Below are 144,179 nucleotides of genomic sequence, written 5' to 3' on the forward strand. Positions count from 1 at the left end.
CCTCTATTTCATCATATATATATATCCCTTGAATGAAGCATAGCAACTAAGGACAATATTTTCATACCTAAGGAATAGGGGTCAAAACTGATTTGACAAAATAAAGTTGAATTCCATCAGATTGTATCTCTAACAGGGTAAAGACTCACCTGAGAGCCGTGAGATGGGGAAATCAATACTGAGAAAATTCATGGGCTTTCCACAATAGTAAAATTTATTAATAAAGTTTACCAAAAGTTGTTGAAATCACCCCTTCCGCATGAAGCAAGAGGATCGACATTTCTTCAGTCCATAGCAGAGCCTATATTCTTCACATTGGGAACTCTCTGGTAAACCTGTATAAAGTTATTTTAAATGAGCAAAGGAACAATAAGCCCAGATCCTAGAGTGAATTAAGGAAGCCTGAGCTATATAATGCTCAAGAATTTATTATATCATTGTCTTAGTCCCATCCAAATTGAATAGAGCCTGCGCACACTCTAATTAGCCTCTTTGGTCTAATCCACATTCCATTATACTCACCAATGATATAGAATATTTGAGGAAGAAATCCCAAACCGTTTACATGGTATTGTGTCCTGGAGGCCACTGAAATACCCATGATGGGACATGCTGTCATCTAGAATCCAGAAATACACATACCAGGATTGACACTGTAGAATAGGCCACCTAAGAGAATCATTCTAGCAAGGCATATCAATCATCAGACCTCAAGTGAAAGTGGTTTATCCAGAAATAGGTCTAGCTGCCCTACTGGGTTGGTACACTACCTGAAAAGATAGAGAATATGCCATGGTGAGAGAGTATATAAATATCTGGGCCTCCTTTTCAAAGGCTCTTGTCTCTTGGACACCCAAGTTGACTGTATCTTCCATATATGTTTACCCTGGGGTTACTGACTCAGATAGTTAATATCACTTGTTCAGAAATTGGAGGACAGATGCTGTAACACCACTGATAGCTGATTTGGTCCATTTGCTCAATGTAAGCAGCACTGGATACAGCCTGGATGATGTTCAACAACGTTTACCATAACCATGTACCTTGGACAGTTCTATACAAAGGCTTATGAATGGGCTTAGTAGAACGATCCATCAAAAACCGATTCATTTTGGATCTATATTGTGAAGCCAGGGCTTTGAGTAGCAAACTTCTACTAACCAAAAAATGAAACAACCACTCAAACAACCTGCTCAGCCAGCAAGGAAACTCCATAACAATAGCTTTGAAACTGTTCCCCACAGGACACAGGAAGCACAAATTTGGTGAGTGGAGTAGTTAGATCCTTATTATCTTTACCATTGTTCAAGGTAAACAATATGTCTTAACCTGACTGCACCAAATTACTTCCCTGGGTATGGAGAGACTATGGCTATAGCAACCATAACTCTTACCATCCTCATTAATCACATTGAACAACCATCAGTATAATGATTTATAAATAAATAATAAGTAAGATGATTCATAACAAAAATGATTACCAGTAACCAAGAAAATAAGTTTACAGCTATAGCTATTAGGGACCAGGCAGAAATTAGTAGTAAGCCTTGGATTTACCATTTAACTAACCAGAACTAAAATATGGAATAATGCCCTTGCCAATCTTAACTGTGTATCTAGCTAAAAGAGTCATCATAGCCAACCAATCTAAAACAATCTGGAAAGGGAACAATGTATATTTAATGTTTCTGTAATGGCGGCTCTGAGGATGCAGGAGTAAGCATGGTGTTAGTAATGCAAAAGTTCCCTGGAGTACAAGCAGTATATCTTCATTCCAGGAGCCACCACAATAGGGGGAATGGATTGGAAGTTGTCTCAATTTACAGATGGCCACAATATATGCTAATACTACAATACAATTTAAATGCCAGTAATTTCTCCTACTAAAGTGATAGTACTGACTGGATGACCCATAAAATATCCCCTTTTATTGGAGAAAGGATACCAGAAATAAGAGAATGGAAATTGAAATATATGGTCTCTAATATTTTCATCACCACAGAAATTATTGGTAACATCATTACAAGAAATCAAATGGCTTTTCAACAGAAAGTTAGTTGATGGAATTTATGAAATTGTAATAATAAATCACTTGCTCCTCAACTTCCTGTTTGAAGTTTAAAGGATTTATGCATTCTGTGAAATATATTATGTTCTGTGTACATAAATCAGGGATTTTGGAAAAAATACCAAGTACAAGGCTTTTTTTTTTAGTCTCTGTGCCTTATAAAAGGGCAACTGGAATTGAAATTGGCTCAAAAATAGTTCCATTCGTGTCTGAGGATGAGAGTGGTACACGGTTCACTTACTTAATACGGGATATTGTAGCTTGCAATATTTATTAAGTTAGCAATAACATGCTTCGTAACAAGGTAGACAGAACTACTACCTGCACCATGTTGTTCGTGGTTGTTAAGTTTGGTCAGGGAACAAGAGACCACCACTAAAGTCCACAACCAGTGGTTGGAATGTGGCAAGCTTTGGACAGCCTTGCTATGTTTGTCCCTAGTTCTTGTAACCTCATACCCACACACAGATTATAATTTTATAGTCGAATTGTATCTATGCATGCATGATACTTAGTTATCATCATAAAACTTGTGAACAATGTAGCAAATTGACCCTGATAAGACAAAAGAAGGTATTTTACCCCAGCCTGGATTGAGGAGGTGAGGCTTGCTGAAGATAGATGCACTTATGATATAAACGGGGTGGAAGAGATTCTGTAATACCCACTCAGCACGTGGCTGCAATACCAATGCCACCCACCTGAGAATCTCCTGAGATAATATAGGGATACTCAGGGCAATCCTTTTGCTAATAACCCTGGCCACATGCACTCTGCATCCCTTTGCTAATAATATATCTTTCCAGGTATTGAAGTAAAATTTTACTTTTACAAGATTTATGTGTCAGGGTACTCTTTTTCTCCAAGCCTGCAGAGAGATTTGTGTATCTACTTTAAGAAGTTAAAAAGCTGTCACATTTATATTGTAGACTCCAATAGTATTGTAATGTACATATTTCTTTCTTTAAAGACTACTTTGGCCACAATACTTTATTGCCACAGGCACATCAAATTAAATATGTCATGATTACATTATTTAAATTGCCACAAAAAATGTTTCTTCCATTGCATTTCTTATAATTTTAAATGATGCCACTTATAACCAAAGCCAATAATAACCTGAATTAATTTCAGTGTTGATTGTGTCCTCCATCTCCCTACCATATTCAATTGAGGATTATATCTCATTAATTATACCTCCTAAATAATTCTTGAACCTGTCTTTCTCAGACTCTACCTATAGTACTAATTTACTCATACCCTACTTCAACTAGGAACCTTATATAAAAAATTTTCCTGGCTCTAGCATTCCTAAAATTAATCTTTGATGTTGCAACCATAAAGTATTTCTAACACATTATAATGATCATGTTAATCTCTGTCAGAGTGGTTTCCCACATCTTAAATAGTAATTGACAAATCCTTTTAACTAGTACACAAAATCCTTTATCGATTCTTTCTACTTTTCAAAATCCTGTCTAATGACTAGCCATTTCATTCTCTTTCCCAGGTAGTGCCAACTATTTACAATGGCCATCGTTAACCATGCCATTTCATTCATCCACGACTTTGCTATTATTTCCTCAACCTGGAGTTTTCCAGCTGAGTATCATACACTCTGCTTTCAAAATGTTCTATGCTTTAAGCCTTTATTGGCTTCCAATAGTTCTTTTTTGTTTAAGCATTGCAACCTCAGCAGCAAGTGTAATGACTGGTTCTTAGTAGCAGCTCAGTAAGTATTTATGGAGTAAATAAATAACAAAAGGATGATGATGAAATTTAATTGTCCAACTTTTCCTCAAGCACCATGTGTAGCTGTGTGTGATAGGAAGCCTCTGAGATGGCTCCAATGACCTGCATCTCCTGGTATTCAGAAGTAGAATATGGCAGAAATTACTGAATGTCACCTCTAAGATTATGTTACAAAATGACTGTGGCTTCTGCCTTGGGTGCCTTCTTTTGCTCTCCTTTGGATCACATGATCTGAAAGAAGCCACTTGGCATGTCCTGAGGTAGCCCCACACAGAGGTAGCTCACACAGCAAGGCATGTCAATGCCACACGAGCTGAATCTTTCTTTAGATGAGCCCCATAGGTCTAGCTGATGATGTGATACGACTTAATGAGATATCTTGAACCAAAGCCATCCAGCTAAACTCCAAATGGATCCCTCATCCTCAGAAATTGGGAAATAATTTCATTGGTCTAAGATGCTGCCTTTTGGGATAATTGATTGAACAGCCATAGATAACTAACATGTTATACTTTACATGTATGTGCTAAATACACTTTAGATGTTAAAATAATGGGGAAACAAACTCATTTAAAAATATGCATGAACTAGTATTTTTGTTGTTAGTTTTTTAAACTTAAATTATTCACAAATTAAAACCATGTTGGTTTGTGGTTTAATTTTTTAACCTAAAAAACTTTTAATATTAGAAAAGAATGGGAAAATAACATAGGTCAATAACCTAAATATGTGTAGGGTTGTGAAGAAGCAGATAATCTCTGCAAAATAGTACTACGTTTTTATTTTCTTGATATTTTCAGTCTAAAGAAGTGATTGTGAACTTGAAGCGGATTATTTGAATTTGGATCTCACATTTACTTTATATGACTGTCTTATCTTAAAAATATAGAATTCTTGGGACACCTGGGTAGCTCAGTCAGTTAAGTGTCTTCCTCTGGCTGGGGTCATGATCTCAGGGTTCTGGGATTGAATCCCGTTTTGGGCTCCCGGCTCGGCAGGGAGCCTGCTTCTCCCTCTACCTCTCCCTCTCCTTGCAGCTCCCACTGCTTGTGCTCTCTCTCTCTGTCAAATAAATAAAATCTTAAAAAATATATAGAATTCTTCAATTTATGTCTTTTGATTCTGCATATACTATCTAGTTTTCAACAAACCTTAAACTATTTATTTAACACATTCCTTTGTTTCTAGGATGGACATTGTGTCACGTTATGAGGTTTCCGGGGGTCTTAAGATTGATGCCATTATTCAAATGCTGTTGGGCAGCAGACATTTTGACATGGCTGCACAGATTGGTTGGAATCCTAAGTAGCCTGACAGGACAGCTGAAAATCCTTCATGTTTCAGTCAACAAAACTGTCCAAGCGTACTTGAAGAAATAATGGAAGCCTGGTTGTTGTATGAAAACTTGCTTAGAATTTTTAGAAAGATCAAGGATGTGACGGTGTCAAGATTTGCAGAATAGGAGACAGTGGCTTGGATGAAAACCTCAGAGACTAGTGTAGAGCACCATTTTAAGATAAGCTCTATTATCAATATTCTTAATATACAGCTGATGATATTGTGCAATAAACTACGGACATGGGTGACTCCAAGCTGAGAAAAGATTGAGACCCTAAGTGGGAAGATGTAGGAATCTCTATCTAATATTTATTAATATTTTATTTTTATATATGAACAAGGTATTTGATAGAAATATGTTTAAATTTGGCTTAATAGATTTTGAAAAAATAAATATAAGTATTCTAAATAATGTGTAAGTATTTTATTTTTTTAAGATTTTATTTCTTTGAGAGAGAAAGACAGAGATAGCAAGAGAGAGCAAGAGCAGGGAGGAGAGGGAGAAGCAGACTCCATCTCAGGCCTCCATTTCAGGACCCTGGGATCATGACCTGAGCTGAAGGCAGACGCTTAACCGATTAAGCCACCGAGGCACCCCAATGTGTAAGTATTTTATTATAGTTTAATCAGCAGCATGACTTTCCCTTAATATAATATAAATAATGGTTGTCTTATAGCTGGGAAGCCTTAGATATGATGAAGTATAGCATATAAATGGTTACTTTACAGATTGATATTTATCTTGCTTGGCTCTTGAAGGCATTTGATTTTGGTCTAAAATATGTATATATTAACAAAACAATATAACAAATCATTTGTTACATAAACGTATTTACAAACTACTTAGCAAAAATTATAAATGCATCTTTAACAATGGTATATTACAAAAATAAATAAGAAAAAATTCCCTTTAAGATTATCTCCTAAATCTTTTTATGACTTCTGTGGTAGATCAGCATTATTTTATGGAGAGCAGAGGGGCTAGAATTTTAAAATTCTGTTCTTTTGGGCTTCAAGGTCACCCAAAGAGCTAATTTAATGTAGGTAGCATGGATGAGCTCTTTTTGACTGACAAAGAAAACATTTAGAATATCCCTGTGAGTTTAACTAATGGAATGTAATTCACTCCATGTTTACTCAAGAACAAACAACTCTGTTAAAAGCCTTGGGAACAGTGAAGTTAAACTAGGATATAAATAAATGCTTACTGAATAAAATGAAATTAAAAAAAATGAGGTCAGGTAGCTGCAATGAGGCTGCTAGATGGAGGAAATTGAATTCCAGTGTTTGGTGTTTGGATTTGAATGAGAAGCTGTGGTTCTATTTCAGGGTTGCGGTCTTTCCTGAACTTCTGACTTACAAAATTCCCAGAAGACACATGATACTAGTCAACAACAAGAAAACACAAATAAGTTAGAACTTGCCATTTTGATACATTCATTTTCTGAGGTTTTCCACATTGAGAAAGATTTTAAAATTTTCTTGTAAATTACATTTTTTCGTGCGTTCCCTAGTACATCTATTTTGCTATAAAAACCCTAAGTTCTGCTGGAAACTATTGAAAAAAATGTAAAATATAGCTTTGGAATCTTCTTGGGAAAATATAAAATGCAGAACAAATAAGCAAATAAAATATTACCATGACTTTCTTTAGGACAGCAGGAATTTTTGTTACCATTATTCTTTCTGCTACTCTTTTGACTTTCAAGAGTTGAAGACTCAAATGCTAATTGGCAATGAACCCTCTAAGTTCTGCAGGAAACTATGGAAAGAAGAAAAAGAGGTTCAATCCATAAGAGGGGTTAAAGGGAGGGGAATGAAGCAAGGTAACAGGGAGAGGAGTGTGTGACTTGCTGCCTTCTGTGGAGCCTTGACCACTAACTCCGGAAATTAGCTAATACTGAAGGCTGCCTTCCATGACTGGAAAGGAAAAAATAATCAAGTGGAATTGTGTAAAGCACTGTGGCTGGTTATGATATAAATATGACTGAAACAGTCACCCATTGAAATGTAAAAATAGAATATTTAATATTACTTGATTTTTAAACCATTGTCATATTTAACTGAGTAATGAAGGAACTCAGTATCAAATCAAAATCATAGGACCCCTCATACTGAGTAGCAATTGTCTCCTGTTTCCTTCTCTATCCTTGGTCCCTCTCCTAGATGTAACTTTTTTTGATATTTTTATTTCTAGAAGGTTTTTTTTTTAATGTTTAGCTTTATTACTCTAGACATGCTTATGGTTCTATTCTTGGATTAACAAATATAGACTATTTTTGATCAACCAATATAAAATGTATGGATCTAGATTTTACCATCCTCTCTGCTGCCTCTTCTTTTTCCAGCATCTGATATTTATATCACTTTTGGGTTTTTCATTGATTGACTTTTTAACTTGACATAACATACTTAAAATTCAATTCAGTTTTCCATCGCTTTATTCCCCGATATGTAAAATGAAGATATTAGCTTCCCTGTATTTTTCAACCTTCCTTCCTATTCCATGCCCTACCTTCTTTCAGCTCTACCTTTGATTTTACAATTACTGAAGTTTAACTACAGTGTTATTAACAACTGTATTCTTCAATCATAACAAAACCTTCTGTATTTTGTCTATATGTTTAATTTAAAAGTAAAAGAAACCAATAAACTGTCTTCAGGTTATCATTACCATATAAATATTTTTTTAATACCAAGCTAGGGTTTGTGTGTTATTAATTTCCCTCTGTGTAAGTCTACTGTAGGATCTCTTGGTTTTTACTGAGCACCAACATTTAATTAATACTCTTACAGCCATTCACTACCTTATATATTGACAGATTTTCTTTCACTTCATATCTTGATTGTGCCTTTATTTTTTTTCCTTGCATTTTCCAATGCCATTTGTTATGTTATATTTTGCATCTTCCTTTCCCCACACTTTCATGCATATATATATTTTTTTCTATCAAATCTCTCTTTCCTGGAAAAATCCTTCTCTCAGTCCCATCCACTGTGGCTGGATTTCCATTTGTTTGTTACTCCTCTAGATTAGGTAATGGTATTCCCAGATTTCCTACCTTCTCTTCATTTTTCTGAGGTTTACCCTAAGGAAATTCTTAAAAAAGTCTATAGGAGGTAAACATTCTGAAACATGCCAACCCGAACAGTTTTTATTGTGTATGCACACAATAAAACTTATTGCAATCTTTGTTCTAAATCATTTTCTTTAGAACATCGAAGGAAATACTCCATTGTCTCTTGCACCTATTTTTGTTAATATCTAGTTCAATGTCAGTCTGATTCTTATTCTTTTGTGTTTTTTCCATCTCTAGAAGCATTCAAACAAGTTATATGTAAGTCATTTTTCATCAATTCTTGTCATTGAACCCTTGTAAGCAGACGCAATTTTTCTACCATTCTAGAGAATTACTGACCATTCTTTCTTTCATTATTTTCTATATTCCACACTTTTCCTTCCCTCTTCGACTTGTTTATTTACAAATCCTAGACCTACCTGTATTTTCCTTCCTGATTTTTTTCTTTTTATCACTTTGTTCCATAATCTTGAAGGTTTCTTGATTTTCACTGTATTTAGTTTTTTTGTTGCTGCTATTGTATTTCAAAAATATTTCAACATAATGCTTTAACGTTTAAGAGTTCAGTGTTGATCTTTGATTATTCCATTTCTATAGTATTTTCCTTTGTTTAATAGCTAAAATTTCTCCACAAATTTCCCTGGATATATTAATTATAGGGACTTTTTTTATCTTGTGTTGTTTTAGTTATGTTCTAGTATGTCCTAGTATTATAATTAGCTTGGTATTCTCCAGGTTCTATTTTTGTTTGTTTGTTCCCCTTATTCATTTTTTCCCATGTTACTGGTTCCCTGCAAACGTTTGATGGTTCTTCATTGACTTAGACACATAGTATTGCTAACGACACATAATGCCTATACCTTAGATGGGTTTCATCTGCTTGTAGGTAAGATTGTTTTATCATTGGTAAATATGACTACAGGATTTTTCAGAGCAAGACAGGGATCTGCCCTTGGTAGAGGCTTCTATTTTAATATGTGGCACCATCATCCAGAGGAAAATTAGTTTTCTCTGAAAATTGCATCTATGTTCTCTAGACAAAAATAAAATGAATGTCTTGGGAATAAATAAAAACTGACAGCTCCGTGGCACACATGGACTAGAAAGGACCAATCAAGGGTTTATTTTGTTTTAGCTTTTTGCCTCATTTTGTTTTTAACAGCTTTATTGAGGTATACTTGACATGTCATATAGAGCACATATTTAAAGTTAATGTATGTGATTTGGTAAGTTTTCACACATGTGTACATCTGTGAAGACACAACCACAGTCAAGATAATGAACATATTCCTCACTTCTAAAAGTTTTGTGCAGAAGTTACCTTATGACAGTCTGCGTAACCCCACCTTTTCCTCCCTACCAAAGCAACCGCTGATTGTTTTTGGTCACTATATAATTAACGTAAATTTTCTAGAAATTTGCATATATTGGAATTACACGATATGTTCTCTCTCTCTCCCCCACCCTCTCTCTCTTATCTGGATTCTTCACTGAACATAATTATTTTGAGAGGTCTTTACATATTCTGCATAAGATATAATAAGTCCATTATCAGATACATGATTTGCCAAAATATTCTCTGAATCGGTAGCTTAAGAATGTCTTTGATGAAATACAGTTATATATACTTTTTCATTTATGGTCATGCCTTTGCAAGCCATTGTTTTTAAACAACCTCCTCACCTTTTGAACTTCAGTATTTACACTTGTCCTTGGCAATACCTGCTGTCATGGAGGTCATGATCACAACTGATAGATCACTTTCTATCTTCTGTGCAGTTTTCTCTAAATATACCCAGGGCTGTGACTTGTCCATAATTGGGCTACTTCCATACTTCTCAATTATCTGAAATTTGTTAAAATATTCTATTTATTCATTTAAGTTCTCATTTTTTTGTCATCCTACCCCTTATATTTGCTTTTAGGAAGGTATTTTGTTTTATTCTCCTATAATTTATATTCCCTTTGTATTCCTTTCCATTTGTAGCCCATTTATACTTTTAAATGAATACCTCAGAGGTATGAAAGGAATGCATTTAAGATTACTTTGAATTTTTACATAAAATTGAAATACTTGTATTCAAATTTGGTGTGAATTTCTTCCCCAGATCTTGACTAACATTTTTTTCTATGAACCATTCACAGTAAGAACAATTTGAGAATGTTTATATTTTCATATTATCAATGCCCAGCAAAATTACTAGTCCTAATCGAAATTGGGTGGATTGATATCATTTGTTGAAAAGAGATATCTGGGATAAACATTATTTACAATTCCTCTAAAACTTAAAAAAAAAAAAACCTGAGAAACAGTGAGTATTTAAAAAAGCAATTGAATGAATGACACAACACACAGCATATCACCATCACTTGGCCTTATGTAATTAATATTTTTACTGCTCCTTAATTCTTTGTAACTAATATTAAATATGACATTTTGTTATGTTTTATAGCAATAGTTTCACATGATTTCAACACATATTCAGTTGAACCTTCCTAGATGCCAAGGATTAGGCTATGCCAAAGAGTGTAGTAAAGGATGAATAATTCCCCATTCTTCTGAAGTTTATATTCTATTGAACATGGAAAAGAAAAAGGAATTTTTAAATAGATAATAGAAAATAGATGTCACTTAAAATAGCTGAAGTGTTAGGAAAACATAAAATATATAGAAAGTGAGGGGATCTGAAGTTGTCAGACTTACAAAGAGACAAGGGCAACAGTGTCAGCAGGGGATTGAGTTCGGTGTTTGGGAAGTTAAAATAAGGCCAGGATGATTGTAATATAAGAGGCAAGTGTCGAGGAGCTGGCATCAGATGATGTTGCAAATCAGCAACAGCCAGATTATGTAAAAGCTTGTCAACTACTTAACAATTTAGATTGTAAATAGAAAGTAACCATAGGGTATCAAGCAGTAACTAGGGTGACACGAATCACATTTTGAAGGAAAAAAAATTATCTGCTTTCCTGAATTGAATCTATAGGCACAAGTAAAACCTGAGAAACCAATTGAGGAGGCTATTGAAATAGTTCAGAAGAAAAAGAGCTGGAAATAAGGTGGTAGAGCTTAAGATGGGGAGGAGTGGGTAAGTCAAGATATGTTTACAGTTAGAATTGAGGGGTGCCTGGGTGGCACTGCAGTTGGTTAAGTGCTTGACTCTTGGTTTTTGCTTAGGTTGTGACCTCGGGGTTGTGAGCCGGGGCTCCCCCCTCAGTGCAGAGTCTGCTTAAGACTTTATTTTCCTCTCCCTCTGCCCCTCCCCCTCTCAAATAAATATTTTTTTTTTTTAAGTTAGAATAAAGATCTGATGATGGCTTGGATATGGGTGATAAAATAAAGAGAGCAATAAAAGATGATTCTTAGTTTTTTTGGCTCCAACAATTTGATGCAGATAATTTTCTCATGTGAGGGAGAATAGGATTGGGGGCAAGTTTTGGGACTTTACTGGTGTTATATAATCAAGAGTTGTCTTTCTCACATGCGGGTGATGAAGTCTGCAACTCAGTCGAGAGCTGCAGCATTTTCAGTTCCTTGTTTCTGGCTTTTAGATGACAAGAAATTGTCACTAATTGCTAAGTTTCGTGTCTACATATACACAGATTTAGACTCACACAGAGACAGATACTGGCACACAAACACAAAGACATACATGTATCCTCCTGCGTCTTTCACTCATAGTACATGCCGGCACATGTTGACTCTATTAAAAAAGGAAAACTAGGGAGCTGCATTTGTAATTTCAGTAAGATTTAATTTGGTTGGTTATTGCCTAATTTTAATTTAGAAAAGCACATAAAGAATTTTCTTTTCCATATTTCCATATGGTCTTCAGATGCATGGGTGGTATTTTCTAAGTGCCTGGCTCATTTCATCCCCCTGAGGACCACAGTGTAATTTTCCTTGTTTGTAAATTGATGTAAGCATAAAATATGTTTTCATTCTTTTAAAATAATTATGTCTATTTCTGTATTTCTGTCCTGGCTCCCAGCCTTTTTCTCATGAATTTACCTAATTCCAAAACAATGGAGCAGCTCAACTCTCTTCTGTGCTGGTGTGTGTAATGGAATCCAGCGCCTCCCAACTTTCATGCATGTAATTTTATGTGGTCTTTTAGAAGGTAGGACAACTGCCTTTGTCTATTTTTAATGTTACCTTTTGCATTTTATTGATTTTACTACTTTTTAATTTTATTTTTTAGTGAAATTAGACAAGGAAGGAATGATGTTGTTGGGATGAGATAAGGGATTCAGGAAAAGTTTTTGAAAAGTTAAAAGTGATATTAGCATCATAAATCTTGATAATTTAAGTCAAGAGAGATTTTAAGATACTAACATATTTCTCTAAACTATTTAATATATGAATTACATTGCACTTTATCTTTTGTAAAGAATTTCATATATGCATGTGTGCATATTTATGTGGATAAAATCAATCATCATTATTGTCATTGTTCATGAATTCTATATTTGCAAATTTGCATACTAACTAAAATGTATTTTTAATCTGAAAATCAATACTTGTGGCATTTTTGTGGTCATTCATGGACATGAGCATTCACAGAACAGTGAAAAATTTGAGTTGCCTGGTACTCACATTGCCAGCTGATGTCTAACAAGTCATGGCTCCAACTTTTTGTTTCAGTTCTCATATTGTAGGTGTCCTTTTATTTTACTGCCACATTTTTCACTTTTTGTGCTTTTTGTTGATGTCACTGTTTAAAACAAAACCTAAGCATAGAGGTAAAGTCCTTTTTCCTGTTCTAAGAGCAAGAAGGCTGTGATGCGCTTTACAGAGAAAATATTTGTTACATAAGCTTTGTTCAGACATGAGTTATAGTTCTGTTGGCTGTGAGTTCAATGTTACTGAATCAACAATACATATTAAACAACGCTTTTTTTTGTTGTTGTTTTTGCGGGGGTGTAGAGAGTACACCAGAGTGGGATGGGGGGTAGCAGAGGGAGAGGGAGAGAGAGAGAGAGACTCTTAAGCAGGCTCCATGCTCAAAATCAATATGACATCTGCACACATTTCCTGGTTACTTAATCAGCTGTTATTCATCTTTGTTTTTAGACTACCATGTAGGTAGTTGCCAATAAAAGCTGAGAGTCCTTCCTGGTCTTGTCGTCTGCATTATCTAGGCAAATCTCACTGTTAATGTTTCTGAAATAATTCTCAAACATTAATCTTCTGCCCCTCTTTTATGACCTCTATAGTTATTATGTTTCTAATTCAGAAAACTTCCAGAGCATCCTGGTTTTGTTTTGGTCCTGTTCAAATCTATCTTCCACTGAATTGTCAGAGTAGTCTGCCTAAAATTCAACTTCCACATTTATGTTACCTTGCTTCAAACTCTTCAGTGGCACCAAACTATCAATTCAATAGAAGTAAAACGTTTTAATAGGACATAAAGCTTTCTCTGATCTGGTTCCTGCCTACCTCTCAGTCTCTGTTTACTCCTTAACTCATGCTTTATATACCCCAAAACCACACACTTATATTTCTGCATTTGTACTACAGACTCACGGACTCTCTTACCTCATTGTTTTTGTTTATGTTGTCCCTCGGTTTGCAATATCTTTTAACCAATATTGTTATGGAAAATACCAACCCATTTCAACTTTTTAGAAAATGTATTTCAGTTTCCTTTATCAAGAAATCTTTTCTTAACTTTTTCCCACATCCCATCAGGTTCATCTAGGAGCTTTTTTTCTGTACTCTCATCTGCCTGTAAAAATTACTATCATTATACCTGCCATAACACCAGATCATTTTCTGTCCTGTATCTGTCTCACTGATTAAATCATGAGCTTTGTAAAAGTAAGGACCCTAAATGATTCATCCTAGCAAAACAGGATATCAGTGTGTGAGGGAATGAATACTTGATGATCTTTTGGGGACATATTCCCTGTCTGTTTGATCTAGTGTGTTTGATATGCCCTGTGAGTTTTAGTACAGAGATTTTGCATGTTCTTTCTGGCTGCCGCTTGCTCTACCTCATAACAATCAAACTAATCAAAACCAATGGAATGCAATTAAATAGCACATTCCTTTATTGGACATTTGTTAAAATGACTTTTTCCTAGTACAAATTCAGAAACCTTGTACAGAAATCTTGTACGTCAAGAAATAGAAATACATATGACTAAATATGATAGAAGCTTCTTGTCTGCATCCTCATTTTTAAACTCAAGAGGGCCTGACTTATCTGTGAAAGCAAACTTATCATTACGCATTTCCTCAGAAGTGTGGCTATAATAAATACTGGCCAAAGTCTCAGGAAAGTATGTCACTGTAACTATAAACACATGTGTTAATGATAAAAAAAACTTAATACAGTAAAACCAATTAGATTAACAAAATATGTTATAAAATTTCTAAAGAAAATGAGAAAGAACAGACATTGAAATAGAGACAAACATTATTACTCAAATCTAGACATAGCAGTTTACTTCACACCAACAAAAATTAGTTTATAACATATAAGTATAATCTAGGTCATCCTTTAAAAGTTAAAGATATGATGATAACCTTTTTTCACTTGCTGATTAAAAGTTCTCATGAGGTTTCCTCGTTTTGTCCATATGATTTATGTTGCCATTATTAAATCTGGAAAAGTGAGATTATATCTCCTTCCTATAGGAAAATAAGATTTTTCTAATTTTTCTGTTTATAAACTCTCAACTTTTTTGCATGCTATTTTCACCCACTTTATTTTTCTGAAACAGTTGTAAGCCTCAATGAAAATTTCTGAAAATCACAAATATGATTGTTGACTTTATACACATACCTTCACAGAACAAATAAGAGTATTTTGACAAGACTCATCAGCTTATATTTTTTAGCTACCATGTCTATAGTATACTGAATTTTCTTAATATTTGTGAATAATATTTCTATTATTATAAATCCATGCAACTAAATAAATTATATTCACATATTTAATATATGGAAGGTTGACTTTCCTGTTAATGATTTCAAAGGCATATCAAAACATTTTAATATGTCAATGAGGGTTAAATGATTTAATATGCAAAATTTTTAAAATGATATATTTTCTAGAATCAATCTCACCTTAACAATTTCTTAGTTTATCTTTTGTTACATTGTGAATTTTAGAAAAAAAAATTCAGAACATCTTTAGAACACTTGTACAGATACTTTCATATTTTACTTAAACTTATTTCATCAGGCTTTTTCATACTCCTCTATAATATAATATAAACTCATATAATAAACAAAGTCACTAAACTAAGACTAATCAGGAGAATCAAATGGCAATTTTTGAAGAAAAAAGTTATTTAACACGGGAAAATCTTGTTAAAGTTTATGCAGTGTAATTCGAGTTTTAAGTATCTTTGCAAAAACAGTGGGAAGGGAATAATAGATGTGCATGATTAAAGAAAGACAGAAAAGCAGTACAGTGCATGAAAATTAATTAGTCACTGGAAGAAGTAGTTCAAACAAGTGTGTAATCTACAACACTAGGAAGATGTTGGTAGCTGAAACAGAAATAGAGGGAGAAAAATTAATATTATTAAACAATGTTTGATTTCATGTATATTAGGCTTGATGTACATAGTTAATACCTAACAGTATTAACCTAGAGATGCTAAGAGATGGATAGAATTAGCTCCATTTTACTGATGCAGAAAATACCCCCCAGTTGTTCAGGTCACTTTCCTCAAAGTTATAGAAGTATCAACTATAAAAGCTTGGAATTCAAACCAAGTTTGATGTCAAAGGCTGTGTTTTCAACCACTCTGCAATGGAATGAATAACATTAACATTAAAAATGAACAAGATATAAAAAAAATAAAACATTAACAAAAATATTAATGAGAAAGAAAATGAGAACAAGGAGCAGAGCTTGGGAATTCCCACCTACACCTCAAAAAAAGAAGAGAAATTATTAAGACCCATGAGGAAGAGCCCAAGAATATGAAAAAAAAAATCAGAAAAGAACAATGTAGCAAAAAAAGAAGGGAGAATTTCCACAATGAGAAGATAGTCAACTGTAAGAAATGCAGCAGTGTTTAATTTCAAAAAAATAAAGTCAAGGAAATTAAATTTGGGACTTGATTTTTTTCTTTAAGATTTTATTTTTATTTTTCGACACAGAGAGAGAGAGACAGCGAGAGAGGGAACACAAGCAGGGGGAGTGGGAGAGGGAGAGCAGGCTTCCCGCTGAGCAGGGAGCCCAATGCGGGGCTCGATCCCAGGACCCTGAGATCATGACCTGAGCCAAAGGCAGACGCTTAATGACTGAGCCACCCAGGCACCCTAGGACTTGATTTTTATCATTTGTTTTGGAGTAGGTAATTACAAATTACAATAGACTACTATACTGTCGGTAAAACCAGGAGGGAAGCAAGAAGATTGATGGTGAGGAAATAGGGTAGATAACTATAAACCTCACCCTCTTTTGTACTCTTGAGCAGCCACTTCAGTTAAATTGTGCTCTATTAATAGAAATTTCATTCTGACTTGATTCCTTCCTTCCTTCTTTCAATTTATTTGTGTCTTCTACTTACATATATATTTGTGGGCTACTTTTTCTTAAATAATTAATTGCTAACCAAAATGGGATTTTAAAAAATTCCCTTTTCCTTTTAGGTTATTACCACACTTTGAATACCAAGGCCCGGTGTTTATTCGTTGGCTGTGTATAAAATAAAGAATAGGGATTGGTACTTAGCATATTTATTTTTAAAAAGTCAGACCCTGCCCTAGAAAACAGATTGGGAAGAAGGCATCATCAAAGCAAATGCTCTCTATCTTACTAAGGAAGAATTAAAAAAAAAAAATCCAAGATTGAAGAAAAGGGGGGGGTGAGAGGGAGGGAGAGAGAGAGAGAGAAAGAAGAAAGAAAAGAAAGAAAAGAAAGAAAGAAAGAAAAGAAAGAAAGAAGAAAAAGAAAGAAAGAAAGAAAAAGTTTTTTGATCCCTAATAAAATTTTAATTGGCTGGGGAATATTGATCCTGGACCTGGGGCGGGGGGTGGGGGGGCATCAATATGCAGCAGAGAACAAGATTCTGTCTCCTAACCTACTAACCTATAGGTATATGGAAACAAAGAGACATCAGTCAGCTGAAGGAGGGATTGGCCTAAAAGGTTGAAGAAACAAGATTGTTTAGTTCTCAGTGCTGGGGCAAACCAAACTGTTTATGAGAACTGAAATCATCTATATCAAGGGTCACAATTTGTGTGTGTGTGTGTGTGTGTGTGTGTGTGTGTGTGTGCGTGTAGAAGGCCAGATTATAAATACTTAATAATTTGAAGGCCAAAGAGTCTCCTTTGCAGCTACTCAGGTCTACTTTTTTTGTAGTGCAAAAACAACCAATGACAAGGAGTAAATCAGTGGGTGTGGCTGTGTTCTAATAAAGTTTTATTTACAAAAACAGGAGGAGGCATTTTCCTCCAGGAACTTGCCAAAAGACCCATGAAATGTTAAATGGAAACTTTGAAAGGACAGATTGCATCCCAACACTCCATGGAACCCTTGCATGAAAGCATACCCTCACTGTGTCTCTCAATCTCAAACTATTATATCATAATCTATCCCTAGTCCTAACTAAACCTTGAAAACCACACATCAAACCTGACATCCAAATTTCATAAATATCCTAATTTTGACCTGGGACAGTACTAAGGCAAGACAGTACTTTCCTTTACTGCTGAAAGCAATAAACTCAGCTTGGTCTTCTCAAAAGAAAGTGTTGATTGTATTAGAGGAGCTAGGTTGTGACCCTTGCCTCATGCCAACTATCCTTTACTTTGCTCATTCTCTCTTCCTTCTGGAACATACACCTGCCCTATCTCTTCATGGTACTGTAGGCCCTTTAAGATGCAATTCAACTGATCTCTTCACCACAATTCTGTTCCTTATATTCCGTGATGAAAAGTCATTTCCCTATCACTTGGGATACCCATATATTTATTTATTTTTTCTCAGAATACTGCCATGGGGGAAAAAGATATATGGAATTTAGAGTAAGGGAGATCTGGGTTTGAATATTAAGCTTACCATCCATGAATTGGATAGTGTTAGACCTGTTTCTTACCATCTTTCATTCACTTTTCCTCTTTTATAAAATGACATCATTACAATCCACTTTACATAATTGCTTAATGGCTAAATGAAGTAGTGGAGTTAACTAAATTTTGTTCTTTACATATTGTTTTTCAACTGTTGTGGTAGAAAATTTCAATATAGTTTGTATTTCTAAAGTTTCACCTATCTACAGATACCAAACACATTTAGGATTTTTCTCAACAAATTTTGTTATATTTAATCCTTTCTAATTTATTAAGTTATTTTATATAGTTTTGGATTCTCTACTTGCCATTATGCTTCAGATACTAGTGTTATTAAATCTAACACAGTAGTCACTGATCAGAAACTCAGTAAATACTTTGAATAAATACTGTAAAGAAGAATGGAGAGGTAAAATCTAAACTGATCAGTTTTATTCTTAATTGAGGAGAATGTCTTTAGAGCCAACATATTCAACTTCTCTGAACTTATTAAATTTTCCTATCCCCTGAACCAATTTTATGTTAAACTTATCTTTCATTCTGTATAATACCTCAAAATATGAGCAAAATTTAATTGTCTAACAATCATATGAATGTATTTTCCTGAGTCACCTAATAGCAAAATTATGCTAAATAATTTTTCTAAATTATGAGGGTAACCAGTGACAAAATGCAAGCTTGTGAACAGCACAAAGATTCACCTTTAAAAAACTCTGCTATGTGTCATACATTTGCAGACTTAAACTCATGTCTGTCATAGAAACAAAAACAAGGTACCTTCTGAACCACAGTAAGAAAGACCTTCAAAATCTTATTTTGGAATGTGGATAATGTGGGTAAGATTGTTTGAAAACCAATTAGAGATATAAAAATGGATATCCAGGAAAGGACTAATAACAAGTGTATTTAGATTTGCCTTGTTCTTCTACTATGGACCTTAGTGTTAATATTATTGAATAGCAGTCTGGAGTGGGTCACAGCAAATTGTTTTGGTATCTTTGGGCTTACAATGTATTTGCTTTGCCTGAATTAGTTGACTTCATCATTTTGTGACACTTGAAGCAAATATTAACATAGCACAAGCATTTAAAGAGAGATATTGTTTAATTGAAGAGAATAAACCTTTCATTGTAGTTCCTCTGAAGTTCTAGAAGTTAATAGATGGTCCCTCAGGAGAAAAGCAGAAAAATAGATTATACAGGATAAAGGTGAAATTTGTGTGCACTTTCTCATGGGAACTTAATTTCCCTGAGAACAGATTGGAAATTTCTTTCAAATTACCTTTTCTATAAAAAAATAGCATTTTAACCAGGGAAAGGGAATGTTTAGTACTGATGACCATGAAAACAACACATGTCTAATTTCAAGTTTAGATAGCAGAGTTCAAGGGTGAGATTCAGGTTTAGAAATCAAGCCTTCTATTTTCTTGCTGAAATTGTAACAGTACTCAGGAGATGGCATTCCTTAGATAAATAACCCTTTTTTTACGATGCAATAAAGAGACTTGTTTTGTTTTGTTTTAACAAGTTAGATTTTGTATTTAAACAAGTATTTCAGAATGATTACTTTTCTGTTCAATTGTTTCCCATGTTTAGATCCTCTTGAGACTAACGTTGTTACAGAATACCATAATCCAGGATCATTTTGCTTCTCCCAATTCACTTTTCAAGTGTTTATGTCCTTCATAAGGAATTTGGTTCCTTTCCTCCTATTACTAAGCCTGGTGATGGGTATTAAAGAGGGCATATATTGAATGGAGCACTGGATGTAATATGCAAACAATGAATCATGGAACACTACATCAAAAACTAATGATGTAATGTATGGTGATTAACATAACATAATAATAAAAAAAGAAAACCATTGACTCTGAAGTTAAATCTAAAAGATAAAATTATCAAATGACATTTCATGTGTTTATATCCTTCATACTACAGGCCCCTTTCTTTCCTGCAGGGATGGAGAGGGTACAGGATAATATAACAGAAAAATTACAGGTTTGAAATTTAAAAATTATAATGGGCAAAGACCAAGAGAATTTTAATGTTCCTGCCTTAATGGAGATGGGCAGGATGCTTTGTGATGGAGGGGCAGGATGAAGGAGAGGGGGAGGGGAGGGAGAGGGAGCTTTTTTTTCAAATGAAATCACTAAAAACACATTATGAATTACATAAATTTTAAACTTGCGTTCTCTCACTGTGACAAACGTCTTATATCTCTAAAACATGTGTCCAATAAATCATCTTGATTTAGATACACATTTTTAAGTGGATAAAGAGATAGGCACAAATTACTGAACCAGGAATCCCAATTGGAGAGACAAGATGGCCAGAGAAATGAGGAAAGGAGATTTTACTTTCAGCTTGGGAATTATTTAGCTCTAAAAAGTGCCTAAGTAAAATCCTTGTTGTTAGCAAAATCTCAATATTCACTTAAGTGCTTTTGTAACTAGACTTATGCTTTTAGTTGTTCCTTAAATGCCATGGGTAAAAATAACATCATTATCATCATCATCATATTAGATTTTCTTTTCATTCCAGCCAAAAAAAAAAAAAAATCTGTCTTAAAAAACAGAGAAAGACATGTATCGTATGATCTCACTGATGAGGAATTCTTAACCTCAGGAAACAAACTAAGGGTTGCTGGAGTGGTGGGGGTGGGAGGGATGGGGTGGCTGGGTGATAGACATTGGGGAAGGTATGTGCAATGGTGAGTGCAGTGAATTGTGTAAGACTGTTGAATCACAGACCTGTACCTCTGAAACAAATAATGCATTATATGTTGAAAAAAAAAAAAGAAGAAGATAGTAGGAAGGGAAAAATGAAGGGGGGGAAATCAGAGAGGGAGATGAACCATGAGAGACTATGGACTCTGAGAAACAGACTGAGGGTTCTAGAGAGGAGGGGGATGGGGGGATGGGTTAGCCTGGTGGTGGGTATTAAAGAGGGCACATATTGAATGGAGCACTGGGTGTTATATGCAAACAATCATGGAACACTACATCAAAACTAATAATGTAATGTATGGTGACTAACATAACATAATAAAATAAAATTTAAAAAAATAGAGATTAAGTGCCTGGAATATACTAAGTACTATATTAGTGTTTCTTAAATACATAAATAAAAATAAAAGGAATGAACATTTTAAAAAATACAGATTAAAACTTTAAAGATGTTTAAAGTTAAACTAATTTTTAAAATATACATTTGTACAGTAATATTTCAAGACATGAGATTCAAAACTCATTCTTCTCTCCTGGTGAGTCAGAAGATTATAAAACAAGAAGTTGAGTTAATCCAACATTCAAACACAAAATGAGACTCCAGAACAAGACTAGACAAAAAAGAAAGTGCCTTGCTTAACAACAAACCAAAACTAGCAGAAGCTTGATCTTTAAGAAAACAATTGAAGAAAAGCTTCCCTAAGGGTAGGATATAAAACTATGCAGATCAGAAATAAGCATCAAAAGTTTTGAAAACTGGAAAGCTCTTTATTAGTGACTCCAGTGCTGTGGGTTGTTTGTTGTTTATTTTGAAAAAAAAAAGGAAAAATTGGAGTAAGACTTGATGGAATTTTCTCTTTGCTGTATAATAATGTCTAAAGATTAACTTTAGAGATTTTAATTTATGATGCCTGACTACAACACACATTTATAGATCTTTGTATTTCATGTCCATTGAAATTCAAAGACTAAGTAGGGAGTCCTGTCTCATGTCATGGAACTCAGAGCTCATGAACTAAGTTTCTGCCATTATTTATATATAGAATTATGTTTTTTCTTTATTATAAGATTATACAAGAAGGGAAACTTTTATGTGTATATTAAACATTACATTTTCTTCCATCTTGAAAGAGTGCTAGCAAAACAACTTCTGTAGAGATGGACAGGTTGTTATTGAATCCTGAACAACTAATGATATTGTTCTTGGATTTAATCCTTGAACCACTCTCCTTTCAGCAACAACAAATAAGTAGAATAGAACTTTATATTTCAAACTTTGAGCTTTTAAAAAATTGTTCCTGAGAGATCCCACTAAATAAAAACTTATGAGATTTTTGGAAAAAGACATTACACTTAAAGTAAAATAGCTTTAATACTAATTAACAAATGACATGAGGAAAAGTTCAGGCAAACCTCTGATACACTAAAAATAAATGTATTTTTTCATGTGTCTGTTGGCCATTTGGATGTCTTCTTTGGAAAAATGTCTGTTCATGTCTTCTGCCCATTTCTTGATTGGATTATTTGTTCTTTGGGTGTTGAGTTTGATAAGTTCTTTATTGATTTTGGATACTAGCCCATTATCTGATATGTCATTTGCAAATATTTTCTCCCATTCTGTCGGTTGTCTTTTGGTTTTGTGGGCTGTTCCTTTTGCTGTGCAAAAGCTTTTTATCTTGATGAAATCCCAACAGTTCATTTTTGCCCTTGCTTCCCTTGCCTTTGGCGATGTTTCTAGGAAGAAGTTGCTGTGGCTGAGGTCGAAGAGGTTGCTACCTGTGTTCTCCTTTAGGATTTTGATGGACTCCTGTCTCACGTTTCGGTCTTTCAACCATTTGGAGCCTATTTTTGTGTGTGGTGTAAGGAAATGGTCCAGTTTCATTCTTCTGCATGTGGCTGTCCAATTTTCCCAAGTGCTCAACAACACTCGGCATCAGGGAAATCCAAATCAAAACCTCAATGAGATACCACCTCACACCAGTCGGAATGGCTAAAATTAACAAGTTAGGAAATGACAGATGTTGGCGGGGATGTGGAGAAAGGGGAACCCTCCTACACTGTTGGTGGGAATGCAAGCTGGTGCAACCCCTCTGGAAAACAGTATGGAGGTTCCTCAAACAGTTGAAAATACAGCTACCATACGATCCAGCAATTGCACTACTGGGTATTTACCACAAAGATACAAATGTAGGGATCCAAAGGGGTACATGCACCCCAATGTTTATAGCAGCAATGTCCACAATAGCCAAACTGTGGAAAGAGCCAAGATGTCCATCGACAGATGAATGGATAAAGAAGAGGTGGTATATATACACAATGCAATATTATGCAGCCATCAAAAGGAATGAGATCTTGCCATTTGCAATGACGTGGATGGAACTGGAGGGTGTTATGCTGAGTGAAATAAGTCAATCAGAGAAAGACATGTATCATATGACCTCACTGATATGAGGAATTCTTAATCACAGGAAACTAACTGAGTGTTGCTGGAGTGGTGGGGGGTGGGAAGGATGGGGTGGCTGGGTGATAGACATGGGGAGGGTATGTGCTATGGTGAGCGTTGTGAATTGTGCAAGACTGTTGAGTCGCAGATCTGTACTTCTGCGACAAATAATGCAACATATGTTAAGAAAAAAGAAAAAGAAGAAAATAGCAGGAGGGGAAGAATGAGGGGGAGTAAGTCAGAGGGGGAGACGAACCATGAGAGACGATGGACTCTGAAAAACAAACTGAGGGTTCTAGAGGGGAGGAGGGTGGGGGGATGGGTTAGCCTGGTGATGGGTATTAAAGAGGGCACGTTCTGCATGGAGCACTGGGTGTTATGCACAAACAATGAATCATGGAACACTACATCAAAAACTAATGATGTAATATATGGTGATTAACATAACAATAAAAATGTATTTTTTTCACGGTAATAATTCCTTAACTTAAAAAACCAACAAATTGTGTGTTCCTGTGTGAAAATTTATTTTTATCCCCATTTTTATTTATACCTATAACAATTTTTTAATATGATTAGCTGAAATAATATTATGCTTCAGTCTAATAAGAAACTAAAAAAAGTTGGGGTGGATTTGGGAAGTTTATTTTGCCATGTGAATTTCTCTTTGTGTTTATTTAAAATTTTTATTACTGAAGCATAGATGAAGCACAATGTTATATAAGTTTCAGGTATACAAGTCCTATACAGTTCTATACATTATACAATGCTTACCACTGTAAGTATAGTCCTCATCCGTCACTATGCAATATTGTTGCAATATTATTGACTATATCCCTATGCTGTAATTATCATTTCTGTGACTTATTTATTTTATAACTAGAAGTTATCTAGTAGATAACTTAGATAATGGTTAATAGATCCCCTTCATCTATTTCATCTGATCCCCCAACTCCTCCCCTCTGGCAACTACTAGTTTGTTCTCTGTATTTATGAGTCTGTTTCTGCCTTTTGTTTGTTCATTTGTTTTGTTTTTTAGATTCCACATATAAGTGAAATCATATGGTATTTGGCTTTCTCTCTCTGACTTAATTGCCCTATCATAATACCTGCTAGGTCCATCCATGTTATCACAAATGGCAAGATCTTATTCTTTTTATGGCTAATATTCCTTTGTGTATAATCATCTTTACTCATCACTCAGTGGACACTTAAGTTGTTTCCGTATCTAAGCTATTGTAAATAATGCTGCAATAAACATAGCAGTGCATTTATCTTTTCAAATTGGTGTTTTTGTTTTCTTTAGGTAAATACCTAATAGTGGAATTACTGGTTTGTATGGTATTTCTTTTTAAATTGTCTTTGAGGAAACACAATACTGTTTTTTACAGTAGTTGGACCAACAGTGCAGGAGGGCTCCCTTTTCTCCATATACTCACCAACACTTGTTATCGTGAATCTCTTTTTAAATTACATTTTGCTCATATGTTGAATTAACTCAGTTCAGACTTGCCAAAACTGGGATATTAAAAATATTTGCTTGATACCATCAGAAACACTGTACTGTTGAGAACATCATACAGATTAAGGAAAACAGACATTCTTTCTCTTCTTTGAGAATTTTAATTAGCAAATTAACTACTGACTGGTCTTCCCTTGAAATCCGTTGTCTTTTATTTATCTGCAAAAATGTGCTATGGTATATTCTTTAAACCCTTTCAGAAATACAAAAAATTTCCTTTCCATAGTTCTGATGTTTTTTCTAGTACAAAATGAGCTCAGCTCTAATTTTCTGATTTGCATATCTCTACAAGTATCAGCTAATGTGTAGATTTTAAAGGCAGTTAAGAACATCTGGTAAGGAGTGGCTGGGTGGCTCAGTCAGTTAAGCATCTGCCTTTGGCTCAGGTCATCATCCCGCGGTCTTGGGATCCAGCCCCATGACGGGTTCCCTGCTCAGTGGGGAGTCTGCTTCTCCCTCTCCTTTTTCCCTCCCCCACTCTGTTCATGCTCTCTCTCAAATAAATAAATAAAATCTTGAAAACAAAAAAAATCTGATTAAAAAATGTGGTAGCAGTTACCTCACTTTGAGAAAATAGGTTTTGATTATTTGAATCAATTCATTTATTTCCTTAAAAGTATAACCTAAGGAATTTGGAAATAAAGGAACTTATTAAGATAGAGTACCAAAAGAGTGAACAATACAAGACAGTTTATACTAGTGTTAATTTATATGATATAGACCGGTTCTTCAAAGATGTTGATGTGCTTATAAGTCACCTGAGAATCTTGTTAAAATGCAGTTTTTGATTCAGGAGTACTGGGGTAAAGCCTGAAATTGGTGTTTCTAACAATCTTCCAAATAATGCTGTACCACTGGCCTTGGAACACCCTTGAGGTATTAAAGGGATCAGCCATAACTGCTGCTAAAATTTTTATTACTGAAGCATAGACGAAGAACAATGTTATATAAGTTTCAGGTATACAAGTCCTATACATCACAGAATTGTGATGCCACAAGCTTTGGTTTTCGTTTTCAATATTCCTCTGGCTATTCAGGGTCTTTTCTGGTTCCATACAAATTTTAGGATTATTTGTTCCATCTCTGTGAAAAATGTCGATGATATTTTGCATTGAATGTGTAGATTGCTCTGGATAGCATAGACATTTTCACAATATTTGTTCTTCCAATCCATGAGCATGGAATGTTTTTCCATTTCTTTCTGTCTTCTTCAATTTCTTTCATAAGTGTTCCATGGTTTTCATAGAACAGATATTTTACCTCTTTTGTTAGGTTTATTCCTAGGTATCTTATGGTTTTTGGTGTAGTTGTAAATGAGATCGATTCCTTGATTTCTCTTTCTGCTGCTTCATTATTCGTGTATAGAAATGCAACAGATTTCTATACATTGATTTTATATCCTGTGACTTTGCTGAATTCCTGAATCAGTTGTAGAAAATTTTGGTAGAGTCTTCCAGGTTTTCTACATAAAGTATCATGTCATTTACAATTAGTGAGAGTTTGACTTCTTCTTTGCCAATTCGGATTCCTTTTATTTCCTTTTGTTGTCTGATTTTTGAGGCTAGGACTTCCAGTACTATGTTGAACAACATTGGTGAGAGTGGACATCCCCTGTCATGTTCCTGACCTTAGGGGTAAAGCTGTTTTTACCCATTGAGGATGATATTAGCTGTGGGTTTTTTATACATGGCCTTTATGATGTTGAGGTATATTCCTTCTATCCCTACTTTCTTGAGGGTTTTTATCAAAAGAAAGGATGTTGTATTTTCTCATATGCTTTTTCTGCATCTATGAGAGGATCAGATGGTTCTTATCCTTTCTTTTATTAATGTGGTATATCACACTGATTGATTTGTAGATGTTGAACCACACTTGCAGAAGAGGAATAAATCCCACTTGATCATGGTGAATAATCTTTTTAATGTACTGTTGGATTTGATTAGCTAGTATCTAGCTGAGAATTTTTGCATCCATTTTCATCAGAGATATTGGTCTGTAATTCTCCTTATTAGTGGGGTCTTTGGTAATCAAGGTAATATTAGCCTTATAGAATGAGTTTGGAAGTTTTCCTTCCATTTCTATTTTTTGGAACAGTTTCAGAAGAATAAGTACTAATTCTTCTTTAAATGTTTGGTAGAATTCTCCTGGAAAGCCATCTGGCCCTGGACTCCTGTTTGTTGGGAGTTTTTGATTACTAATTCAGTATTTGCTCTTATGAGTCTGTTCAAATTTTCTATTTCTTCCTGTTTCAGTTTTGGTAGTTTATATGTTTCTAGGAATTTATGCATTACTTCCAGATTGCCCAATTTGTTGGCATATAATTTTTCATAGTACTCATAATTGTTTGTATTTCTGCAGTGTTCGTTGTGATCGCTCCTCTTTTATTCATGATTTTCTTTGTTTGGGTCCTTTCTCTTTTCTTTTTTTATAAGTCTGGCTGGGGGTTTATCAATTTTGTTCATTCTTCCAAAGAACCAGTTCTGAATTTCATTGATATGTCTACTGTTTGATTTTTTTTATTTCTATATCATTGATTGCTGCTCTAATTTTTATTAATTCTCTTCTGCTGGGTTTAGTCTTTATTCACTGTTCTTTTTCCAGCTCCTTTTGGTGTAAGGTTAGGTTGCGTATTTGAGACTTTTCCTGCTTCTTGAGGAAGGTTTGTATTGTTATATAATTCCCTCCTATGACCACCTTTGCTGCATCCCAGAGGTTTTAGACTGTCGTGTTTTCATTTTCATTTGCTTCCATATATTTTTTTTCTTCTTTAATTTCCTGGTTAATCCATTCATTCTTTATTAGGATATTCTTTAACTTCCATGTATTTGTGGTCTTTCCAAATTTTTTCTTGTGGTTGACTTTAAGTTTCATAGTGCTGTGGTCAGAAAACATGGATGGTATGATCTTAGTCTTTTTGTACTGGTTGAGGCCTGATTTGTGACCCAGTATGTGATCTGTTCTGGAGAATGTTCCATGTGCACTCAAAAAGAATGTGTATTCTGCTGCTTTAAGATGAAATGCTCTGAATGTATCTGTTCATATGGCCCAGTGTATCATTCAAAGCCATTCTTTCCTTGTTGAATTTCTGCTTAGATTATCCATCCATTGCTGTGAGTGGGGTGTTAAAGTCCCCTACTGTTATTGTGTTATTGTCAATGAGTTCCTTCATGTTTGTTATTCATTGATTTATATACTTGGCTGTTTCCAAGTTGGGGACATAAATATTTACAAATGTAAGATCTTTTTCTATAGACCCCTTTATTATGATATAGTACTCTTCTTCATCTCTTGTTACAGTCTTTGGTTTTAAATCTAGTTTGTCTGATATAAGAATGGCTACTTCAGCTTTCTTTGAATATCCATTAGCATGATAAATTGTTCTCCACCCACTCACTTTCAATCTGGAGGTGTCTTTGTGTCTAAAATGAGTCTCTTATAAGAAGCATATCAAAGTGGTTTTTTTTATCCATTATGATACCCTATATCTTTTGATGGGAGCATTTAGTCTACTTACATTCAGAGTAATTATTGATAGATATGAATTTAGTACCATTGTATTGCCTATAATGTCACTGTTCCTGTAGGTTGTCTCTGTTCCTTTCTAGTCTTTGTTCCTTTTCCGTTCAGAGGGTCCCCTTTAATATTTCTTACAGAGCTGGTTTTGTGTTCAGGAGCTCCTTTAGTTTTTGCTTGTCTTGGAAACTCTTTATCTTTCCTATTCTGAATAACAGCCATGCTGGTAAAGTATTTTTGGCTGCATATTTTTCCCATTTAGCATGTTGAATATATCATATCCCTGTCTTCTGCCCTTCTAAACATCTGTGGATAGGTCAGTGGCTATGTATCTACCCTTGTAGGCAAAAGATCATTTGTCTGTGGCTGCCTTCAGAATTCTCTGTCTTTTGCAAGTTTCACTATGGTATGTCTTGGTGTTGACCTGTTTTAGTTGATTTTGAGGGGAGTTCTTTGTGTGTTTGGACTGAACGCCTGTTTCCTTCCCCAGATTAGGGAAGTTCTCATCTATAATATGTTCAAATAAACCTTCTGCCCATTTTTCCTGCTCTTCTTCTGGGGCTCTTATGATACAGATATTATTATGCTTTATGGAATAGCTGAGTTCCCTAAATCTATATTCATCATCTAATAGTTTTCTTTTCCCCTTCCTTTCAGCTTCATTATTTTCCATAATTTTATCTTCTATATCACCTATTCATTCCTGTGCTTCTTTCAGCCTCATTGTGATTACATCCAATCAGTTTTTCATCTCAGTTATAGTATCTTTTATTTTGGCCTGACTAGTTTTTAGTTCTTTTATCTCTGAAAAAAGGGTTTCTCTGGTGTTTTCTATGTTTCTTTCAGGCCCAGCTAGTATTCTTATGACTGTTGTTCTAAATTCTTGTTCAGATACATTGCTTATATCTGTTTTGAGCAAATCCTTTGCGGTGATTTCTTCTTGATCTTTCTGTTGGGGAGAATTCTTCCATCTTGTCATTTTGTCTAGGATTCTGTGTTTGCATGTTATGAAATCTTATTACGTTTCCTGCAATACAGCATTCCTGAGAGTAATGCTGTATTGAGAAGGGGTGATACACCGTCCAGAGCCTGGTGCTTCAGCAAGTGTTTCCGGTGTATGCTTTGTGCACTCTACTATTGCGCTTTGGCTGCTCTTTCCCACAGGTCAGTCCTCTGCAGAATTCCTCCTCACTTGCAGTGGGGAGTATTTGAACCTTTAATTAAGTGTGCTTTGACTTGTTTGTTAAAATAAGCCTGATAGAAAAAAAAAATCCTGATCCAAGAAAAGAGGAAAGGAAAAGGACTAAAAAAGCAAACAAATGGAAAACTATAAGCCTAATTCCACAGAAAAAGAAAGAAGGAAAAAAGAAAAAAAGAAAAAGAAAAGAAGCCTAATCCAAAAAATGAGAAAAGGAAACAAGCAAAGAAAAAAAAAAAAAAAACCTATAAGCCTGATTCCAAAGAAAAAAGAAAAAAGAGAGAGAGAGAGAGACTGGTTATCTTTCCACTGGACCTGACACTAATGCTTTAGAGCACTCTATGATCAGTAGACTTGGTACTTGTTCTGGGCCTACGTTGGTTCACTGGGGGAAAGGCCTGCTGCATTGGCTCACAGTGAGACTTGCCCCAGTAAAGATGCCCCTGTAGGGTGCTGGGGTGTAGGATTTGCTGTAAGTGGCTCTCTCCTTCACTGAGGGTGCTCTGTTGCTCATGCAAGTCCTTTGGTGCTGGTGTGTGGGGGTGACTGGAAAATGGTTTCACCCTACTGTCTCCTTCCCAGGGAGAGGAACTCATACCCACCACTGTTCTGGAAGCCCTCACAGAAAAGTAAGCAATATCTTCTTCTGTGTTCTAGGCTTCAGTCAGAACTGCCCTCAACCTGTCTGTGCCCGGGCCGTCAGTGCACCCAGTGCCGCAGTTCTCTTACGGTTTATCTCTGGCCTTCGTCTAGGATTCAGAGCTCCAAATCTTAAAGGGCCAGGAAAGGCACAGACCTGCCCCCTTCCCCCAGAGGAGAGCCTGCCAGTGCTGCACCCAGTGCCGTTGTATCCAAAGAAAAGAAACGCTTGGCTGCACAGGTGCCTGGAGTCTATGGTGAAGCACAGTGAAGAGCTGCAACCAGGTTATCTGCCCTCTGTGTGCCTCTGTCCCCTGCTGTTGATTGACTGCTCAATGGTGCCTGGCAAGCCTTTTGTCCTTGGAGAGGCAATATATTCTCTTCCAAATGTACTCCAGGAAGGGAAATGTTTTCTCCCAATGTGACTCAGGGGATCCCCACACCCTGCTGTCTGCCATCTGCTCCCTGGTTTCCCCCCCCTCCCTAGGAGAACCACTGCCCACCCTGCTTGACGCTGGTGAATGGTGCAAACTTCTAAAACCTCAGAATCTGAGCTCCACTGTTCACAAAAAACTTGCCATAGCCAATTCCTCTTGATTCTCCAGGCAGTGGTCTTGGGGGGAGTGTTTTTCTTGCAGGAACCCTATACTATGCTTTCTTTCCTCTTCTCTCCCTCTCTCCCTTCTCTCTGTGAGAAGGACCCCATACAGTTATTTTTAGAAACTTTTTTTACATTAAAATCATTTCAAATCTACAGAAAAGCAGCAAAATTAGTATAGATAGTTCTGATATAACCAGATTCAACATTTTTAAATATTTTGCCAAACTTGGTGTCTCTCTCTCTCCGCAACCCTCCGTGTGTGTGTGTGTGCACGCACATTTCTATCATCCCTCCCCCATCTCTTCCTCTCCTTTGCTTTTCCTTTTTTCTTATCTTTATCTTAGCCTCCTGAGAGATTTTATCAGTATTATAATTCTTACAGTTTTGAAGTAGACTTTTTAAAAATAATGTTGTTGTCTGTCCCTAAGAATAAAATATAAATATATTTTAAAAAATTAAATTAAAAAAGACCAGAGGCTTGGAAGAGTAGCTGTTTTGATCAATATAGGTCTGAGTCAGCAAATACAATACAACATTTAACTTGAAATTAAACCTTTGTACCATGATATGCCACATGAATTTTTGGACAAATCACTAATGAGACTTTTCTTTCCCAGGTTCTATAACAACTAGATATTTTTCTAAATATGTTAATTTAAGATTCCTAACTTCAAGGGACATTTGGCTCTGTCCACAAAGTTTTTCTTATTTTTTTTATTGAAGGTCAGATGTCCTGAAACCATGGTTCAAGGGACATATCTGACCTGTTGCCTGTTTTTGTATATAGAGCAGGGCCAGTAAACTAAGGATGGTTTACATTTTTAAAATCATTGAAAAATTAAAGAATAATATTTTGTGACATATGCAAAAATATATAAAATTCAAATTTCAGTGTCCATAAATAAAGTTTTGTTGGAACCCAACCATGGTATTTCACTTACATATCATCTGTGGCTGCTTTGCATTACAATGGCAGAGTTGAATTGTTGTGACAGAGAAAGTTTGCCCCATAAGACCTAAAATGTTAGTATATAGCCTTTTACAGAAACAAACAAATAAAAATTGTCAACACCGATAAGGTGATATGAGGTAATCTGTCTCCTCTAACTGTGAAATGATTGATGGTAGTGGTGGTCCCCAAATATGTTTTTTCTACTTTGGGGTACTGCGAGGCTTCTTCCCTCTTGTCTCTCAGTGAAGTAGTATATGTTGTATGATGAGTTATGAAATATAAAGAACTGCTCCCCACTATATCCCCCCTGTTTTTGGAATTAAATGGCCTCTGCCTTCCATACAGTTCTCTCCCAATGGTATTTTCCAAGCCCAATTTTTCCCAGATGAACAAAAAAGATTTAGATGGATAATAGCCAAAATGCCTTCTCTGTGAGACTGGGTTCTCCAAGGGTCACACGGTCCATTTCACCCTGCAAATTTTTCATTCATTGGGAACAGATGGGTGCAATGCTTGGTAAAGGAGTTCTAAACCCTCCTAGGGACATTTGGAAATGTTTGGAGGCATTTGAAAAATTATTTTTTCTTAAAAGCTGAAAACCAACTATCAACATTTAATGGGTAGGTAACAGGGGTGTGAAACATCATACAATGCATGTGACATTGAAAAATTATCCCTTCAAAGATTTCAACACATGCTCATTTAGAAATACTGCTTTAAAGCACTAAAAACAAGAACTTTTATTGTCTGTGTTTCAAGACACAATCAAAAAAGGATATGGTGCCCATCTGGCTCTGCAACAACATACCACTAGTAAAAGAATAACACTCAACTAGATGATGACAAGTGTTCAATGATCCCAGTCCTGTACAATTTTATTGCAACCATTTGGAGACAAATTTTAGATGACTTACTGTTTTTGTTTTTGTTTTTTATAAATAAGCTTAATTTAATTAAAACAATCTATCGTAATATTTTTACAGGCTTTACAGGGAGAATTGTTCCATTTTAATTTAATACAAATGAAAATAATCTCCAAACTGTTTCATATATGAAAACCATGACCTTTTTAGTTTTACTCCTATTCCTTTATAGTCCTGAGATGAAAAATCTTTTTTCAGTCAATGGTTAGGAGGCTTATAGCCACATAGATTTTAGCCCTCACAGAGGTACTGGTAATACTGTTAATTGATTAATTAAATTAAAACACATTTTTTTTTGAATTCACATTAGAATTGACCATTTTCTATTCTCAGCAAGTAGTCCAATGTTATACCTGTAGAGGTTAGACCTACTAAAGTCAGGTGTTTTAACAGAGCATACAATGAAAAGGATTCCAGGAATTTTAAGCTGAATTTGTAAAACAAAACAACAATGGATTAGGGGTAGTCATGATTTTAGTATGTTTGATAATCTTCCCTTTTTGCTCTACAAAACCTTACCATAAAACAGGAGATACAATTTTGGTTTTGGACCTCTAATTAATTCATGACCTATTACTAATTTATCATCTATGTGTATGTGATGTACTATCGTGAATCATTTTGAATATCACTTTTCACTTTCCTAAACCTGTAAAAGGACAATTTTATTATTCTTGTGAGCTTTTTATCCAAAATAAATCTGCAGTTCTTTGGGCATAGGCAGATTGTGAAAAAAGCCCAGTAGAGAAGACAAGCACATTCTTGATTGGTTTAGGTGTCTTGAGTCAGAGTGGAAGGGTTGCAAGGAGATTCTCAGGGTGCCTGGCCTACCCCTTGGGTACTGTTTCCCACAGAATCTTGTCATGCCTATACCCTCCAATCCATTTCAATATATGCCTACATGATATAACTTAATTAATGTTTGGAAGGCATCCAAGAAGTTTGGTCATACTTCATGCAAAAATGAAATTGTGTTAGAATATAAGTTTTGTCCATATAAGGCATGGCCCAGTGTCTTTTACCTGTTTGTCAGAGGAAGTTCAATGCCTTAAGGTATGGAAGGTAAATGCCAATCCCAGTCATTTTGGTTTGGGCATCTGATTGGATTTCACAAAACCATGTTAATTTTAAGGTTGACTTCCTTCACAGTCACAACACAGTTTATGTGCATATTTTTTGCCTCTTCAATTCCTACCATCTGCCTTAAGGGGACAACTATAGCATTTTCACTGTGAACATTTTCATGAGATATGATGTGTGTTTTCAGGGGCCATTAGGATTTGATTTTTAATCTGTTAGACATTTGTTATCCACAGAAAATTGGTCTGTACAAACCTTGATTTGAGGCTCTAATCATTAGAATATCAGTGGCCAGATCAATATCTGTATGAATAAAAATCATAACTGTGTGTCGTGCTGGACCCCTTGACACATGCCAAGTGTATGTGTTTTTAATTATGTGGATTCTGCACAATGACACTTAATTCTCTTTTCTAAAGACTCATCAAGGACCAGGTATGGATCAGTTGAAACCAATTATTTTGGCAGTAGAAGTTGAGGAGCCATCTATAAATCACTCAGTAGCTCTAATATCTAAGGGCAGTACCAGCTAGGAGATTAGCTTCCAGGATCCTCTTAGTGTCCCTTATCTGTTAGTGAAAAATTGCTCTTTCCTAGAGACAGTCTTTAGTAAAGCCGCCAGAATTTCAAGTAGAAATACAATTTTCATGATGTTGGGCTGCGCCTTAATATACCACTTCACTTAAAGGGGGTTTCATGTGTCCATCCACCCTATGGCAACAAAAGAATTCATTTCTGGGAAGTCTGAGTAAGCATAGTCATTTGTATGTAATATATTTGTAAGTATAATTACTTGAATACTTTCTATGCTCAGACACTAAAATGTAAATACTTTGATTTAATTAATCTTCAAAGTAATCCTGTAAAATAAGTACCATTTTATCACCATTGGGAATGTAATGCTTCTGGTGAAGGCCTTCTACTCCTGGAATCTAGCATTTCTGGAGTAAACAGGTGACAAGAATTGGTCAGTACTGTCATTATGCTTTCTGCATGAGCTCTGAAATTATAGTTAGCTGATTAGATCGAGAAGACTTAAAATGTCAGGAAGAAAAACTGACGGAATAACAACTCAAGAGAGACTAGGCCACAAATTAAGGTGTACCCAGTTTGTCATAGTGTATAATTGAGGGCACCTGCTCAGTGAAAAATGACAACTTTACTAAAACTAGAATTAGTAGTCTATGTAAGAATCTATTTGATAACAGCAAAACACAGTACAGCAATGTCAAAAGAACAAGCAATTTTCTGTCTTAAGCTATTTGGCTATAATCTTTTCCTGGTAAAGTATCTAGCATTTATACACTTCTCCACTGACAGACACTTAGGTTGTTTCCATATTTTGGCTTTTATAAAAAAATGCTGCAATGAATACAAGAATATAGATACCACTGGGAGGTATGCTGATTTCATTTCCTTTGGCTATATACCCAGAAGAGGGATTGCTGGATCATATGGTAGTTAAATTGTTTTTTTAAAAAACCTCCACACTGTTTACCATAATGCCTGAATCAATTTATCTTCTCACCAACAGTGTACAAAGGTTCAACATGGATGGATCTGGAGGACATTATCCGAACTGAAGTAAGCCCGACATAGAATAAAAATGTTACATGATCTCATTTATAAGTGTAATCTAAAAAGTCATATTCATAGAAGCAGAGGGTGGTGGTTCCTAGGGCTGGAGAGGTGGGAAAAATGGGGAGAAGATATGTGTCAAAGAGTACAATGTTTCAGTTATGGAGAATGAATAAATTCAGAGATCTAAGGCATGACATGGTGACATTAGTTAAAATACCATATTCTATAGCGGAAATTTGCTAAGAGAGAAGATCTCAGGTGCACAGTAACTGTGAGAAAATGGACATGTCAATTAACTTAATGATTAATAACACATATATAATATCCTACATCTGGCATAAAAAGGCTATCAGTAAATATTAACAATATTGATATTATTACTGTCATTATTGCTATGGTTTTTGCCATCGTTAATATTATTAACAAAGGGGCTCCTGGGTGGCTCAGTCATTAAGCATCTGCCTTCGGCTCAGGTCATGATCTCAGGGTCCTGGGATCGAGCCCCGCATCGGGCTCCCTGCTCTGCGGGAAGCCTGCTTCTCCCTCTCCCACTCCCCCTGCTTGTGTTCCCTCTCTCGCTGTGTCTCTCTCTGTCAAATACATAAATAAAATCTTAAAAAAAAATAATTATTAACAAAGTAGTAACCAGTAGTTACCAGGTTATCTTTAATTCTGATTAAGCATTTTGCCTTGCCTAAAGTCTCATAGAAAAAAATTGAGACTATTAATTGTGTGCTTACATCAGATTCCCCTTTTATACTTATAAAATTATCCATATCAAAATAAAATCTATACCTGAGAATTTCCTACAGACTTCCTGTTCTTTTTTTCCTCAGTCCAGAATTTCTCAATGATTTCACTGAAAAATATCAATTATTTTAGAAATTACAAATCCCTTAAGCTTCTATATAATTTTCATAGTACTTGGATTCTCCTCAAGATATATTTTTGAACCTCTTTCATTCCTGAAACTTTTGACCTCATTTTTGTGGTTTCATTCTCTCAAGTTCCCTTTCCTCCAGTTGATTGTTCTTTCCAGTCTCTTTTGTTGGCTCATTCTACAATCATCTAGTTAAATACCGGTGTTTTGAATTGCAGTAATCTTTTCTCTACTCTTGTTTTTCTCTATACAATTGTCCTTAACATTTGCTGGAAACATTATTGTCTATAGAATTTTTCAAATAACTTGCTTGATCCTCTTTCTGAGCTTTTTTTTTTTACCATTTTATTTTTTTTATTTTTTATTATTATGTTCAATTAGCCAGCATATAGTACATCATTAGTTTTTGATGTAGTGTTCAATGATTCATTAGTTGAGTGTAACACCCAGTGCTCATCACAACACGTGCCCTCCTTAATATCCATCACCCCGTTCTCATTCTGAGATTTTTCTTTAGTAATTTTTGGATAGGAATCTGAGAAGTAGAGTTTCAAAAGCTCCAACGAATTATTGATATGCAACCAAAGTGGAGATCCACTGCCTACCCATTCTCTGTGGGCTATCTCATCCAATCACCATACCTACATATCTGACTCCGTCTGACAGCCCCTATGCAACCGTTCTAACAAGAAATACATATATATTTGAAACATAGGAAGTGCTTAATAAACTCAGTAAATGAAAGAAGGAATAAATGGTTACCCTGTATAAATGCAAACTAAATCAGAATTTAAAAGGATATTGAAGATAATAATGAACTGGCCTCTTGCCTTATCATTGCCAACTTATTTTTATATTATCATCAAGCAGGAAAAAGGAAATATATGTGAACACTGAATAGAAAATTCACTTCAGTATCAAAATATCAACTTGCTGTTAACTACTTATGAAAACCCCCAAACAGCAAGATTTTGGCTTAGAATCTGTATTTGTAACATTGACAACAAGATTATTAAATAAACCGGTAAAATATGATTTTGTGCTATTGTGTTTACTAAATTGCAGATAACCAGTTTCTTTGTGAAACCCAAAGAATGTCAAAGTGCTGCTATATGTCACAAACTCTGGCGCCAGTTCTCAAGATGTTTAACTTTAAAATGTATCCTTAGTAAACAAAAGAATTTGAGAAAACTTGGCAGAAAGTTCAACTGCCTGCAGATGCAGACAATCATTTTCTAAAAGCCTCTAGTGTCAATTCTTCTTTGGCTTCAATGTGGCACAGAGTCTGTCTCTGTTATTTGATGGATCTACAGTTTTCATACCTAATAACTTTCCCACCTATACAAAGTGTGTACAGTGAATCTTGTTTAAGAGCACAAACATATCATAAATGGATTTGCCATATTTGTCATAATCGTAGTCAAGATAATGTTATTTTCAATAAATGTTCCTTTACTGCAATGCAACTTTATTCTTTATTAAGTTATATATTCTGCAAAAGAAAGTGTTTGTAATTATCACATATGATGCATCAAAAATTGGAAAGTGGATATATTATGAGATCAGGAAGAACTCTTTTGTTTACTAGCCAGCCATGTAATCTTAGGCAGCTTACTTAACTTGCATTGTTGTCCTGAGAATTAGCGAGTATATGTAAAATGTACCTAACGGAGTAGCTGACACATAGAAGATAATCAATTAATGGAAACAATTATTATGATGGGACTTAGGCTATAGAATGATGTTATATTATCAGCTTAGTTTAGATGTAGAGTGTCCCAGATGACTGTTGTACAGGTAAACCATTTAGACTGGCTTCTAGGGGCTATGGTAAATAGAGGAAATTATGAGATGGTTGAATAAATTAATGGTTCAGTAAATATTTTAAACATCTCATGTGGAAGATGACTCATTTGTCTTTTTCTTGGATATAAATTAGATATTAACTAGTTCCATAAGGACTATATATTTTACTCGGTGCATAAATGAGACATACAAATAGGTGTAATATAAAGTGAAAATATAGAAATAAGTTTCTGCAACATGACCAAGTAATATTTGTACACCTTTCTATTAATCAAAAGATCTCCCTATCAGCAGGTAAAGAAGTAGGTGCATATTAGGTAGACATTTGGAGAAGGTGACTTTTAAACTATAAATCTTCTATCTTTACCCTATCCTAATTTTTATTTCTGTCTAACATCTTGGTTGAGAGTCTGAAAAATTACAGTTGTAATTGAGGGGAGTGATTCTACACAAACATAGAGGAATGCAGATTATGATAAGTTTAAAAGTCATTTTTAAACATGGATTATCATTTGACTCAACACAGTTTAAATAACATTTAATTTATTTAAGCAAAAAGAAAAAACTATCTAAGCCTTTTACAGACTCTTGATTTTTGTATTATTCATGTTATTAGGATATTTGAGATAATCACCCATTGTCTCAAAAATTTCATGGAAGGCTTTTTAGAAAAAAACACATCAAGTAATTTTCAGTACATCAGTTTATTCAATATTTATATTTCAAAATCTTCTCTTTATCTGGTGATACCTCATGTTCCAAGTCCTACTTCTTCTTCTGTTTTTTTTTTTTTTTTTTTGGATTTTTTGTTTGTCTTTTTTTTTTTTTTAGTACATTTTTAACACTTTATCTCCAGGTTGGTAGACTGTACCAAGTGATGAGATAGTAAGGATCATACAAAGTATTCAAAATTGTGCTTAATTTGTAAACATTTGCTTTTATAAACACCTTAGAAGAAACAATAAAACATTTCTATGGCTGTTCCAGTCTCATCATTGACTTAGTCTTTTTAGTAAGTGAAGTATTGTTTAGAGTTTGCTTAATATATTATTTTTCTAGAATTTATTACAGTTATCTATGGAAAAGATATATACTGTGTGTTCTGGTAATATATATGAAAACAAAAATTCTTGAAAGTGATAGTTGATAAAACTACTAATTTTATATGATCTTTAATTTGCTGACATGTTTGTTTATAGTACTTATTGAACAAGTGCCAATGATATGGATGCAGCCTCAGGATAAGTTTATTTTAAGTAAATAATGTAATTTTTCTCTAAATTAACTTATATTTTTAAATGTTATTTTAAATATGCTTCTGTAACAAAAAATATCCTAAGGGGCTTAATGAAAGACAGACTTCTGAAAATAAAGGAATGTAAGGCATTCTACAAATAGAATTAAAAACAAACCTATACCTATTAAAATAAAATCATCTGACATAGGGTCAGTTTAATAACTTGGATTATTATAAAATGCTAGAGTATGCTTACTGTTTAAGGGCAGAGAGTATTGATTCCGCCAAACGTGGTTTCAAATTCTTTTTCGTCACCTTCTAGCTATGGAATCTTGAACATTTATAATAACCTTTGTATGCTTGAGTGTTCTCATTGATAAAATGAGAAATGTAGTATTTTCTACCACATAAGACTTTTTGAGGATAAAATGTGATTATCTGTTTGTTTATCAACCTATCTATCCACCTACCTATCTTTCTCAGTCTCTCTCTCTCTCTCTCTCCAAGTACAATGCGGCAAAGACTGCTAGCCTCTTCCAATATCTGTTCCTCTCTTTACTCATGGTAATGGGAATTCCAGCTTTCAGCTGGGTATATTCATTCAGGATAGAGATAAAATTTCCAAGCCCTTTTCAATGAATTATGGTCATATGACTGGGTTCTGAATAATGGAATGCAAGTTGAGTGCCATGCAGGAACTTCTGGAAACTTTCCATAAAATACAGTTGATGTACAAGTTTTGTCTCTTTTATTCCTTAGTCCTTATTCTGTTCTCTTACCTAGAATGTGGATGTGATATTGGATCTCATTCCACTATTTTGGAACAGGGTAATTAAAGCCATTATCTAGGATTGGTGGGACAATCTAGAAAGAGTCTACGTCTTTGAGGATTTATAGAACAAAAAGAAACACAATCCTGGATTTTCTACTTCTGGATTTTTATGAGAAGTAGAGAAAATTTTCTATTTTATATGAGACTCCATTATATCAGATTACTATTACTTACTGGTATTATATTTAGTGATATTCCGGAGCTTAAATAGACACATGAGTGCTTTGTGTAAAAGAACTACAATAAGCACAAGAGTGTTAAAGTGGGAACTAAGACATTTTCTCCTTCCATACAAGGCAGAGATGGGCAATGACCTGAAAGGACCAGAAAACTGTTCAACGAGTTTTGGATTTAGGATTTAATGTATTGCCTTTTATTTTCTGGCATTTCATTATCATTTACTAATAATTATTTCTGCATATTTGGAAACTGGGAAATGTGCAATCAAGAAATGACTGGATTAGAGGCTACTGAGCTTGCTGAATTGGTCAGGGATACCAAACTGAACTTAGCATTAAGGAATGTGGTTGCATGGAGTTGGCTCATTCATAGATGTTAAAAAAAAATAGGATGACTCTTGAAAATATTTATATTTTAAGTTAGTTGGTAAGTTCTTTCGAAGCTCTTGAAAAGATAAGTGTCTAAGGCTTGTATATCTAGTTTTTGGTTTTGCATATGTTTCCTACATGCTAACAATGTATTATGACCCTGATTGCATACCCCGTTGATAAAGGTGGCAGGCTGGAGTGAAGCACTTTAGAAGGATTTGTTTGCCCAGTGACCCAGGGCTGATGGTGAATTAATTTCCTGTTGCTAAGGTAACAAATTAGCACAAATTCAGTGATTTAAAGCATCACAAATTTATTGTGTTACAACTCTGGATGTCAGAAGTCTGACAGGTCTCACTCCTTGGGCTAAAATCAAGGTGTCAACAAGGCTGCATTTCTTTCTGGAAATTCTAGGGGAGAATTAATTCCCTTGCCTTGTTTAGCTTCTAGTGGACGCCCGTGTTTCTTGACTTGTGACTCCCTTCCTCCACTCCAACGCCGACAAATCACGAAAGATACTCTCCCTGAATCAAGGTCTTTAACTTAATCACATCTACAGTATCTTACTGCCGTGTAAGGTAACAGATACACAGGTTACCAGGATTGGAACATAAATATCTTTATTACAGATGATTACTAAAGAGATTCATAAAATATTGCATTATTATCTCTAGGTTTCTTTCCATGTATATATATTCTGATACACTAAATATATATAATGCTGACTCAGGGACCATTAAGTTTTGAATAATTGTATATTTTCACTGCTCATTTAAGGGGCTGTTTGCTGCCAGGGAAATACAACCACTCTTATCTAGTTAGCCAAAAACTGATTCTAACTAAAGAAGTTGGTTGATTCCCACTGAGTGGCAATCAGAGATAACAACGAAAAATTCAGAATAGTGGGGGACTCTTCTCAAACAAGGAGGGTAATCTATAAATTCTGGAGCTCTAATAATTAGAATCTCCATCCACATTAACTTCACATTCCATGTTCATTTTTATGGCATTAAATACACACACATTTCCATACGCTTGTAGTTATACCTAAGAATATCTATACATATGAGTACGTATCTGTATATTTGTCACATCCGATTTCTTTTTAGGATCAACTTTATTATAAAATACACAAAAACTTGGTAGGATCAACTTTATTATAAAATACACAAAAACTTGGCAAATTTATGCTTTTGAAATTTAGAATTTACTTTTATGGCTTACATACTAAAGGCAAGTTTGTGATTGTAATTATTGGTAGAAACATGTAATTTTATATTAGAACACTTTACCAAAATATATAGGGCAGTTAGAGTTATATAACTAGTATATAAAATGCAATGAATGAATGGAAAAGAAAACTTGGATGCTTTTGTTATTCATAGCATAGTCACAAATGCAATACAATTTGAAAGCAATTCAAGAGGGTTTTTTTTTAACTTCTGGCATAATTTAATCAAGGAATCAGTTGATAGTCACTATACAATTAAAAAGGATTCTGAAAGAAAAAAAGTCATATGGTTCCATATTTCTGTGGGTTCAAATGTTCACTTTTGTACACATTTCACACAGATCCTATATTTATGGTCTTTGGGTTCACTATCTGATTCCTCACACTCATCTCTTTCCCAAATGTTATAAACACTTTCAAACTGTTTTTTCTATCATCTCATAATTTGATTGTATATAAGATTTATTTTGATAAGACCAGTAAAAGAATGGAAAATGTACACAATGTTTATACATATTTTTTCAGTATAATTAAAAATATCTTTCTTAAGCCAAATAAAAAGTGTCCACCCATTCCTAGGAACTGTACCTACAGTTGTGCATGGCCTTTTGACCTTTTTGGTGATCACTTTGTTTATACAAATTTTTAATCAATCAAACAAAAAGGGACAGTCTCTCCATTGAAACTAAATTCTGTTGTTCTACAACCCACAAAGTTATTTTCCACACAAGATGTAGCTATTTATATAAGAATTGTATAAATCAGTGTGCTGCTCATGCAGGTTTAGGTGTATACATTTTATTTTTCATGCTTTTAAAAATATTCATGAAATGTAAGTCACTAAATATCATCTACTAACTAATTGATCTGTATTCTTATTTTTTTAAACATATATGCAGAAGAGAATTGTTTTCCCCTCCTGTTTCTGAATTAGAGGATTTTGGAAGATGCTTATTAAAATATAGGTTGTATATAGAAAAGCAGGAAGAAAGACACCTTTCAGAGAGAAAGTTACTTTCTTGATAGCTAGATCACTATTAGTTAGTTTACGGTATATTTAGAATCCACTTATTTTTACAGGAAACACTAAGCACATTATTTTTGATACTAGTTGCCTCCTGTACTCATTGGGTGGTTTCCATGCCTACCTAGCATGTTTGAAGAGATGGCTGTAAAGCGCCTATGATCTGTCTGTCAGAGACAAATTACTTCGAAAGAAACATACTGTGTATGTTTAAGCACACACAACAAGCAGATGTAGGAAGTCAGGCAATCTATGAGAGAAGATATATGATAACACATCCACTGTGTTTGAGGTGTGTATTATGACCTGGTATGCTACTAAATTTAAAATATCATCAAGAAAGACAACAGTGTGAAGATGAGAGATACAGAAATAGCACATTATATGACTATGGAAAGATAATCAAAGACCGGTATCATTTCTGTATGCATGAATCTGTGCATGTATGTATGTATATTTATTTTTGTTTTTTGTATTTTGTCTATCCATCTCATGTTTTTACCTCTATCTTTTGGAAAATTCATTATTCATTCCATGTCCTGATGAGGTGGCTTATCATGGTTTCCAGGTTCTTGTGTTTTGGAGTGGGCCAATCATATTTCTGTATCCCTTTGGGCTTAGTAATTGAGTTAAATGGCAATCAGCTAGGACATGATGCAATCAAAACCAAACAGCATTTTCTGATATTTTACTTGTTGGAAAAGGAAATATAAAGTTCTCTTTCTTTTAAAATTGAAATTATGAGAATGTGTCTGTTTTGTTGACAAATAGAGAAACTACGTCATAATAAAGTAAAAGCAAAATGCAGGGAGAAGCACAGACAACAGAAAAGAGAAATAGAAAATGCAAAGAGAATCCTAATGCCATTATTTGGGAGCTCTACCTTCAGCAATATCTGAAAATCTACCCCCATTTCTTTCTTGTCAAATAGACAATGTATTTTCCTTTAAAAATTAGGTTATCATGTGCTGTCACCAGAAGCCTGAAACTCCTTCACTAATATACAACATCTTATTAACAGTGAAATGTCCAACTGCTATACTGTGGATTATGGATTTAGCTGAATTAAATTAAGATGGATTGTAAGGGTTATACTATTCCTTGCTGAGAAGTTGCAATCACTGCAAAGCAGCTGGTTAGGGTATCAATCAGTTGTGTAATTTAGACTGTGTGCCTACCAAATGTGGAGCTCTTGACATTCAGTAGAACAATATCAAGATGCTAAATTTTGTTGGTCATAACTAGGGACCTTCAGTAAGTTCAAATAAATATGAGAAAAAATTAAGTTCACACTGGTCTATCTGAGACAAAAAAGGTAAAGCATATAATTTTGTTGTGAGAGATTATTACATTTCGTAGCCTAGCCAGCATGCCAGAACAGCTAATGTATTAAAAAACATGTTCATTATTAAATGGCTAAAAACTTAATAATCGATAAAATTGGGACTCAAACATTTTCAGGGTAATAAAGAAAATTTTGTCACATGAGAACACTTATGAAACACTTTGATTTCTCCCTGAGGGAAACAAACTCTGTTGAAAAGTTTAACACAATCGGGTGCATCTTTGTGTCTTCCGGAAAGTTAGCTCTAATTTAGAGCCAGCCAAACAAAGATGGAAGCCATTGCGTGATTAGAAGTACAAGACACAGAGCACCAAGACCTGTTGGTCAGAGAGATAAACCACAAGGATGAGCTCCATTTTACACAGGATTATATTTGTAAGAAATCTCTTGTGTTGTTCACTACTCCATAAATTGTCCAGGAGTTAAAACTACCAGCAGCTACCTTAGGTATTAATATGTTTTAATTGTTAGTTAAATCCCCAAACTAGTAATCAAGTTCCTATTATTTTCAAGTTCTTTTTAAGAAAAACAAATAGACCCCATTTCTATGGCAGTAGATATTGGGATGCTTAGAGTAGCACCTTGCTCTAAAGAGAAATCTTCCCCTACCTCCCCTTCAGATGGGGCCACAGTGGGTAAAGAGAGATCCTCCCATAGGAATACAATTAGAAGCCACTTGTGATTGTCCCATCCCCAGTAACATAATGATGATCTCAGATTTCTACTCCAATGTCTAGAAGGGGGAAGCAAGAATGACATGTTTCATAGCCCCATGAAGAAGACATGGAGTTTCCAAAAAAGAGGATTCCACTACCAAATAAGAGGAGTGGAAAACAATGTTAGCAAAATTAACAACAACAACAAAAGCTACTTAAATCTACTGCTTTCTTTATCTTGGCTGTTTGTTATAAAGGTTTCCCCTACTATCCAAAAGTAGAGGATTCTTATGAAATCTTCTGTAAGCCAAAATCGCCTAAAAGGAAGAAGCAATTACCATTAATTTATATGGAAAATTTTTTGAACTTTCCCAGATCCAAAAAATAACATTTGTTAGGCTTTTGTGATTCCTTAGGACACATCTTGCTAACAGATGTACAAAATAAACTGAGATAAAGCACAGATGCTCCTAGACACAGTTCTTGAAGCTGAGATGCTGAGTGTCCTTCCCAGGGAAGAAGTTTGGTGGTGCCACTCTGGATGCTCATGGTGCGTGCTACCTCTACGAAGGTTAACTGCAAAATGAATGCTAATCGCTATTTTCACTTTTCACCTTTTTTGTATAAAAGCAAAATTCCTCTGGTCACCTGGGTGGCTCAGTCAGTTAAGCATCCAGCTCTTGATTTCAGCTCAGGTCATGATCCCAGGGTCATGGGATTGAGCCCCTCATTGGGCTCTGTGCCCAATGGGGAGTCTGCTTAGGATTCTCTCTCACCCTCTCCCTCTGTCCCTCCCCCTGCTCACACTTTCTCTCTCTCCCTCCCTCCTCCCTCTCAAATAAATAAATAAATTAAAAAAAAAAAGCAAAATCCTCTTCATATGTCTTTCAGTGAACAAAAAGAGGTACTAACATAGTTCTTTCATAAAAACGAAGTGCCATAACACAAACTTTTGAAGAGTCATGTGTACCTGTATATATACCTTTATTTCTAGTTTCAGTAAATACATTCTGATGAATATGTTTTGATACAAAAAACCAAACAACAGTTTAGAATATGGAATCTTTTGTGTTTGTTTTGTTTTTACAGCATGAGAATAATTCTGATGGTGAAGAGCTGCTGGCTGATTTTCATCGGCTCTCTGATAGTAGGTCTAGCACATATAATTTTATCATTTTTGATTATTTTTAGCACTACAAACTCAGCTAATACTGAGACAAATTGGAATAAAAAGATTACCTAAGTTTAAGTTTAAAAAATTATTTCCCACAGAGAGTTATGTATTATTAAACCGCTTATTTTGCTTTCATTTTTCCTTACTTAAGAAATAATACTGAGATTCTGTGTACCACTTACCTAGTTTTCCTCAATGGTATATCATACAAAGCTATAGTACATAATCACAACCAGAATATTGACATTGCTAAAGTCAAGATAAACTGTATAGTGGATTTGTTATTTTTTATGTTATAGTTTAACTTTGAAAGGAGAACAGGGAAAATACAACTACTCCATCTTCCTAGAAAATAAATTTCTATCCTTAGCATTTTTAAGCTTCTTTTTGATAGCCAACCAGTAAACAATGACTGGGGTGTATGGTTTATTTATAGCCAGTATATGCATGAATCTCTAAATATTATACAATAAAATAGGAATTATTTGGGTTTACCCATGATTTTAATTAGGTATACTCTTTTCTTCTTGTAAAGGCTAGATGGGAATGGATAATACTGGTATTTCTGTATTTGACAGGTTTTTTTATGTATAAATCAGCAAAATTTGAAGGAAAATATTGGAGGTTACCAATATAAACATCATCCTCTTATTCTGAAAAGAAAGAAATAATAAGATTAAGATAATTATCTACTCTCTAGTATCATCATGAGAATTTATTTCTAAATAAAAGGCACTTGTGTTTATCACTAAAATGTATATAGTCTATATGCAGAATAAATAACTGATACCTATGATCTAGGACTTATCTTGAGAACATGTATGCAATGGCTTCTAACTTCTTGGCTATATAAAAGGGTAAGATTTCTTCCTTCCTTTACAAATCTTATACTAAAAACATGAAGACAAAATATTTCTTATATGTGATGCATTTAATGTTTCAAATTAAAAATCACAACATAAAATCTTATTTTATGTTGGATCATTGATATAGTAGCTATCTTGACTGAAGTTGTTAAATATGGTGATCCATTTATTGCAATGCAATGTAAATAGAGCACACCACTGAACTTGCTTGTATATTTCATTTTATGTATCTATAAAAATAGATACTTTGAAAATTGGAAGTACTACTCTGAAGTACCACTCTGAAATTTATCAATTCAGAATATTTTGGGGAAAACTAAAGTAATATAAAATTCAATCCCCTCCAGGCTACCTATGCCATCATTTGATGATGCTAAACCAGGCATCTAACTTGTGAGGGCACTAGTCAAGGTGATTCAGTGTACTAGGTGGCAAGCTATACTTCGGCTGGGCAACACAGGACTGTGACTGGTCAACAGGATCAGCTAAGAGTTAAGCTGAAAGTCAGATCTTGGAACTTTAAAATTTCACTAAAAATGATTATTTGGATCTGCTAGCCCAAGACCCATGCACATGAGAGAAAGAGAACTTGGGCCAGGTTGGACAGGCAAGAGGTGGTGACATACAAATCAGAAGTAGGAAAGAAAAGACACTGGCATTTAAGAGCATTTGAAGTGTTTTAAACATGCTGGCTCATCAATGTCACTATTAGATGTAAATGTGGACTATAATTCAATTGCATTTAATTCTTTTTAGAGATTGGCTCACAAATAAGCATTGTTGTGAAGATGCTCATCTCTGAGGCAGATAATAGAACAGTAAAATACCACAAATTTTAAGGGTGCAGTTTAGGAGATAAAATTGTCTTGATTATTGTGGTTTTCCTTGTAGTGATAATAGAGATAACCTAAGAAGTGTACTTAAAAACGTCCCTGATTCCCCTGTTTCCATTGCAATATCCCATGGGAACATTATTTTGTCATTAATATATCATTTTAAATGTATTATCATCCTTGATAAATGCCTTTAGGTATTGAAGATATCATGAAAAATAAAATTTACTGGTTAAATATTTACTCTTTATAGCATCTAGTAGTGTATGTAATTTCAACTGAACCGAATTAAGCATTTGTGATCCTGAACTAAATTTATAGATATGATATTTTCAAATTCCTGGTGGATCTTATAATAATGACTATTATTTACAAGTTAATATACTTTCAATGAAATTAATACAGCAGCATATTGATTATTTTACACTAGAATTTGGAGATAATATAAACATGATTATTATATTTTCAACATAGAATTTTCATTCTGTAAAGACCATTATCACACATTTTTAAGAATTACATAATGATATTTTTATTTAGTCACCAGATAATTTGTAAAGGATGTAATGTTAAATAAGCCCATGTCAACTATAAAGACTACTTGAATAAATACATATATCAAGAACACAGTTTAGGAAGTCTTCTCATTGTAGACTGAATTAATAAAAACAATACTTACCAATATAGCGGTGAATTTTCCTGGCCAAATACTAGAACAAGAGTAAATATACAAGATAGAACAAAGCTATTTGGATTTCAGGTGTTTTTCAGCTGTTGTGGGAAAAGTATAAGGAAACAATCAGCACTGACATTTTTCCTCCAAACATTATTAATTATTTCAAAGTATTACCTTGGTGTAAAAGAATAATCAGAAATCATGAATAAAATTGCTTGTTGAAATGCAGTGATATTCTCCAATTTCTTACCTAGTTTCCAGGTTAGTTTAAAATGTAGGCAGCATTCTTGAATGGCACTAATAAACAATCTCCAGACCAAAGAGCTTACCCTGTACATATAAGCAAAGCCTATAAAAAAATAATCATAACAAAGCGCACTATTTGTGACTTAGAAATCTGTAAAGCATATTAGAAAAGCAGAAATGAACTTGGTAACAAAATTCATGGTAATAGAAATTAACATGTCCTCAGTTATAAACTCAAATTCTGTGTACTATGGAGGAGAATATTTACTCATAGTTTCTAATCAGTGGTTTATTTCCTTTCTTGAAATTCCTATCCAACTTAATGTTCATAATACCTATTTTTACTTAATCATATACTTTCTTAAACTTTAGAGTATTTTTCTCACAAAATTAATTGGAAGCACTCCTGAGAACAGAAGTCATTTTTTATACTTTTTTTCCTTCTAACCTCAGTTACCATGAATGTTTAGCAGGAATTACTCAATGATTTTAATGGATGAATTAAACAGATGATGTATGAATGGGATAATATAAACTATAAAGTTATTTTTATGAAATAGTGTTAATCAAAAATCGTATTTTCTAAACATTGATTTTTAATATTAACAATTTTACCTGAGCTAACTTGTTTTCTATCACATCTGAATCTTTGTTAAACTAATTTGAAAAATGAATTATTTATTAAAATAGATTTTTTTAACATTTGTTGTGATTGCTAATTTGCAACATTCTTTGTTTCCTATACTGTCACACTCATAAATGTTGGTGTATTATCAGATATATGTCATATCTGTATATACATACATATTTGTATATATATGCATTCAAATATGCCTATATACAGGCATATATGTATACATTTCTTAAAATTCTAGCAGCTGCTGCCAGTTTCTCTAAAATGGTATACTCAAGTATAACATTATTTTTTCAATAAGATTTTTCCTAAACATTGTTCAAAATCATTGATCTGGGGAACTTGAGATATTTCCTATGTGAGTGTATTGCTCAATTTTGCAATAAACTAAAAATATAAAATATGTCATTAGCATAGAGCAACAAACATTTATTTCTCATTCATGAGGCTGTAGATTGACTTGGGTGTCTTGCTTCATGATTCAGAACTGCTTTACCCATCTTTCATTCTGGATCCATTGACTTTCTTCCTATGCAGGCTAAAGTAATATGACAGTACAATGCAATTTCTTCCCTGGTTTAAACCCTCTGCTTATACTTCACAAACTAACACTGCAATGGCAAAAGCAAGTCTTGGTGAAAGTGAACATCAATGGGACAAGGACATATATTCTCAAACTACAAAAACTTGTTAACCCTCTGGTCTATAAATAGAGCTATAAATAGAGCTATACTTAACATTCAACCCCTGATCCATTTTTTAAAGATTTTATTTATTTATTTATTTATTTATTTGAGAGAGAGCGTGTGAACAGGGGGAAGAGCAGAGGGAGAGGGACAAACAGACTCCGCATTGAGCACAGAGCCTGACGAAGGGCTTGATCCCACGAACCTGAGCTCATGACCTGAACTGAAGTGAAGAGTCCAGTGCTCAACTGACTGAGACACCCAGGCATCCCTCCCCTGAAATCCCATTGATTAAAAAAAAGAGGACAAGGAAAGGGCAATGACCCAGTGCAATGAAAGTGTCTGACAATAAATTTTTTTTAAAAATGTAATGTAGGGTGCCTGGGTGGCTCAGTTGGTTAAGCGACTGGCTTCAGCTCAGGTCATGATCCTGGAGTCCCTGGATCGAGTCCCACATCGGGCTCCCTGCTCAGTGGGGAGTCTGCGTCTCCCTCTGACCCTCCCCCCCTCATGTGCTTTCTCTCTCTCTCTCATTCTCTCTCTCAAATAAATAAATAAAATCTTTAAAAAAAATAAAAAATAAATAAATAATGTAATGTAAGTAACTGACATCAACCGTTTAATTGCCAAGGCATTTGTTTCAAAGACATCCATCTTCGATAAATCTTCAATAAACTTATTGCCAGCTACACAACTAGATAAAGTTCCAGGATGACCCATCATGAAATTCTTTTTTAAAAAAAGCCCTGGTTGACCTAGGTAACTGACCACTTGAGTTACCCTGCCTTTTCTTTACCTGCTTTCATTCCTGCTCTTATGTTTTAGATTCACCAATAAAGAGTGAACCCATGAAACCCTAAGCACCTCACTCTTGACCCCAATTAGACAGAACCCCAGGTCCTCCCTTCCTCCACCTCCTTTGACCTCACCATGTGGCTCTGGGAGTGCACTGTATCCTCCAGGACTTGTGAATAATAAACCTTGTCTTTTCCAATTTCTTGGCACTGGGTCATTGACAATTCCTAATTCCTAAGTCTTACTGCTAACTTCTAAACACATTTATAAACTACTCCCTCACCATCTTTCCTTGTGCTACTGTTGTGGTGTATGATGAGGGAGCCGTAGGCTAGCTGAAGACAAAGCATAAGCTGACATCCTGCAACATCCCCCCGCCTCCCACTCCTGGGTGGGACCTGTGTGACATTCCTCCAGGAATCTCCCAACTGTCTTAATGTTAAAACCTTGCTAGAGGGGAAAACAACCTTAACTTGACAATGGCAAGGCCTCAGGTATCTTGTAGGTCAGTCCTCTTTAGCATATGAAAGTTCTTTTGAAACCTCCCTTTTCCTTATTTCCCCCAACTCCCAAGTATATAATCACCGTTCCTCAAGATCCCAGTGCAGCATCTCTTTCTGCCCACGGGTCCTGCCCCATGCTTTAATAAACCACCATTTTGCACCAAAGACGTCTCAGGAATTCTGTCTTGGTCATGGGCTTCAGACCGCACCCCACTGAACCGCACCTCTATTCCAAAACCACATCAGTGTAGGCACTAACCATATCTTCTCCTGGATTGCTAAAACACTGAACTATTGCTGCCAGAGCCACCATTCAGTAAAGTGAGGATGACCATATCACACTTGCACACAATTCAGAAGTTCATACATAGTATATAAAAGTCTTTATCATTTGATCCTTGCTACCTTTCCAACTTCATTTCTCACTCTCTAGATGCAAATGATTATTAAAAAGAAACCCAACCTTGCCCTTCTACCAGGTTCCTTGGCAGGAGGGAAGCCCAGCTGGGTCATACTCTAGAAGGAGCCATTAACACTTCATCTCCATGGGCTACTTCCATTCTCAGGGGAAAATGCTCTGATGTAAAAACACCATGTGACCCAAGGTAGCAAATGGCACACTGCAGACTTGATACCTGATACTTCATCTTGTGGTTTATCACATTCAACTAAACGGATCTCTCTCTCTCCCTTTCCTTTTCTCTCCCAAGTCAAAAAAACAAAACAAAACAAAAACCAAAAAACCTTGATTGTATTTAACTATAAAGCAGGCTGCAAAGAAATAATTACTATATTTGAATAATGCAACAGTATCAAAAGCCCTTCTGCAATGTGCAATACACCAAAGGCATCAATTCTCTCTTTATTGTGATTATCTATCAACAACTGTATTTTTACTTCCCTAGTTTAAAAATTACAAAGAAACATTGGAAACAGATACATCAAAATCATCTTAAAGGAGTGGCAAAAAAATTGTAAACTAGACACTGCACAGAATCTTATAACCTAAATATATTTAAGCCAAATACAAATACATCTATAATGAAGAAAATCACATGAAAATAACAGATAGTGGGACAAAGGAAAACACTGGGAGAAAAGAGATAATTTTGAAATAGTTTAATAGGTTCAATATGTCTTTTACATAGAATGTAGGTGATTAAAATGACAAATTAGCTTCTTAGGTCACATTCATGTAGTGGCCTCAATATATAAATGAAAATTGCTAAAAAAATTCAACCATTTTCACAGCTATTATAAACCTTTGTTTTAGAAATATAGATGTGAAGTCTAGTAAGCAAAGAGAGCACTTAATGTTTAATAATGTACTTTTCCCCTTGGAACCAACCTTTGTTTATTAAGGTATTTTTATATATTTTATTCAGTAACACGTAATTTCAATTAAAGAAAATGAATTTTCATCCTTTACATTAGCTTAATAAATTTGGTTATCAGAATTAAAGAGGTAATAAAGTAATGTAGGTATTTTCAGAAAGCATACTTTGTTAGAGTTAGATTTCCGGAATGTCAAATGAAATGTTAAGATCTATAAAATTTAGCAAAATTTTTATTATACACTATTTAATATACATACTGTTTCAAATAATTCACATAAATGAAGTTTAATTGATACATTGATGTCTAGATAAAAAATAAAACATGAATTTTATACAAAGAACTCATAAGAAAAATGTCCACAATATAACATCAGAAATGCATATTTATGTTATAATAATAAACTGCACAAGATGAGAAGAAATCAGTGATAAAAAAACTTTTTTATGAAGGTCAGTGGGCAAAGTAAAAATGCTCAGGATGTCCTCAAGACAAGGACAGCAGTACCTTCCACTACAGGTGAATTTTAAAACACAGTAATATCAATAGCTTATGTCAAAAAATACAGAAATCAAATTTTTGAAAAGCCTAACTATGTGATCATTAATTTTCCTTGTCATAAGGAACTGATGAATGCAAAACACTCCTGGATTTCTCCTTCTTATCTTAAGACTTTCCACTTTCAATAGATTCAATAAATGCTGAACACAGAGTGAGGTAGAGTGATTTAACTTAAATCATTAAACTTTTTAAGACTCATGTATCACAAAGATATATCTCAAATAGTTTCCTATGTCACAGATGTACTAAACGTGCTGGATAATTCAAAACCAAATGTCAATCTTGAAAACAATCTCAATTTTGCACTTTAATAAATAATAAAATTTATTATTTCATAATATTAAGTTAGATATTTATGCTTTAATTTCTTAACACAGTAATTATATTTTCTAAGTAATACAACCAAAAACATTTTTTATAAATCCCTAGAGATGGACTATAATCTGGTTTTAATTCTGCCAGTGTTATTTATTGCCAGCTCAAGATATGTTTCAATGTACACAGTGTTTAACCCATGTCAGCAAGGCATACACAAATTACAACTACACTGGAATTTCATTTCTCACCTATCAGATCAGCAAAAAATTCTTAAATTTAGCAACATATACAGGAAGAATCCTGACTAATGTAATTTTAAAACAAAATGTGAATAATTCATTATAACTTGAATATAAGCTTCCAAATATTTTCAAACCTGTAATTATTAAAAAGTCTAAACCTTGTAATTATGCCCCAGTCATCTCCTACTAGTATAATTTGTGATTGTGTTAAACCAGTATTAGATTCAAGACATCAAATTCCAAGTATCCAACCTTCTGCCCACGCTGGTTTCTGCCCAGTCCATTCACTGGTTTTGTGGATAAAGAAACAAATGCATCACACACATTGTGTTTTATACAAATAAATCCACAGAAAGATGACTGGAATTAAAAATCATGTAAGATTTAGTTCAGGAAACATATTAATGTCAAATGAGAGGCTTTCAAATATGGTGGAATAAAAAGTATTTCTAGTATTCTAGAATGTATATATATCTATAAATAGGCAGAAAATGTTTCAGCAAATTTAAAAATTTGCCTATAGCTACATTCTTTTTAAGTGAGGAATAAAATAAAGTACAAGGATAAAATAATAAGAATTATTCTTTTATGGCCAAAATTATGGATCTTACTTCATCAAAGGTCTTGTTCTAGAAAGTAAAAACCAAGAAATAGAAGTCCAGCAGATTTAAGAGGGGTAACATGTATGAAAAGCTAAACAAAAGATAGAGTAGGAGTTAGCAGGGAAAGCCCTCATAAATCATGCAAGTCTAACATCTTTGGAAAGAATGGGGAAGGATAGACAACTGGGTGGCTGAGTAGGGGAGCATCAGACTACAACACAGCTCTGTGAAAGTCTTGGCCAGCCCAACTGGAACACAAATACAAAGTTTGCCCCATACAGGAATCCTAGATTGAGCAGAAATGGTCACCCATAGAGTGGAGCCTCCTCAAGAAAGCGTGGCCTTTGATCAAATATACTGGCAAATCCTAAAGACACCGCAACTGGAAAGCTGTTGGCTAAATGTAGTTCTCATAGTTTATTGGCAATTTCTTACTTAGAGTGAATTGCATGGCATGCTACCATGGCTGCCCCTGGGCCATTTACTTATTAATATGTAGAAACATAAAGCATTTGTCAGAGATGCATGATGAGTGCTGCATTTCACCCTGACTTCAGCAGAGTTGTTTAGCAATTTTAATAATTCAATTTTCTCATTTTGTTGGTTGGTTGGTTTTTAATTTTATAGACCACCTCGGAAGAGAAGTAGATTCCATGGACAACCACAGATGCATTACATTTTGCAATATTTATGACAATAAAACAATCTTTCCATTTTAAAACCTAAAGAAATATCTTTTTTTTTGAGGAGACAGGTGGTTTAGTGTGATTTGTTTATATTAAATATCTGAGGTATATTACTAGCTCCTTCAGTTACTAACATATGAAGAATCATGTGTGAAGTATTGATACCAGCCTGCAGATCATCTGGCAAATCCTTTTCTTGACAATTGTTATCAGGTGTTCTCTTTAAAAAACATTTTTCCCAAATCATATTTTTTGACCATCGAGTAGGCTATCAATAATACAAACTCACAGGTCAGAGCCAGGTTAATTTTACTTTTCATTAAAAAATTTATAAAAACCAACTGAGTGGCTTAGTTGGTTAGGCATCAGACTCTCGACTGATTCAGCAAATTTATAAATTTGAACATAAGGTAAGAGGAGTTTTTAAATTCTATAGTGTTAAGAATTGAATGTTTGTGTTCGTCTTCCTAAATTCATATGTTGAAGTCCTAATCCCCAATGTGACTATACTTATTATACAAGAGTTCCCTGAGGAAATGATAAAGGCTAAAGCCTAAGTGAGGTTATAAGGATAGAATTTAGCACCTTGGTCTCAGACTTCCCAGCTTTCAGAACTGTGAGAAAATACATTTCTGTTGCTTAAGCCAGTCAGTTTATAGTTTTTGTTATGGCAGCTCAAGAACACTAACACATAGAGTGAATTGTGATCTCACTTACTTAGATATGATCTAAAAATCATTATTGTCCTTGACAAAATGTATATATATTTTTAACTTAAACATTTTTCTAAATAGGGACTAGCATTATAATCATTATGTGATCATCATAATTTTTATGTTTACCATTGAGCTAATGGATATTTGTAATGCATTTGCATATTATTTTCAATACTTAAGTTTTGGCATAATTTTGTTTACTTTTTTAAAAATAATGTCAGAGAATAATACATCCATCTCATTTTGCCTGTTTGAAACGGTCAGGGTTCCTCAGTGAACTAATGCCGATAATCAGTTTAGCTCGGATTGCTCAGGCTTTTGCTTAATTCTGAACTACTTTCCTTGGAATTTAGATTTGTATTATGTAATTCTGTATGTTAACAAAAATAGATGTTCCTGGAATGTGAGATATTAAAATCTTATTTTTCTTTCAAAAAGTTACCACATTGAGAATTAATTGGACTTTCCTTAAGTCACTTTCTATACTTTTGAATATGTATAATATTTATATATACAATATTATATATAAAATATATAATTAGTATATATTATTAGTACAATATATATTTATTTCATATGTATGTATTTAAAATATATACATCTTTTGTTTTATTTTAAAATAAAAATTGTATGTATTTAAGATATACATGATGTTTTAATATACTTAATGGAATAATTACTACAGTCCACCTGATTACCATATAATCTCCTCACAAAGTTACCTTTTGTGTGTGTGTGATGAAGACACCTGAAATCTGCTCTCTTAGCATATTTCCAGTATTCAATACAGTATTATTAACAATAAATACCATGTTACACATTAAATCTCTAGACTTACTCATCCTGTGTAACTGCAACTTTGTACACGTTGATCAACATCTCATTTCCCCCACCTCTCAGCCCCAGGTAACCACCCTTCTACTCTCTGCTTCTATGTAACTGACTTGAAGATTCCAAATATGAGCGAGGTTATGTAATGTCCTCCAGGATGTTTCAACAAACAAGATCTTTTGCCTTTAAATCTAACACATAAGGTGGCCATGCAAAAGTAATTGTTTTATTGTTTTAACCTTCTATACTCTTCATTTTTATTACTAAATATTTCACCGACTGCTTTTATGTTCATTTCTGGAGATGAATTCCAAACATATGGAATTTGTTTGGATATTTACTAGTTTTTTAAAAAAGTGAATTATCTGTTAATATTCCAGAAGTATTAATTTCAATCTTTAGAAAAGAATTGTTATCCAAAATTATTCATCTTTGATAATAAATATTAAGTAGGCCTATAATTTCAGTAAAGCTGCTCCATGGTGTATTCACCAAGTTGCATTTATATGCATAGGGTCTTTAACAACTTGTGGGCACTTTCTGAGGTCTCCTGTACTAGCTAAGTTGCCTTACCCATTTGATCTTTCTTTTCCCTGAAATCTCCACCAAGCCACTGTCCTCACTTCCCTCCACATCTCCAAACAACACTCCACTCTTCCTTTTTTTATGTGAGCTCCTGTTTGTCCTTTCAGACTCATTTCTAATACCTGGTTACTAAAAAATGTTCATCATTCTTTGATCTAGTTAACTATTTTATCCAATCACTGAGTTATACACGTTCTTTAATTTTATCATTATCACACTGTATTTGTATCTGCTTTTCCTGGATACATGAAAATTTCCCATGTGAAGACCATTAGATATTGTTATTCTTAAATCTCAGGGTAGAGAATAATTTAGTTCTTGAATGCAAAAAAAAATGCATATGTCAAAAAAAGGAAACTTCCATGTATCTTCAAAGTGATTATCTCTTGTAAAATATATCAAGAGGGGTTTCCAAGATTAGCTGTAGAGATGACCTTCCCTCCCAGCATCATTGCAGGAACAGTATCTCATTGTAGATGAAATCTTTTATTTCTAACCACACGTGAGAGTCGATAACCATTGGCAGTGAGAGTGTCCCTTGCTATTTGGGGAAATCAGTCCCGACACGGTGGTTAATTACAATGTTATTGCGTGAGCAGAAGCAGGTCTTTGATTTTGGGTAAGCTGTGCTTCGATTTTTCTTTGAACCCTGTTTCAAAACAGAGAGGAATAATTGCTTACCTTCTCATATCCAGGATTAAGCTTTCTCTAGGACACAATTCACATATTTCACAAATCTTTATCATTATAAAAGCCTCCACTCAGTCATCAAAGTGTTACACTTTGTTTTTAGGTGATAACAAAAAAAAAAAAAAATGCTATTGTATCTGTTTTATATGAAGAACTATTCTGACATTTCTAAGAATGCCTTTCCAATACTTTTACTGTCCAAGTCATAAGTTAAGTAGAGAATAATAGATATAGACTGAACCTTAGAAGTAACATAGTCAAAAACCTTCATCATAAATTTGGGGGGGAAAGGTGAAATGGGTTATTCCACATCTTTTATTTTTTATAGCAGAAAGTGACACAGAGATTTAGGACTGATTAAAAAAAAACAATTCTCAAAGAAAGTTTGTTGCAGGCTAAGATAGAAGTTATCATGGCATGTGTGTGTGTTTGTTCTAATTATCACTTATTTACATATGACATATACCTCCAAAATCAGAATTTTAAATGTAGAAATGAGCAAAAATCTCAAAGAGTATTTAAGGTGCTTGGTACCATTTATAAGAAAGTTTCTACTGGGGGCACCTGGGTGGCTCAGTCAGTTAAGTATCTGCCTTCGGCTTAGGTCAGGATCCCAGAGCCCTGGGGTGGAGCCCCGTGTTGGGGTCCCTGCTCAGTGGGGAGCCTGCTTCTCCTTCTCCTTCTGCCCCTCTCCCCTGCTCATGCTTGCTCTCTCTCTCTCTCTCTCTCAATCTCTCTCTCTCTCTCTCTCAAATAAATAAGATCTTTTTAAAAAGAAAGTTTCTACTGCCTATATTAATACCAAGTCATTTTAAAAAGTTGTTTCAAACTATTTCAGTTATTAGAGGTGAATTTAAACTGACAGAGTATGAAGGGAGGAATCATCTTTTCTCACTACTCAGACATTTTGGCATATCTGGAATGGCTGTTGGGAGAGTGTTGATCCTTCCAGAGATACCTTGGTACCTATCCGCATTTAATTAAAACTGATACACCGCTTCACATGAAAGCTGCTGAAGGCAGTGTTAATCACATAATAAACTCTCCTCCTCCGTGTCACCAGCTATCCTCTGTACCAGTTTTTCCTTTACAAAATTTATAATTCCCTGAAATTATTTCATTGTTTTTGTTTGTCATTTATTTACCCCCACAGGGATGTAAGTTCTGCAATTGCAAGGACCATTCTGTTCTCATTTACTTATATCCTTAGTGCCATGGCCTGACATCCAGTAGGTACTCAATGATGAGACAGCAGAAACCTGTTCAATATCATACAGCTGGTAAGTGGCTGAGAAAGGATTGTAATGGCAGATGCTTAGGTTCATTGGATAATTGATGAAGAACACTAATTTATACCATACGTTATATTGAGAGCGTTTGAGGATACCTCACATTTCATAATTTAGGCCTACTCATTTTCTAACTACACTCATTTTGAAGTTTATATTCTTATTTTTTCTCTTTTGTCTTTGTCTTTCCACTTTTCTTCATATTCTACTGAGTTCCTCAAAGGATTAAAGGAAGCCATTTCTACATTTTCCAGATCTGGCCAAGTTTTACTCTGATGGGTCTATCACATGCTTCTAACAAGTACTCTATTATCTATTCATGAAATTGGGTGACAATGTATTTACTTGAGTCTAGACAGGGTTGTTACTCAGTTTTGAGTTATTGTTGTTTTCCCAAAGAATGTCTCTAAGTGCAGTTTGATTGTAATGCAGAGCAAGTAGCAGATATTAAACAATCTTCAATTCTAATATGTATAATAAATACATAAACCTTCGTAACAGATTAGTTTGAATGGATGTTTATGGAGACGCTATAATACACTTAAACACACAATTTTTATGTTAGGCCATGTTTATGTGATCTCCAAAGCATCCCACTTCAAAGAATCAAAGAGTTCTTTGTAAGTAGAGGCAGGCAAATCATTTCATTATCAGGCTATTACATCAACACATCAGGATTCCTTCTGAATGCAGACTGTTGATAGCCTTCTGTCTCCTTTCCAGCTGGCAATTTTGTACACTCCACTGAATTTTTCAGTTTTTCATCACTTCAACAATACAGTCCATTTACCATCTCACATTTTTTAAACCTTTCCTGTATTACAGGCCCAAATGCCAAACACACAGGCAAATTCTCTCAAGCTTATACTTTAATAATATCTTTGGCTTTTCATTTAAAGATAACTAAAAATGTTATATCATAAAAAATAAAAATAAATGTTACATTATCATTGTAATACTATTTTTCCTCTGTAACATTCCAGCAAAATGGTGTTTTCTCTCTCAGGTAAAGAAGACGGATTATCGTTAGTACTTAGTTTGGCACACTGGAAAGGTAGTAAACACAGATTTTTCCTCTTTTGCAGTAGACATATTATCTATAAGAGGAATAGGGTATTAACTCATCAGATCTAGTAATAAAGAACCCAATTTGTATCTCAGCTATACTTGCTGCTTTGTTACAAAATAAAAAGCATCGGGAGGACAACTGACTAAGACAAAATGGTGCTTTAAGCTTTGATTCTGGATGACAATATAGGATTCTACATTTTCACTTTGTCTTGTCATGTTTGTATTTCGTTTATCTTGCTTGGAAGAGGAAAGAGAACTTTTTCTAGAAATCAGAAGTCAAATTATAAGGATATTAGATATCAAAACATATCATATTGCACTCTCAGTGAAAGCTCAACTCAGCCATCTCAGTGCATAGTTTGTGTGGAGATTACATAGAGTAATATGTAAGATTTTGGTGTCTTTGAATTTAAAACCATGCTCTCAGCCCATTAAGTACAGATGTGTTACATAAATTTAGACATATTTAATGTAAAAAATGCAATGGAAAAATGGTGATTATTCTCTTTTCCAGTTGAGTATTTAGAACTCTTTTGATAGCTCCATTATCAGCCATCCATTTTTCACTATTCTTTCAGTTATTTCTTTAGTACCTACCTTATTTCAATGTTGTATTAGTTGTTGGTTATATAGTTGTAGACACAAATATCCTGTCTGCATTGAATTTACATTCCTTTAGTGAAAAATGATTGCAAGACACCAATAATAGGACTCTTGATCAGATGTTTGGAGTTAATAACTGTCATGATTATTGGAATTTGTTTCACTATTCTGAACTCCTGTGATATTAAATAACCATCACGTATATGTATGTGTTTTGAATCTCATACCCTAGTATGTATGTAACTTGTACTTTTAATACTGATTTCCAAATATGAATTTCATGAATGTGTAAAATGGTGAAGCTAAAGTCTAGACCTATAGTAAACAGTTAACTTCATTATAAAATGCATTATTGAGGTTAAGTCCTAGGATTTATTTTGAACCATCTACTTCTTGGAAAATAAGATATTTGTAAATATATTAAACATGATTTTATTATTCCAGTTTAGAACTTCTTAAGTCTTATACCCCTGAGACTTTAAAACATTTTCTAGTCAGTGAGATTAATTTATAATTTGATTTATACATAATAATATTATTTTCCAGATAATCTCTGTCCTCAGACATCTACTCTCCATTGTAACAACTGAATTTCTAACTACTGCTAAGTTGTTTAATATTAGGTGATTTATTAATATATTTGCCTTTCTTTTTAAATAATGCTATATTTTTTGTTTATGGAGAGCAAGAAAATTTATTTCATTTCATGAAAATTCTTTCAATATTTTTAATATGCTTAAACTCTTCAACATGTTTATCATCTGAATGAAAATGGACTGAAAAATATTTTTAAACCAGATGATATACACCATTTTTTTCAAAGTATTAAGAAAATATGTCTGGATTGAAAGTTTTACAACACCTTACATGTTATCAGAAAGTTTTAGCATGTAAAAGTTAGGACTAAAATGTAAACAAGATGGGAATTCATAACATTCCTAAGAATGACATGTAAACCAAATCTAATTTAAGGTTTGAAAGTCCCACTGATAAATCTGTGCCCGATTAAAATTGGAAAAAGATGTAGGACAAAAGATCCAAAAAATCAACTCCATATGAATTTAATACTTTAAAGATCTGAATGAATACAAGACAAAATTTTTAGTTAAAGATTAAAGTCATTCAAATACACACAAGGGGTATACTAATGTGATTTTGAGTAAAAATAATATTAGAATTGATAGCTATGGTCAAAATTAATTTATTAATTAATCAAATCACCCATTCTTTATTAAGTTCATGTTGCACACATAAACAGTATGATAATTTGTGTGATGAATGTTGTTGGTGATGCTAAGAAGAACAAGCAGTGTTTCTATCATCTAGTCCTAAAATATGAAAAGTGAAATAAGGCAAGCTCAAACCCGAACCCAATACCACATGTTGAGAGGACTAACCATTCTCTTGGCCTCTCGACTTCATAGGATCTTTTTCCTTGCCTTTCACACAAACCTCTATACATGTCATAATCAAGTTATCTAAATAGTGAATTTTGGGGGTGTCTATTTACATGCTCTTTTTCTCTTTTGGGTGTCTTTCCATCTTAAAGATGTACAAGTTTTCTCTCTCTGCTATTATATAGTCAATCCTTAAAGGGTTAGGATAGACCTGTGATTGGTCTACTCTGTCCATAAATGCATGGGTAATTTTAATTCAGAGTTTGGAGTTAGGGAGAAGGAAAGAGGATAGCTCTCAATAAGAAACAAAATAGGGAGGTCAAGAGGTGATGCCACATAAGACTTGGAATGCCATGTATAAAGTATTAAAGTGGGAAAATGTATGTGAAATTCAGAGAAAACAATAGTCAAATTCACAGCCTGGAGTATGAAATTGGTTTGCAATATTTGAGAGTGATGTGAATAAAGTAGCTATTACATATTTGAAATTTATTATTAAAGCTTATATATATATTTGTTTAATTTCTTAGATTTCATATATATATATGTATATATATATGTATATGTGTGTGTGTATATAAATATATATATATATGTTTTATTTCTTAGATTATATATCCTGTAAGTCTGTAAGCAAATCTGTCCTTGATTTTAGTAGGAAACATTGTATCTTTCAAGGTTGTTTAATATGCAAACATTCCGTAAGACACAAAAGTAGTCTGGAGTAAAATCATTTAGTGCCTCCGCTACAACTTGTGTAGAGATATGAGGAGCCCATGGAGAATTGTCTCCCAGTAGATGATAGGGTCCCCAGGGCAGCCATGGTAAACAGAATAGCCAGAGAGACCTCACTGGGAAGAAGGTATTTTAGAGAAGACCTGTAGAAAATGGAAGGGGGAGCCATGTAATATCTTGGACACATCAACGTGGAATAAAAAAGCATATGCAAAGATGTTGATTTGGTAGTGGGCTTTGCATGTTTGTGGAACAGCAAGAAGGCACGCATGACTAGAAAGGAATGAAGGAGGAAAAAAATAATGCTAGATGAGCTCTAAAAAGAGTTTTGAATATTAATACTTACTACCTTGTTAAACTCTCCTATTGTTTCTCATATCTTTTTTCTGTAGTTTATCTTGTCCTATTTATGCAAGCAAATATTCTTCAGAGTCTGAAGTTTTTCTCTAATTTCTATTCCATAAGCTTTTATTCCTTTTCTCTTATTTTATTGCATTTACACGACTTTCAGTATAATGTTAAATGGGCTTGGTAGTAAATGAGTTTCTTTTCCTTTTTTCCAGATTATAAAGAGAATGAGTCCATCAATTTGTCATTTAGAATGATATTCTTAATACATTTATTGTTGTTAACATCTACTGGGTAAAGAAGGTTCTATTTAATTCATACTTTATAAAGTTTTTGTCATACAATTATTTTAAGTGTTATCAAATATCTTCTCTGTATTTTTTAGATCATATCACATATTCCTTAAAAAAGTAAATGACATTAACATTTTTCAGAATTTACTGCATTATCATAGACTGACAAGAAGACACTTAATTTTGTTATAGTAATTATCTTTCTAATATACCATTGAATTTGCTTTTCTAATACTCCTTTAAACTTTTATCCATATTAAAAGCAATACAGAATTTAATCTTCCTTTCTCATATCACACTTGGCATTTTTAAGATCAAAATTATATTGTGTTTCTTGAAAGAGTTGGGTAGTATTCTTTATTTTTCTGTTAGAAGTGTTTTTTGGAAATGCTTCTGAGAAAGTTTCAGTAAGATGGGAATAATATATTCTTGACAGTGAGATAGAACTTCCTTAGAAAACCACACGGTCTCAATGTTTTCTTTGGGTCAACATCTTTAACAATAGCTTCACTGCTTTAATTTATTGATTTCTGGGACTATTTATGCTTTTTCTTTCTATTTGAGCCAAATTTGATTAAGTTAGAAAATTTTGGAATGTGTCCATTATTAGTTTACAGACATTACTTTTACAGTATTTTGTTTTAAATATCTTCAGATATAGCTATGTTCTTTTTTATTCTTAAAACTACATATTTCTGCCCCCTCTTCTTGCTCAGGCTTATCAGAGCTATGCTTCTTTCATTAAATTTTTCTAAGAAAAAAATTAGATTCATTGATATTTTCTTTATATTTTGTTTCCCCACTTCACTGATTTCAGAATTTTTTTAATGATTTTATTTATTTATTCATGAGAGACACACACACACAGAGGCGCAAAGGCAGAGGGAGAAGCAGGCTCCCCACGAGCAGGGAGTCTAATGTGGGACTTGGTCCCAGGACCCTGGGATCATGACCTGAGCCGAAGGCAGACACTTATCCAACTGAGCCAGCCAGGCGCCCTGTCAGATTTTGTTTTTATTAACATCTTTATACATTCTTGGATTTATTTTGTTCTTTTTGTCATCAAAAGTTGCATAATTAGATTTAAATTTTGTCATTTTTTTAATTCCTCTTTTGAAATCTATAAATCTCTGCTATTATCATCTCATTTTAACTTATACCCACATGCTTAAGACATTATTTTATACAAGATCCAAATAATACTAAAGCCAAAATACCTCACACATTGAGTTTGGTTGATCCCAGGACAATTGATCTATTTTCCTTATCCTGATCATGATCTATCTAAGGAGATGTGTGTTTAAGAAATAAACATATATTGGATAAGTATTAGAGCACAAATAAGCAAATGATAAAGTGAAGCTAGAAATACATGCCAACATTTATTGGCTCAAAATAGGAAGCATGTAGTCTGCCCAGATAAGTCAACATCTGAGCAGCGTTTTACACCAATAAAAGATGTTTGCCAGGTAAGCAAAATGATGTAGAAGGGAAATCCCAGGAAGATTGAGATGATAATTTATATCAAGAGCAAAATCAAGGGGCAGAGCATTTCCAATATCAAGAAGTGTAAATAATTCAGTGAATATAGATCGTGGATACTGGGTTAGAGATGTAATACCAAGAGAGAAATCTTAATGGATTAAGTAGACTTGGACCAAAGCATATGGATCTTAAATGTCAAGTTCATCAGTTAGACTTATTCTGAAACAATGGACATATTACCAAGACATTTTGAGCGAGTGACATACTGAAAATTACTGTTTAAGAAAATTCTGGTAGATATGTAGAATACATTGGATGCAAGGTATTTCAATAATCTAACCTAAATTTATTTATACACATAACTAGACATAACAGAAGGATGAAAAAAAGGGCACAAATACCTCAGATATTGTAGACATAGCATCAATCATACTCAGAACATGAGTATATATGAGGGATTAAGGGGAGAAGACAGAGAAGTAAAGATTGTTTCAAAACCTTATTTAAATGTGGCAAATGGATTATGAAATAAACAGTTGTAGAAGGGCCAGATTTTACTATTAAAATGATGAGATTCATTTAGACTTGGAAATCAATTGTCCTGGAATATTAAATTGATGGTTGATACAACTAAAGCTAATGGAAAAGAGAGTTTCATAAATGATGAACATAATATAATGTCTAATATTAGGTCACACAATACAATATTAGGTCACTTTTTTTACTTATACGATGTGGTTTGGGCAGGGTGGATTCCAAAGCATGTAAATTGGAAGCAACACCGATGTGGATTGAAAAGTGAGTATTAGTGAGGGAAAAACACCAAGGACACTTTCAAGAAGATTGGCTCCACTGTTGACTGGTTCTGTTTCAGTTATGTAAGGTTAGTAAGTCCCAAAATATAGTGTATAGCATAGTGACTATCATTAACAATACTGCTCTGCACCCTTCCTCAGAAGGTAAATCTATGTTAAGAGTTTATACCACAAAATAATAACAAATAAATAAAGAAGGTAGGAAATTTTGGGACATGATGGATATCTTTATGGCATAGATTGTGGTGATGGCTTCCCTTTTCCCCAAAATCATCAAGTTGTGTATATTAAATATGTACAACAATTTGTATGTCAATGATACCACAATAAAGTGGCTTAAGAAAAAGGATTGGCTTTAAAGGAGTGAAAGAAAGGATGCATAAGAATGAGGAGGACACTTCGGATTTCTGTTATTTTTTATTTTTTTTAAAGATTTTATTTACTTATTTGGGAGAGAATGAGAGAGGGAGAGAGCATGAGAGGGGGGAGGGTCAGAGGGAGAAGCAGACTCCTCACTGAGCAGGGAGCCCGACACAGGACTTGATCCTAGGACTACAGGATCATGACCTGAGCTAAAGTCAGTCGCTTAACCAACTGAGCCACCCAGGCACCGCTCTGTTATTTTTTTAATGGTAGAATGTATTTGTGTGATGGTGGAAAAAAGTAAGCAAAAATTAAGGCAAACACAAGTTAATATTTGATAATTCAAATAAAAGTGATGAGGGCTAGGTTCTATATATATCACTATTGCAGATTAATTCATGGATGAGAAAACTTAGGTCTTTTGCAAATATGAGAAAATTTTAGAAAGTCCTTAAAGTACCAAATTTGGATTCACAAAAATAGATCAAATAATATTGCACATGAAGTCCAGAGCACATTGATTGTATATATAAATAAATGAATAAAGAGGGACTAAATCTCGTAGCTATTTAGCTTATATTTAGGTAATTCTTTGGGGCATATTGCAGTGATTGGTACCAAAGATTTTGTTTAGTGCATGAGTCTTATTTCTCTGCAGGAATACTATTTGATTTTTAATTCCACTCAGCTACTTTACACTGGGCAAATTACTTAAATTTTACCACCCGTCTTCACAAATAATACTTGTACCTCCTTCACAGATCACTGTGAAAGGTAAATGACATAACACCTTGTACATTGTAAGATCCCAATATATTGCAGCAGTTTTAATAGTTATCACATGGTTTCTCAGATCTGTTTCAGTCCATTTTTTTCTTTTATATGGTTCTACAAATTGTCTTTATTGGTTCTCATAAACTGACTATTGTCTTCTTAAGCAGACTTCATATTTCCAGTGCTTTATTGCTACTTGTGTAAGAAAATTATGCTTTACAGTTTTATTATGCTATCAAATAATATATTATGCGAGGCTTTTTGATAGGGTGTTGCAAAATTTTTATTCTCTTCTTGAGTTCTTCTTGAGTTCACAAATAGTGAGAAATGGTACTTGCTTACTGTGGAGCATTCCAGTCTCCATCTCAAGGATCTTGGTGCAAGAGTAGAGAGTAAGAACACAAACCATGAATCACCACACTACAAAGAATTGTCCAGCCACACCAGCTTTAAGCATCTCATCTGGCCAGCTGAAAAATCCAGAAATTAAAATTTTAGAACTGGTAGCACACTGTTTCCCACTCTAAGTTTGTAGTGCCATAGTCTTGATGCTAGGCATTAGGAAGATTGGGGTTTTGATTTTTTTTTCAAATTAATTTTCTATAGCAGTGCTGTCCAATAGAACTTTCTGAGGCAACGGAAATGTTCTCTACCCTTGCTGTCCTATGTGGTAGCCACTATGTACATGTGGATATTGAACAGTTGAAATGTAACTAGTATGACTGAGGAATTAAGTTTTAAATTTCATTTAATTTTAACTAAAACAATAAGTTGAAATGTTATGCATGGCTAGTGGCTCCTATAATGGACTGCAAAGTTCTAGAGATATTTTCAACTTTCAAAACTTTACTTCTAACAGTCATGTCATTTTTATAAGCATGCCTGAATGGAAGATTATTCTCTAAACTAAGAACCTGTATATTTTATACTTAAAGTCATGGTTACTGATTCTATGCAAAATAACTGATATGATTGTCAATCTTTTTCACCCCTGGCAAGGTTTTGGAATTTTACTGATGATATTAACTCTGTACGTGAGCCCATCTATATCATAAGGAACTCTCAATTTCTATGTCCACATTTGACATTTTTAAATGATCTTCCATTCTGTGTGTGTGTGTGTGTGTGTGTGTGTGTGTGTGTGTGTGTTCAAGGCATGTTAGGGGACTGGCGATGTGGAGAGCCAGGAAATCAGCTAGTGTTAAGACTGAATTTGCCTACGGAGATTTCACTATGAAGAAGAGGCTCTGAGGAAATTGACAAGGAAGACAATCACTATCTAGCCTGTGAGAACACTAATTTCATGCACTTTTAACATTTCAGTAGTTATTTTAGTAATGCCCTTGTTCATTTTAGATCAAAGGGAAGTTTGTGAATATATCTGTGGGAAAATAAGTCATAAAGAGCTTGTTAGAGTTAGAATTTATTATTAAATATTTTTGCATTTTTCATTTTCAGAAATGTGAAATTTATTTATATGCTAACTCTCTAAAATTAAAACAATCAGAAGAGAATGTTCTGCCTGTTACTTGAGGTCATTTCCTCTTTTGGTTTTGCTATTGCTTGTGCTTCATTGTGTAGCCAACTGTTCATTTACATTGCACCTTGCAGAGACAAGCCTATCGAATTCTATACCTGAGGACGTTTGTTTGCATGGTTTGTGAGAAAATTGCCCATAGTCAGCATAGAAGAAACAATAACAGTGGAAGTCCTAGCACTTTGCTCTTTAAAGCCAGTTTAGATTATAGTATGACCCAGCCTGATCATGCTATAGTATGACCCAGCCTGAGTGGGGGAGAGCAACCCAATTTCTGTTGAAAGCAGTGAGTCTGTAAGTATTGCATCTGCTTTAGGATCATTGTCGGGAAAATTATCAATTAAAGTAAGCTAGACAGCCACTTGGCTTGTTAACTGAGAATCTGGTCAGTAAAATCAGTTTAGAAGGAATTAAGTAAGGTAATTCCTCTAAGGACGTCTTTGCCCAGCTTTGGCTTATAGAACTGGAGTTCACAGAATGAGGGTAGAAAAAAAATAAGTAATGAAACTATCAAATGTAAAGCGATAGGAGTGCTGCATAGAATAAAATAGTTTTGTGGATGGGGCATTGCTGAGGATATAGCCCTGAGGATGAAACCCTAAATGACTATGGGCTGTTGTCACATTCTAAATTAGATTCTAGAATATTTTAGTATTTATATTTTCTGTGTTAAATTTCTAACTTTTAGCAAAATCATGGTATATGGTAAGGAAAAACTGAACGATAAATAGAACAGAACAGGGCACTGACTACAGTGTTTTGGTAGGTGACTAGAATATGCCAAATGTTGGCAGGATCAGACTAAGGTGCACTATGCTAAAGAGCATAATGGTGACAGGTCCTTGTCAGGGGGCAATTTAACCCTTGTCAGGGTTAAATTTATTTAACGTTGTGTTCTTGCATGAAGTAGACATTAAACAAATATTGAATTTGCCTGAATGAAGATGAATTAATTGGCCTCTTTCAAGAAATGATAGATATGTTTCTTCCATGTTCTTTGATCCATTTTTAACATGACTACATTTAGGCATCGGAATATATTTGAAATAGACTTCTGATACTCTTTGGTGTGTTTATTTACAAAGATTCCATAAATTTTCTCTGCAAATGGAAAATATGCCAAAGGGATTGCATCAATTTAGCATTTTGCCTTTTACTCTCCTCCTGTCATCTCCCTTCTCATTTCAAGACTAACTTTCATTGGTTACAATTTTCTATAACATAAAATTATAGAAAAATACTGTAAAGACTGTCATTCTTATATAGTGCTTAATTTTTTATGTACCCATGGAATATTCCATACTATGCAGGAGAGAAATAAAATATGCCCTTGGCAGCCTTAAAAGAAAGTAAAAGGGCTATTATCCACCCGGTTCCATTGTCTCTGGTATCAGAATAATGTCTTTTGCACAGGGTTATTTGACCATTATTCTTTCTGAAATTTTTTAGCTCTCTTTCCTTCATGGGCAAAACCTGAAATATGAGCTTGTTTCTCCCAGAAACTAAGTTGCCAAATAAAGAAGAATATTTACATTTGAAGACACTTTTAAACTTTTTTAAAATTTGCTGAAATTCAGGAAACTCCGAAGCCTATGAGTAGCAGCAGGAGGTGAACCAATTAGGATTAATACATCAAATAATGGCTAATTCTGACATATTTCTAGGCCTATATTTTCTCTGAGAGGTCAAACCAATTATTTGAGGCATAGAAGGAATCTTTTTCTTTACAAATGTCTTTGCTAGCCAAAATAAAACGTTAACTGACATACATAACAAATATTTTAATTCAATGTGTGTAGTTAGAAAATTGAACCCAGAAGAAAATATTAATATTAAAATATTAATATTAAAATATTAAGAGGTGGGTTATCTGACAGAAAAGCATTTTGCAGTTCCTCATTTCACTTGAATTATGTGCATTGATCTGGAATATTTCTACACAAGGAAGGGGAAGATATTATGCAAAATAGCTCTGGCTTTTCATAGAGAGAAACGATAGTAAAGGGAATTTTATTATACAATTCATTAGTCTCTACTCGAACATTTAAGTTGTTATGAACTTTGTGTCATATGATTTTCCTTGCCCCTCCACACTTATTCCAAGCTTTGGAAAGTGTACCGCTGGGAATAAAACAAAGGTGACTTTCATTGAATTTGGGAATCCTTTTTGAATTCTCATACACTTCCTACTCAGCTCGAACTGCCTGTTTCAATTTCAGAGTTTTAGGTCTCTGGGGCAAACTCCTCCTCTGGTCTCGACTTTCTAAATCCTTAAACATGTTAAAGGAGACAAAATGAAGCACAAAGATATACATGAGTTGATCATAATTTCTGTTTTATCTTTGTTATAAAACTTAAATTAGTAAATATGAATATTTATTTTCACATCACTTGGGAAAGAGATAAGGAATTAAAATAATCCCGTGCTGCCCATTCAGATAGAAATAAACCTTGCTAAAATTGAATGCTTCAGGTAAGGAGATAGGTATTGATTCACTTGATTTTTTTTCCCATTGTGGATACTGAAATTTGGCTCTAACATTGAGTTATTATACACATTCCAGGTATCTGTATAATACAGTACATACAATGATACCTTTATTCAGGAAAATAGGATGTTGATAAATATTGGTCATTGATAGTCTGAATATTTTATATATATTTGATATTATAGTATAATATAAGGTATTATAGAATATATAAGTTATATGTAATAGTAATAAGGAACATGTGATAAGTAATTACAATATTTATTGTGAATTCTTTCTTATAAAGGAATTAGGGAAAACTTTTAATCAGTGTGACTATAAAAAATATTTTTATGTAGTCTAGACTCTCCTGTATGCTTTTCATATTACTTGTTGTTCCAAACAGGGACTGGAAATTTTGCTTTTTGTTTCATGATCTGTGGTGGTTTTGTGATATAATATTTTAGCCTGAACTACATATCCCATAATCCCCTTCTCCATATGTTTTTTTGTTAATTTGGGCCACCAGAGAGATTCTTGTAGATTTGGGACTTGGAAGTAAAGGAGAGCCGTTGGTAGCATACCCATATTGAAGCTTAAGTGCTGACTCATCTTGTTATTGTGGGGCAGCAGCTGGGTTGCCAATAGTTCCTCCTTCCATCTGAGATCCTCTTCCATTTTCAGTGACTTTCGGTCCAAGAGTGCATATTCAGCTCTGTGATGAAAGGCCTGGGCATAATAATGGGCATAAGTTTGAGTCCTTCTTCATGAGTTTCAGCTTGTGCTTGTGGGTTGCAACCTGTTCTTGATCTCTTCCTTTTTAAAGCCATCCTCTCTTCTATATTGATTGCCTGAGAACTTCAAACTCTAGCATCACATGTGAAGACAGCAGGCTTATTAGATTGGTTAACTAGCTCTCATAATTGCACAAGTCAAAAAGGTTGATTGTGTAAATAAAATCTTTAAAAAAAAGGGGGGCACGCCTAGGTGGCTCAGTCATTATACGTCTGCCTTCGGCTTGGGTCGTGATCCCGGGGTCCTGGAATCGAGCCCCACATCAGGCTCTCTGCTCGGTGGGAAGCCTGCTTCTCCCTTTCCCACTCCCCCTGCTTGTGTTCCTGCTCTCGCTGTCTCTCTCTGTGAAATAAATAAATAAAATCTTTTAAAAGAAAGAAAGAAAGAAAAGAAAAGAAAGAAAGAAAGAAAGAAAGAAAGAAAGAAAGAAAGAAAGAAAGAAAGAAAGAAAAGAAAGAAAGAAAAAAGAAAAAAAGAAAGAAAGAAAGAAAGAAAGAGAAAAAGAAAGAAAGAAAGAAAGAAAGAAAGAAAGAAAGAAAGAAAGAAAGAAAGAAAGAAAGAAAGAAAAAGAAAGAAAGATAGAAAGAAATAAAGAAAGAAAAAGATTGTGGTAGTCATCCTCTAAGAGGATCCTCAGTGTTCCCTGGTATTGCACCTTCATGTGGCTCCCTCCCACACTGCACCAGGATTCTTTTTTCATGACCAGTAGAATATGAGGTAGGTGATGGTATAGCAGCTCTCCCGCAAACAGGTTATAAAATCTGCACCTTTTGTCTTGGACAAGCTCATATACTTTCTCTCTCTCAATGGGTAATTCACTTTAGGAAAAGAAGCTATTATGTCTTAGCAACGCTCTGAAGACCCTGTGTATAAGGAACTGAAGTTTCTAGCTAATAACTATTGAGGAACTAAGAACTGACAACAGCATGAATGAGCTCATAAGCAAATCCTCCCAGCTGTGTCTTCAGATAGGACTGCAGCCCTGACCACCAACCTGACTACAATCTCATGAGAGGCTATGAGCTAGAGCCACCCAGTTAAGTTGCTGCCAACTCACAGAAACTATGAGAAAGTAGATTTTTGTTATTTTATGTTGCTAAATTTTGAGGTTATCACTAACACAAGAATAATAAGTAACACAGGAATTTTTATCAACTCCTGCTCTCCACAAATGAATTTACCAGCACAACTTTTATGAATTGGTTTCTATAGAAGACTGATTTTTCTCTTGAATATATGTATAATATTCAGATTATTATTATAAGGTGACACAGCCTTTTCCTTTACCTTAATAGTCTTTCTATCTGTATTATCTTTGTTAAATGTGCCCCCTTTATTGTATATGACATTGTTTTCCCCTGTATTGTGGCACTAGAAAAAGCGTTTTAAGGGTCAGTTACTAATTAAAATCTAAGGTGAAAATGACCTTACCCTTGTGAAACACACTAATGGGTGGGTCACTTTTCTCTTTCCTAAGTTTATTCATTTCATAAGTCACTTCATCCTGTCTCTTAATTTTAAGCATCATCTGTAAATTATCTTTCTCTAATATATACCTAAGCTTCTTCCATTTTTTGATTACTAGATTCATGTATATATAAGCTCTATTTGAAATATCTAAAAAAGTATCAAATAGCCATGTCAAACTTAACATGTTCCAAATAGCCCATATTCCATTGCACTTAACAATCAAACAGTGAAAATAGGTTGTAATTATTCCCACAACTTCCATGCAATCATTTATTTTTTCCTATTTGGGAAGGTGAAAAGATAGATATCATTAGCTTCTGAGCACAAAACGGTTTTTGATAATTAAGTCCCTTTTTTACTCCACTGCTTTCTGCTTCTGTTGCCAAAGAGCATTATTAGAACATGAATTTCTTGGCTGCAGCGTGCTATTCTGCAGCTTCATGAATGTGGACGAATGATAGAAATGCTAACGGTGATGGCAATGGCTTCACTGGCTTCCTAATCACCGTCCTGTATCTATGTACATCCATGCTCCAGCGTCTTTGGGATCTAGACACAGTTGCACTGATAGAATTAGTGGCAGATTTTTTATTCCAGTGATGCCTTAAAAAAGAATTAGTAGCAGCGACCCTACTTAGGTCATTTCTCAAAGGTTCTAGAAATTATTAGTGGAGGCCCAATCTAGAACTTACTACTGAAGCTCTCACATTGTACTTGTCTACTTTCCTATTAAGTCCCTTACTGCCTAAGGTTCTATGGTAATTTCTCTGTGCTGCACTGAACTCAGACTTACTTTCACTTCCTCAACCTATCCTTCAACCCAGTGTTCTTCATCGCAGGTGATTTCTTTTGTTCAGGTGCTTAGGTATAAATCCTGGAGTCTTCCTGACTCCTACTTCTGTCTCATCCTCATATGCACTATAGCAATATATCATGTTGACAATAACTCTCTGAAAGTAATTCGGAATCCCACCACTATTGTCATCTCCACCTCCACCTCCAAGGTGAAAGCTGAACTCACCACTTTCTTTCATTATTGTAATGACCCCTAATTGGTTCTCCTGCTTCTAATCATGCCTCCCTAAATCCCCCCTCCAGATGGCGCATGGAGTCGTACAAAAATATCAGTCATATCCCACAAACTTACATAAAACTGCAGCAACCTCTCACCACAGAGTTAAACCTCTAGCCATTTTATATTACCTTATTTTTCTCCACAGCACTTAGCAGTTTTCTAATATGAGAGATGTTGACTCAGCTTTGGTATACTGGCTATCTAACCAATTTTTGTGCTCCTATCCAATATATACGTATACGTATATATATCATGAGCCAAATGAGGAAAACATCTTTGTTTATTGCTCTATCCTCAGCATATAGAATGGCAGCTGATGCACATTAGGATGCTCAATAAATATTTGTGAACAAATGAATGGAAGCCCAACACTAAATTCTTCTAATGACTCCGCATCTCACTAAGAATGAAATACATGGCGTTTTTCCTCTGTATGAGGACCTACATGTTCTGGTCCTTTGCTAACTCTCTGACCTCATCACTACCTTATTCACTCTGCTTCAGCCATAATGGCCTTACGATTTATCTTTGAATAGCCATGCAATGGTCACTTCTAGAATGTTCCTTCTGTAGGTATTCATGCACTTTACCCCCCTTCTCAATTTTTAACTGTTTCCATTAATGGAAGACAGTGTTTTAGTATGTTTTTTAATCTTTAAGGAGTAGTCAGCGTACATATATTCTGATTTTAAATATGTGTTTTAACTGGAAGCATATGGAATATCCTATATTATTTTCATACTATGTAAGCATATGGAAACCCTCAGATAGGCTTAGAATGAGTGTCTAGGGCAATATTTTCTGCAAAAATGAAGACTATATATCAAATGGATTTTTAGCTTTGTGAAATGCCAAAGGAAGAGCTCAAACATTTGATAATTGCCAGAACCTTTCTCTGAAAGCTCACCAGGACCATGAGTCATTGTTTAGGTGACAAGATGTCAGGATATGACAAGATATTCCTGTTATATAACATGACAAGGAGCTTAACCCAGTTCTAATGCTGAAAAATACAAGTCAAAGTAAAAATAAAAATGAAATAGGTCTTCCTTAGTTTCTTTGATGAAAAGATATCAAAGGACTTTATAAAGTACTTCTATTTTTAAAATGCAGAAACTCAGAACCTGAGCCAAAAAGTAGGAGCCTTTATAAATGGAGACTCAAATGTTCCTTTTGTAGTGTATACAGCAATCTTAAGATAAACCTGGCAAAATAACAAAGGTCTGTCAGAGTGCCATATTAACCACGAGGAAATAGTTTTTATTAAAAACAGAAAATTTTCATAGAATAAGAAATAAAAGTTAAGAAATATTGCATCTTTAAAGCTATATTGATTTTTTAAAATTTTTTTATGTTATGTTAATCACCATCCATTACATCATTAATTTTTGATGTAGTGTTCCATGATTCATTGTTTGCGTATAACACCCAGTGCTCCATTGAATATGTGCCCTCTTTAATACCCATCACCAGGAAAACCTATCTCCCCACCCCCCTCCCCTCTAGAACCCTCAGTTTCTTTCTCAGAGTCCGTAGTCTCTCACGGTTGGTCTCCCCCTCCGATTCCCCCCTCTTCATTTTCCCCTTCCTACTATCTTCTTTTTTTTTTTTTAACATATAATGTATTATTTGTTTCAGAGGTACAGGTCTGTGATTCAACAGTCTTACACAATTCACAGCGCTCACCATAGCACATACCCTACCCAATGTCTATCACCCAGCCACCCCATCCCTCCCACCCCTACCACTCCAGCAACCCTCAGTTTGTTTTCTGAGATTAAGAATTCCTCATATCAGTGAGGTCATATGATACATGTCTTTCTCTGATTGACTTATTTCGCTTAGCATAATACCCTCTAGTTCTATCCACATTGTTGCAAATGGCAAGATTTCATTTTTTCTGATGGATGCATAATATCCCATTGAATATATATACCACATCTTCTTTATCCATTCATCTGTTGATGGATATCTTGGCTCTTTCCATAGTTTGGTTATTATGGACATTGCTGCTATAAACATTGGGGTGCACAACCCCTTTGGATCAGATTGAAAGTAGGGGGATAGAGAAACACTTGCCATGCAAATGGATGTTAAAAGAAAGCCAGAGTAGCAACACTTACTACCAGACAAATTAGATTTTAAACCAAAGACTATAACAAGATGTGAAAAGGGGCACTATACCATAATAAATAAAATCTTGTCTATCCAACAAGAAGATCTAACAATTGCAAATATTTATGTCCCCAACTGGGGAGTAGCCAAATATATGAAACAGTGAAAAATAAACATAAAGGAACTCATTAATAATAATACAATAATCGTAGTGGACATTAACACCCCCACTTACATCAATGGTCAGACCATATAAGGAGAAGATCAACAAGGAAACGATGGCTTTGAATGACACACTGGACCAGATGGACTTAACAGAGACATTCAGAACATTTCATCCTAAAGCAGAATACACATACTTTTGAGTGCACATGGAACATTTTCCAGAATAGATCACATACTGGGTCACAAAACAGGTCTCAACAAGTACAAAAAGACTGAGATCATACCATGCATATTTTCTGACCACAACCCTATGAAACTTCAAGTCAACCACTAGAAAAAATGTGATTCTCCCATGAAGTCAATTATCTTGACCTCACCCTCTCCTTTTCAATCTGAAATGGATAAAGTCAGTGGATTCTTCACATTGTAAGCAGATATCCAAGATGAGTTCTATGGATCTTCTCTATAGAGTTGGTAACTTAGATTCCGAATAAATGGTAGTAAACCTCATGTAAGTATCTTGAACTCAGTCAGTTTTTTCAAATTAAATGTCCTCCAAAACTGACACAAGTATTAAGGTGCTTGCTAACCATCTCTAAATTGGTACTTGGTCTCTCCTTTGGTTTTTCATCTAGATGTGCTTAACTTCTGAGGGACAGAATTTCTGTGTGAGGAAGGATGAGTGGCAGGATTAAAAACCTCCATCCCCCCGCTTAAACTGATAATCCACTGAACTATAATCCAGTACATTTTTTACATTCTTTTTTTATTTAACCATAATGAAATTGCAGATTTAAAGATATAATCCAAGTTGGTTAAATTGTTTGCTATAAAAAAACAAACTCAGAATCAGAAAATAAACATGAAATCATGATAATATTGAGAATAAAGCTATGATAAATGAATGAACTGTGAGCCTTTCTTCTACGTTTGTCACTATATGCTTAGTTTATATAATAATGGGAAGTCTGTCTTTTTAAATTTTTGTGATATGTATCTTTAAGCTCTACTTATTGGAAACACAAAGCTCCTGTGGACTGAGTGGCAGGAGCTTGTTATTTATTCACCCCTTTCCCATGCCACATGTGGGTCCCATCTCTTTTTCCTTCCCACCTCTCTGAAACTTCCATTCTACTAACTTCCTAATAGTCTGGCTTCTTTCCACTCTTCTTTTAGCTCTGGCTTGTGTCTTACTTTTCTCCTGGCTCTAGGCCCTGTTCCCACCAACTCAGCCCTTCAAACTTCAGCTCCTGCAAGAATCCTCAGTACACTCCCCCTCTAACTCCAAATTTACATTTTATTCTGGCAAGTATCTACACAAGGCTCTGCTCAATCCCAACTGTTTCATATTAGTGCCACTTAAATCTCAGAAACTAATCTCTAATTCTTTCAATTCTACAGAGAATAAACCTTTCCAAATTATTTTTATTACTGGAACTATTCTTAATATCACTTTGACTTCCACAGACATAGTTCTTTGGGCAACACACCCCATAACTACATCTCATATTGTCCCCCTTCTCTCCCATGATCTTTCCTTTCTTTAAAAGATCCATTATTTTCTTGGCTTAGACACTTCCAATTACTTCCAACAGTAAGCTTTAAAACTTCTCAAACATATGTCTTACCAAAATTATTAGGCAAAATTGAATTCTTCCCAACACATATTTAGTCCAAATAGTAGCTTGCTCCTTTCTATGTTCAAGTTCCCAAGTCCTAAGAACAGATTTCCCCTTCCCACAAATACCATTCTTCTTACCATAAGTATTCTCTGTAACCTGGTAACTTCTTCCCTGTTATTCCCATTATTATTATTTTATTTGCACTGTCCAAAAAAACAGCCACTCTTATTCTATGGTTTCACTGAGAAGCTGTGCTATTCTCCTGCTTATGTGCTTAGTTTTATGTTCCATAATAGAGAGGATTCAGTTCCACTTACAAAGTCTTCTTCAAAAATACCAAATGCTTAATGATTACCCATGTTACAAAAATATTTCATATGGGCTCCCAAAGGGGTAATAATAAGTCTTTGTGTTTGGGAATTCCTGTTCTACAGGATGGGGCCTAGTCAGGCAACCATCTTGCTTGGATCTAAGAACAAGGAGCAAAGCTCCTCATTCCAGAACAGAAGACTCTACCTGAGGACATCTGTGGATCCAGGGGCATGTCTGGTTCTAACTGGGACAGGCAGGAGGTGCTGGGGAGTTACCACATGGGAACACTGATGGAATGAATTTGATAGGTACCTAAGAGCCTTCACATTTTAGGTGGGACAGGACTAAGTTGGCTTTTAAGTGCATTTCTATAGAGAGATAGAGTTCCCCAGACAAACAAAACTAAAGGAGTTCATGACCACTATACCTGCCCTGCAAGAAATATTAAAGGGGACTCTTTGAGTGAGAGAGAAAGATCACAAGTGGCAAAGACTAGAAAGGAATAGAGAAAATCTCCAGAAACAATGATGAAACAAGTAATAAAATGGCATTAAATTCACATTTATCAATAATTACTCTGAATGTAAATGGAATAAATCTTCTAATCAAAAGACATAGGGTGTTAGAATGGGTAAAAATACAAGACCCATCTATATATTGCCTACAAAAGCCTCATTTTAGACCTAAAGTCACCTGCAGATTGAAAGTAGGGGGAAGAGAGAAACATTTGCCATGCAAATGGATGTTAAAAGAAAGCCAGAGTAGCAATACTTACTACCAGACAAATTAGATTTTAAACCAAAGACTATAACAAGATGTGAAAAGGGGCACTATACCATAATAAATAAAATCTTGTCTATCCAACAAGAAGATCTAACAATTGCAAATATTTATGTCCCCAACTGGGGAGTAACCAAATATATGAAACAATGAAAAACAAACATAAAGGAACTCATTAATAATAATACAATAATCGTAGTGGACATTAACACCCCCACTTACATCAATGGTCAGACCATATAAGGAGAAGATCAACAAGGAAACGATGGCTTTGAATGACACACTGGACGAGATGGACTTAACAGAGACATTCAGAACATTTCATCCTAAAGCAGAATACACATACTTTTGAGTGCACATGGAACATTCTCCAGAATAGATCACATACTGGGTCACAAAACAGGTCTCAACAAGTACAAAAAGACTGAGATCATACCATGCATATTTTCTGACCACAACCCTATGAAACTTCAAGTCAACCACAAGAAAAAATTTGGAAAGACCACAAATACATGGAAGCTAAAGAACATCCTACTAAAAAATGAATGGGTCCATTAGGAAATCAAAGAATAAATAAAAAACAATACATGGAAGCAAATGAAAATGAAAATACCACAATACAAAACTTTTGGGATGTAGCAACTTTTGGGATGCCTATAGCCTCAAGAAGCAAGAAAAATCTCAAATATGCAACCTAACCTTATGCCTAAAAGAGTAGTAAAAGAATAACAAATGAAGCCTAAGGCCAGCAGAAGAAGGGAAATAATAAAGATCAGAGCCGAAATAAATGATACAAAAACAAAGAAACCAACCAACAAAAAAAAAACAAGAAACCCCAGTAGAACAGATCAGTGAAACTAGGAGCTGGTTCTTTGGAAGAATTAACAAAGTTGATAAACCTCTAGCCAGACTTATCAGAAAGAAAAGAGAAAGGACTTAAATAAATAAAATCATGAATGAGAGAAGAGAGATCACAACCAACACTACAGAGAACCAAACAATTATAAAAAAATATTATGAAAAATTATATGCAAAAAAATTGGGCAATCTGGAAGAAATTGATAAATTCCTAGAAACATGTAAACTACCAAAGCTGAAACAGGAAGAAACATAAAATTTGAACAAACCAATAACCAGCAAATAAATTGAGTCACTAATCAAAATCTCCCAATGAACAAAAGTCCAGGGCCAGATAGCTTCACAAGAGAATTCTACCAAACATTTAAAGAAGAGTTAAGACTTATTCTTCTCAAACTATTCCAAAAAATAGAAATGAAAGGAAAACTTCCAAACACATTTTACAAATCCAGCAAAACCCTGATTGCAAAACCAGACAAAGAATCCACTAAAAAAGAGAACTATAGGCTAATATCCCTGATGAACATGGATGCAAAAATTATCAACAAAATACTAGCAAACTGAATCCAACAGTACATTAAAAGAATCATTCACCATGATTAGGTGGGATTTATTCCTGGGTTGCAAGGGTGGTTCAATATACACAAATCAATCAACATGATATACCACATTAATTAGAAAAAAAGATAACCATATGATCCTCTCAATAGATATAGAGAAAGCATTTGACAATGTACAACATCCATTCTTGATAAAAACCCTCAATGAAGTAGGGATAGAGGCAATATACCTCAACATCAAAAAGGCTATATACAGGGCACCTGGGTGGCTCAGTCGTTAAGTGTCTGTCTTCGGCTCAGGTCAGGATCACAGGGTCCTGGGATCTAGCCCTGCATTGGGCTCCCTGCACAGAGGGAAGCCTGCTTCTCCCTCTCCCACTGCCCCTGCTTGTGTTCCCTCTCTTGCTGTTTCTCTCTCTCTGTCAAATAAATAAATAAATAAATATTTTTTTAAAAAGGCTGTATATGAAAAACCCACAGCTAATATCATCCTTAATGGGGAAAAACAGAACTTTTCTTCTATGGTCAAGAACAAGACAGGGATGTCCACTCTCACTACCATTATTTAGCATAGTACCAGAAGTCCTAGCCTCAGCAATCAGACAGCAAAAAGAAATAAAGGCATCTAAATCAGCAAGGAAGAAGTCAAACTTTCACTGTTTGCAGATGACATCATACTCTATGTAGAAAACTCGAAAGACTCCTCAAAAAATTGCTAGAACTGATCAATGGTTGCAGTAAAGTCACAGGATATAAAACTTACATACATAAATCTGTTGCATTATTATACAGCAATAATGAAGCAGCAGACAGAGAAATCAAGGAATTGATCCCATTTAGAATTGCACCAAAACCCAGAAAGTACCGAGGAATGAACCTAGCCAAAGAGGTAAAAGATCTGTGCTCTGAAAACTATAGAACACATACGAAATAAATTAAGGAGGACACAAACAAATGTAAAAACATTCCATGCTCGTGGATTGGAAGGACAAATATTGTTAAAATGTCTATACTACCCAAAGCGATAAACACATTTAATGCAATCCCTACCCATCAGCACTTTTCACAGAGCTAGAATAAACAATCTTAAAATTTGTATGGAACCAGAGAAGATCCTGAATAGCTAAAGCAATCTTGAAAAAGAAAAGCAGGGACACTTGGGTGGCTCAGTCCATTGAATATCTGCCTTCAGCTCAGGTCATGATCCCAGGGTCCTGGGATCGTGTACCACATCGGGCTCCTTGCTCAGCTCTCCGCATACTTCTCCCTCTGCCTGCTCTGTCTGCCACTCTCCCTACTTGTGATCTCTCTCTCTCTCTGACAAATAAATAAATAAAATCTTTAAAAAAAGAAAAGGAAAGCTGGAGTCATCACAATTCCAGACTATTAACAAAAAGATGTAGTGATCAAGACAGTACGGTGCTGGCACAAAAACAGACACATAAATCAGTAGAATAGAATAGAAAATCCAGAAATGAACCCACAACTATATGGCCAACTAATCTTCGACAAAGCAGGAAAGAATATCCAATGGTAAAAAGACAGTATCTTCAACAAATAGTGTTGGGAAAACTGGACACCAACATGCAGAAGAATGAAACTGGACCACGTTCTTACACCATACCCAAAAATAAATTCAAAATGGTTGGAAGACCTGAATTAAATATAAGAAAGGAAACCATCAAAATCCTAGAGGAAAACATAGGCAGTCACCTCTTTGTCATTGGCCGTAGCAAATTCTTCCTAGATATGTCTCCTGAGGCAAGGGAAACAAAAGCAAACATGAACTATTGAGACTTCATCAAGATAAAAAGCTTCTTTACAGTGAGGGAAACAATCAACAAACTGAAAGACAACCTTCAGAGTGGGAGAAGATATTTGCAAATGACATATCTGATAAAGGGTTAGTATCCAAAATCTATAAAGAACTTATCAAACTTAACACTTAAAAAAGCAACAATTCAGTTAAGAAATGGAGAGAAGACACAAAAGGACATTTTTCCAAAGAAGACATCATATGAAAAGATGCTCAACATCACCCATCATCAGCAAAATACAAATCAAAACTGCAATGAGATATCACCTCACACCTGTCAGAATGGCTTAAATTAACAACACAGGAAACAACAGATGTTGGCGAGGATGTAGAGAAAGGGGAACCCTCTTACACTGTTGGTGGGACTGCAAACTGGTGCAGCCACTCTGGAAAACAGTATGGAGGTTCCTCAAAAAGTTAAAAATAAATTGCACTGCTGAATATTCACCCAAAGGATACAAAACCACTGATTTGAAGGGATAGATGCACCCCAATGTTTATAGTAGCGTTATCAACAAAAGCCAAATAATGGAAAGAGCTCAAATGTACATTAACTGATGAATGGATAAAGAGTTGGTATATATATGCAGTGGAATATTACTCAGCCATAAAAAAGAATGGAATCTTGCCAATTGCCTAACATGGATGGAGCTAGAGAATATTATGCTAAGTGAGATAAGTCAGTCAGAGAAAGACAAATACCATATGATTTTGTTCATATGTGGTATTTAATAAACAAAGCAGATGAACATAGGGGGAAAAACAGAGAGAAGCAAACCATAAAACAGATTTTAACTATAAAGAACAACCTGAGGGCTGCTGGAGGGGAGGTGAGTGAGGGGATGGGCTAAATGGGTGATGGGCTTTAAGGAATATACTTGCTGTGATGAACACTGGGTGTTGCATATAAATGATGAATCACTAAATCTTACACCTGAACCTAAAATAAATAAATATATACACACATATACATATATAAATGCATTTCCAGAAGTCCCCAGTGAGATGGGGCCTCAGTTATCAACAGTAACTTTCTCCCTACAGTGCGTTGTGTTGGCCCCTTTCCTTTTTCACTTCCCCATTTCTCTCCTGATGTTTTCTAATTCCAAAATAAATTGTCTGCACTCAAATTCTTGTTTCAGAGTTTGCTTCTGAATTCAAAGAGTGAGACTACCATTTAGTTCCCATCTTCCTCATTATTCTGTGATATACTTTTGCATCTTCAATCAGGCCACTATTGAAAGATTGGCTTAAAGTCTGGAAAATATCAGGGGCAGTTAAAGACCCATAAGTCTACTAGTACATAAGTAAAGAAACAAATATTACTACTTTTCCCTCAAGGTTTGAAAACTCTACCTCTATTATGTTTATCATTCTAAATTGCTCAGATCTACTGCTATTTATATTTATGGCCATATTTATATTCAGCAGTCTTTATGTAGTCATTTATGGACATGTTTTCCATATTTGGAATCCCTATTTGGAATCCAATATGGAATCCATATTCCACCATGAGAATTTGGTGTATGTATGGACCTTGATTAATATAGATTTTCTCAGTAAATAGACATTTTGAGTGCCTGATATGTACTGGTCGTTATTCTAAAAGTTATGTGCATATTTGCACATTTGATCCTCAAACAACCCTATAAAATAGATACTATAATTATCCCAGTTTTGCAGATGGAGTCAACTAAAGGAAAGACTTAATGAACAACGGGGTTCAAGGGATGCCAAGTAGCAAACAACAAAGCCAAGAATTAACATCCCACCTCCCCACCATCCTGTCTAGCAATGTCCCTTTAGTATTCATTTTCTTAACCATGATGCTGTACACCATATGTTTTCAATTAAATAAACCCTAAGATATCCAGAAGAAAGAGTCATCCAAGTCATCCAAGTAAGGCGATTCCTTTTTAGTGTGTTGGATAACACCAATAAAACTTTAGTTGTCATGTGTTCTCTCATTCTATGTGGTTTGTACCAAAATGCCTAGAATTTAGTCCTTACTTAGTTTCCTTAAGGAATGCCAACCTTGGGGCATCTGAACAGTGCAGTTGGTTAAGCATCTGACTCTTGGTTTTGGCTCAAGTTGTGATCTCGGGATCCTGAGATTAAGACCCTAGTCAGGTTCCATACTCAGCAGGGAGTATGCTTGAGACTCTCTCTCTCTCTCCCCCTCCCCCCACTATGCTCACACACTCTCTCTCTCTCTCTCTAAAGTAAGTAAATACATCTTAAAAAAAAAAGAAATGCCAACCTTGTAAGTGTTTTCTTTTTTTTTTCTTGTAAGCGTTTTCTAATTTCTTTCTTATTACTGATGATTTGTGAGGTTATAGTGAAAAATTACATTGCACAGTGCACAGCATTTATCTGGAAAAATATTCCATATTCAGCACTTCTGAAACTAGCTTAGATTTCTGTAACATCATCACCTGGATTCCACTTATTTCAACCCCTTTCTTCATGTAGTACCCATCCCCTGGGTCTCCTTACCAAAATACCCTTGAGGCCTCCATCTTTCCACAAAACTTACAGAGTAGTGAATTTATAAAACCAATGATTCTTCCAAAGAAGTTTTATTGAAAAATGATAAACAGAAACAAAGCACAAAAGCAGTAATAACAAAACCCTCCAAGTTGCTACAATTATAATGAGAAGTAGAACAATATAGGTATAGTGCCTACTATGTGCCACAGAATGTGCTGTATATTTCACAGATACTGTCGTACTCAGGTTTTTTTAAAGATTTTATTTATTTGAGAGAGAAAAAAGAGTGTATGAGAGAGCAAGTGTACATGAGCAGAAGGAGAGAGAAGCAGACTCCAGGAGGGAGAGAGAGAAACAGACTCCCCACTGAGCAGGGAGCCTGACACAGGACTCAGTCCCAGGACCCTGGGATCATGACCTGAGCCAAAGGCGGACGCTTAACCGACTGAGCTACCCAAATGCCCCTACCCTACTCAGTTCTAATTAAGTTCCTTTAAGTTAAGCAGCATTGCTTCTATTTTCCAGAAAAGGAAATTGAAAAATCTGGTGGATTTGTCATTGTATCTGCCTCTTTCCATTCTGCTACATAGGAGCCAACTAATTCATTGGTAACCCTGGTTTAATGTGCATAATAATTCTTAACTAACCAACTAATTCTAGACAGTTGCTTATGGTCAACAGCTTTACAAGAGCAAGCAGTGTTCCCAGGATTTCCCACTTTATTCTAGTGCTTTTCCACTATATCACACTATCTTATCCTTTCTTTGTCCTTTGTAAACATAAAAGGAATGCCGATTACATAATTATTTATAAAATAATTCTGAAAATTAAAATTTAATAGAAATTCAAGGGAATGACAGTAGAATTAGTAAGTAATCAATTTAATGATGATAATCAGTTATAGAAAATTAATTCTATTTAACTATTAAAACATAGTGTTTTTATTCTGAACGTATAAAGGGAATAATTAATGCTCACACCATACAGCCATGTGATATAAAAGATTCCTAAGAGGTCCTTATATTTTTTACTATTTCTTTTTCTTTTCTTTTCTTTTTTTTTTTTACTATTTGTTTAGTCATAACTCTATGATATCATAGAGTGAATATGCTTGAAAATAATTTATGAGGTCATGCACAATCCATTCTGAATAGAATTAGAATTCAGCGTAACTTTGCTAAATTAAAGTAGTCAAGAAGAAACACAATTATGTCCAAAATGAAAAAGCTGCAGTACAGGGAGTAGAGTTATGGGGAAAAAATTTAAGCTTCACAATTATGTGATAAATATGTGCAGATGAGCATTAAACACCAAAACTGTCAGAACAAAAAGAAAAAAGTAGCATGAGCAAGCAGTCTAATGTTGTTGCCTTAAAAAGAGAAGTAAATGTTACAATCAAATCTTCATTTTTCTGATGGCCTACATTTTGTGCTGAATCATGTTCCACTGTATATTGAAGGAAGATGATCGAAGATGATCCCTTCTTCTCACTTCTGCACTGCATTACTGTTTAGATGTAGATGTGACTGTTGTGAATCAGATGACTTAGAAAGAGTTTATATACATAGTATATAGACAGATGGTACTTTATTTAGAGAACTCAAGAACTAGTTTGAACGTATGAAAAAATAGAGTTTACCTTATATTATAGAATGCTCCAATATGTATCAAAATATAAAGTATATGTCCTTTTTAAAAATATCTTTATTTACTGTGAAAGATTAAAGTCAGAATTTTAGAATATTCAGTTATTATGGATAATTATATCCCCATAACAATAATACTAAATATATTATCAGAAACTCATAATTTTTGCTTTATTTAAAAATCCATGAACTGTTATAACAAACATAAGTCTTTTATAATAGGATTTATTTCTTAGAAATTGTATAAAAATATAGGTAACATCTTTCTACACACTGGTTATTGTTTCAAGATATTTTAGTTGTATTATAAAAGTAAAATTTTAACCAATCCTAGCCTGAATAAAATATAAATGAAAAGATCCATATATAAAACCTCTTGCCATCTGAGTCCAATTAGCAGGTCTGGGCTAAGAGTGATATTTGTTTTGTTTGTTTCTTTGTTTAATGATTTTATTTATTCAATTGAGAGAGAGAGAGGGCACAAGCAGCAGGCAGAGGGAGAGGGAGAAGCAGGTTTCCTGCTGAGCAGGGAACCTGATGTGGGGCCCCATCCCAGGACCCTGGGATCATGACCTGAGCCGAAGGCAGATGCTTAACCACTGAGCCACCTAGGCACCCCTAAGAGTGGTATTTTAATTGAGGTGTTTTAACCCAGTTGATCCAGGAGATATTTAGACCAGATGAGTCTGGAGGTATTATAGTGGAAGGAAGCAGAGTCAGAGTCATTACAGAGAAGATTGTGTTGAGCCTTGACTCATGGGGAAAAAAAAAGTGAGAACAAGCAGCAAGATGAAAGCCAAAAGTCCCAGAACAAAGGTTAAATCCTTGATGAACCTAAAAAAATCCATGGAAGACTGGAGAATCCCAAAGCTTCTTTTTATGAGAAGTCCAATGCCTATTCATTAAAAAGTAACAAATCAGACCAAACATGCCAGATAAAGAATTCCCTCAGGGATGGGAATTATTTATACAATATGGTTTGTATGTGTTGGTATTGCCACACATGCAGTTATCGAATAATAAACTATTCTTCCTACATATCATGAAATTGGCACTTACTTCGATTTTTCCACTAGTTGGTTTAAATCTGGCAATGCCTAATGACCACCTGTTCAATATTTGTGATCACAAATGAATGAATATGTATTTTTTGTATGAATAGTTTTTATTTATTTCCTCAGCTTTAAGAACTTTAGGTAAGAATTTCAAGAATTTCTCAGAGTCCATAGTCTCTCATGGCTCGTCTCCCCCTCCGATTTCCTAAAGCTTTCTTGAACTTTAGATAAAATTGATGCTTCATTTTCTTTTTTTCTTTTTTTTTTGATCTTACGGTCTTAAATTTATTTTTTTTTTTTTAACATATAATGATTATTTGTTCCAGGGGTCCAGGTCTGTGATTCATCAGTCTTACACAATTCTTCATTTTCTATCTTTACTATGTATATCCATTGACACAGTATCATAGAGTACAGATGTATTTGTACCTTACTTTGAGGAGTATGGGCAGATGTGCATAATAGCCTACCAGAGAGAGGAGCGAATCATTTCCTCTTAAGCAGACTAGTGTCCCACCGAACAGTTATGATAAATAACTGGAGATTTTATATTTTGAAACTCCTTTATCAGGTATTAAAATGTGAAATATGGGCTATCATTCTTCCACACTTACATTTTAATTATATTTATATTATTCTTAACAGTTGTATAATTTTGTTGATCGGCATAACATTTCAATGTTTCAGGCTTTCATCATCTCATGCCTCCACTTTTTCATATTTTCAGTCTACATATTTTTCCGTTAGAGGTACTTGATAGGTACAGCCTAAAATACCAAATCCTAGGTTACATTTCTTGAATGATTTTCCTTTCTCACGTCAGTGTTTTTTTTAGAATGGCTTGAATTTATTTATTTTTTTAAAGATTTTATTTATTTATTTGACAGAGAGACAGCGAGAGAGGGAACACAAGCAGGTGGAGTGGGAGAGGGAGAAGCAGGCTTCCCGCCGAACGGGGAGCCCAACCCTGGGACCATGTCCTGAGCCGAAGGGAGACGCTTAATGACTGAGCCACTTCTCACATCAGTATTAATCCTATTCTGTTCTCTAGGTCCATAGTATTTCAAAGAGATGCTTGGTTCACACTCAACACCCAAACAACTCACGAATACACACGGACACTCGCATTCATACTTGCATACATTCACTCCTGCAGATGCCACAGGCACGGCTACACATACTCATGATGGACACACTGGCAGATGCGCATACTCAAATTTACGCACTCTCACAAGTGCTCACTCTCCCTGACCAACGCAATAGTCTTGTAAATAGGCTCTTGCACACATGCACCTACAAGCACCTGCCGTACAGAGAGATACACACGCACACGTACATACATGCACACACACACATATGCATTATGCACTGAGAAACAGCAAAAGTTTATAATAAGTTCTGAGTAGATTTCTTGGAACATTTTTTTTCTAGCACACATAGTGGAGATCCATGTAATATTTATTTTGAATAGCTTGCTAATAATTTTCAAACTTTGATTTAATAGGACAGATTAAAATTCTTTATCATTCTAATACAAGTATTACCAATTTATCTTTTCTCTCATATCTCTTTTCACCCCTCCTCCTAATCCCAAAATAAACTGTAGGATTGTTTATTATTCAATTTGACATCACAAGAGTGATTTAAGTATTCATTTTCCTCTGTTGGCTAGTTACACACCCTTTATTTAATTAACACATATTTTTCAAGACTCGGTTCAAACGTCGCTTCTATGAAGCTTTTACTAACCTCCCTAGAAACAATTCATTTGTTTATCCCTTTTGTTGGGTAGAATTTAATTCTTCTCTTACACCTATTTTGGATGTTGGATTTAAGTCAATTTTATATAATTGTTATCTTTGTTGGATTTTAAACTTAAGAACTTAAGAACTATAAGTATTTTTTGTAGCTTCTGTTATTTAGAAGAGTATTTTAAAGTATTTAATAAATATTTAATAATATAATGGAATATTGCAAAGTTTATTATTTAAGGTCTATGTAGGTTTGTTTGTTAAAGAAAAAAAATGTCTTCCGTTTTCCAGAAGATACTGTATCAAGTATTGAGACATTGTATTTGTTCTATCATTTTGGTAAATAAATCAGTCCCACTCCAAAAATATGTCCTTAGGTCAATTATATAAACATAAAGCATCCTCAGGTGGGAATCATGTTTACATTGGGATTTAGACACTAAGCAATTGAACAAATACTGTGTCTCTATACATGAAAAGAGTGAAAATTAAGGTACAAAGCAGAAATGTGAATGTTCCTGGTTCAGGAAATAGTTTTACAAGTAAAGTGATTTCTTTGTCACTCAATAAGACATTGCTACCTTTACAATCTGTTCATTTAATGGCTTTTTTTCAATTTTTGCCTTGATGTTTATTAAAAGAGAATGGAATTAGTCACATTAACATTAAAATGATATAAAACATAAATATTAATGATATAGTAGAGAAGAAATGGAAAAAAGAGGAATTGCGTTATGCTCTTAATAATGATTTCCCTAGCACATTTCTACAACACAAGAAATAACATCTTAACTCCAATATGCTCTAGGGATCAACAACAAATTATCAGATACTTCATATTTTACAGCCCTGTAACATTTTTCTGATACAATTTTTGTTCAATTAAAACAAGTTTCGAGGATATGAATAGAAGTTAACAGCAATCGAATTTTTGAATTAGATTACTGTATCTATAATACCACTGAAAGCGATGTAGCCTCATAAATGTGTTCTTGTATGTGAAAGCCTTTCAGAACTCTTAAATCACTAACTCTTAATTATCTGGCATAAATTATTTATTTTCTATAGTCAATACTGCATATTTTTTTCTGCCCCATAAAAAATATATTTGGAAAATGGAATTGCTGATTATATAGAGTCTTCATATCTTAATGTTTTTATGTCATTTTGTGAATGGTAATTAACATCCTTTCTGTCAATGCAAACACAGGCCTCCAAAGTACTTCCGTGATTTTTAAAATTTCAATGAAGCTTAGATTTTTGTGTAGTGGAAATCATTCAATTAATTAACTTACTTTCTAACCGAAGGAAAACTACAGTAATAACTAGTGATTTACTGAATGTTTCTTAAGCTCTTTGCATCAATTATTTTTTTAGGGGAATCTTCCATTTTTGTTTTTTGTTCTTTTTTTTAAATTTTATTTATTATGTTATGTTAATCACCATACATTACATCATTAGTTTTTGATGTAGTGTTCCATGATTCATTGGTTGCGTATAACACCCAGTGCTCCATTCAATACATGCTCTCTTTAATACCCGTCACCAGGCTAACCCATCCCCCTACACCCCTTCCCTCTGGAACCCTCAGTTTGTTTCTCAGAGTCCATAGTCTCTCATGGCTCGTCTCCCCCTCTGAGTTCCCCCCTTCATTTTTCCCTTCCTACTATCTACTTTTTTTTTTCTTAACATATAATGTATTATTTGTTTCAGAGGTACAGGTCTGTGATTCAACAGTCTTACACAATTCACAGCGTTCACCATATACCCCCCCCAATGTCTATCACCCAGCCACCACCCCCTCCCTCCCACCCCCCACCACTCCAGCAAACCTCAGTTTGTGCATCAATTATTTTTATGCAAAATGCTTCAGAGGTAGCTGCCACATACTTAACTACACAGTTTAATGGTATAGGAAAAATCAGGTTGAATCACACAACTCACATCCTGATAGATTGGCATCCTTTTACTTTCTGACCTCAGTATAAATGAAAGAGAACTATGTCTAAGCATATGCTCGTCTGCATATAATTAAATTAATGAAATTATCACTCAATGAGGAGTTGATTTTAAGTATTTTTTCCATTTGCCATTCCCCGATTTTTACCCATTTTTAAAATAACAATTGTTTTTCTTAAAAATAGATAATTCTGGAGAATGTAGAACAAATTATAGATTGTGAAGTGATAAGAGAGTTTGTATCTGAACTTTGTGCCATGTAAAGCTGTTTAATTTTTGGAAAATTACTTCACAAATCTCAGTTTCTCACTTATAAAATGTGACTATTAATGAATACCCTGTAGTATTGTGAGGATCAAAATAATACAGTAATTCAGGTGCTTTCAGATTGTCTGTCACTTGGAAAATCCTCAATTATGGCACAAATTGAATTTCTATAAAATTGAATAGATATTTATACCACTTTTTTAGGAAAAACAAGTCTCCATTAAATCAAGTAATATATAATATTTAACATATATATATTTTATATATATTAATATGGCATATTCTTCTTAAATATTTTCTAGTTCTTGTTAGGAAATAAGCAATTAATGTTTAAATATTATGACCTAGAAATTGCATAAATCTGTCCACTTATACCTCACTTGTCACCATCTACCAGCAAAGATGAATGGGAAATTCAGTGTGCAGCTGGAAGACCATTTGTTCAGCTGTAGGTAATACTCAATTACCAAAGCAGAACACTCAGACTGGGTACTGGGGATAAGCGGAAGTCTCTCTCAAAACCTATATACGTCTATGATAGCAGTAAGTGTGCAATTTTCGTTTTTCATCCTATTTTATACTTAGTCATGTTACAATGTGCTCATTATTCTTCTTGTATGTGCTGGCTTGATAAAATTCTTTATCTCACTTCCACTCTAAGTAATATGGAGGTACTGGTTCTCCCTACCAACAGTCTCTCATCTTCACTCTTCCTGCTCACACTGAATGTGAAAGCCAGGCTGTCTCATGGCAGCCCCATCCGTCTGTACATGCCTCTTTTCTGCCCCTCTCTATAAACATGTAGAGAGCTAGCTCAGCAAGACTACCTAGAGTGTTTGCTTGGAGGCTCTGTGTTGATTTTATTTATAGAATTGTTGTTCTGCATGTCACAATGTGCCTGTTAATAGCTCCTGTCATAAAATTTACCTGAAAAAATAGTCAGCAGAAGGAGCTTTCTTTCCCATTAGGGACTGCACAAGTTCAGCTCTTGTTCCTCATTAGCTTATCTTGGATTATACATTGGCAAACTTGTTAATAAACTTGGAATCAACGAATGTGGGATTATAGGCATCCCCCCAGCAATAAATACAAACTCATCTCTAAGCAGTCTCTATGTGTTTGTAGATCAGTACCATTTATATGCATATAAATTTTATTTTGTTTTATCTCAGGTAGAGTGATGAGCATTTTTTTCTCTAAAGTCCAATTCATATTTTTTCAGGATTGCCCTAATGTCTTTTCTTTCCCCTTATGGTAGCACATTGTATATTTTTTTAATTTTTATTGTTATGTTAATCACCATACAGTACATCATTAGTTTTTGATGTACTGTTCCATGATTCATTGTTTGTGCATAACACCCAGTGCTCCACGCAGAATGTGCCCTCTTTAACAACCATCACCAGGCTAACCCATCCCCACACCCCCCTCCCCTCTAGAACCCTCAATTTGTTTTTCAGAGTCCATCGTTTCTCATGGTTCGTCTCCCCCTCCGACTTACTCCCCTTCATTCATCCCCTCCTGATATCTTCTTCTTTTTCTTTTTTCTTAACATATGTTGCATTATTTGTTTCAGAAGTACAGGTCTGTGATTCAACAGACTTACACAATTCACAGCGCTTACCATAGCACATACCCTCCTCAGTGTCTATGACCCAGCCACCCCATCCGCCCCCATCCCCACCACTCCAGCAATACTCAGTTTGTTTCCTGAGATTAAGAATTCCTCATATCAGTGAGGTCATATGATACATGTCTTTCTCTGATTGACGTATTTCACTCAGCATAACACCCTCCAGTTCCAGCCATGTCATTGCAAATGGCAAGATCTCATTCCTTTTGATGGCTGCATAATATTCCATTGTGTATATATACCACTTTTTCTTTATCCATTCATCTGTGGATGGACATCTTGGCTCTTTCCACAGTTTGGCTATTGTGAACGTTGCTGCTATAAACATTGGGGTGCACATACCCCTTCGGATCCCTACATTTGTATCTTTGTGGTAAATACCCAGTAGTGCAATTGCTGGATCGTATGGTAGCTCAATTTTCAACTGCTTGAGGAACCTCCAAACTGTTTTCCAGAGGGGTTGCGCCAGCTTGCATTCCCACCAACAGTGTAGGAGGGTTCCCTTTTCTCCGCATCCCCGCCATCATCTGTCGTATCCTGACTTGTTAATTTTAGCCATTCTGACGGGTGTGTGGTGATATCTCATTGAGGTTTTGATTTGGATTTCCCTGATGCCGAGTGATGTTGAGCACTTTTTCATGTGTCTGTTGGCCATTTGGATGTTTTCTTAGAAAAATGTCTGTTCATGTCTTCTGCCCATTTCTTGATTGGATTATTTGTTCTTTGGGTGTTGAGTTTGATAAGTTCTTTATAGATTTTTATCTTTATAGCATTTTATCTTGATGAAATACCAATAGTTCATTTTTGCCCTTGCTCCCCTTGCCTTTGGCTATGTTTCTAGGAAGAAGTTGCTGCGGCTGAGGTCGAAGAGCTTGCTGTCTGTGTTCTCCTTTAGGATTTTGATGGATCCTGTCTCACGTTTAGGTCTTTCAACCATTTGGAGTCTATTTTCGTGTGAGGTGTAAGGAAATGGTCCAGTTTCATTCTTCTGCATGTGGCTGTCCAATTTTCCCAACACCATTTGTTGAAGAGACTGTCTTTTTTCCATTGGACATTCTTTCCTGCTTTGTCAAAGATGAGTGGACCATAGAGTTGAGGGTCCATATCTGGGCTCTGTATTCTGTTCCATTGATCGATGTGTCTGTTTTTGTGCCAGTACCATACCGTCTTGATGATGACAGCTTTGTAATAGAGCTGGAAGTCTGGAATTGTGATGCTGCCAGCTTTGCTTTTCTTTTTCAACATTCCTCTGTCAATTCGGGGTCTCTTCTGGTTCCATACAAATTTTAGGATTATCTGTTCCATTTCTTTGAAAAATGTGGATGATATTTTGATGGGGATTGCATTGAATGTGTAGATTGCTCTAGGTAGCATTGGCATCTTCACAATGTTTGTTCTTCCAATCCATGAGCATGGAAAGTTTTTCCATTTCTTTGTGTCTTCCTCAATTTCTTTCATGAGTATTTTATAGTTTTCTGAGTACAGATCCTTTGCCTCTTTGGTTAAATTTATTCCTAGGTATCTTATGGTTTTGGGTGCAATTGTAAATGGGATCGACTCCTTGATTTGTCTCTCTTCTGTCTTGTTGTTCATGTATAGAAATGCCACTGATTTCTGTGCATTGATTTTATTTCCTGCCACTTGACTGAATTCCTGCATGAGTTCTAGCAGTTTTGGGGTGGAGTCTTTTGGGTTTTCCACATACAGTATCATCTCATCTGCAAAGAGTGAGAGTTTGACTTCCTCTTTGCTGATTTGGATGCCTTTGATTTCTTTTTGTTGTCTGATTGCTGTGGCTAGGACTTCTAATACTATGTTGAATAGCAGTGGTGATAGTGGACATCCCTGCCACATTCCTGACCTTAGGGGAAAGCTCTCAGCTTTTCCCCATTGAGGATGATATTCACTGTAGGTTTTTCATAGATTGCTTTTATGATATTGAGGTATGTACCCTGTATCCCTATACTCTGAAGAGTTTTGATCAAGAAAGGATGCTGTACTTTGTCAAATGCTTTTTCTGCATCTATTGAGAGGATCATATGATTCTTGTTCTTTCTTTTGTTAATGTATTGTATCACGTTGAATGATTTGCAGACTTTGAACCAACCTTGCATCCCAGGGATAAATCCCGCTTGGTCATGGTGAATAATCCTTTTAATGTACTGTTGGATACTATTGGCTAGTATTTTGGTGAGAATTTTTGCATCCATATTCATCAAGGATATTGGTCTGTAATTCTCCTTTTTGTTGGGGTCTTTGTCTGGTTTTGGGATCAAGGTAATGGTGGCCTCATAAAACGAGTTTGGAAGTTTTCCTTCCATTTCTATTTTTCAGAACAGTTTCAGAATAGGTATTAATTCTTCTTTAAATGTCTGATAGAATTCCCCTGGGAAGCCATCTGGCCCTGGGTTTTTGTTTGTTGGGAGATTTTTGATGACTGCTTCAATTTCCTTAGGGGTTATAGGTCTGTTCAGGTTTTCTATTTCTTCCTGGTTCAGTTTTGGTAGTTGATACATCTCTAGGAATGCACCCATTTCTTCCAGGTTATCTAATTTGCTGGCATAGAGTTGCTCATAATATGTTCTTATAATTGTTTGTATGTCTTTGGTGTTGGTTGTGATTTCTCCTCTTTCATTCATGATTTTGTTGATTTGGGTCATTTCTTTTTTCTTTTTGATAAGTCTAGCCAGGGGTTTATCAATCTTGTTAATTCTTTCAAAGAACCAGCTCCTGGTTTCGTTGATCTGTTCTACTGTTCTTTTGGTTTCTATTTCATTGATTTCTGTTCTGATCTTTATTATTTTTCTTCTCCTGCTGGGTTTAGGCTTTATTTGCTGTTTTTTCGCCAGCTCCTTTAGGTGTAGGGTTAGGTTGTGTATTTGAGACCTTTCTTGTTTCTTGAGAAAGGCTTGTATTGCTATATACTTTCCTCTCAGGACTGCCTTTGCTGCATCCCAAAGATTTTGAGCAGTTGTGTTTCCATTTTCATTGGTTTCCATGAAATTTTTTAATTCTTCTTTTATTTCCCGGTTGACCCATTCATTCTTTTGTAGGATGCTCTTTAGCCTCCATGTATTTGAGTTGTTTATGACTTTCCTCCTCTGATTGAGTTCTAGTTTCAAAACATTGTGGTCTGAAGATAAGCAGGGAATAATGCCAATCTTTTGGTACCGGTTGAGACCTGATTTGTGACCTAGGATTTGATCAATTCTGGAGAATGTTCCATGGGCACTAGAGAAGAGTGTGTATTCTGTTGCTTTGGGATGGAATGTTCTGAATATGTCTGTGAAGTCCATTTGGTCCAGTGTGCCATTTAAAGTCTTTATTTCCTTGTTGATCTTTTGCTTAGATAATCGGACCATTTCAATCTGGGGGGTGTTAAAGTCCCCCACTATTACTGTATTGTTGTCGATGTGTTTCTTCATTTTTGTTATTAATTGCTTTATAAAATTGGCTGCTCCCATGTTAGGGGCATAGATATTTACAATTGTTAGAGCTTCTTGTTGGATAGACCCTTTAAGTAAGATATAGTGTCCTTCTTCATTTCTTATTACAGTCTTTGTTTTAAAATCTAATTTGATATAAGGATTGCCACCCCAGCTTTCTTTTGGTGTCCATTAGCATGCTAAATTGTTTTCCACCCCCTCACTTTCAATGTGGGGGTGTCTTTGGGTCTAGAATGAGTCTCCTGCAGACAGCATACTGATGGGTCTTGTTTTTTAATCCAATCTGATAGTCTGTGTCTTTTGATTGGGGCATTGAGCCCATTTACATTCAGGATAACTATTGAAAGGTATGAATCCAGTGCTATTGCATTGTCTGTAGGTGACTGTTACTGTACATTGTCTGTGTTCCTTTTGATCTATGCTGCTTTTAGGCTCTCTCTTTGCTTGGAGGACTCCTTTCAGTATTTCTTGTAGGGCTGGTTTCATGTTTGCAAATTCTTTTAGGTTTGTTTGTCCTGGAAGCTTTTTATCTTTCCTTTTATTTTCAATGACAGCCTAGCTGGATATAGTATTCTTGGCTGCATATTTTTCTCGCCTAGTGCTCTGAAGATCTCATGCCAGTCCTTTCTAGCCTGCCAGGTCTCTGTGGATAGGTCTGTTGCCAATCTATATTTCTACCATTATAGGTTACATATCTCGTCTCCCGAGCTGCTTTCAGGATTTTCTCTTTGTCTCTGAGACTCGTAAATTTTACTATTAGATGTCGGGGTGTTGACCTATTTTTATTGGTTTTGAGAGGGGTTCTCTGTGCCTCCTGGATTTTGATGCCTGTTTCCTTCCTCACATTAGGGAAGTTCTCTGCTATAATTTGCTCTAATATACCTTCTGACCCTCTCTCTCTTTCTTCTTCTTCTGGGATCCCAATTAATCTAATGTTGTTTTGTCTTATCGTATCGCTTATCTCTCGAATTCTGCCCTCGTGATCCTGTAGTTGTTTCTCTCTCTTTTTCTCAGCCTCTTTATTTTCCATCATTTGGTCTTCTATATCGTTGATTCTCTCTTCTGCCTCATTTATCCTAGCAGTTAGTGCCCCATTTTTGATTGCACCTCATTAACAGCCTTTTTGATTTCGACTTGGTTAGATTTTAGTTCTTTTATTTCTCCAGAAAGGGTGTCTCTAATAACTTCCACGCTTTTTTCAACCCCAGCTAGTATCTTTAAGGTCATGATTCTGAGCTCTAGGTCTGACATCATACTAATGTCCATATTGAGTAGATCCCTGGCTGACGGTACTACCTCTTGTTCCTTTTGCTGAGGTGATTTTTTTCGTCTTGTCATTTTGTCCAGAGGAGAATAGATGAATGAAAGAACAAAATGCTAACAGGTTAACAACGTCCCCAGCAAATATACTCTATACAAATCAGAAAAGACCTGAAACCATGGGAAAAGAAAAGGAAAGAAAGAAAAAAGAAAGAGAAAGAAAAGAAAACAAAAAGAAAAAGATAAAAACAAAAACAGAATAATACAAAAAAAAACCAGAATATGATCAAATATGATGAGGCTAGTGCATAGATCAGTGCCACACAGTAGATTTTGGGTGTATTTTGGTCTGTTAGAAAAAAGTGCCTCCTAAAATTTTAAAGGAAGAAAGACTTATATATGTATAAAACAAGGGTTGATACAGTGAAGGGATGGAAGATGACTGTAAAGATGAAAATTATAAAAGATTTTATAAAAGGAATTGATAAGATAAGAAGTTGTTTGAAAAAAGAAAGAAGATTTAAAAAGAAAAAAGGGAGAGAATGTGATCAGGCAGGAGACTAGAACAAAGCCATACACTAGTGATTTAGAGTATATTTTGATCTGTTAGTAAAAACTGTATCTTAAAATTTTAGGAGAGAACAACTTATATATATATATGCCAAAAATAAGGGTAACTACTATGAAGGGATAAAATATGACTCTAAAAATGAAAAATAAAAAATGTTTTTTTAAAAGGGATTGATAAGATGTTGGTTGGAAAAGGGAAAAAGAAAAAAAAAAAACAGTTAAAAATATTAACGTTGAAAAACCAATGAATCATGGTAAAAAAGCCATGAATTCTATATGCAGTATTCCCCTGGCACTGGAGTTCTCCCGTTCTCCTTGATCGGTAAACTTGGTCTTGGCTTGCTGGCTGTTTGTGCTGATCTGGGGGAGAGGCCTGTTGCTGTGGTTCCCAAATGTCTTTGCCGGAGGCGGAATTGCCCCGGCTTGTTGGTCCCGGCTAAGCAAGCTGCTCGGGTTTGCTCTCAGGAGCTTTTGTTCCCTGCAAGCTCTCGGTACAGCTTTGGAGGACCAGGGTGAAAAGGGTGGCCTCCCAATCTCCACCCAGAGGAGCTGAGAACTCGGGGCCCCACTCCTCAGTGCACCCACAGAGAAAAGCAGTCACTCCCGTCTCCCCAGTCTCCTGCCGCACTCCGTGCTCACTCGGCCTGTGACCGAGCATTTCTATCTCTGGCACCCAACCCCGTGTGGAGTCTCCAAACCCAGCAGATCCCTGCGGTGCGCTCCCACGCCACTCCTCCCGGGAGAGGAAGGGGAGTCTCCCCAGCTCTGCCCCTTGTTGGGTCCCTGCTGGGGGAGCAGTGGCCCGACTGGGCCGTGGATCACAGTTTATGGCAACCCCGAGCTGAGAGCCCGCGACTCGGCTCTGTCTCTGCAGCCGGCTTCCCTGCTCCAATACCTGGGAGCTCTGCTGCACTTGGGCACCCCTGGTTTTTCTGTGACCCCGAGGGTCATGAGACCACACTGTCCCGCGAGGGTTCCACCCCCCACTTAGCCACTGGAGCGATGTCCCGCAGTGGATTTGACTTCTAAAAGGTCTGATTTTGTGTCTGATTTTGTGCTCCGCGGCTCTATCACTTGCCAGAAGGGGCCAACGGAGACCCCCTCCCCCACCGTCTATCCTCCCGAATATCACCTCAGGTTCACTTCTCCGCACATCCTACCTTCCAGTAAGTGGTCGCTTTTTTGTTCAGAGAGTTGTTGCTCTTCTTCTCTTTGATCTCCTGTTGAGTTTGTAGGTGTTCAGAATGGTTTGATCCCTATTCAGCTGAATTCCTGAGACCAGACAAAATCCAGGTCTCCTGCTCCTCTGCCATCTTGCTCTGCCCCTCCTTTAGCACATTATATTTAATAGACATGTCTCCTTCAGCTCCACTTGGTCATCACAGTTATGAAGTTATGAATTTGCAAAATTAACACTTGTTAAGTGAAACAATAGAGTGCTAGATGGTGAGCTAAGGGTAACAACGAACCACAAGAGAAACTGAAACAGAGAAATTTATTACTCCCAGGCCCTTCTGGGTGTGATCTGCATACCTTAAGCTGCCACACTGGGAGGTCATGGTAAAGTGCAAACAGAGACAGAACCTGGGGCACATGCCTCTTTTGAGTGTCCCTGTGTGGAGTGCCTTAGGATTCCCAACCTAAGGCTGGATTTTTCAATTCAAACCAGCAGAGCAGGACTTATATTTGGGACTTATATTTGCTTGTGACTCTGCAGGCTGCTGTCTAGGACAGAAGCATGTCTGAGAAGCTTGGGCCAGTTTGAGGTCTCTGCAGGCCACGTGGCCAAATGAAATGGGTGCCAAGGCAGCAATACTATGGAGTAGTTTAACTAAACTCTCCATAGATGACTTTGACAATTTTGGGGATTAGTGGTGAGATATTTTGCAGAATGCCCTTCAATTTAGGGTTGAAATTTACTCCCCTTTAGTTTGTTTTCTGTTTAATCTCCATTCCTCTTTCCATCCTTTGGAAAAATAGCAAAATTTATGTGCCCAATGTATATTTTTGTTTTTCTTTGTTGTTGTTCTATATTTTGTATGCGTTCTCATAAACTGTATAAATGATGAATATTTTACATTTGATCAAAATATATTTTTCCATTTGTGCTCTAATTTGGGTTTTTCTACTAATCTATCTTCCAGTACTATTTTCAGCTGTTTTTCTGTGTCTAAACTGCTGTTAATTAAATATTGTCTTAAGATTTTAATACTAGTTGTTGATATTTTCCCAGATTTATTGAGATTTAATTGACAAATGAAAATTGTATATATTTAAGGTGAACAATGCAATGATCTGATAAAAGCATACATTGTGAAATGATTACCGTAATCAAGTTAATTAGCACATCTATCACCTCACATAGTCATAATCTTATGTGTGTCCTGAGAACACCTAAGATCTACTGTCTTTTTATTTTTGTTTTCTTTTTCTTTTTTTATTACGTTATGTTAATCACCATACATTACATCATTAGTTTTTGATGTAGTGTTCCATGATTCATTGTTTGCATATAACACCCAGTGCTCCATTCAGTACGTGCCCTCTTTAATACCCATCACCAGGCTAACCCACCCCCCAACCCCTCTCCCCTCTAGAACCCTCGGTCTGTTTCTCAGAGTCCATAGTCTCTCATGACTTGTCTCCCCTCTGATTTCCCCTCCTTCATTTTTCCCTTCCTGCTATCTTCTTCTTTTTTTTTTTCTTTTTTAACATATAGTGTATTATTTGTTTCAGAGGTACAGGTCTGTGATTCAACAACCTTACATAATTCACAGCGCTCCCCATAGCACATACCTTCCCCAAAAGATCTACTGTCTTAAGGGTACCTGTGTGGCTCAGTCAGTTAAGCATCTGACTCTTGATTTAGGCTCAGGTCATGATCTCAAAGTCCTGGGATCAAGCCCTGCATTATGCTCTGCATTCAGCTCAGAGTTTGCTTTTCTCTCTGCCTTTGCTCCTCCCTGCCGCTTGTGCTTTCTCTGTCTGTCTCTCTCTCAAAATAAATAATACATAATAATTAAATTATTAATTAATTAAAATCTTTTTTAAAAAAGGAAGTACTGTCTTAACAATTTCAAGTATACAATAAAGTATTAAGTATAGTCACTATGCTCTAGGATCCCAGAACTAATTTATCTTATAAATCAAATTTTGACTAGCTTCTCCTCATTTCCCTTGCTCCCCAGCCCCCTGACAACTACCGTTCTACTCTGTTTCTAGAAGTTTGACTTTTTAGATTTCAAATATAAGTGAAAGCATACTGTATTTATTTTTCTCTATCTGACTTGTCTTACTTAGGTACTGATTCCCTCAAGATCCATGTTGGTACATATGGCTGGGTTTCCCTCTTTTTTATGGCTGAATAATATTTAATATATATATATTAATACTATATATTGCATATAATATTTTCTTTATCAAACCATCCAACAGTGGATACTTAGGTTGTATCTATGTCTTGGCTATTATGAATAGTGATGTAATGAATATGAGAATGCAGGTATCTCTTTGAAATACTGATTTCATTCCCTTTGTATGTACCCAGAAGTGGGATTGCTGGATTATATAATAGTTCTGTTTTTAGTTGTCCTAGAAGGTTTATTCAAAAATTATTCTTAGTCTACTCTCTGGGCCTAAAAATATAAAGTAAAATTATTCTTTTAGATTCTGTTTCTACTCATATTCTATAACTTTTCCTCTGTTTCCTTGGACATATTAATCACAAATATTTTAAAGGCTATGTCTGAGAAATCTAGTATCAATAACATCATAGGGGTTTTTTTTGTTTGCTTTTTAAAATTTTTCTTGATTCTTTTGTCACATTTGCATTTTATTTTCTTATGATAAAAAAACTTGTAGTTCAGAACATTATTATCTTTCAGCAGAGATGACTTTTTTTTTTCTTTTGACATGCAGGTTGAATAAAGGACAGATTGCTCTTATCAATTGGAAGTTGAATTGTTTTGAGGTTAGATTTCAGTCTTTGGAAGGTCTTATTTATTTCCAATTCACCTTCATTCAAAGTATAGAGAAACTCAATTTATCCAACTAAAAACAAATAATTCAATTAAAAATGAGCAGAAGACATGAATAGACATTTCTCCAAAGAAGATGTGCATATGGCTGACAAACACATGAAAAGATGCTCAATATCACTCATCATCAGGTAAATAGAAATTAAAACTACACTGAGATATTACCTCATGCCTGTCAGAATGGCTAAAATGAAAAACCCAAGAAACAACAAATGTTGGCAAGGTCAAGGATGTGGAGAAAAAGGAACTCTTGTCCACTGTTGGGGGGGGGGATGCAAACTGGTATAGCCACTGTGGAAAATAATATGGAGGTTCCTCAAAAAAATTAAAAATAGAATTACCATATGATCCAAAAATTTCACTATTGAGTTTTTACACAAAGAATATGAAAACAGTAATTCAAAAGGTTGTATACACCCCTATGTTTATTGCAGCATTATTTCCAATAGCCAAATTATGGAAGTAACCCAAGTGTTCACTTCCAGATGAATGGAAAAAGAAGATGTGATATGTATATACAATGGGATATCACTCAGCTATAAAAAAAGAATGAAATCTTGCAATTTGCACCAACATGGATGGATCTAGAGGGTATTAGGCTAATTGAAATAAGTCAATAGGCAAGACAAATACAATGTGATTTCACTCATATGTCGAATTTTAGAAACAAAACCAAGAAAGAAAGAAAGAAACCAAAAAACAAACTCTTAACTATAGAACACAAACTGATGGTTACCAGAAGAGAGATGGGTGGAAGGATGGGTTAAATAGGTGATGGGGATTAAGAGTACTCTATTCATGATGAGTATTGAGTAATAAATAGAATTGTTGAATCACTATATTGTACCCCTGAAACTAAATTAACACTATGTTAACTATACTGGAACTAAAATTTAAAAAAAAATAACTCTACAGCAAAACATTAATGATAATGGCCTAAATATGATTAATAGAAAATAATATTTGACAGAGAAAAATTTCAAAGATTCCCAATGCTAATTTTTAAAATTTGCTTCAGAATAGTAACTTAGTTCAAGAAAAGTATAGCGTATTAAGTAATATAGACATAGATAAAAATTCATGAGGCTTTGATCCTCAAAGAAGTAAACCAAGCCATTTATGGAATTTAAGTTTCTAAGCTAAAAATGTTTAAGTGTATTTTACAAACATTGTGATGTTAGCTCATTCTTATTTCCTGACCAAAGAGATAAATATTTGGCACATTCTTTAAGATAAATAAAAATAATAAAATTAGAATGAAATAAAATACTGTGGTGGGGGTGAAGCCTCACTGAAAAAGCAAGAGTTGACTAAAGACTTGAAGAAACTGATGGTTGCCTGAGGGGTGGAAGGAGGGGCAAAATGGGTGAAGTGGAGTGGGAATACAGGCTTCCAGTTATAAATGAATAAGTCACAGGAATTAAAGGTACAGCTTAGAGAATCTAGTCAATGGTCTTGTGATAGAGTTGCCTGGTGACAAATGGTAGCTACACTCCTGGGGAACATAGCATAACCTATATAGTTGTTGTATGTTGTATTCTACACTATGTATAGAATATGTCTACTATACTAGTATTCAATACTATGTTGTATTCTACACACTCACACACACACACACACACACACAGATGAAGTAGACAGGAAGTGAGCAATATGAATGTTTGGTTGGGGGAGTATTTTCAGGCAGCAGAAACATAGGAATATCTTTTCACTGAGTGGATTTGTGCTCCTTTAGAAAGTTTGATCCCTTTCTATACAGATAACTGATGGGGAAAGACAACACCTCTGCTTATTAACCTTTTATGAACTAAAATGACATATGATTTCTGATCACATTTTTTTGATGATAACTAGGCCCATGGTCCCTTATATTGTTAGAGATGGGGGAAATATATATAACCCACTTGTGTTCCAGGGAGGAAGGTGGAGTGGGGCTAGGAGTTTGGTATAGTTCACAATGGTCTCCTCCATATCAAGAGAGGTGTTGTTTTTGTTGTTTTCATTTCATGACATTTATTTTTTATATATCTTTAAATTTTAGAAGTATTTTTGATTTAGGAAAAATTTGCAAAGATAAGCAGAGGAATTCTCATATACTCAACATCCAACTTTGCCATTTGTTAGTATCTATCTTACATCACTATGGTAGATTTGCCACCATTAATGAGGAAATATTAATAAATAATAAAATCCATATGTTATCTCGATTTCTTAAGTTTTTACCTAATTTTTTTTTCTATTACAGGGTACCATATTACATTTTGTTGTCATGTCTCCTTAAGCTCCTCTGGTCTATTTCTCAAATTTTCCTTGTTTCTGATGACCTTGAGAGTTTCAAGAGTCCTGGTTAGGTATTTTGTAGAATGTCAATTTGGGATTTATCTGCTGTTTCTCTCATGATTAAATTTAGTTTCTGAGTTTTGAGAGAAAGACCACAGTGATGATAAAGTGCCATTCTCATTCCCTTACACCAACGGTGCATACTTTCCACATAACTTGTTACTGTTTATGTGAACCTTGAGTACCTGACAGATTAACCTTTATCATCTGGCTGATTTTTTTAAAAAAACAAAATAAATACTAGCATATGTGTAAGACATTTGGGAAAATAGAGAAGAACGTGGAAAAAGAAAGATGCCGGAGAATAAGGGCAGATGATATTGACCTCATCCACCTATTGAAATTTTGACATTTACAAGAAGCAAGGACAGGCTTTTCTTGGAAACTGGAGGAAAGGCAGGGTATGGAGACAGATTTTGTCTCTCAGAAAAATAGAAAGTAAAGCCATCAGCTGAGAATGTTGAAAGAATAGGATATGCTGAAGGTTTGTTGAAATGTTGAGAATTATGAAAGCATATGTAATTTGTCATTTTTTATGGAGGGGCATGCATATCAATATTTGTATGCCTTGCATTTATCTGTCACACATTGGTGCAAGTGTTTGTGTATGCAAAACTAAAAGCCAAAGTGAATCACAAATATGATTATTTCCAGTGTTTTAACCCATTATCAATGTCTATGTTCACATGTTCACATGTGTGTGCATATGTGTTTTATACATACTCAACTTCATATAATTGCAGCCATTCAGATTTTCATCTGTCCACCTGACTGAAAATGAGTCTTGGACTCATGTCTACAGGAGAAAAAGCAAATATATTGTAATAAACAAGATAAACCAATTCCTATATTACTACACAGATACGTACACCCAAGCATCATGGACAAAATACTTTTTGCTGGGGCGCCTGGGCTGCTCAGTCAGTTAGCTTCTGACTCTTGATTTCGGCTCAGGTCATGATCTCAGATGTCTTGTGATCATGAGATCCAGCCCAGTGTGAGGCTCCATCATCCGTGCAGCGTCTGTTTGTCCCTCTTCCTCTGCTATTCCCCCTGCTTGCACTCTCTCTTTGTCAAATAAATAAATAAAATTTAAAAAAAAATTTTTTTGTTGTTGTGTGCATATAGTCCATATTGTCTCATATGTCATCTATACAAATATGCACATTCATATCATATCAAAGAATTAATGTGTTAGTAAACATTTAACGATGATATACAAATGGTGTAGAAATTTAGATCTAGTTCCAATTCATAGATTTAATGTAAATATACTTTCACATTTGAACATAACACTTTTATTTGATATTAAAATGAAAATGTATGCTTATTGTGACTTCTGGAGAACCCTTGCCTGTTCATATGGAACATCTGTTTTACAAATGAAGCTTCTGTTGCTATAATCATGGTTGTTTCCCTCTTTTATGTGAAAGGGACTATAATATGAGCTTTTTGAAACTAGAGGTGAATTGAACAAAAACCATAGATTGCACCTGAATTTATACAATCAAAATAGATTTCAAGGACATTAAAACTTTACTTTAGGTCACTTAGCTACAATAGTTTGTCTTGCATTTTTACTTTCAAATTATAATTTTTTTAAAAAAGTAAATAAAGTCATACTTAAGAATATAATTTTTTCTGCATCAAAGAAACAGAGAACATTTAATTTATGAGAAGAGAGAGTAATATAAATTAATACCTTGCTTCCAATTGAGAAAAAGGTTGCCCCAATTATACAGATATAAATCACACAGAGAATATTTGTTTAATATTTAAGAACATTTAAAAACATATATCTATCATATATTTATGTCATTCAATGAGAAATTATAATTGTTCTTGTTCATTTGAAATATAAATTTTATTACATGCTACTTGACGCCAACCAAGTTGTTTTACCTTTAAACAATATTGACTATCACATTTTTTTTAAAAAGTCGTTTCTTTTTAAGAGAAGGGTACATCAAATTTATTCCTTATAAAAATGATGTTGGATAATGTGGCTTACATCTGTCACAAGGCAGGTGGATTCCCATAACTGAGACCCAGAACTGGACAGACATTTCTACCCAGCAGTGCTGCATAGGGACCATCAATAAGTTCAAGGACTGCAACATATATGTATCTGCTGTCTGATAAAGGCTTCCTGTCTATATGTAGTCAAGAAAAGAGGCTTTTAAAAATTGGGAAAAAAAAACATTGTATTTGGGCACATTCTTAGAAATATTGTTAGGATTCCTAAAGAAAAAATTGGTTTAATGGACATTATGCAGTCTATATTTTCTCTTTCTTTCTTTCTTTCTTTCTTTCTTTAACACATAAACTGATGCCCTGGTAGTATATACCATGCAACATTAGACACATTATCCTGACTATATCAAGCATATTCCCAATAATCCAATGCCAAAGCTTCATATTTAAAGAGACAAACTACTTACATTTGCACTACCTAATGGGAAAGTGAGACTGTATGAGTGAACCCAAAGATCACGTGCCATATATCATAGTGGAAGCAGCTCTACCAATTTCCTTCATCAGATTATAGCTCTTGAACCCTGGCAAAAATAAGGATATGAAGATCTTCCTTTTCCTTTTCCACAGAAATTCAGTGCTGATTCCATGTAGCTAATCTTTATATTGTTTAATATGACTTGGCTTCTTCTTTACTTTCATATCTAAGCTCCTTTTGATTTTCTTTAGGGTCCTTGATTTGAAAAGGGAATCTTATCATTCTTTAAATAGTATCAGAGTGAGCCATGCCTACTCTACCTCTGTTTGAACTGATGTGTATATGTATACTCTGACACAGGGTAGATCACTGAGTTAAAGATGGGAGATACTTTCACACATGGGTTATCCCAGTGTGGCATGGACCATTTACTCCCTCTCCTGGGCATGTCCCTCAGCCTGAAGCTGCCTTTTGTAAGCTACTGCGTAATGTGGGGTTTACAGGAATGGGGACAAGTGAAAGAAAGAATAATGAAAAGAAACTAGAATCCCTTATGACCTGCTAGGAAGCAGGTATTCTGCTAGCTGCATAACATGCTACATTTTATATGATAGCGCAATAGTCACATAGGGTAGACATTCTTGTATCAATTTAATTCTGAGAAAAGATGAGGTTCATTCACAGTGATTATTTTTTGTAGGTCACACAAGTATTAATTATCCAGATCCAGGAATCAAATCCAGGTATTACTGGATCGGCAACATTCCTTTTCCATTACATCATCATTCAGTATTTGGGGCCTAGGCAAGAGCATGTGAGGGTAAGTATTGCTCTCCAAAATCCTGTTTCCTAAAGTTGAATGTTTTCAACAATTTACATATATATATATATGTATATATATATATATGTATATATGTAGACATGATATCAGTTAAGAACATAGTTAATAGATATTTGAGGAAACATTGCAAGAGCAGTGTATGAGAAATTTAGATAGGCAAATGATAGCAAATTATTTTCACACCTTCACCCCCGCAGTTGTGAAAGGTCCGTCCCCAGAGGGCACCATGCCCTGGAACATATAGTCATCCACCTGAATTTTGGAACCTGGGTATTCCTGTGAAGGAGAAAAGAGATGAATATTTCTATCTACTCAATGTATATTGTGTTCACTTGTGCTTATGATGGAAAATTTACATTAATATGTTCAAAATCCAAAGTTCTCCTGAACGTGAAGGTGTACTCATGTAAAAAGATTGGGGGCACCTGGATGGCTCTGTCAATTAAGCACCCAACTCTTGATTTCGGATCAGGTCATGATCTCAGGGTCTTGAGATGGAGCCCTGCCTTGGGCTCTGTGCTCAGCTGGGGGTTGGCTTGAGAGTTTCTCCCTCTCCCTCTTTACCTGTCCCTCCCCCCGCTAGCACATACACTCTCTCTTTCAAATAAATAAATAAATCTTAAAAAAGATTAATGCTGTAATTTGTACATTTTAGTGATTAACTCCTTAACAATATAAATCTAAAACTATATAGTGGTAGATCCCTTCTTGCTTGTTTTAATTGCCTCCTAATAATTACACTGATTAAATTACCATCGTTCTTTATCTTTTTCAAGCAAACGTTCCCAATCTATGAGTTCTTCAGATTCACTCCAACTCACCCACAGACTCACCCCAATCTATGAGTTCTTCAGACTCACCCCAACAGCACAGCACACACAAACATACACACAGACACAAATACAAAAGAAAAAAAAGCTCAAGGTGATGTTAAGGAATTATTTCTTGCCAATGGGAATAACTGTCATCAACCCTCACAAAGCTATTCTGAAGTGTTTCACTGTGGGAACCACAGAACATGAGGTCCAAGATTATCTTCTAGGAGAAAATGATAGAATCTTGTATTTTGCAAGATCATCTTTCTCTACATCTTTTTGGCATTATTAAATATGATAAGTATAATGGTAGGTATTTCACCAGGATTTCAGTTAGACAATATAATTTTCAATTCTTGTTCTATTTTGTTTTATAATAGTCACTGATTTACTTTCTGAAAATAGACTAGGCAAATTTAGAAGGTCAGATGGGTGCATTAACTGATTCACTGAATAAATACCAAGCAAGTAATACATGCCGGCACTCCTCTAGGGACTGGGATACAACAGTGAAAACAAACTCTGTTTTTATGAGTTTATATTATAGTTGTTGTAATAGAAAATAGACAAATGGGTGATATAATATTCAATGGGCTACATTTGTATAAACCATCATGAAGGCAGAAGGGGATGAAGCTGGACAAAGCGTGCAAGGATGTCTGTAGTCAAGGATGACTCCTCAGAAAAGAAATGTTTTAACAAATTCTTCAATGGAGTGAGTGAGCTATGAAATTCCTTGAAAGAGGAAAATGAAGGTATTGTCTGCCTTTGTCTTTTTCTCGTGGTAGGGGAGAGTTAAAGATTCTAGTGGTTAAATTATAAAGCTTGTTTGTGTTCTTTTCTTGAAATAGATTGTTAGTATATATTTTTTTAATTTTTTAAATATATATTTACTTATTTTGGGGGGCAGAGGGAGAGAATCTTCAGGCAGACTCCCCACTGGGCAGGGAGGCCCATGTGAGGCTGGATCTCACCACCCATGGAGATCATGACCTGAGCCAAAAGCAAGAGCCGGACACTCAACCAGCTAAGCCACCCAGGTGCCTGTGGACAATATTGTAGAATGTTATATCATTTTAGTCATTTTTTCTCTTGTTTACACTAATTTCTTACACTCTTATAAAGCACTTAAACACATAAGACATTGATGGGGCATTAAATTCACACCTTTTTTCTTTACCCTCACAGCACTCCTTATTTTCCAACATTGCAATTTACACTCTCATTAAAGGCTGTTTGCTTATCTCCCACCAAGTCCTGAACTTCCCGAGCACTGAGTACCATGGATTTTGGAAAGTAATTGCTCAATATATAAATATTATCTATTTGTTGAATGATCGAATGGCCCTCTGAAATTATCTGAGAAAAATTTTTTCTTCCTTCCTATAATTTATCGAGTTGTGAGGATTTTGCATGTGTTCCTTTTTGAGTAAGTCCAAAGGTCCCTCCCTAGAAGACAAATTTTACTTCACTCTGAAACTACTGTGTCTGGAAAGCAGCGGAGAGCAGTTTTCCCTTCAGTTGAGAATCCTGGGTAGGCTTCTTCCGCCATCATTGGGATCTGCCCAACTGGTTTCCAAAGCACCTTTGACGCCTCTCCACAATGCATAATTCCAGCAATCCAGGCATTAACTGGAGCTTCCCGTTAACCTATTCCTAACTAAACCAGAATAAGGGAATTGATACTTGACCCACAATTTTACCTTTTATGTTTGGATCAAGTTTGATCACATTCGTTTAATCCTTCACAATTTCACCTTAAGATGTGTTTTAGTATTTTTACTAAAATACTAGCTTTTGCTAAGGGATTTCACAATATACAATAACACTATATTCACCACTTTAGTTAGTGTAAAGCTATTTTTGAAGATATTACTTATTACTTCAGTCAGTGTTCATTATATAAAACCTTTGTGATATTTTTACTTTATAGTATTTTGCAGTTCTTAAAAAAGATTATATTTCATTTCCTAAAGCGCTGGTGTACTTCCTTCTTTAAGATCAAATAAACCATATAAATAATAGGATCCTTTTATTTTCCTTTTCCTCTAAGAAGAGCAATGCCAGATGTGAGATTCAGGCATGGTAACTTCCCCCTTTCTCTCGATTTGCTACTTCTATTGATATTTTTATTACCTAATTAATTTTTTTGCTTTGTTTCAAAAATTCTGCATAAAGAATTGGGGTACAATGTATATACATAATAAACAAAGTATTAATTTCCAATTTGCTCTTCAACAAAGCAACTAAATTCTATGCCTTATTGTTCTAATTAGTATATATGTTTTTAATTTACTTTTCAAAATGTTGTGGAAGCCCCATGACTGTTCATTTAGCATAACACCAGTTGTCCATATGAACTTTATTGAAAAATTGATATAAATTGCTAGGAGGAAATGATTTAGCATAACACAGGGTGATAATTTTGGAAGCTATTTTATTTAGGTATTTATTAAATAACCATGAACAAAAAATGATAATGTCTCTTTTTTTTTTACTAATTAAGTAACTTTGATTTTTCTTATTTAAAAGTGTTAAAAATGCAATTAAATCGAAAATAGCACATATATGAAAATCAAGAAATACAGAAGTTTGGAATTAATATGCTCTTATCATAGTGAAGAAAGTGAAAAATTTAAAATGAAAATGAAATTCATTACAGAGTTGTGTATAATATTTCCTTGTAAGAATGGTCACTACTCATAAGTAGCTTCGGTTAATTATGTTTTACATACATACTACATTGTACAAACCAGGTTCTTCAATGGACATCATGATTAAGAACACTGTCTTTAGCGTCTGGAAGTTCTGGAGTCTGCCACTTACTAGCTGTATGACAGAGGTAATTTATTCAATTTCTTCATCTATATAGTAGGGATAAAAATACTCAATTTATATGGCTGTTATAAAGATTAAATGAGATAATGTATGTCCACTGGTAGTAGGGTTCTCCAAACAAGTTCTACAGAAAGTAATTAACATTCAATTTTAGTTTCAAAATAAAATGTCTTCAACCCTGCCACTCCCCATCAGCTCTTCATAGTACAATCCAGTGAGTTTATTGGATTCCTTGAAAGGTTTCTTAGATTTTACACATGCCTCCATTCGTGAAGCTTCACCAAATGCCAACAGCCATGTTCTATTCTTACCTCTACTATTTACACCTGCTTTATAGGAAGCTGCTTATTAGTGTCAATGATAATGTCTGTAGTTGAATGCAGATCACCTGAGGAAGGGAGGTAAACTATAGCTTAAAAATCTAAATCTGTGACAATAAGAGATCATATTTCTCATGCATTTCCAAATATGACTAAAAATATTCAAATACTACTAATAGACTAATTTCTTACTTCCTTTTTTTGCAGGGGGAGAATGTATTTTGATTTGTTTGTATCAGAAAACTACTCTTCCGGGATGCCTGGATGGCTCAGTAGGTTAAGCGTCTGCCTTCAGCTTAGATCATGATCTCAAGGTCCTGGGATCCAGCCTTGCACTGGGCTCCTTGCTCGCAGGGAGCTTTCTCCCTCTCCTCCCAGCTCATGCTTTCTCTTGCTATCTCTCTCTCTCTCTGAAATAAATAAATAAAATCTTTAAAAATTAAAAAAAAAAGAAAACTACTCTTCCTTGTTACATTTTTGTACTAATATTTTATTATCTATTATAGTAAGCTAGATGAAAAAGTCACGAAATGTTTGCCAAGACAAACAACCCTATTAAGAATACAATATTATAAAAACTAGTGATGGAATGTATGGTGATTAACATTACATAATAATAATAAAAAAGAATACAATATTATGAATAAATTTGGTTTATAAATTAGATTATCAATATCCTATTATCAACCCTTTTAAAAATAATATTTAAATAATATTATAAGTAATAGAAATTTAATAAATATTCATTTATGTCCATTATTTATAACAGATACTTATATAGTATTTTTAAAAGAGTGAATGGAATCATTTCTGAATGAAAGCTTCTTGTTTTGGTTAAATCGTTTATATTATAATTAAAATATATTGCTTCTGAGGTTATTTTACTTCTAGGCCACTTAAAGAGTTCTTTGTTAAAAGGGAGTTAGTAATAAAACTCTGAATCAGGTATCTGACAAATCAATGGTGAAATGTTTATTTCCTTAAGCATAAACAATTCAGAAACTCAGAAATACAGGGGTTTTTTTAAACATTCATCAAGCATCCCTCATATTTATCAATTAGTATGTTTTGTCTGTTTAACTTCTTGCACATATCTCTAAGGCATACATGACAATCCATTTCACATATGAGTATATTCAGGCCTAGGTCACATATTGGTAGAACTCAACTTGGTTTTCAGGTTTATCTGGCAGTAAGCCATGCACTTTGCTTTACTCCGTTCTAGCTAAATCATCTCAGACAGAGAAATACTATTTTAACCTTAGTTTTCTTGAAGGATAGCATAAGACAAAGCCTTTTACTGCAAGCAGATTATTTAGGAAGACATTTCAGCAAGTAGGAGTTAGAATCTAGGGGAGAAAGCAGTGAATAAGGAAGAGTCAGTAATAAAATGCACTATTTAGGTAACCAATAGAATGATTGACTTGATGCTGGATCCTTAAGGAATTTCTCAGACATTCATAAAACATGTCTCAGCACAAGCTGCCTAGAATGGAAGGGGAAAAGCACTTATCACTGTCTCCTCTTCACCTTTTCAAGGATGACCTTATGGAATTAATTGCAGGGTCACTTCTAAGTTGCATCAAAGTGAGTGTGGATGAGTTTTCAAGATCTCTACATGTCCACATCCGAGAAGCCCCAAGGCAACATTGGCCTTAAGCGAGGTGCTGCCTGATTTTGTCTGCAAAGTCTGTGTGAAATTGACGCCTTTATCAGAGTCTGGAGCAAAAGGTAAGGGAAAAGGATTTTGAAATGTTGCACAAAAAAATGTTTGATACAGGTACCTATTCTACTCTTAACATAAGCTTATTAAATTGAAAGGTCGTCTATGATAACATTGCTTATGTTTTGATGCACTTGTTCCATGTGATTCAAATATTTTTAAATGAAATCATATGACATAGTTCATAACATGGATTGACTGACTTATTGAGACAAGTATAACATCACCTTCCGTATTCAAACCAATTAGCATCAGCCTAAAAGATCTAAATACCACTGTGTAATTGGATTGGAACTGACTTGACACAATGGTATTTAGACAGAAAGACAAATGTAAAGGAGTATTGGAGAGGGCTTTGTTCATCACTAGTATCAGACATTTTCTTCCACCCAGTTTCTCAGCTGAGGGTTTGGGTTAGCAGTGTCAGCTCTATTGCTTATGAAATCATTAAATGCCTTTGCTCAAAAAATCCACTTCCTTTCTCAAGACATGATAGCTTAGGCAAACCATTTCCTTGAGCTCATGTGTTTTGTTTTTTAAAGAAATCTATTGTTCTGATCCATATGACTTTTATTTATTTATTTCTAAAATGAATTCTAATGAGCCAAGATACTAGTAGAGAAATAAGTTCTATGATGTCTTATGAAAGTTCATGCTGGGGTTTAATAGCAGACATTGGTGGTGGATTTCATGCAGTTGTTTCCACTGTATAGACTGATTTAAACAGCAACATATATTTAACTTTTTTTTTAATTTCAATATAACATGTCCCTTGTGAAAATCATTCTGAGATGTTAATCTGTAAACAATTTACTTTTTCCTATTTGCTGTGTTTTTTTTTTCTCAACAAGTATGGCAATGTGGTTTTATCTTCTTTTTTTTTAAATTCATTTTATACCTGAATTTCTCTTACATAGCCCAGCTCTAGCTTTCATACATAGAGTAAATTAACTAAAAGTAGTATTTAGGACACTGTTTACATTGTCAGCAACTTAGTGTGACTAAGGCTTATAGCTAGGAAGGTCTAAAACAAATAGCTTAGGTCAAGATAAGCAAATTTTATTTTGATTATTTGCATGAGGTAAATATAATTAAGTTGAAGAAATAAACTAAATTGATGTGTACTTATTCTACAAATACATTTGTACAAGTTTTATATTGCCAGATTTTTGGGAAAATACTTCTATCCTTTTTGCTGTTTTTCCATCCAAATATTATTTTCCTTAAGAATTTCAAATCATATTTCTAAGAACTTGCTTCCTTTGCTAATAGGGATATCCATCCTAAGATCAATAAAAAATGTATCCCTTGTGGTATACTGAAAAATGATTCCCCAAAGATGTCATGTCCTGATGGCAGAGACCTGGCAATATCTTACCTCACATGGCAAAAGGGATTTTGCAGATGTAGTTAAGGATCTTGAGATGGTGAGCTAATTCAGGCTTACTAGGGGCCCAAAGTAATCACAAGAATCATTATAAGGGATGAGAAAAGCAAAAAAATCAGAGTTAGAGAAGGAGAAGCAGGGATGGAAATAGAGGCCTGAGTGTTTAAGGGATTTGAGCCAAGGAATGTGGGCAGGCTCTGGAAACTGGAAAAGATATGGCAATGGATTCTCCTTGAGAGCCTCCAGAAGGACTGGAGTGCTGCCAGTCCGGTTTAGACTTCTGATTTCCAAAAACTGTAAGATCACACATGGCTGTTGTTTTAAGCCACCAAGTTTGTGGTAATTTGTTAAAACAACAATAGGAAACGAATACATCCTCACTCCAAGAATTGCTGGAATGTCCCAGTAGTACTTAACGGGTGCTTACAGACAAGGTTCTTGTTTTTGGTTCCCCCAAACCTCACTTTATGAATTTTAGTTGAGGCTGTTTGGTACTAGTGACACCCTTCTACTATACAGAAGAAAACATTATATTCTGTATAAAAATTATACAGAAGACCAGTAAACTTACTGGTCAGCAATGCTGCTTAGGCTTATTATCACTGCCATTTAAGCATCAAAACATCTGTTCAGAATCACAGACTTGCCCCGACAGTGTTAGTCCTTTCCTATGTTCCACTGAGTGTTTCTCCTTCTTTCCTACTGTGTGTTACTCCACTTTTTATTTTCCTTATTCTATGGGCAAATAAGTAGATAAACAAAATCTATTTGCACATAAAACAGCTGTACTTCTTCAATGGACATTAAGTAAGCTCAAGGGGAGACTGATCAGAGGATAGATAACCTCCCCTGAACTTCTACTCATTTGAACATTTATCTGGTGCCACACAGAACACAAATATAATCTGTCTTCCATATGAGAACTTCCATCATACTTCGTGATGTGAATTCGAGCTCCCACATGAGCCTAGTTGCTGTCACTGCTCTGCTCTACCATCACTCTTCTTCAAGTGAGACAACTGAAGGAAAGACAATGCAGTTATAATCTAAGCCACATGCAACAGAAAAATGCTTTTATCCCCATTGTTCTGAACCACATAATCCCATTAATATTTTAAGGTTGTATATGATATGATTGGATTATTGATCAGAGGGATTTGAAGTCAACTAACTCATATAATCTTTTATAAATATTCCAATTTTAGTACTTCTATGTTATAGAAATTTGTTTTGTCCTTAACCTAATATGTAAGAGTGTTCTATAAATGAGGAAAATGTCTGGTGCCATTTCTTCCTCTGTGGAGGAGAAAATATCTAAAACTCTATCTCTTACCCAATCAGTAAATTGAGTGTAGAATTATTAATTAATGAACTAGAGTGATTATCAAGATGATTGCTGATTTACCTTCTGCCTTAAGCCAATTATATGAAATGAATTAAATTATTTCCTAGAATGAGGGATTATTGAATATTAAGGATTAGGAACAACTGATTAATAGCAACACTGGGACCTGAAATCTTTATAATCGTATCATATGTTTAAATTACAGATTTCATTGAAAATATTTGACCAATATATTAGTTTACATAAATATGAATTTATTGACAATATGATAACTAGTTAGTTAAAATCTTATTACAGAATTCAAATTTTTGTATTTATTTTATTCAATTATTTTGTAAAAAATAAAAAATTTAGGTTTGATTGTTTTTGTAATTTGTATAAATATATGTTTAATATTTTATACATATTAAAAAGCTTAGAAAAGAAGAATTTTCTGGTATGAATATCCTCACATTATGGATGAGGATTCTGGAGTTCAGATGAGTTAAGCGCCATTCTCAAATAATCAGGACAAGGGCCTAGGGCTTTTGATTTTTATATCTTTGTTCTGTGAACAGCATAATTTTTCTGACTTCCATTGTTAAGTGAAACTTCTGATATGAGGTTATCTTTTTTTCTCTTAAGTGAGAGGTAAAGCAAGTTTCTAAATATGCAAGAGTTTTATAACTAGAATTCAGAGTAATCGAGGTTTTATATGATTAATGGTATTCAGTGATATATTGGTTAAGATTTATTTTTAATGCAGTTTTTAAATAGCATTTCTGCTGAGAAGACAAACACATAACAACTGTTCTGTTTTGTTTTTTTTTTTTTCCTGCAAAGCTAGCCATAAACATCTAAGTATTATACTCAGCAGGTTATATGTGGCAGTGCACTCTATTAGAATTTGACAATTTTAATATTGAAATACTTGCATTTATGCTCACCAAAAATGGAGGTCAACTTTGTGACTTTTAGAATATTTTGTTTATTTTCCTACTTTTAGAAGTATCTTTGTGAATTCATGCTCTTACAGATTCTGTTCATTCAATATTTCTTAAAACAAAATGTTAGAGGTTATTAAGACTTCCTTTCCGGGCGCCTGGGTGGCTCAGTTGGTTAAGCGACTGCCTTCGGCTCAGGTCATGATCCTGGAGTCCCGGGATCGAGTACCGCATCGGGCTCCCTGCTCAGCAGGGAGTCTGCTTCTCCCTCTGACCCTCTTCCTTCTCGTGCTTTCTATCTCTCATTCTCTCTCTCAAATAAATAAATAAAATCTTTAAAAAAAAATTAAAAAAAAAATACTTCCTTTCCTGTTTTACATTTCCTGTAACTTCGTGACTGTAAGAGTGAGTTGTCACTATATTTAGTAATTAATTTTGCTCTCTCATCCCATAAATTCTTTTGCAAAGAAGTTTGAGGAACATAGTGGAAGAAAGAGGAGGGGGAAATTTGTTGCTTTTTTATTTTTTAAATTTAAAAAAAAATTTATTATTATGTTATGTTAATCACCATACATTACATCATTAGTTTTTGATGTAGTGTTCCATGATTCATTGTTTGCGTATAACACCCAGTACTCCATGCAGAACGTGCCCTCTTTAATACCCATCACCAGGCTAACCCCCCCCCAGAACCCTCAGTTTGTTTCTATAGTCTCTCATGGTTCATCTCCCCCTCCGATTTCCCCCTCTTCATTCTTCCAGTTGCTTTCTTCATCAAACATGCATGCAAATATAAATAGGGGTGAAGTTTTATCTCTAAAATACCCAAGTAAATTGATTAATTTCATTTTCATACAGCTTTACAATGCCTAGTGTAGTACACTTTCAGAGGACAGACTAGCTGAGTATGAACCTTAGCTCCATCACTTTCTCATCATATGACCAAGTCACTGACTATTCTGTGACTAAATTTCCACATTTGCAAAATGAGAAAATATTACCTACTTGACATAGCAAGGTTGAAACTATTAAATATGTTAATTACTTAAGCTCCAGGGAACAATATCTAGCACATAATATTCAGTAACTGTAAGCAATTTTTTGAAGAAATATTATGTAGTTTAAAGTAAATGAATTATAAGTGTGCCAACTTGCAATATTTAGCAAGTTCTGGAAAACAATAGCCTAAATGAAAAATGAGACATCCAACAACCCTTTTCTGATTTTTTTTTTTCATTAACTCTCTTCTGGACCCTAGAATATATGAATTTATGATTCTTCAGAGTCTATTTTAAAACAGGAGATAAAACAAAGCAAAATTAAAACAATAAACCAAATGTATTCTACAAGTTGGGCATGAAAAAAAATTTTGAATAGTATAAGTGATCTGTAAATGCATAAATACTAAGAAAAATAAGCAAATGACAATAACAAGAACAACCAAGCTAATCCTACCTAATAATAGTAGTATTAAAATGTTTTCAGTCTTTATATTGTACTCTCACCTCAGAATTTTTATAATTCTCTTGAAATATTTGAAAATCAAAAATGGTGTCATTATTATATTCTATGCATACAGAAAATTGCACTTTTTATAATTCTAGCCAAGTAAAGCCATAAGATTTCTATACACGTTGGAGGGAAATATTTATCACACCACATTTAACCATTAAAGAAATGGTATTTAAGTACCTTTAAGGGCAAATTATTTTAATGTCTAGGTAATTCCACATTCAAGTTCATTGTGTCTATTCACAGTGAAGAGACAATGAAGGTGACTACAGCAGACCCTGTTTGCCAGCATTCATGTATAAGACTCACCAGAATAACTGCCACACCACACTCTCCCCTTAAAGTACACAGACCAGAGCCCTTGACATCCTGGGGGCTCACTTCTATTGTTTGTATGAGGAAAAAAATGGGTCTAACTGGAATTTGTTTGATATGGCAAATTATTTGATATAGCTTGGCAGGCCACAACAATGATAACAACACATTTTTCTATTAGCTATGAGAGAAGTCACAGTGGGGTTGGTAGGAATGTAATATTGAGGAGGTTAAGTACTTTCTGTTCCTATTACTCATGAAGAAGAGTGAAACTGAAAATTGTGGACCATGTATTACAAAAGTAATGCAGACGACCCTAATCAAAGAAAAGGATAGTAGTAAATAAAGCCTTGTATTCAATGACTATAAGTTGCCACAATTTCATATTTAGGTTAAAATAAAATAGTACTGCATATTAATATGACATTTTTGGTTTTCCACTGTAAAAAAGGGGTTTTGATCAACCAAGCAAGAATTACTCTTAATTATTTCATATAAAGAGGTTTCTGGTATAATTAAAACATGAAGGAAAACTCCACATCTGCTTATTATATAAATATTTCAGGAGTGTTTCCTTTCTACACAACAATATGGTATAATTTTGGAATCATAGAGTAGCTATACATTTTAGACAGTAGAATGTGATGGAAACAAGGCTTACCTATCTCATTTTGAATGAATGCATGAATGCTGAATTTTGTTGATTTTAAATAGAGGACAAAATAATCAGAAACCTGAGATATTCCATGACTTATCCTTTCATAAATCATTTATTTAGGGTTTCTAATTACTAGAATTTGTCTTTGGAAATCATGCCTTTGTTTTTATTTACACTTAGTTTTAGCTTCTTTCTACTCTGGTTACACTGCCTTTCCCCTTTTTTCTTCTTAGTGGCTTGGTATTTTTCTTTGGTTGTTTTTCTCATGGTTTGACAAATATAGTAATCATAGGCATTACAACAAACAATGACCATATCCAGAAACAAAACAACAACAAAACAAAAACAAAAAAGCTTATTTTTAATCTGTTTTTTAAATGTGAAATAACCACACACCCTCTATCTCTGCAACAAATATCCTGTCACACTTATTTGGCCAAAAATGTTACCATAGTACTCCAAATGTATCATTTTCCAGGGGAATGATGATATTATTGATTTAGAATAATTCGAATTTACCCTTATGTTAGAGACACCTTTGACTATGTATACCAGAAGGAAATATGCTGGCTGTTACCCAGAAAAGGGGTTAAATATTTTGTGTGTAGACAATGAATAATGTGTGTTAAAATAGAGGACACATCTACATTATTAAAAGTCTTAAGTGACTGACATGAGGATGTAATATACAGTATGGTAAATAATATTATATTGCATATTTGAAAGTCACTAAGAGAGTAGATATTAAAAATCTTCATACGAGAAAAAACTGTTCCCTATGTAAGATGATGGATGTTAAATAGATTTATTTTGGTGATCATTTCACAATATATACAAATATCCAATCATTATGTTGTACACCTGGAACTAATATAAATGTTATATTCGATTATACTTCAATTTAAAACATCTTAAATGATGTAATTTCATTAAAGCTCAATTAATGTTGAAGTGATACAGATTCTACTTAATATAATCTCAACTAAAGAGAAGGGAGCATCCAAAAGAGAATATAGGAGAAAATATTCACTGGTTCAAACAAGGGGTCAGCATTACAGAAGTTTAGTGGACAAGATAGAATATCATTTGACAGGGAGTTCTATTGGGAAGATAGGTAACGCATATTCAGAAATACTGCTCAGCAGAAAATATCAGGAGAGGATAGCTCTTAGGACAATTTTCAAGATTCCTGTGATTTCAACAGAGGATAAGTCAGCACAAATTAGCAAATAGTTCCAGATAGACAAGGAATATTGATGTTGATATTTAAAATGTGAAAGTAGGAAAAGGAGAGCAAAGAAGAAACTTAAATTTTTGACTGATGGTAATGAAAAAGGGATAACCTTAATTTCTTTCTTTCTTTTCTCTCTTTTTTTTTTTTTTTTTAGAGAGAGAGAGGGTGCAGGGAGAGGCACAGGGAGAGGGAGAGAGAGAATCTTAAGCAGGCTTCACGCTCAGTGCAGAACCCAATACAGGGCTTGATCTCAGGACTCTGAGATCATGACCTGGACAAAATCAAGAGTCAGAAGCTTAACCAGCTGAGCCACCCAGATGACCTGGGGTAACCTTAATTTTATAACAGAGGCAAAGATTGAGAAAGAAGCAATAGGTGGATGATACTATGATCTGAGTAAATTATCTGAGATCTTCAAGTGATCTCTGTTACGGAGATCATTATTATCTCTGATAATAGACACAATGAAGTGCAGACTCTGGATTAAGAATGAGGCTAACACTTGATGTTATCATCTTTATGACTAGAACTGTGAGAAGAAATGACTTATAGAAAAGCACATAGTGCCTGACTGGACGATAGTGCCTAAGATGGTGAGAAAAATTAATAGGCATCAACTGGAGAAGAAAAGTTCAGAAAATTTGTTGATTTCATTCAGGCTTTATTGGTGGACTTCTAAAACATGATTTCTTTGGGAATCACTGGGAATAAAAAGTAATAAAACTTATATGAAGGAGGCGCCTGGGTGGCTCAGTTGGTTAAGCAACTGCCTTCGGCTCAGGTCATGATTTTGGAGTCCCTGGATCGAGTCCCATATCAGGCTCCCTGCTCAGCAGGGAGTCTGCTTCGCCCTCTGACCCTCCCCCCTCTCATGTGCTCTCTCTCTCTCATTCTCTCTCTCTCAAATAAATAAATAAAATCTTTAAAAAGAAACCTTATATGAAGGGATATATACATGTACACACATACACATAATGCATTGTTTTCAAAATATAATTTCTTTTTAAATATGTATTTGGCTTCCTTGGATAATACAATTTATAAACAGATCTCGGATAACCACCCTTCATCTTTTATAGTATTGAAAAGTACATTATGTATTATAAGTTATATGAGTTTATCTTACAGATAGAACTTAACACTTACAAAAAGTCCTTGCATAGACGTTTGACATACCCCAAATATATACTACATTCATAACACATGATTTCCATCCCTTTAACACAGTATGATGTAATTGCAAAATTTGTCAACTTCTTCAGACAATGAGTACATTTACAGATAATTGGGTAAATGTATTTTTAAAATAACTGTCTATTCTTAGGCTTATGATAACATGTGATTTAAGTTGTTAGTTCAGCGAAATTAAGAATTTCCAGATGTTTTGGAAACCTAATTTCTATCCTATTTTAATACTTTATTAGATAACTTAATATTCTATTTATAAACTCAAATTAATTTTCTGGGCATTGTACACATAGGACTATTTGTATTTATCTCCATACACTGAAAAGTGAAAAGGCAAGTTGCTGTATTAAAAAAAAAGGACTATGTGGTACATTTTAAAATGAAGAAAATTAATACATTAGAATATAATACAGTATATTATAGTATAAAATATCTCTTTGAAAATAAGTAAAATGTATAACCTGGTTATTTCTTTCCTTATATCAAGAACCAATATAGTCCTTGAGAAATGAGGATTACATATAATTTTCTGACATCCAGAGGACGTTGAAGACAAAGAGCTTCTTAGATATCAATTCTCTCACACCACATACTGCCACTGCTCTGGCTACAGTTGGCCGAACCAGAAACCATAGGGCACTTGTCCACAGGCTAAGCAATAGCCTAGGTGCTGCCACAGAAAACGGCTCTATCTAACTGCATATTGGTGTTTAACCCTGTGGGGAGCTTCCCAGCTGTAATCTGAAACTGGTCCCTGTATTTAGAGGACAGGGAGAGACCAAAGAAAGAGTCAGGCCACTCCAAGTTGGTAGGTGGCAATTTTAATAAGTGAAGGAAACTTCCAAATGAAGCTTCTCTTGGGCAAGAGCAAGATGAATGGATCCCTGCAACCACCGCCAAATCTTAGAAATGTGTAATGAGGCCTTAACTGGGCTTATCATGTATACTATGCAGTTGTTCTCAATGCCACATCACTATCTCAAGGCTGTCTCCTTGGAGAACCTCAGGGAGTGGGAAAGGCAAGCAGAACCGACATTCCAAGGGTGGGGGCTCGGGTGCCTGGGTCCAGCTCACAGGTCAATCAACCATCACGTCTTTTTGATGACATTTCCCAACACTACATACATCTCACCGTGCTGGGTTATAACTGGAATATGACTGGAATAAAATCCTTCTCGGCTGTATGAGACAATCATAGAGAATGAAACTCAGCTGAAAGAAGGGGACAGATACACAAGTAAGAGTCACTGCATGTCAAAGAAAAAGCCACATAGAATCAGAGACTGTGTAATGTATGGTGAATGACATAACATAATTAAAAAAAAAAAAAAAAAGAAGCAGCAGCAGCAGAGGCTGTGATGTAGAGGGATATTTATGGTAGCAGAAGGAACAATCCCAGAAGGGAAGACAAAGGATTCACAGCAGAATAGGGTTATTGGAACAGGGAGCGATGTGTTTTGTCTGTTGAGGAAATGAAAGGATGGCCAGATTGTCCTGCCCGGAACCCGAGAGACGCTGCTGCACCCTGAGAGCTGATCTGTGGCCCAAGCAACGTTCCTTACTTCAAGTTTCAACATGAGGCAGTTCAAGCCATGACCTACCTTTCCTTAAGTCCTCCTAAAAAAATCCTCCTCATCACCTGAGATGGTCTTTATGTGAAGGTGATTTTTGCAGTGTAAAAGAGCCTAAATCTAACACAGTCAATATTTAATATTTTGTGATCCATATTCCCTCAAATGACACAGAAAAATTATAAAACAGAACTAACCTCATTTCTAGGTTTAAATATTAGACTTAACTCTAAACTTATTGTGATCAGAGCAAAAAACAGACATCTGATGGGATAGGAATGTCTACATACTTCTTACTCTCTTGTAAAAGAAACAATATATGCTCTTCAAAGAAAGGTATCATTTGTGCCCATAGAAACTTTTCAAGTCTGGGTGCCTGGGTGGCTCAGTTGGTTAAGCGACTGCCTTCGGCTCAGGTCATGAACCTGGAGTCCTGGGATCGAGTCCCACATCGGGCTTCCTGCTCAGCGGGGAGTCTGCTTCTCCCTCTGACCCTCTTCCCTCTCGTGCTCTCTATCTCTCATTCTCTCTCTCTCAAATAAATAAATAAAATCTTAAAAAAAAAAAAAAAGAAAAGAAACTTTTCAAGTCCAAAGCGACCTTCTACAATCAGCATTAAATCACAAGGTCTATGTGATGTCTTTAACAGAAAGCTTATAGTAAATCCAGAAGTTCTTCTATATGACCCTTTCCTGTGATCACCCATGATAAAAGACAAGGAAATAGTATTGAAACCACATAGCCTGTTTTCAATTTGCTCTATATTTTGGTCTCCAATCTTACTGTCTTTGAAAGGTATTTCAGAACACATTAGTTTTCCATATTTAAATGTGGAACAATGCTATTCCTGATATTTCTATAGTTTTATTTCCTAGTTTTAACTATAACTTAATAAAGTTTGCTTAACCTTATGATGATTTCTTTTTCCTTTTCCTGAACTAGAGTTGTCTACTCCAGCACATTCTCTCCAAGTCAGACATTACTCACTCTACAACTTTTTAATGTATAGATTTAGTTCCCTCAGAAAGGCACTTTCAAAAAAAATAATACTTCAAACAGTACAATTTAAGATGTCCATATTTCAAAAATGAAATAACATAACTAAAAAGATAATATAAGAATAAATCAGCTAAGATATTAAGAACAATGCAAACATTCTGACAGTTCATACAAATTATCTATTACTGATGTCTGTCTGGATTTCATCTCTAAAAGTACAGTGCATATTTCTAAAACTGTCACATAAAGATTTTGATTTAAATTTTTAAAATCTCTTTAGTCAAATGACCAGCAAAGAGAATTCTTTAGGTTTTAGTGCTGTCATAAATGGTGCCAAAGTCTAAGAAATTGTTTGTCACAATTAGAAGCAAAATCCCACTGTTTCTTATTTTAGCTATATGTATTCAAGCCCTCTTTCTACCCAAATTTGCATGCTAACATCTGATTTAAAATGCAATTTTTATGCAGTTGGCAAGCTGGGTATGGGGGGGAGAATCTAGTGATGTGGGCTTTGATAATTATTATTTATTTTCAGGCTACTATAAATCCAGCTGGGGAAGTGATTCACAATGTGGTGCTCTAGAAAAATTAAACAAAATTCTGGATAAACCATCCTAAAGAGTAGCTAATCTGAAAGAGATGGCAGAGTGGGAAGGCTAGATACAGCACTTACATGATTGATTTCAGAAAAGCTAAAATGTGGGAATGGGAAGTGGAGCACGTAGCAATTATTTTTTAGGATGGCTTGACTAAAAAGAAATCTGAAAGAATGTCCTTGACCTTGGGCAGTAGTAGAGATCAATTAAAAAGACAGAGACTATTGGGACGCCTGGGTGGCTCACTCCATTAAGCAACCAACTCTTGGTTTCAGTTCAGGTCATGATCTAGCAGTTCTGAGATCAAGAAGGCCCCTTTGTTGGGCCCTACACTGAGCATGGAGACTGCCTGAGATTTTTTTCTCTCTCTCTTCTTCCTCTGACCCTCTCCCCACTTGGACGTGCATGCGACCACATGCTCACTCACTCTCTCAAAAAAACAAACAAAATAAAACAAAAGTCACTATAAACTACAGGGATGGGAGGGGACAATCTTTATTCTGAAATCTCAATGAGAGTAAGTAGCAACGGGCTCTCAAAATTCATCTAGAAACAGATTGTTGCCAACTTCAGGGTTGGTGATGTCTTGTTTATATCTTCAAATCAGACTGTCTAGTTAATTTGATAAGCATCAGTCCTTGCACCTAGATAATATGTTTCAATAATAGCTTATTTAATTCAAAGTTGCTGGTATTATTGCTTAAAAAAGCATAATTAAACTACATACAGTGAGTTATAGAAAGCAAAACTAATTAACATCCCTTTGCTTCTTGGAATAAAAAGAACAAAGAATGAATATACACTGTGCGGTGGGGGTAAAAGTAAGAGAAGTATGAGAAACACTGGTAAACACACCCTAAGTTTTCTTCAAGCTAACTTGCAATCATTATGGTTTGCTCAGCTTGCAATTTCTTTTTTCCTTCTTTATATTTAAAACAGACTGATGAGAAGTGCCACAGTAAGATACAAAATACAGTCATTTGTATTTATATAACTATTCATCAGTAATGTTATTTTACTGGTGATCATATTTTTAAAACCGAAAAATTGCCATAGAAACAACAAAATAATTTGCATTTCAGGGTGGAAATTTTTAGAAAGTTTATGTTACACTCAGATTCTCCCTATTTCATACTTTAAAATTACCTATATTACAGATAAGTCAAAAATTGTGTTCTGCTATACTAAGAATAGCAAGTTAAAAAAAAAAAAGAAAAACATGGCTTCAGTATATTAGATAAAGGAATGAATTATTTTTATTTTTTTAAATATTTTATTTATTTATTTGAGAGAGAAAGAATGAGAGACAGAGAGAATGAGAGGGAGGAAGATCAGAGGGAGAAGCAGACTCCCTGCTGAGCAGGGAGCCTGATGCGGGACTCGATCCTGGGACTCCAGGATCATGACCTGAATTGAAGGCAGTCGCTGACCAACTGAGCCACCCAGGTGCCCCAAGGAATGAATTATTTTTAAATTAAAAGTTTTAAGATCAAATGGAGCAGCATGATTTTTTTAAGTAACTTTGAACCCCCAGATAATAAAAATGCTGAGTGTATAACACAGCCATAATTGATAGAGATGTCTTTATTGCAAAAGACTGATTGCACCTTTTTAAATCATCAGTGTCTGAAGATAGTTTAACATGTGTTTGTTTCACTTTATTCCTATTAAAAGAGGGGACATTGAAATCCAAATTCTTTCTCCACTGTGGCTAATGATATATTATCAAGAAAAATAACAAATTCTTGCATTATTTCATTTATTCTGACTTCTGACACCAAATGCTGTTCTGTTCTCCACTCATTAATGCATATTTATAGCACATTATATGAAAACCTGTCTTTCAAGTTATAAGTGTTTGGTAAAGCAAAGTTTAATACATTACGAAGAACTTGTATTTATAGGAACACTATCTTTAGGCAAATGTCATACATAATACCCTTTCCGTGACAAGAACAAAGTTTATAATGCATGCTTTCTGTGGCAATTTAATTTAGATTTCATGTATCTAGATTTAATATATTGGATCATACTATCTGTAAAGAAAAGGAAACATTTGAGAGCCAGTGATAAGCCTTATAAATTTTTTATTCTTTTTATGACAGTCTTCTATTTTTCAGACTCATTTTGAGTATTATTATAACAAAAACTTTTTGGTTTGTACTTTTTTGAAAAAAAATCAGCTTTTAAAAGGAACTTATATTTCACCAACCATTCTGCATAAAAAATATTAGTTTGTTTTCTTCTCCAGTGTCCTGGAACAGAAACAATTTCATTAAAAGAAGCTTTTATTTGAAATAACTCCATAAAAACAATTTGCTAACTCTCAGATATAAAAAAAAATATTACACTATACCTCAGGTGTTGAAAAATTAATATTACAGCATCTTTGAATTTCACCAGCTAACCTCTCAACTATTCCAGTTAATATGCTTTTCCTAAGTCAATTTTACATTTGTGTAATAATAATAATAAGAGATCATGCACATATATTTTATATTATAGATATTATCTACATATACAATATAAATATTATAAATTTATATTCTTAATATTTCTAAAGTTTCTACAAGGAAGGATATGAGTTATAGAAATCTATATAAAATCAAAATACTGGAAACAAATATTCTTCCAGCAAACATTCACCGGACACCTAATGGGTGTAACAATCTGAGATAGAATCTTTGTTCAAGACTGCACAGTCTCACTCTAGAATTATATTATGAGAGCAAAATGAAACCCCGAAGCCTTACTATGTCAATAATGTGCTCATGTGTCAATGTGATTGCCAAGGTGGTGGGCAAATCAGAGTAGATTTCCTAAGTAAATCATTGCTTTAGGAACCAGAACCTGAGAAGTACCAAGATTAGAAATAGAAACTCTTGTTTTTGACAGCTCCTATTTTTCATATTATTTCAGTATTGGAATATTGCTTTTAATCTTTTCTTATATTAAGCATTTCTTATTCATTTACTAGTTTTCCAGAACTAATTTTTGTTTTCAGATTTGAGATACTAGCACTGAATCTCATAAGGACTCAATCCCAACAAAAGAAAGATATTTTATTTTTTTTAATTTTATTTATTTATTTGACAAAGAAAGTGAGCATAAGCAAGGGGAGCAGCAGAGAGAAGGAGAGGGAGAAGCAGGCTCCCGCTGAGCAGGGAGCCCAACATGGGGCTCGATCTCAGGACCCTGGGATCATGACCCAAGCAGAAGGCAGACACCCAAATATCTGAGCCACCCAGGCGCCCCAAGAAAGATATTTTATACATCAACTTTGTTTTACCTAAGAGTCTTCGTTTTTGTTATTCACATGTTTTTCTTCTCATAATTTTTTTGAGAAAGAAGCAAGGATATTAGAATTGGGGGAATTAGTTTATCAAACAGCATTTTTTTTACCCTCCTTCTTAACTGATAATTTAAATTAAATTAATGATTCAGATAAGAATAATTAGTAATTGATCTTAATTGATAATTTAGATTTTCTAAATTGAGCATCATATGCCTTCAGAATTTAAAGGGCAATGATCTAACTTCCCAGGTGGTTGTTTAAAAAGAATTATTACTAAAGATTATTTGTATATCATTCACCTTTATTCCCTTACTCAGGGCTTTCTGAGTTTTTTGTTTATTTTCAGTGATCTGAAATTTCACAGTAATATACCCAGCTGGGAATCTGCTTTTATTTATATAGCTAGACACTCAGTGAGGATTCTGAAACCTATTTTCTTCAGTTTGGGGAAATACTTTGCTCCCCTCCTCATCTCTGTTTTTTCTGAAGTTAATGTTATTTGGATTTTACACTTCTTAAAATATAATTTAAAAAATTTATCTTTCTTGGGGCGCCTGGGTGGCTCAGTTGTTAAGCGTCTGCCTTCAGCTCAGGTCATGATCCGGGGTCCTGGGATCGAGCCCCACATCGGGCTCCCTGCTCAGCGGGGAGTCTGCTTCTCCCTCTCCCACTCCCCCTGCTTGTGTTCCCTCTCTTGCTGTCTCTCTCTCTGTCAAATAAATAAATTTAAAAAAAAAATTATCTTTCTTCTTCTGTTCTTCTTTTGGTTCTTCTCTCTTGGGTACTTCTTCAACTTCAACTTGGTTTGGCTTTTTTTTTTTTTTTAATTCTCTGCATTGATTCTATTCTCTTCAAGTTCCTTTTTTGGGCTTATTTGTTTTCATTTTTATTGTTTTATTATTATTTTATTAAATTTTTTAAAAGTAGTCTCCACACCCAACATGATGCTGAAACTCACAATCCTGAGATCAAGAGTCACAGGGTTCACCAACTGAGACAGCCAAGGACCCCTCATCTTCAGTTTTTAATGTTGGAGTCTTTCTTAAATATTTTGAGATCATTGGCTATATGTTACTCTGTATAAGACATTGAATGTCTCTGCACGGCTTGTGACTGGTGGGTTTCTTTACATGATTATTGGGTAGGCACACTGATATTTCTTCAGGGGATCTGCCAATGATCATATATGTAGATAATTTGGGGGGGCAGTCAATTTCTCCAGACAATAATCTTCTAATTATCAGTCTGGAAGGTGTACTTCTGGCTGTTGATGTCCTAGAAGCCTAGCAGAAGTAGGCAGAGAATAGTCTTCATGTCAAATTTATTGACTTTTTTTAAAATCCTTTTTTAATTTTATTTTATTATGTTAGTTAATCACCATACATTACATCATTAGTTTTTGATGAAGTGTTCCATGATTCATTGTTTGCATATAACACCCAGTGCTCCATTCAATACATGGCCTCTTTAATACCCAACACCAGGCTAACCCATCCCCCCACCCCCTCCCCTCTAGAACCCTCAGTTTGTTTCTCAGAGTCCATAGTCTCTCATGGTTCGTCTCCCCCTCCTATTTCCCCCTCTTCAATTTCCCTTCCTACTATCTTTTTTTTTTTTTAACATATAACGTATTATTTATTTCAGAGGTACAGGTCTGTGGTTCATCAATCTTAACACAATTCACAGCGCTCACCATAGCACATACCCTCCCCAATGTCTATCACCCAGCCACCCCATCCCTCCCACCCCGCACCACTCCAGATTAAGAATTCTTCATATCAGTGAGATCATATGATACACGTCTTTCTCTGATTGACTTATTTATTGACTTTTGATAAGATAACTTACCACTACTCTCAACTGGACTTGGTGCCCAAATTCTGCTTATTTCAAGCTTCCAAAGAATAAACCTCTGGTGCTAGACTGGAAGGGGGTAATATGTGGCAAAGAAGTTTCTGGGTCCTTTTAAAGGATTAGCACCAGTACTGCAGTATCAGCTACACTCCCTTCCTGGATGCATTACTGAGCTTCTGTAAGGACAGGTTCTAAAGAGGAAGTGATTTGCCTCTTGTTAACTTTGTTCACTCCAGGTCTAGATATAAACTTTATGTTAATTCCTATAGCCCATAACCTACCAGTTTATAAAAAAAAAAACTAAAAATGTTTTTCTTTGTTTATTAGACTGAGCAAAGATAAACATTTGTGTCCATTATGCCATGTTTTGCATGCCCTATTATATTTCTTAATTTATTTATTTTGAAAAAAGTTTTCATGTATGTCTACCTCTAATGTTACCTCTAGATCCACTTCTCTGTCTTGTGCCATATTTTAAAATTTTCTTCCTACACAGGTCATGAGAATTGACTTGTTTTTATTTTCAATATTTTAAGTATTTTACCTCTTGATTTAATAGGTCACACACGCACTTGAATGATATTTTACTATTTCGATGAATTGATTTGCCATAGGCAAACATTTGAAAAATGTTCGCATATGATTAAACTCAAAACCCAGAAATAAATCCTTTAGAGGTTATTTTAGTAATTTTATCTTTGAAGCCTTAAAAAATGTGTCTACCTAATTTTAACTTCTTCTTCAGGCCCTGCGTGGAGCCACACAAAATTTCACTGAATCTTTGCCTTAAACAGTTAGAACTGAACTGAATCTTTGGAAAGACTCATCCCATTTTCAAGTTCCTACTGAAGTAATCAACCAAATATGTCTCAACATGGATGTTAAAAACTTACCATGCTTGAGGGAAGTTCATTTTATATTTAGACACCTTTAACTGCTAAAATACTTTTTTATATATTAAAGAAGGGGGTAAGTCAAGTGTGGAGGCAGTGAAACCAATAAGATTATTATTATTGCTTTCCCTAATCGAGTTGATAGGGTTTGGAGCAGAGATTGGGAAATTATATACCATGGATCAAACCTTGCTCTCCTGTTTTTGTAGATAACACTTTATTAGAATATGTCCTTGCTCATTTGTTAAAAGTAATTATTGTTTGTGTAGCTCTTGTATGGATTAGTAGAATATGCTACCTGAAAGGTGTCCCAAGTAAATTCAGAAATGTAATCCAAAGCCAGTGTGACTAAAGGTGATTTTCAAAAGAAAGATCTGTGGTTAAAAAGAGAGCTACTGTACAGAGAACATTTCTTTTTTTGTGGAAAGAGCAAAAATGATTAAAAGGAAATTTAAAATGTTTGCTGCACCATGTATGTTGTAATCTTAGCAACTAAATTCATCCTCTATATTATGTAGCACTTTAAAAATTGATGCTTTCTTGTAAAATTCATATATATTGATGTTAAAGACTATTTCACCAGATAAAATGAGCAAACAGAAATTGCTTTCATTGCAATACTATTTTCAGCATTAGGAGACAGAGCATATATGAAGTCTGGATACTTAGCTCTGTTGAAACAAATGGTGGGAGATTTTAAGAGCTGGGGTGAAGGATTGAGACCTTGAGTTCACTAACTGGTTTTACGCAAAGGAACAGTAAACTTTCTTCTATCTCCAAGACAAGAGATAGTTTTACCTCTTGAAACATGGGTCAAGGAAGTTAGGCTCCCAGTCTTTCCACAGAGATTGGGAGATGGGAAATTATCTTCCTTGATGACTACATTAAAAGAGGTGCCTCCCAGGTCCTTGAGATAGTTCCAGTTTGTAAAACTGGCAGGAGCCCTTTTAAAAGATTTTAAAAGATTTACATCTCAAAGGGACAGAAAAGGAATTTACAATTGTATGCTTTCGCGGGTAAATGCTCTAAGAAAAGGGAGATCAAGCACCTGGAGTCAAGAAGAAGCCTGTCTATTTTCATTCTTTTTTTTTTTTAATATTTTATTTATTTAATTTTGAGAGCGAGAGAGAACAAGTTGGGGGGGCGAGGGAGAAGCAGGCTTCCCTTGGAGCAGGGAGCCCGATGGGGGACGCCATCCCAGGACCCTGGGATCATGACCTGAGCCGAAGGCAGACGCTTAACCGACTGAACCACCCAGGCACCCTATTTTCATTCTTTTGCATGTAGATATCCACTTTCCTTGACACTATTTGCTGAAGATAATATCTTTTCCCCATTGTGTGTTCTTGGCAACCTTATCAAAGATCAATTGATGTATATACATGGACTTATTTCTGGACTTTCTGTTTTGTTCTATTGATCTACATGTTTGTCTTTATGTAAGTAGAATACTATTTTGATTACTATAGCTTTCTAATATATTTTGAAATCAGGCAGTGTAATGACATCAGCTTTGTTCTTTCTCAAGATTGATTTGGCTGTTAATGGTCTTTGGTGATTCCATATGAATTTTAGAATATTTTCTATTTCTATAAAAATGCCATCTGGATTTGGTAGAGATTGAATTGAATTTGGAGATCACTTTGGCTAGTATGACTATTTTAACAATATAGAGTCTTCCAACCACAAACACAAGATGTCTTTCCATTTGTTTGTGTCTTATTTAATTTTTTTCATCAATATTTATAGTTTTCAGTATACAAATCTTTCACCTCTTTGGTTAAGTTTATTCTTAAGTATTTTATTATTGTTGGTGCTATTGTAAATGGGATTAATTTCCCAATTTCTTTTTCATACAGTTTGTTGTTAATGTATAAAAACACAACTAATTTTTTTAGGTTGATTTTGTATCCTTCAAATTCATTGAATTTGTTTGTTTGTTCTTTTTTTTACAATGGAATCTTTAGGATTTTTTATTTATAAGACCATTTGTATGCAAACCGGGACAAGTTTATTTCTTCCTTTTTGATTTGGATTCTTTTATCTTATACCATATGTAAAAACTGACTCAAATGGATGAAAAACCTAAAAGTATGAACTGAAACTGTAAAAATCCTAGAAGAAAACATAAAGGAAAATCTTCATAACATTGGTTTTGGCAATAATTTCATAGATTTGATACCAAAAGCACAGACAAAATAAACAAAAATAAATAAGACTACCTCAATTAAAAACCTTCAGCAGAGTAAAGGAAACAACAACAGAGTGAAAAAGCAATAAACAGAATGGGAGAATATATTTACAAATCATATATCTGATTAGGAACTAATGTTAAAAACATAAGGAACTCCTACAACCCAATAGCAAAAAAACTAATAACATGATTTAAAAATGGGCTAAGGACTTAAAAAAGACATTTTTCCCCCAAAGAAAACCTAAAATGGCCAATAGTTATATGAAAAAATGTTCAAGATCACCAGTCATCAGGGTGCGCAAATCAAAACAACAATGAGATGTTACTTCACATCTGTCAGGATCGCTATTATTAAAAAAAAAAAAAAAAAGACAATAGATGTTGGCAAGGATGTGGAGAAATTGGAACTCTTGCACACAGTTTGTGGGAATGCAAGATGGTGCAGCTGTTATGGGAAACAGTATGGAAGTTCCTCAAAAAATTAAAAACAGAGTTATCATGATCCAGCAATCCCATTTCTGGGTATTTATCCAAAAGAATTAAAATCAAGATCTCAAAGAGGTATTGGCACTTTGATGTTTATTTAAAGCAGGACTATTCATAGCAGCCAGGATGTTGAAATAAACTAAATGTTCATCAACAGATGAATGGATGAAGAAAATGTTATATATGCATACAATAGAATACTATTAAGTCTTAAAAAAAAAAAAAAGGAGATCCTGCAATAAATGACAACTGGATGATCCTTGAAGGCATTATGCTGAGTAAGGTAAACCAATCACAGTAAGAAAAATACTGCATGATTCCACTTACATAAAGTATCTAAAATAGTCAAATTCATAGAATCAAAGAGTAAAATTGTTGCCAGGGCTGCATGGAGAGTGAAAAATGAGGATTTGCTAATCATTATGCACAAACTTTCAGTTAAGCAAGATGAATAAGCTCTAGATATCTGCCGTATAACACTGTATATACATTCAACAATAATGTATTTCACACATAAAAGTTTGTTAAGAAAGTAGATCTCATGTCTAGTGTTCTTTTCACAATCAAATTTAAAACAATCAAGAAACCTCTCTATAGTTTACTCATGCACAAAGGAACATTAAAGCCTTCTTTATTAGGGGTTTCACAAGGGTTCAGGCTAGTATTTATGATTGATAGGTTGGTAAGGCAAATGCTGTAAGTATATACTTTTCATGAGGTAAGACGTAGCCTTTGGCAAAAGAAATCTTCAGGAGAGAAATGGTACAGGTTCAATTTGTAAACTGTGTAGTCAGGGAGCAATAGTGGTTCTAAGTTTGCATGGTGTGTTTCAACTGAATCAGTTTCCTGCCTAATTATCCTGGTCTTCTGTCTGGGTAGAAGTAAAGCCATAAAAACTCTTTCATGATTTCTTGTAAAATATTAGAATCTAAACAGCACTCTAGTTTGGCAATCATCATCAGAACACTATGATAAGCTCCATGTATCAAAAGTAGGTAAGGGCAGAAGGGGCCTTAATGAGTATTAAACCACAGAAATGCCCAACAGTAGGACTCCATGGATTCTCTGATGTACAGAAAAAAAAAGAGTGGAGTCCAATAAAGATGGTAAAAGTAATACCAGCCATCACTGTTGGCTGGTGTGTTAGTCTATGTAGAAAAACTGTATAGAATAATTAATGAGTCATGCTACTTGGGTGCAGATACAATCCAGTACTTGTAGGATCTATGACCCTTGGAAACTGAAACAATTTGTCTTGCTCACAGTGTCTTTTGCTGTGAAATGTGGATAACACTACCTAGGTGATAGTCCTTCATGAAAATTCATTTATAGCAAAAGTATTTAGTGCCCAATATGTGGCCACATCATTCAAAAACTCTTTAATCCATATAAATTCCCAGAAGGTGGTATACATATTATCCCCACTTCATAAATACGATAATGGAACCCTATGGAAATTAAGTAACACATAAAAAGCACATGGAGATTAAAGCTGGCTGTAGAGCTGTGCTCTTCAACATGTGGACACTATCCCATGTGGCTATATAAATTGAAATTAGTGAAAATTAAATAAAATTACAGATCCCATTCTTTAGTCACTCTATTCACAGTTCAAGTGCTTCATACACATGTGGCTAATGACTACCATATTGGGCGGTGCACATAGAACATATCTGTCTTCTCAAAAAGTTTCAGTGGACACCATTGATAGAGCCTGTAATGATAGCAAAAGTCTATCTCTCCACAATGAAAATAGTCAAGTGTCCAGTATACAGCTACTCAATAAAGGCTGGTCACCTTTTTGTTCTTCAGAAAAAAAATGAGTATTTTATAATGAAATTCTTCAAAAAAAGTAATATATCTCCTCAGCCCCTATGATTTTATTAGGAGAAGAAGCTCAAGTTTCTGTAAAATCAAGTTCATGAAACTTTCCTGAGAATGCAGAACTCAAGCAATTTATTTACTGTCTTGAGAGTCCACAGCTAATAAAAAAACACAATGGTTTTTAATCCAGTCCTCCTTAGTCTGCTAGAATCAAATGAATTTTTGTTAAGTATTTCACTCTGTAGTACAAAAATTTCATCAAGCAACATCTGCCAAACATTGCTCTCTCCACTATTATTACAACATGTAGAAGATGAAATTCCTAATATCTGTCTCATTTAATTTTTGGACTTCAGAAAATTGTGTTTGTTCAGCTATTTGCTATCAGAGCTATATATAAGTTTGCTTTAAAATTGAATAACGGAATGGTTTTCTTTCAAGTATGGGAATCTGACCTATAAGAACCAAATAAGAAATATTTTAGGTCAAATTCTAGTGCAGAGCTAAGGTCTATTGCTGTGGGCTCAGCAATTTCCTATCAAAGGCAATAAATTCAAATTTTCAGTACACCGAAATAATTTCCCCCATATCTACATTTTAATTCTCCAAATTTCTGACTACCATTACCCTAATTTTGTAAACTGGAAAAATTCCTTAAAATACCATTTATGAGATAAAATTTGGGTAGCAATAAAGCTATTAGTACATTAAATAATTGTAATGTAACTGATCTTTGGTTAAGCAAATAACTTTGCTGTTAATTTTTGTTTCTAAGAAATCACACTTAATTTGCTTCTACCAAAGAAAATAAAAATATTATTACTAACATCTCCCTTTTTTGAAATTAGTTATCCTAAACATTAAAAAGCAGAAATTACAAATTTGAATATAAATTGGCATGTTTACACCAAGCGATAAAACCATACATTTTAGGTCATTGATATAACATATGGTATCATGAATTTAAAAATTACCTGTTGAGTGTTTGCAGACATTATGTAAGGTATCAATGCATAGAAGTCTGAAAAAAATAACTCATATTTACTTTTTTGAAAGCAAATATTTGAAAATAATTCATATATCAGTAATTTTCAATTTCCATAAAAACTCTAAAGAAATTGGCAACATAATGTCTACATCTGTGGTGCCTATACTTTAAAAAAAAATGGAAGTTATCATTTATCCTTTTTGAATTTGAATGATGTTTTTTAACTCTTGAGTGTTATTTAAAAAAACAATAAAGAATCCAACAGGGTTTACTTCTTAGCTTCTCTTCTGTGCTTTCACTATGTCAAACAAGGCCATACAAAAAACTTGAGCCTGAAATGTGATGGTCTTCAGGCCAAGATCTTAAATCTCTCCAAGCTTTTCCTCTTTTCCAATCAATTATGGAAGAAAACTAATTTAATAATTACCTATTAAACCTGGGTGCAAAGTTAAACTTGTGGCAAAATCTGAATATATTACTCTCCAGTGTGAAAAATAGAATTATGTTGCAGAATTCTGTTAACTAATGTAGATCATCTAGATCAGATTTTATATTTCAGCATTGTTTTCTCTATATGAGAATATGTATTTTTCACTTTTTTGTAGATTTTCTTCAACATCTGTACTTAAAAAGGGAAAGCAAATATTTAATTCCCTACTTGAATAGCCTCAAATGAGAATATCAAGGCAGCATGGATGCTTTACTCAATAGTTTTAATATCTTGAACTATATAAAGAAAATAGAGGCTCTTATTGGATCCTCTTGCATCCTGAAGTTTCCTTTTCCTCAGTCTGAAATGACAGAAAGTAGGAATTTTATTGCTAGAAGGAATTTTTGAGGTTCTGTAGCCCAAACCTCTCCTTTTACAAATAAAAATAGTGAGGCCATCATGCTTAAATTATTTTAAGAATATAAAATGCTTCTGTTATTTTCAATCATTCCTATTTAGAAGGGGGTAAATATCTGCAGACATATACAACCCCCAAATTCTGGTGTTCAGGAAAATAGATGATACATGCAGAAGTGCTTTTGATGCTCTAGCTGGCTATAAAATTAATACTCTAAGAAAACCTCTTAATACATTTGTTGGGGGTTGGGTGGTGGAGGAACTATCATTTCTGAAATGGACCTTGGCAACAACCATCATTCTCATCCACAGTATTACTTAGGCACAGTTTAGAAGATGACCAACCAGATTTTTCCTTTTTTCCCCCCAAGTGAAAACATCTTAGCAAAACAGCATATTTTGGGGTCAAAAAATGCTTGTGCTCTCTTAAGGTTCATATTAGTATAAAATTCATGATTAATGTATGATTTTCTTTTCTCCTTTACAGTACTTTTTTTTCCGAATTTTTATTTAAATTCAAGTTAGGTAACAAATAGGGTAATATTGGTTTTAGGAGTAGAATTTAGTGGTTCATCACCTACATATAACACCCAGTGCTCAACACAACAAATACCCTCCCTAATACCCAGCACCCATTTAGCCCATCACCCACCCACCTCTATCCATCAACCCTCAGTTTGTTCTCTATAGTTAAGAGTCTCTTATGGTTTGCTTTCCTCTCTTTTTTTTTTCCCTTCCCTTATGTTCATCTGTTGTTTCTAAAATTCCACATATGAGTGCAATCATATGGTATTTGTCTTTTTCTAACTGATTTATTTTGCTTAGCATAATACACTATAGTTCCATCCACATTGTTGCAAATTGCAAGATTTCATTGTTTTTGATAGCCGAGTAATATTCCATCTGTGCACGTCTTCTTTAACCACTCATCAGTCAGTGGACACTTGGGCTCTTTCCATAATTTGGCTAGTGTTGATAATGCTGCTGTGAACATCAGGATTCATGCACATGTACACTTTTTTAAAAGAAAAGTCATTCAATTTCAAAGAAAGGACAACACCTTGAGACATAATACGTGGGATGCCTAGGTGGTTCTGTCAGTTGTGTCCAACTCTTGGTTTAGGCTTGGATCATGATCTCAGGGTCATGATATCTGCACACCAGGCCAGGCTCTCTTTTCAACATGGAGTCTGCTTGAGAATCATTTTTTTTTTTAAGATTTTATTTATTTATTTGAGAGAGAGTGCATGAGTAGAGAGAGGGGCAGAGGAAGAGGGAGAAGGAGAAGCAGACTCCCCGTTGAGCAGAAAGCCTGACACAGGACTTGATCCCAGGACCCTGAGATCAGGTTCGGAGCCTAAGGCAGACACTTAACCAACTGAGGCACCCAGGTGCCCCCTGCTTGAGATTCTCCCCCCCACCCTCTCCCTCAGCTCCTCCCCCTACTGGTGCGCTCTCTCTCTCTCTCTCTCTCTCTCGCTCTCTTAAATAAATAAATAAATAAAATCTAAAAAAAGACATAATATGCATTACTAACTCCAACCCATGATTTATACATTCATTTGTTTATCTTCTGACAAACAATTTTTAAAGAACTTTAATGTGTTTAATAATTCCTGGGATCTTTGAAAACAAACATGAAGTAATAAGATCTGGTCCTTAAGTATATCACTGCAAAGAGTGGGAAACGAGCAGCAATTCTGCTAAGATATTGGGTAAAAGATAAAATAAATGTAGCTTTTATACATTTAATATGAAGAATATGAACAATGGAGATTATATAGATTTTATTTTTTAAAGAGACATTGAAGGAAGGCCCACTTATATTGAAAGAGATTGTCTACAGTGGCCCCTGAGAATCATTAAGACTGTGAAAGTGTCAGTTATTAGGGAACACAGCATAAGGAGAAATGTAGTATGAGTAAGCTTGATTTGAGCCACCTAAGGGTGAGAGTATTAAAAACAGAACATATTATAGGAATTTCCTCTCATTAAGTGTCCTTGGTAATCTTGATTTATTCCAACCTTTTTTTTTAAATATAAGGACTTGAAAACTTGTACAAAAACAGTGATTAATTTAATGAACTTAATGGACTCATTACCCAGCTTCAGCAATTATCAAATAAATGACCACTATTGTTTCTTCTACATCCCTACTCACTCACCTGTCATAATTTTTGTGAAGTTAATCCTGGACCTCATAACATTAGATCTTTATTTTTGACAGCTGCTAAATAATCTATTTATTTTATGTACCACAATTATATACTATTTTTCTTTTATTAGATATCATAGGCAATGTCAGTGTCTATTATATTTAAGTATTACTATTTTAAATCCTTTTTGAATTTAAAAGATGGAAAGGCAGAAATGTCTAGTGAAAAATGCATGTGTATTGGAGTGAGACTAATATCAATTTGAGTATTAGATAGCAGGAGTGCGACATTGGAAAGGTCATCACCGTAGCCTTAGTACTTTAGAAAATGGAAATTTAAATACTGTACCAACTTAATAGAATTGTTGTTATAAATAAGACAGATACATACTTCCTAGCACAAGCAGGCGACCTTCCCTATGGAATAATTTTATGTTAGATTCCCTGACCATATTATTCATGGAGGAAAACAGTAAATCTGGTAAGAAAACCTTTACTACTCAGGTTCTGGGGAAAAAATAACAGCTTTTTATAAGACTATTTATGACTTTACAATATGATTAAGCAGGAATAAATTTATCTTTATTCAAACACTTTAAAAATACTTTTGGTATTCAAATGTAGCCTTACATATAAATTACTCTAAGTGAAGGTTCATAGAATATTAAATATAGAACTGCTTTATATTTAAGTTCATGCATTATATTTGATAGAATATTTTAATAATTGATATTTTTATTTGATGTTATGGAAGAATAACTATAAGCTAGATGTATTGCCATAAATTATTTTGAATTTTAGTCTATTACCAGAATTCTTAAATTTAGGAAACATTACTCTATAGTTATTTCAGTAAAAATATTTTATGACACATAAAATAGTCATTTGGAAGTTTTACAAATTGTAAAATAGGGTTTTATGTATGGAAACAATCTCTAATATGATAAAATTGGTAATTGGAGGGCACTTTATTAAAATGTAAATGTGCCAATGATTTTTTTCCTGGGTAGTAATAAAATCAAATTTTGGTAAATTGAAGTAACACTTTTAAAGGAACAAAGAGTGATATTACTGAACATAATTGGCAAAATTATCTTTTTGTCCATTGTAGAATGTGCTATTACAAAGGCTTGCAAGTAATTTGAAATATTTATATTACAGAGAAAATGACTAAAATACATTTAGAAATGGTGGGTATGTCAAGTACAGCCTATTGGCTCAAGACTAGAATACTGGTTCAGTCCAGACTAATAGCATGCCTGTAAATAAATCATTTATACTGTCTCACTACCATTTATCCTTAAAAGGACTGAGTCATTTAAATGCTCTTTTAAGTCCTTTCAACTTTCAAAATTAAAAAGTTTTGACGTTTCTTCTCCATGCCTGAATTATTCTTTTACAGGTTTTTCATGAAATACACATCTTCTAAAACTTCAATAGACATGATTTTTTAAAGTCTCAGGAAAGATTGATAAGGGAGAATAGCTCAGACCATTCCCACTGTGATTGTATTGATAGTTAAAGTCAACGTATGATCCATGCTTAAGTCTACCAAAGTACCCCCAAATGTTGAATATTTTCTTCTTTAAAGAGGGTTCCAGGTTAGCAGCAAAGATACCTCATAGATTAATATGAAAACATCCCTGACCTAGTACTTTAACCTACAGTGGGAATTGAATAGGGATACATTGGGAGCACTTTGATGGAAAGTGGGGTCATCTGTGTCCCCAGGCCATCTGTGATAAGAACAGGGTCTGGTATTCCTTCTTTGGCTGGATGTATGTCTGTCACCGGGAAGTAAATGAGGGGATTAATGATGCAGAAAGGAGAATGTATGGAGACAGCAACTTCATTCTTGCCCAGTCTAGATCCTGTCCTGTTTCATGGGAGATGGCCATTAAGCTATTTACATTTTTGCCTCTAGTCCTCTGGGGTAGAAAATAAGAAAGGCTTTGGTCTATACATCCAAGTCATGGACATTGATTAAACATTTGCCTAGAGAATTTGTCATAGGTCATCTCTTCCAAATCAGAAGAAAGTCAAGGTTTTCTACACAACAATTTTTTAAATAAAGAAGTGATATTTCACAGAGTATGTCAAACAATAGAAAAAAGAACAAGACTTTAGGTTCAGTTTTAAAAAAACTAAGCTTAGAAGGAAGAGGAGAGTGTTGTTGATAGAATTGCCAAAGGGTAAGATCTGCCACTTAAGAAGTATAAGTCAAAAGGTAAATTATTTCTTAACAGTTTAAGTTCCTGTAACATGTCCAAGGGGACTGGTCACCATCAAAGAGAAAGATGTCAAAGAGCTATGATTAACTGTCGCATTTGTGGAGTCTTCTTCTAAGTTCCTGTATCCAGCAGGGTTTCTCCTGTTCACGCTCAACTCCATTATTTCTCCCAAGGATGCAAGAAAGAATTTGATATCAGATAATGAACATGTACATAGTCTCACAGTTCAAAACAAAACTGGGAGATAGCTTTGATTAAATGTTGATGTTCGTGCTAAAAATCATACAGATCCATTGTTATTGTTGATGCTGCTTGTGCAAAGCACAGCTTTAAAGGTCTGATTTATGGCTTATGCAGTATGATTAATAAACTTCTTCCATAGGCTCAGTTATACAGGCAGCCGAAATACAGGTGCAAGACATTTAGTATCATAAAACAAATGATTTAAAGACTAGGCAATAATGAGCTCAGAAACAGATACTGTTATGAGGCTTATATTCTAAAAAAAATTAAGGCTTTGGACCTAAAGACCAAATTCTCCTTTTTCCTGATGTGGACAATTGTATCATAGTATGTCAAATATGGGGACGTCCAAGTGGGTAGACAGGCCAGATATGTTGTTGCCTACAAAAGGTTTTCGAAGAGTTAAAAGTGAACATAATGCATTGTTTTTAGTATTAGCTTATAATTTCTAAAAACATTAGTAGAGGTACATGTTTATGATATTAATTCACAATATAATTCCTACAAATATTACTATAGTAAATGTGATATTAGCATATGATGTAATTTCTAGAAATATTATTTTAGTAAGTAGACTGATTTTAAATTAACAGATTCCAATTTCTCCATGTACTTTAGATCGCTCCATACTGTAGGAAAGAGATTATCTTTTTTAAAAAATTCAAAGGTGCCACGCTCTATAGAAAAATGGGTAAATACACTTTGACTAGTAATGATATAGTGCACATTATGTGAACAGCAAAAGCAAAAAATAGAAACCATGTCCTGGGTTGTTATGGTGTGCCTTAAAACTCAACGCAGACAAGCTACAGAATAATGACCCAGAGGATATTTATTTGGGGCTTACTATGTGTCTGGCCTATTTACCTTTTAATCCTAGTTACAAGAACCGGAGTCTCAGGAAAGATATGCAGATGGATACACAAGGAGAAGACATGTCATTTATATTGTTTATCACAGTATGACTATGAACTTACACACATTATGTTTTCTTATGATGCTGGAGGCACAGATCAGGGTTTAGTTACAGAAAATGAATACAATCTAGTTAGTTTTATGGTAAAGGGATTTCAAAAAGATTACAAAAATATTTACTGAATTGTTGGGAGAGCTGACGAGAAACATGGTGAGCCCGGACTTCCAGGAATGATTCCCAATGTCTCCGTATCGATCAAGATGCCAAAGAAACTGCTGCTCCTGCTAAGACCAAAAAAATTGTCAGATGACTCAGGAGACTGCTTCTTCAGCATCTAGCTCTGGAAT

This window comes from Eumetopias jubatus, unplaced genomic scaffold, assembly GCF_037043125.1.
Source record: "Eumetopias jubatus isolate StellerSeaLion01/CBP00866 unplaced genomic scaffold, mEumJub1_p1.0 scaffold_3, whole genome shotgun sequence".
In the NCBI taxonomy this organism is placed as follows: Eukaryota; Metazoa; Chordata; class Mammalia; order Carnivora; family Otariidae; genus Eumetopias; species Eumetopias jubatus.